This window comes from Homalodisca vitripennis, chromosome 1, assembly GCF_021130785.1.
Source record: "Homalodisca vitripennis isolate AUS2020 chromosome 1, UT_GWSS_2.1, whole genome shotgun sequence".
Lineage (NCBI taxonomy): Eukaryota > Metazoa > Arthropoda > Insecta > Hemiptera > Cicadellidae > Homalodisca > Homalodisca vitripennis.
Genome location: NC_060207.1, coordinates 34,687,848 through 34,801,408, shown reverse-complemented (window position 1 = coordinate 34,801,408; position 113,561 = coordinate 34,687,848). Strand labels below are relative to the sequence as shown.

General features: G+C 33.8%; 1 protein-coding gene across 1 annotated transcript; it reads left to right on the top strand.

Annotated features, from left to right (window-relative positions):
* The first annotated feature begins 29,799 nt into the window (after positions 1–29,799).
* On the top strand, positions 29,800–112,414 carry LOC124357964 (dedicator of cytokinesis protein 3-like). Its single transcript, XM_046810174.1, is given in 27 exon segments — positions 29,800–29,938; positions 29,992–30,106; positions 51,888–52,014; positions 62,974–63,036; positions 63,038–63,075; positions 81,932–82,175; positions 82,283–82,481; positions 82,578–82,726; positions 83,537–83,641; positions 84,949–85,224; positions 85,598–85,757; positions 86,424–86,572; positions 88,463–88,548; positions 94,520–94,537; positions 98,906–99,068; positions 99,857–100,102; positions 102,683–102,877; positions 104,006–104,147; positions 105,093–105,268; positions 106,222–106,239; positions 106,241–106,438; positions 107,309–107,440; positions 107,528–107,664; positions 108,695–108,794; positions 109,476–109,555; positions 112,035–112,168; positions 112,314–112,414. Coding segments are annotated over 27 exon segments (3,675 nt in total). The 3' UTR covers positions 112,400–112,414.
* Positions 112,415–113,561: the final 1,147 nt, after the last annotated feature.

Sequence of the window (113,561 nt, the reverse complement as noted above, 5' to 3'; positions counted from 1 at the left end):
CCATTCACGGCACCTATTTTCCAAACTAGTAAAAATCTGTTTAACAAGAAATAAAATAAACAATTATTTTAATATATTTAAAGCAAAGCCAGTACAATAATTAGTACATATGACATACAAGATCATTACAAATGTATTATAAGTGAAGTACAATTATTTACAACCTACCATGATTGTAATAAGCATAAATAATTGTAGTGTAAATGACAAAACACTACATAAATATAACATTTATGTCATAATTTTATGAAAGTCAATCTACCACGTGTATACCACAAGGAAAAAATGTAGTCTAAAGCAAATAAAATTATAGAGCCCGTTTACAGCAATTAAATAATCGAAGCTCAGAGTGTGTTCAAAATAAAAACTAATTGTGTGGTTTACAGGTAAGTATGTTATCATACTGGTTTAGAGTTGTTTAAGTATTCCCAATTAACGTGGTTTATAGTTTGAAATGAATTGTTAATTAATGTTTACCTGCTGAATAACAATGTTTATGACTTATTATGTAGACTACCTATTATTTATTGTGGCGCGAATTGAAGTTGGAACTTCATACCTCAGGTTCACAAAATTCTAGTTCTAGTAAAAAAAAAAAATAACTAGTTAATACTATAGCAAATTCCAATTTATGTTAAACGAGTCACAAGCACTATCTCAATTTTGTATGTTATAAACATCATTTAATGAAAATGCACAAAATTAGCTGTGGTATTTTGTAGTACAATATTAATTTTGTGAAACTTATGTAAAAAACGGAATATTGTAGAATTTATCAGAACAGGGTGTGTTTACAAAGGAAAAGCGTATACTTGTTTCATGTAATTAAAACACAAACAGCTGCTATAATGTTTGTTTTGTAATAGAAATTTAAATTTTTAATTTAACTATGGTGAACTTGTGAATCCCTATGTTCAAGTAAAGTGTTAAGTATAAATGAACAATCATTTGTGAAATATACAAAATAATATTGTTTTACTAAAGAAATTTGGTTTTTGAAATAAAATTAGGAATTAAATAATTATTCGAAGCTATTTGAGTTCTGGTTGTTGAGTTTCATAAGATTCCGGTACCACATTGGTGAGAGTTTATAATCGGTCATAAAGGTTTAGAACTACCCAGATGACACTGATACCATGTCAACCTACACTAGGGGTTAATGTGGTTTTCGAGGATCGCAGGCAGTTTTCTTCACTGCCAACCAAGAGTCTGGAACAGGGGAAAGAATGAAGGCACCAAAATAAATCTAATTTGACAACTCGCTCTTCATAACTTAAATAGAACTGTGCGATCGAGAGAGTGAGCGGGTGAGCGAGTGAGAAGTGACGGCGGCAACGGTGGGTCTGGATTGTTGGGCTATCGATTCCAATTCCCTCTGCGCATCAAGATCTGCCAACCCGGGGGATCGATACGCGGCTTGTCGACCAATCGGATCGCAGTAATTCAAAAAGCAGTGATGCCTTAACCAATAGGTATGAGGCACCGCGTAAAGAGAGCGGAGAGGGCGGAGCGTATCTGGCGGCCGCGAGTCAAGAAAACATCGCCTAAAACAGTTGAACTAAGATGGCGAAACTGTCACAATATGGTGGCGCTCCGCTCGCCCCGCTGCTGCGCTCCTAGCCGACCGGACGCGAACAACAAATACAAATACAAGTTCCTGATTTATGAGTGTATCTCTGCTCGTTTATTAGCTGGAGATGACGTTCCCCGTACCGCAGTTTCCAGCCTCGTGTCTATGCCCTTTACTACATCTTCTCTTTCCTTATTGGTGCTGTTTATTGTTCGTTTATTGCCAATCGTTAGATGAAAGATCCGATGGACGATTTATAATAATAATGATTGGAAAATTACTCTTTAGTTAACTTCTCAAACGTCTTGATATTTAATTTTTTATTTATTTTACAATTTTTATGTTATTTTGTGCTTGAAAATTTATATAATATGCGGAAAAAACTGCAAATAAATTCTAACTAAACCAAAGAAATGTTGCAATATTTTTAAATCGATTTCTTGTGTGATGTTGACCTACGAAATAGCAAATTGTCTGTCAATAACAATATACAAAGAAAAATATCATGAAATATCCACTTCACTTTTACCCTAGCTTTAGTGGGCAAATCTTTAATTTTCGTTTTAAATCGTTGTTATTCATAAATTAGTAAGAATGCTAGAACATATAAACAATATAAGATAGTGTTTTCTTCAAATAAGAGTTAAAGCTTTGAACAACTTGTGTTAGTACACAAATGTTTTACATACATGGTTGTCCTGCAACAGACACCATATTCTAGGTAGCTATAAAAATATAAATGAGGAAAAAAAGAAAAGGGAAAGGTGTTAGTTTTTAATTCAGTTTTCCTATTTAGTTACCATAATAAAGTAAAAAATAAAAGAGCAGCCAAAACACGAAAATTACAGAACAAAGATAAATAAAATACGAGATTACCCTTTACTAAAGATTAAGATTCGCATCAATAGTTTACTTAATAAACTCTGGAAGGGTAGGCTACAGAAATTCTGTTTGCTTTGATTAAATGGCTAAACGACTAGTTTGTTAAAGTACTTCGATGCACTTAGTTTGTAGCTTCTCAGTTTATTTAATTCAGATGAAGAAGTTCGGACATCCATCACAGAATAATAAAAATCACGCACGGAAGTCGAGTTTTGAAGTCGTTGTTGCGAGTGAAACCCAAGTCTGTGTCAGAGATAGATGCAAAGCAAAATATAAGACTGTTGTGGAGTAGCCTATGTTAAGAGCAGAACAAGTTACTTAAAGTGTATGCTCATAGCATTATGGGAGACTTCTTATTTCAAAGATAAGATTAATATGCATCGAAGCTTTTTCGTTTTTCTATATTTTCATTAATTATCCAGAAAAATCTCAAACTCTTTTGTATTTTGTAGTTTTAATATTCAAGTAGCATAAACTTAACAAGAAAAACTAAACAGAGTGGATAGACTATTAATCATATCTTTACATTTGGACATACTCCATAATTCTACGAGCGAAAATTAAGGTGTAAAAGTGTTTGAAGTTCAACTTTGTTCAATGTTGAAAACTCAGGGTCGTTTCAGCTACAGCCAGCTCATAAGATAACACTGGTGGACTTAACGACGCCCACCACCTCACAGACTGACCTATCGGAGTACATGATAGGGCGAAGGAGTCTACGTCTCGAGAAGTCTACAAAATTTACCTCTATGCTTAATAATCATTATATATTTAGTACTTAGGCCAGTGGCCTGATTAACATTTTTGTTCAATTGCTAGACAGTAGTTAAGTAATAAATGGCTGTACATGAACTTTTTGGCAAAACAGAAATGTTGTTTTAAATATATAATTAATAAACGTAGGCCTAGTAGTATACAGGATTTATTAAATTTTGTCAACATACAACCATGAAAGTAAAATCAATCCGGATTTGCTTCTTCTGAAATAATGCTTTAAATGTAACATATGTATATGTCTAAAAATAACGGAAAGTTATTGGCTGAGCTTTAGCGAAAACAATCACTCTTGGGGTTGGAAAATCTCTTTTCTGTCTGCCTATCCGCACGATATCTCGAAAACGAACTGAACTATAAAACTTCAAATTTTGAAAAATAATAGGTATGGTGGAAAGTTAATGTTAAAAGTGACAAGACTTGTTTTCAGCGCACTCTTGCGTTGTAGTAGTACCTTCCCTACCTTAACGGAATGTTTTTATTTAAATCCTGTTATAAAACCTAACTCAATGAACAAAAATATAAATGTGACAAGATATATTGAGCAATACAGTATTTAATCTGTAAACTTCCGATCTTGGATGACATTTTTTTCGCCATAGATGAGAATGAGTTGTATGATGCTGCATGTCCAATCATGGAATTTGGCTTAGCGTCATTAAAGCCTACCATTTAGTACTATCTGAGAATTAAATGAGCTAGAGTTTTGAAATTTTACATGCAGCCTCAGCGAAGCATGTAGGCCTGTGGTAACGCTACATGTGGTGTGTCGTACTCCTACCTACCAATTATTTCTCCAAATTCACAATGATATCGTACAAAAGACTAATATACATGAAAATTGTAACAGTTGGGTAAACACTTTTCACTTACGGTTGTTGAAAAAGTAGTCGTTCTGACTGATCAGCAATAATTGTCCTTCTTTTACAAGATGGGAATGTAAAGTATTTGCTTATTTGCATCACAAATAACTTCAGTAATTGCTAAAAGACTCCTTTTAAAAAGGAATAGATGAACTTTTAGACGAAATTTATAGAAAAAATTGTATTCTCTGATTTATGTTATTGGCTATGCAAAGCCTCTGAAATCCCGTAAACTGTACTCAGGAAGACATTAACTGAGAAACTGTTACAATCTCTGGAAACTGTTACAATCTCTGGAAACTGTTACAATCTCTGGAAACTGTTACAATCTCTGGAAACTGTTACAATCTCTGGAAACTGTTACAATCTCTGGAAACTGTTACAATCTCTGGAAACTGTTACAATCTCTGGAAACTGTTACAATCTCTGGAAACTGTTACAATCTCTGGAAACTGTTACAATCTCTGGAAACTGTTACAATCTCTGGAAACTGTTACAATCTCTGGAAACTGTTACAATCTCTGGAAACTGTTACAAACACTATATAAAGTTTTGAATATGCGGATTTCATAGAACGGGTTTCCTCTTCAGAGCTCTGAAGCAATTGTTGACCTTTAAAACGTTCTAGAGCAATTTCCGAGATTTCAGGCACCGCTTATACAAATAACTCACTGCTTTTCATAAACATTGCTCTAATAAGTGATGTCTAATAAACTTATGTGTTCTGCTTTACCTCCAGGTCCTAAGAAGTTACTTCATGCGATGCTTATACCAATAGCGTTACTGGTCTGACATTGAACGATTAGAAAATGCGTTAGGAGATGGAAATATTTTTCCAATGACCATAATTCACTTCAGGTCAGCCTGTTCGAAATGAACTGACAATTTCCCTCAGACATATTGGTGGGGGGGGATGTCTGCGGGTAGACCTATTAGCTAATCTCATGAACTTTCTTTTCCAAAAATAAATTTGATTTTTAGAACAAATCTTTATTTTCGAATTTGAATAAAACACCTAATAATATGTTAAATGCTAATTAACAACAAGAAATTCAAGGTTCGGCTTATTGCGCTTGCTTATTTTAGCACCACCTTAATTTCGTATATTTATCCAAAACGCTTTAACTTAATTACATTCATATATTTGCCATTAAACCATTACAACCTGGAATTACTTGGTTAATATTTGTTTTAATAAAATAAATTTAGTTCTAAAATGAAAATTGGTCAATACACATAAAAACAAAACTAGGAAAAAATAACAATAATTGTAAGCCTGAGCAACTATCTGATAACCTCGAATGCACGACAAATTCACCTTTATGCGTCAAAACAAGTGTTATAATAATTACAAATGTACAAATTAAAAAAAAATGGTAAACCTATCGCAATTTCTCATTTTACTTCTTTACGCACATTTTTTACTGTTTAGTGATCAAATATAACTTATAATATAAAGAAGCTGGTTAACGATTAGTTAACGAAGTTAGTTACCAAATTAAACAAGTAAAACTGCTAACATCTTATTACTAATATTATTGTTCAATAATTAGTTTCGTTAATTTGTAGTTGATTAAATTTATCATTCACAATATCCAAATGTGTTGTGCCAGTTTTTTACTTTGTCCGCAACCCATGATCAATGAACTATTGAACTATTTCATCTCGTTCATGCTACAATGGTTACAAAGATAAGGCAATTAATTTATAAAACGTCCAAAAAAACACCAGTTAGGCCTACAGATAGATTCGATTATATTCAACACTTCGTTCATTAAAACCAAGATGAAGTAGGTCACTTGTTTTACTGGTTTTGATCTTTTTAAATATCAAATATATAAAAATATCCTCATTAAATTACGGACATGTTATGACCTACCAAATTCAATTCTAATATTAAAACAAAATGCTTAATCTGAAATTTGGTATTGCATTGAATAAATAATGTTTTATAAGTTATGAGTAAACATCAAAGAGAACTAAGAACATTGCTAATTACTTATGGATGTAATACAAATTAATTGTTTCAAAGAAAAAAGGCACAGTGTATCATAAAATAAGTAATATAGGATTCACTCTCGTACTATTTTATTAATTATATTATAATGTTATTAGGTAATACTATATGAAGGAAACAGGATTTTCCGGGCATTTTCCATTGTTTAGTGATTCAAACATACAGTAACAGAACGTTTCGAGATCTGCGATCTGATCTCATCCTCAGGTGAATAACTAACCTAACCTATAATTACAATCAAATTAAATTAAACAAATCATACTAGAGAGTTGTGACACACATAAGTCAGGAACACAACAGCCACGTTGTGTGTCTACTCCATGCACACTAACTCTAAAACATGTTCTCAATAAATCTAAACACTAACTATTAAAACTACAGAATAAAGGTCACGATAGGTCCTCACTCACCAGCTAACTAATTAGAACTGAGTATATGATTAGAAGAAAAACAGTAAGACTTTGTGTTTGCCTTCATACAGTGGAATTTTAATTCGTAGTGTTGTAGTAGCTATTTATATCCCTACACAGCTTTACACTTACAAAATATAGCAATATTTTGAATACTAAACCATTTATTTAAGACAACATTTTACGTAATGTTCTGAAGAGTTGCGTGTACACGAAATTCACTGCTTTATTTCAATTAAGAAAGTAAAACTCAAATTGACTTGTTCACAGTTCAGACACGTTATAAATAGTGGTGGAAGGGATTTAGCTGACCTTGTCAATACTAATACAATTCATATCATAATTACTGTACTTTATAACCACAGTCTGGTCGTGAAATAGCAAATCATAAACAGGTAAATGTAATAAATATGTGAAACACCGTTATAATTTCAAAGATTTCATTGATTATACTACAATGCGTGCAATATACTTGTCAGAAGTGAAAGGAATATTATACTTATTGTTTTATATAATCGTTATTTATTACAATATTTTGACTGTGAACATTTATAAATCATTATATTGCCCAGTTAGGTGCAATATCATTATACACGATAGTAGTCTCCACACCAAGTGCTGTAAATTTCAAATCTATAACTCAATACATTCCGGAGATGTCCCGAGGATAGATAAACATACAGTAAATTATGCGAACAGAGGTTGACAATTGGGCAACATAGAACTTATTCTTGTAGAAATTAAGTTTCATGCAAAATGTAAAGTCAGTAGACCATTTCGTTTCTGGGATTTCTTGCGGACAGACAAAGATTCGATTTTTCAAGTCTTTCGAGTAATAAGCTTCCCTAAAGCTCACCCAATTAGTACTTTAAAAGTTATAAATATATGCATATTATGTGTGTTAGAGCATCACAGAGTTTGTACATTACCATTGACACTGAAATATGTAATGTGGTGAAGCCTAAAATGTCAAATAAATATATGAATGTATGCACTAGTTATTTTATTCAGATTATTAAGTCCTAAGGTTTCTTGAACAATGTGACAATAGTATGGGTTATTTAAGAAAAACAATTTTAAATTTATATTTTTAAATGCATACAACAATAAATTCGAATGTAGGTTCGTGTTCTTCTTGATGATACCGTTTGGAAGTGATATTTGGAATATTTTTACGTCATTGATCAGAATGGATTACACCATGATTGCTTTGACACATAAACGAAAATTCATAAAAGATGACCAATAGCTTTAGACGTTTTTATAACGCCTAAAATACTTTAGACCGCACTAAACCTTCATCGTTCTAAACGAAAACCGAGAGAGTTGTTTATTTGTTTATACCCATATTTGTTTACAACATGGCTAGTTCCTAATACGAGCAGTCACTTGAATATCGTTCGTAATTGATTGGAGGATTGAGAGAGAGAGAGAATAAAATAACTAATATTCTGTCAATGTATGTGTTTTTATTGATAACAAAACAGAACACTATTGTAACAAAGAAAATACATATCACGTGACAACTACAACAGAAACTAAATATGCTGTTAATGGTTTTATAGCATACTACCTGTTCATTACCCATAGTTTCTGTAGCCTACTTAAAACACTTACGATGTAATATGATGGTCCTCTATTATACTTTTCAAATAAGTGTAAATAGTGATGCGATCAGGCTCATATTATTTCAGTGTTCATGGTTAGACGATCAGGGGTTGAGGACTTGCGCATATGGCAGCATTTCTTGTTCAAATGAGTTAATATCACATTCATAGTGTTGAGTTTGCATTGTTGTCACGATGCAGAAAATCTACATACATACTATCACTGAGAGAAGTCTACTACGGTAAGAAAACATTTACTCCCGGTGTAAGGGGGGAAATCCTTAAGAAGTTTATGGAATATTTCAGTAAAAATGTATGACAGGTTTTGATTTGTACGAGAAGTCTTGGTCAGGACTGTGATCTTGAAAAGAATGGCTCATTGAATCATGTTGGTGTAAAATCGCCACATCAAGATTTCAAGGAAATCGACCAGTCTTGAGTATATCTAGATGTTCTTGCACATAAACATTCACAGTTTCCTTATTGAGGTGGGTCATATAACAGTGCTTTAATAGTATTTGAAAAAAAAACTTGAAATTATGTATATACAATTCATTAGATGTTTTTACTTCGTCGCTGGCTCAGTCTGGAATAAGTTTTATCCGTTATCAGTATTTGTTATCTACATTAAACTACTATTCAAGCGCTTATATTATAAAATGTAAACGATCTCTTTGATGTACTTCAGCTGAAACACCAACAATTGTCAACAGCTGTTTGGTTTTAAACATATAAGCCTATCATTAATATTGTAGTTACATTAATTAAACATATTATGGTTGTCATGTCATAAAAAAGTTTACACAAAACAGTTCATTATGTTTAACTGGATATTTCAATTAGTATTCCCCAACTTTAGAGACCAAGATAGGATTTTTCGCTATTTATAGACCAGTGGGGCGTAGCCCGTAGAGGTTTTCGACATAAGTCTTGGGAATATTAGGGACTCGAAGAATGTCCTTATAAAATTTCAGCACAATCTGTTGAATAATTTACGAGTAACAAAACGAACACACTACGGAATTTTCACATTTTATAATATTATTATCAGTTACCACGGCAACGCAAGCAATTTCATACACGTGTAGTGTATGAGCACTGATTTGAGTGAATTATATTTCCGATGCCATGTTGAGTTTGCCTTGTTGCCACGCTCCAGAAAACTGTAAAAAATGTGTATGTTTATGGTAATTATAATGTGTAAAAGCAAATAAACAAACAAAAGGACTTTCTCACTTATAATATTATTAGTAATATGATTATGATTTTAAGAGTATTACTGTTATTATTTTTTTTTTTTTTTGTAATTCTTGTGAACAAGATTTATTTTTTACTTTTTGAAATAAAACCAACGATGCCTTGAAATATAATACAATTACATTATTCATTGTTATATATTCCAAACAAACATTAATATAATTAAATCCATCCATTAGAATATGTTTAAGTTTAGTCCCAGTATAAAATTATACAGCAGTGTTTTTACAAAATAAATTGTTGTATAATACGATTTAGGCCTACTTTACGTGTAACACACAAACGTTTGTATACAAACGTATGTATATTTTCGTGTTTTGAAGATTTCACCAATATTACTGAGCACTGAAATGAAAAAAAAGTCTTCATTAAAGAGACGGATTTAGGGCTATCAGCCCTCTCTACCACTTAACCTTATATCATATACTGTACTTTTACGAAAGTTACAATTATTTAACCGGTAGGTAAAATTATTAACCGTCATGTTTACTCAACTTTTGGTACATCTATACTGAAGAATCAGTATATCTTATTAGAGACAGGCAGGCCTTAAAATCGTATCGTTTGTTTATCCGTCTTATTGTCTGTCAGTCTTTTCCCTTCGTTGAGATTTGGTACATAGTTTTCTTTTGGTCCAAGGAAGATCTGCATCGATATGGGATCAAAATTAAAGATGAAAACATAATTTTTACATTTTTAGTTAGTACAGTCGACTCTCGATAACTCGAATTTCAAGGGAACGGCTGTTTTCTTCGAGTTACGTATAGTTCGACTTAAGAATAGTTCGAGTTATAAAGGTAATATTTCACTAAATTCGACTTACAGAGGTAATTCGACTTACAGAGGTAAAAAAAAATAAAATTCGCGTTATAGAGGTACAAATAAACTATGTTTTTTATTCCCTACATCCTTTACAAAACTAATGTATGTACTGTAACTACATACAGCATTTGTAGGCTACTTACTCTCACACTGCAATGTATGTCTACAATTCATACGTACATACAATATAAAATTTCGAGTTGTAGAGGTAATGTATTTAAAGACTTCGACTTATCTACTGAACTTCGAGTTATAGAGGTAATTTTTCTATCACTTCGAGTTATTGATGTAAAATTCGGGTGCAAAATTAATTCGAGTTACGCATGGTTTTTTTTCGAATTAGGCAGGTTTTCTCAAGGGAACGGAAAAAAATTCGAGTTATCAAAAAATTCTACTTATTGAGGTTCGATTTATCGAGAGTCGACTGTATAACGATGAGTGCCTATGACGGAAATGAAAATATTACAGGGTAAACAAATTTGTAAACAAAAATTAGTACCTACATACATTTTAACATGTGATATAGATATAGCACTTTTGATGAACTTTGTTAGTTTATTTTACTAGTTACTCTACTCATGTTTTAATTAAATAAAACTTAAAACGCGTATAAAGGTATATTTCAAGAATTAATTGTAAACTGACAAATTAATTAATGTTTTTAACTCATAAACAACTTACAAAAGTTAGAATTTACAAGTTGAACGTTGCATTCTTTTTCATTGTATTTATTTATGTTTTGAATTTAACAAATTTACTCAATCTTTTCCAAGACTAACATATATCATCTAACAACCACATCAGTCTGTACTAGTCTTGTTCAATACAATTCTATTTCAATAAGTTTGGTTAATCCATACAATTCTGAAACTATGCATTAAAACTATCCAATGATATTAAAAAAACAAACATACATTAAAAATACTTTTTGTACAGAGACCGATGCGGAAACCACGTGATTTTTTTAATTATCGCGCGGAATGGAGATGCAACGCAAAATTTATAATTTAGGGGGAAAGATGTCGCAAATCTTACCATGGAAAAAGTTTAATTGTCGTATACTTTCTTTAAATATTCGATTTTTCGATAAAACAAACTAAAAACGAGATATATAAAAAAAATGTTTAGGCACTTTAATCTCCACTTTAGTTAATAATATCCTACATACACAAAAGTCAGGAGTTATCTCAACTTTTTCACTGTGATACAAGCTGATACTAAATTATTATAATGTATAATAAATATAAGGATACTTATAAAGAAATATGAAATCATGTTCCTTAAAACTTTGACTTCTACTATGAATTATTCGACTTTCTTATCAAAATATTGATCTACTATACAGATTTATTTAAAACAGGAACATATAAATAGTAGCTAGCGTCTTTTTTTATACGACACAAGTTGTTTTGTATAAATTTTGGAATGGATGAGTTTAACGGATAATAGGATTTCGAACATTGTCCATTGTAACATCTTACAATACTAAAACGCTATGTTCAACAAATTGGAACGTATCTTCTTCATTATTTATTTCATTTTTAATTGTTTTAACGCTGTCTCAGGGTTCTTCCGCCTTATGAAAAGGATAGACCCGAAATGTATTATTCTTTGTTTTGTAACATATGGCGATGGCAAAAGTCTGTTATCCTTTATATGATTACATTTACACCCTTTTATAAAAATGAAATTGAGTCAGCCTTAAGCCATGAGGATATAATTATTTTTTTAAATAAAAATCATGCCATTCCCTCTAATTCTCTTTCATGTACAGTACATACAGGACTGTAAAAAGTTAATCCCCTTGTCTTTTAACGTTTTTATTTGGTACCGACTATAAAATACCCATAAATATTTATTAAAATGCCAGAAACTACCCATGGCGCTACCAAAAACGTTTTGTCTGTTATTTTCGTCAATGTTTTAGCTATGAAGAGGTTATATAACATGGGAACCACAATGTGCCAAGTTTCATAGCGATGCATACGATATACAGCATCATTACGATAGCGCGAGCCAAACCATTATGGTTATGTAGAAATCAAACCATTTCAAATTTTGTCCTACCGGTTATTTTGGATAGTCAGAGTATCAGGCTTCAGGAGAACATTATACCCGAATACAAGCAGAGGGGGTTTACACTAATAAAAGAAAATTTTAGCTTCTAAGGGCTTATAATAATAATGTATTGTATTTCACTGATTATATACAGGAGGCGAAATGCTCACTGACTGCAGATCCTTATTCTTTGAACATAGGCCTAACCATAATCTTATTCCTTCATCTCTATTTTTTTTTTTATTTCCCATTAATTTTAAAATAGGAATAGTTACCTTTAACTAGAAAATGTCAATCATTCCACTGGAACACTGAGTGGTGTATGTTGTGGCTCGCCTTCCAACAGATAAACTAAAAGTAAGACTGCTCACGAACTCTTAACTCCATGAGAGGACCGGTCCACGAAGGTGCCCTCACGATAGATTACGTTGTGGCCATGAATCCGTCTAAAACAGACCCCAAACTTTAAGCCAAGATTTTAAATAATACTAAATAAAAGAAACACTGTTTGGCCAGAAGAGTTAGTCCGCGCACGTATTAACCATCGCAACTACTAATTCATATAAATGGTAAGAAAAATTAACTTTATTATAATATTTTAATTCAGATACTAAATTTACAATTTTCGGCTTAGTGAATAATACGCAAAATTAATTACTTGCAGAGAGAGATTGCGATATATGGACTCGTGACTTACATAGGATCAATTTTCAGTCTATCGTATTAACCTCACTTTTACCGGAAGTAAGTGTTAACTCAGCTACATCAGATGATATATATTTTCACTAAAACGAACATTTTTGTAACATACAGTAAATATAATCTCAGTTGGGCTTTCCTACAGGGTTTAGTTCAAGTTAATATAACGTGGGGTTCCTACCATCGGATTTAATATTTATAAATAAGCAGGACATCTAAAAATATTTTTACATTACAATTAGGCACGTTACGAAACAATTATGAAAATATTCACAATATAAATTTTTATTTTTTTGTTAATTATTTGTTACATAGCATTTCCTAAAGCGTTTTGTTTCCAATATAGTACGAAGAACTCAATACATACATATGTAGTACAACGACGATCAGTTCGTGTTCTGCACCATAAGAATTATGTTTAATGTCAAACACTATATTGTCTTTATGTTTGTGTCGCAGTATGGAAGATGGGTGTTTCACTTTAAAGATATGATTATTCGCAGTCAAACACTATCTAGTTCTTTTAATAACTTAATTTATAATGAGGTTTTCCGAATAAAAATCCGAAATGCTATTGAATGCTTATTAAATATCTAAATTAAGATTTCTTCCATTATTCTACAACCAAAATAAGGGGCTAGTAGTGTGTGAAGTTTAACATACTTACGGAGTAAGTAAAATACAATAGTCTGCCCTTAGGTCAGTGTAGGACAGGCGCAAGTATCTTGTCAGTTGTCTTCAGAAGAAGGAAGGGTTGTTCTTGAGGACTCCATGAGGTGATTACGCAACCGCTTATGCTCGAGTCAATAGTATTGAATGATAAATAAATAAAAAGGAAAACTGTAATAGTAATGGCACAGTCGCAAGTATCTTGTCAGTTGTCTTCAGAAGAAGGAAGGGTTGTTCTTGAGGACTCCATGAGGTGATTACGCAACCGCTTATGCTCGAGGCAATAGTATTGAATGATAAATTAATAAAAAGGAAAACTGTAATAGTAAAGGCACAGTCGCAAGTATCTTGTCAGTTGCCTTCAGAAGAAGGAAGGGATGTTCTTGAGGACTCCATGAGGTGATTACGCAACCGCTTATGCTCGAGTCAATAGTATTGAATGATAAATAAAAAGGAAAACTGTAATAGTAATGGCACAGTCGCAAGTATCTTGTCAGTTGCCTTCAGAAGAAGGAAGGGATGTTCTTGAGGACTCCATGAGGTGATTACGCAACCGCTTATGCTCGAGTCAATAGTATTGAATGATAAATAAAAAGGAAAACTGTAATAGTAATGGCACAGTCGCAAGTATCTTGTCAGTTGCCTTCAGAAGAAGGAAGGGATGTTCTTGAGGACTCCATGAGGTGATTACGCAACCGCTTATGCTCGAGTCAATAGTATTGAATGATAAATAAAAAGGAAAACTGTAATAGTAATGGCACAGTCGCAAGTATCTTGTCAGTTGCCTTCAGAAGAAGGAAGGGATGTTCTTGAGGACTCCATGAGGTGATTACGCAACCGCTTATGCTCGAGGCAATAGTATTGAATGATAAATAAATAAAAAGGAAAACTGTAATAGTAATGGCACAGTCGCAAGTATCTTGTCAGTTGCCTTCAGAAGAAGGAAGGGATGTTCTTGAGGACTCCATGAGGTGATTACGCAACCGCTTATGCTCGAGGCAATAGTATTGAATGATAAATAAATAAAAAGGAAAACTGTAATAGTAATGGCACAGTCGCAAGTATCTTGTCAGTTGCCTTCAGAAGAAGGAAGGGTTGTTCTTGAGGACTCCATGAGGTGATTACGCAACCGCTTATGCTCGAGGCAATAGTATTGAATGATAAATAAATAAAAAGGAAAACTGTAATAGTAATGGCACAGTCGCAAGTATCTTGTCAGTTGCCTTCAGAAGAAGGAAGGGTTGTTCTTGAGGACTCCATGAGGTGATTACGCAACCGCTTATGCTCGAGGCAATAGTATTGAATGATAAATAAATAAAAAGGAAAACTGTAATAGTAATGGCGCAGGCGCAAGGCGGTCACACTCACACAAGACCGGTAGCGTTATGTGCCATTGTCTCTGCTCTCTTATCAGCAGTCACGCCTAATCACTCCACTGATAACATCGGCCGCCCGTAACTAGTTTCTCCACCTATTTGTGAACGCTGCCTCTTCATATGGGAGATCGATAAATGATTGAGCTTCTAGAGAAGCTCCTCATACGTTAATAAATGGAAAAGTGTTGTATTTTTCTAGACAATTGTATTTAAAGATTTTTAAAATTTCTATACACGAAAGAAAAAATAAAAATGAATGAGGTAAAAAGTTAAAAGGGTTTCGAAATTTCAGAAAGATACAATTAATTTTAGAACCTTTTTATTTAAAAAACGTTAATAAATGGAAAAGTGTTGTATTCTTCTAGACAATTGTATTTAAAGATTTTTAACATTTCTATACACGAAAGACAAAATAAAAATGCATGAGGTAAAAAGTTAAAAGGGTTTCGAAATTTCAGAAAGATGCAATTAATTTTAGAACCTTTTTATTTAAATAAAATCAATACTGTACGTTACATTTTGTTGTCTGTAATGTCAAGTACCCAAAAACAATTTTCAACTTCTAATCATTTCACTGGTTTCCTTTCGTTCAATAATTATGGCAAATGACTCATTTAAAGGTTTTGCATGTACTCATCCAAACGATTTCCAGATTATCTGATAAAGTGTAAATTTTATTCATATTTGAAAAAATAAAAAAACAACAAATATATTTTATATCGAATGTTTAATGAAACTATCCACACACACACACACACACACACACACACACACACACACACACACACACACACACACACACACACACACACACACACACACACACACACACACACACACACACACACACACACACACACACACACACACACACACACACACACACACACACACACACACACACACACACACACACACACACACACACACACACACACACACACACACACACACACACACACACACACACACACACACACACACACACACACACACACACACACACACACACACACACACACACACACACACACACACACACACACACACACACACTCACACACACACACACACACACACACACACACACACACACACACACACACACACACACACACACACACACACACACACACACACACACACACACACACACACACACACACACACACACACACACACACACACACACACACACACACACACACACACACACACACACACACACACACACACACACACACACACACACACACACACACACACACACACACACACACACACACACACACACACACACACACACACACACACACACACACACACACACACACACACACACACACACACACACACACACACACACACACACACACACACACACACACACACACACACACACACACACACACACACACACACACACACACACACACACACACACACACACACACACACACACACACACACACACACACACACACACACACACACACACACACACACACACACACACACACACACACACACACACACACACACACACACACACACACACACACACACACACACACACACACACACACACACACACACACACACACACACACACACACACACACACACACACACACACACACACACACACACACACACACACACACACACACACACACACACACACACACACACACACACACACACACACACACACACACACACACACACACACACACAACACACACACACACACACACACACACACACACACACACACACACACACACACACACACACACACACACACACACACACACACACACACACACACACACACACACACACACACACACACACACACACACACACACACACACACACACACACACACACACACACACACACCACACACACACACACACACACACACACACACACACACACACACACACACACACACACACACACACACACACACACACACACACACACACACACACACACACACACACACACACACACACACACACACACACACACACACACACACACACACACACACACACACACACACACACACACACACACACACACACACACACACACACACACACACACACACACACACACACACACACACACACACACACACACACACACACACACACACACACACACACACACACACACACACACACACACACACACAATTCCCTCATTACTTTTATATAACCCTCTTCTCTGGTGCTTGGTTACAAGAATGTCACGAATTACTACTTTAAAACGTTTATAATTCCTCGCGGGATAATCGAATTTGTTTCTATCTTCACATCTTTAGGAAAGTTATTATGGCTGTTATTTTGAAATTAAATACTACCAAGTAAATCAGGTTGTGTATTCTTAATAAATATACATTTATTTCCCACAAGCCAATAAAACCGTTACTCTTTCACTCATATACGATAGAATTTAACATTTAGTAATACACATAGGTTCTTTTATAATAATTACACAGTTTTGTATTAGTGACAGATTTAAAAAGTTTTACTTTAAAAGAGCCGTACGAATTCTTATGCTTTGGGACAGTTAGTTACACAACTGATAGAAGCGCATTGTAGTTGAGAATGTGTTGAAATCGTGTAGAGCAACTACTACTGTACAACGCCGCTAGGTAGTGAGGGAACCAGACAATGGCGAGCAGTCATTAGTAAGGCTTTGTCTCGCCTAGCTGGGTCAGCAGGTCGTGAGCATCCTCAGCCAGAGTGTCCTCAGACCTCAGCAGCGCGTGGACTATCAGCGCCGTACATCAGCAGCTGACCCTGCTGGACACTTTGCTCGCCCCGTCAATAACCATCACGTATTTTACTCCAACATTGAAAATCTCAGAAATACAATAAAATCTGCTACACTTTCATGTTTATTTAATAGTTGTGAACTGTGAAATGTGTAGTTTAATTTACATCCACTTTGAGCACTAAGATTGCAGAGAAAATAACTAATAAATGTTTACTTATTAGGGTAAATATCAATTGTATTGTAACATAAAGCCAATAATGTCAAATAGAGTAACTAAATAACCTGTTTCGTTATATTTTGAATACATATATATATATATATATATATATATGTATATATATATATATATATATATATGTATATGTATATATATATATATATATATACATATATACACATCTTCACATCTTCACATCTACACGTCAACCATATATATATATATATATATATATATATATATATATATATATATATATATATGTATATCATATGTATGTATGTATATGTATGTACATATGTATATGTATGTATATATGTATATAGGTATATATATATATATATACATATATATATATATATATATATATATATATATATATATATACCTATATATATTATATTTGCCTACAGACATTTAAAAATGTTGGATTACAAACAGTGACTTCGTAAAAGTTCATCATTTCTTAAGGTTTAATTTGTATTTTGAGTTACCATATAATATAAACTTTTGGTTCAATTTGAATTGTACTTTACGATTTTGGTATTCAAAAATATTTTTGTTAATAGGAGTTATAAAAGTATAAGAAAAAGTTATATCGTGTTGCAACAGTTGTTTTAGAATTTAATTTTGGTTTACTATTATGTTTGGGGAATGTGTTAAAATAAGAAATAAATGGTTTACATAAAATTCCCGGTCCTGTTTTGTACGCAATAAATATTTCTAAACGAAATAACGCTTAACGTAATACATAATTTATCACCGGATTTAAATTTTAAAACTACTATAACTGTTCATCTAAATTATATTAAACGTATAGACTATATTATTGTTGCCGATCTTACGGTCACCTAATAGAAAATTTTTCTTGTACAAATTGAACGGTAATTTATACATAGTCTGGGTCAGTCTGGGATAGATATTTCTATATGTCTGTTTTGACATTCAACGTAATTGTTTGTTTATTTTGCCTCTCACAATTCAATTTTATTAAACACCCGTAAAAAACTATAACGATTATGAAAACTAGAAATTTGAAAAGTTATACGATTATATAGCATTCAATTGAATTGAATTTATTTATTGCGCAATAAAATTAAACACTTTTCTGTGCGGTCTTAAAAAATGTTTAATAAATATAATACAATATTTTAACAAGTCTTTTGTTTTTAATTATATACCTAAAAGCAATTAAAGTTAATAAATAACATATTACAATACAAATACAATAATAATATATTAAAAATGTGGCAATAATTAATCAACATTTTCATAGAGAGGCATCACTCCACGCCTCTTGAAGAGAATAAAAAGTCCTCTCCACCAAATGAGTTTTTAATTAGGTCCTGAATAGTTTGATATTTTGAATTATTTCCAAAATATTAAACAGTTTGGGTCCGTTAGAAAAAATGTCCAGTCTAAACCATTTAATGGATAAGTTGTGTCTATGTATGTTGTCATAATAGTGATTTAAATTATAGAACATATGTTGATTCTTTAGGACGAAGATTATAGTGTGATAGACCAGAAAAATGAATATTGTAAGGATGCTACTTGACTGAAAGAGCTCCCTTCGACTATTCCTCCACCAGCGTCTCGAACAATCCTCAAGGTTCTCTTCTGCAAAATGAAAATCCTTTGAAAAAAGGCATCACAACAGAACCCCCGAAAGACAATGCCATAGCTCAGTCTGGATTAGATTAGACAATAGTAACCCAAGGCGTAGCTTCCATTCAGGCGAATTGAGAAATACACCTTAAACCAAGGACACCTGATTTTTTTTTCTTAACAAGCATGCCGATGTGGTTAGAAAATCTGACATCAAAATGAAGTTAGATACCAAGAAATCCTGTAGTTGATGAATTATTAACAATTACGTCATTCATAAAAAAGGAAAGGGCAAATTCTTGAATTGTGTGACGCTTGAAAGTGAAACTCAATAATGCCTAAATAATGTGTGTCTTGGAAATGTTCAAGAAAATTTTATTTACAGAAAACCAACTACACAAGTCTTCAGATAGTGAGCGAAATGATTGCACGAACTCTTCCAAATCATTGTGACGAACACAGGTTTCGTGAGTAAAAAGGTTGGTATTTGATTTCCAGGTTAAACTAAAGAAAATATCTGGCACCCCCAGAACGAAGCCAAAGGCCTCTAATCGTCCGATGATTGTCTTTTTCAGCGTAATAATTGCCAGTCTGGCACATCCAATAAAGATTTTGAAAGTTGGGTCCAAATCGGTAAGCCAAGAAAATCGCATGTGCTGAAGGCGTTTGTCTATTTTTATAAAACCAAGAGCATGCTAGTGTTGAGGAAATCTTGAATCACAATAATAAAACAATAAATTATTAGTACATTTCCTACTCATTAAAGTATAAATTACTATGTGTTGAAAAAGATCAGGTAACTTTTAAAATTCGCATTCACTAAAAACCATTTATAAAGGTCTCTTCTTAACTATACTAAACATACAAACAAAACTCTTATTAGCCGTTTATTTGTTGTTATCCTCAGTTATTAATAATTTAATTTAAATTAGTGTATATTTAAACATTTATGACTGAGCATTGTTACCTCCGTGATTAAACGTTTGTATTGTACTTTATTACTTATGTAGTACATACATAACCGATAGGAATCTGTGTGGGGGAGTCCTAAAATTGCCTGAGACCAAAATATATATATATATATATATATATATATATATATATATATATATATATCGAAATCTGTATGATGATTTGTGAATGCACGTCGAAAAAAGTCAAAACCGTTGAGTGCTAAAATCGTTCGCGGCGGAAGCAGTAAGCATTGACACAGCCAATACTAATGTGTGTAGATTATACTGTAAGAGTAGTGGTCGCCATACGTATAAAGACTGATCGACAGAACAGAGATGACGACTCCCGCCTGATTGGTGGACAGGAGTGGAAGGTAATGCCCTAATATAGAGATAGACAAGAGGCCGAGTACAGTAAAGCTATCGTATAATGCGGCAGTCCGGGCACCTGGACGTGGATGTGTCAACCGCTAGTGGTTGTTTTATCGCCGGCCCGAATCTTGTTGAATGCAGCTCAAGCTTGTTTCCCGAGCTTAGCCCTAAGCCCCTCCCCTCACAACCCATCAGTCACAGCTGCTATGTACTGTCCACAGGCGCCCGGTCCCTGTCCCGGTCCAGTCCGTCAGTCCGCGTCCATTCCCACGTATCTGCGACGAGACAAGTTTTTTTTCTTCGTGGAAGCCATCGGGAAATAATCAGCTGTTGTTCCTGTAGATTGCTCGCTGATTAGGTGCTCTATGGGGACTTTAGTGACTTTTAAGCTTTTTTATTTTATCGGTATTGTGTTATATACCATAATTTATATATTATTGTAATATATATATAATTTTTTTAAATATAATATAAAATAAAAAATAAAACAATATGTTTATTATGATATTATTCTACCTTAAAAGCTATTATAAAAATAAATAATAAAAAAAAACCAAATAAAACAAGTTTGTAAAAAGAATGAAGTAATCACCTGTTCAACAATCATCAGGAGAATATTTTATATAACTCAGTGTAACTTGTTCACAAAACCTACCTCATTCTTATATTCATTTTTATTTACCCATGCCATTTAAATATTGATTTAAGTTATTGATCAACCACAGTTAAAGCGTTTTATTTAGTGTTTCAAATGTCCATTACAAACTTTTACTAGCAATATTATTTTTTTAATATATTTATAGGCTTTGTTTATTTAATGTATTATTCTATTTTACATATATTTTCTTAAAAAGTGTATAAAATTATTTCACTGCCAGCTTATAATTATGTTAATTATGTTTTATATTATAAATGTTATATTTTACCGAATATTTATTGGTTTTTTTATTTTTATATTCTTAAAAAATAATTCTCCTCTAGTCTGATTTCTAAAGAACTTGTTTGGATGAGATTCTGTTCTCGAAAAGAGTTAAGAGTTCTGAACCACGAAAACTTGTTTCCAAAGTAACCTAAGAATAGCGCTTAGCGGGAGAGATAAGGAATAAGCGCGATTTCTTATTTAGTTTTTTGATTAAGTGCTATAATAACTACCTTGGCAAGTATTATTTGCCCACATTAAGCGGCGCGAACCCCTCCGTTATTGGCTTATCTGGAATTGCATCTCGCCGCGCTTCCCGGCAAAGAAAGGTAAAAAGGGTTAATATTCGCGCGTAAAGGTTATAACACTTGCTCGCCCATAAAGACAGAGAACAAAGTTTAAAAATGTATTAAAAACTCAGAAGTAGATGTGTCCCCGGAGTGTTATAATCTAGGATATCATCCCTCTTATCTGAGCGCGCCACAAAATGTTATAAAACTGCTACCCCCCTCTCGCCCTCCCCATCCCCCCACAGAGATAAGCCGCCCCTCCAAGTTCCGAACCCATAACCACATCGTTCTCTTCCAACTCGCAAAGAATTGTATAATTTATGCTTCACTTGATAAGCCTCACGTTATTTCATTTAATTCGCTTTTTTATTATCTCGTTTGGATGTACCTTTCCTTTACAAAATAAACTGCCCTTTACCCTTGTTACTCTTCTTTATGTTTTCGCACTTTTAATTTCTATTTTATGACGGCTTTACGGCCTTAGATACACTTTTTGTCTTTTAGTGTAATTTCCCTCCAGATAAACGACTGTCTCAACCAGTGAATTTCCAGAGTTATAATTTTGTTTTGTAATTTCCTATTTTAGTTTAAGTATTTTTATTTAAGAAGGAATAATAATTTACGAGCACAAAAATATTTCCATGGATAAACCAGAATTGTTATTATTAACCAACATGCCAACGTCTGTGACATTACTTGACCCTATCTAGGTGTTCCTCACAGGCTCATGAGGCTTTGGCTTTGTAAGGCTTAAACAGTCTATGAGAAGATATTGCATTCAATGCTAAAATCTTTAATTACTTGAAACGTTTTGGTTGCTTGATACCTAATGGCGTACGAAAGAAACAGTGATTATTAAACATATTGCATAAAGATTATTCAATATGTTATATGGTAAGAGGTCAAGTGGAAGAGACGACTTCGTCGTCTCTATAAGTAAAGAGATTTTTCATATCATATTGAGTAAACTCTGACAATTATACATTTTTTTAATTAATTCATAAAATTGTGGTCATTATTGTAAGACTGCAAAGTATTCAGCTCTAAACCAAATATTCCATATGGTACCGCTATCTACGCGTCACAGAACAGATCTAGCCTTGCCGAACAATATTTTTGGCACACAATCCCTATATGCATGCTAAGTCTATTTTATTTCAAGTAAAAGTTTATGTTCAGCGTGAGTATTAACAATTATATAGTAATACAGGGTGAGGCAGAAAGAATGAACGGTTTTCAAAAAAAGCAATATGTCGTTACCTGTGCATGAAAAAAAACATTTATTTACAGAATAATATTCACATGATCTTACCATTTTAGAAAATTAATATTTGAAAACAACATCTGACAGGTGACGGCCGTTTTCAGCGATGCACTTTACAAGCCGCTCTCGGAAGTTGGCTTCTACTCTTTCTAACATTGCCCTGCCAATTTGTTCGACTTCCACACGAATTGCTTCCTTTAGTTCTTGAAGTGTACGTGGTTTATGCTGGTAAACACGTGACTTGAGGAAACCCCACAAGAAGTAGTCGCACATGGACAGGTCTGGGGAACGAGGAGGCCAATCAATGTTACCAAATCGAGAAATGATGCGACCACGAAAAACAGCCCGAATTGCTTCCATTGAATTTCTTGCTGTGTGAGCTGTCGCCCCCGTCCTGCTGAAACCATACTTGCTGGATAGGAATAAGTTTTCTTCTTAGTTCAAGTAGGAAGAATTTAGTGAACATCTGTCTATAGCGTTCCGAGGTTTACAGTTACAGTGGTCCCGTTGTCGTCTTCAAAAAAGTATGGACCAATAACAACTGTACTGCTCACAGCACACCAAACTGTCACCTTGGGACTGTGTAATGTTCTCTCATGCATTACTTTTGGATTTTCATCTGACCAATAACGACAGTTCTGCTGATTAACGGTACCATTCAAATGAAAATGTGCTTCATCTGTCGTAAACAAAATGATGTTTTCATTTTGGTCAAGTATGGCCTTCATTTCTCGAGCAAAATTTAGCCGCTTTACATAATCACCAGGATCCAATTGTTGAACCATGGCAATTTTGTAGGGATGAAATCCTAGATCGTTATGTAAAATACGCCTTACTGACCGATTACTGATGTTCAGTTCAGAAGAATGTCTCCTAGCAGATCGACCAGGACTACGGAGTATGGCTTGCCGAACTCTTTCCACATTTTATGGAGTGCGTACAGTGCGATGATACCCTGGCGGTCGTTTATTCATTACTGTTCCTACTGAACGAAATGATTGAACCCAACGTAAAATGGTGTTACGAGTAGGTACACTGTTATTTCTCGCAAGATTGAAATGACGACGAAACTCGCGCTGAACTGCAAAAATACTCTCATTATTACGAACAAAACTGTTGTAAGTAAACACACGGTGTTGCACACTCCACGACTCCATGATGACGACTAAACAATAACTAGACAAAATGGTATGTTCTACCGAACACATGGCCCACTTCAGTCGCCCCACTCCCACTACCCAGATCAGAATACTATCTGTTCTAAAAACATCCATCCTTTCTGCCTCACCCTGTATATAATATAATTATAAACGGATTGCAAATTATTGTAATTTATGAATGATTTATATATTTTCTAAATCAAATCTTTTATTGCTCGTAACAATTGCACATTGTATGGCAAACGTCATAATTTATTCGAAAATCTTGAACATTTATTCCACATTTCCACCACTTACAACATTGTTCATATATTCAAGTCTCATTCATCCTTCGCCAATTTCAAACCCACTTTCAGCACTGGAGCAGTCAACTAATTGGGCGTATGGGCATTTTTATAGAATTGGGCAATCTATTGATGAAACGAACACCTGCCTGTGAAGGCAAGTGCTCATAAACCACAGTTCTGTGTGTTTCAGTACGGTAGTTATCTCTACCTCAATACCTCAAGTCTCATACCCTTGTATGTCACGGTCCCTGTTTAGGGCACATTTAGACATTCAGAAAAAAGTTGTTTCTCTAACTATAGACAAATTTTTGAATGCTGTCCTTGTACGACTCTCTGACTTCAACTTTGTAATAACGTGAATCGCTTTTTTGCAATTTGAACACCATCAGGAAATGATTGCTTGCACAAGCTCCCACACAACACCTCTTCATAGAAAAGGTGGGGGTAAATTAGTCCATAATGTGACGTAATCAGTACCTGACTAGGGCAGTATCGATTAAAGGACCTCAACACATATATTCCTAAGGGCAGTTTGGTGCACATATTGTCAATATAATTATTCCATGTCAACCCATTATCTAGGAGTATTCCAAGAAATTTTGAGGAGTAGGCTTCCTCCAATATAGAATCTGCTGACACGACAGCTGACCCACATTGGGAGGCCACTGGGTGCAGTGCGAAATTCAACACGTTGGATTTCGAAGAGTTTGTTTGAATGTTGAAGCTGTTGAAGTATTGAACAAAATTGTTGAGATCGACAAAGGTTTGTTGCTACATTAGTTCATAATATATGGTTCATAAACTGAAATGTATAGGCTTAATAAGAATTGTAAAACTTCAAAAGACGATTATTTCATTGAGTTGGTACGAAATCAAGAAGGCTTTCTATTGGCTATAACCAGCCTGACAACAATATGGAACGTAATTGTATTATACTTATCAACACAATAAGTATTTTAATGTTATGCATAACTTGTCTTATTGTTTATAGTTATCAGAATACAACATACACTATTAATCTAAATTGAGTATATTGGCCTACTAATGATTGGTTTGGATTTAGAACAATCCCACTCCAAACAATTACAGTTTTGTCACCGATAATTCAATTCGGTTTCTAACAGTTATCTCCATTATGACAGTCGGTTTGCATCGCGTTTATGAATAAACGGTACGTACTGTGGTCGCATTATGCCCCGTAAAAACCGCTTTTGTCAGTTACACCCGTGACGGACTGCAGAGGGAGATAGGTAGGGCAGTCAATTATACGTAATATTGCAGATGGAGTGTTGTGATTGGAGCATTGTGCCGTTTGTCAGGCTGGACAACAAACTGAGGGACAACAATCAGCTGTCTGAGCCGCGCGATCACCCATGGCCGGTTTCAATTGGCTACGATAATCAGCTGTTTCACATCTGTTAATGTAAGCCTAATTACCATAGTTGGCAATACTGCTGCTGACGTACGGCCGCTCTTATCGTAATGCTAAATGTTGCACTCGAATATCCCATCTGAACAGGAAAACTGCACTTGAATCTCGTATCTGCAACAATGTTGTTAAGCGCTTTTAGCAAGTTCTCGAAGTGCACCAATCAGCTGATATAAGTTGATCAATGGATTGAGAATACCTGTCTGAGTAACACGTGTTTTTGTAATCAGCTGTTTGAAATTAGACAACGATAATCTGATAAGGTACACTTTGGTACTTTGGAAACCAGTAGGTCGAATCCTTATAGTCGGATGAATTTCAAATCCAAAAAGGGCGAATCTAGATTGTAAGAGCTTTCGCTTTATCAAGTATGTATATCTAGTATGTATAAAATAATAGTTTTAAATACTTAAAATTACCGAACAATCTTCAAGAAATTAGTTAAATAATGAAGAATATAGACTGCGTATTAAAACATACACTGCATTATGTAGTAGAACTAAGATAGTTATCGATTTGATGCGTAATTCGGACTCTTAAAGGCTGCAAAATAATCGGCCAGTGTAACGATGATTTTATAAAGAGAAGTCGATTATATTATAAGAAAATTTTCGCAGTAGATTCAAGTCAGTAATCGAAATAGTGGTTTCTGATATAGAAGTACTGGATGGTTTTGGGGACCTGTATGCTGTCACAGAATCACCGATCAGAGTTTTAAAAAAGGAATCGATTTCAGAATTTTAAAATCACTGACAATATTACCAAAAGGAAAGTTTTTTAATAACTTATAAAAACTTTATCCCAAGAGGAAACCCCTAGTTTTCCTCTAAAACAGTAAACTATGTCGTGTTTAAGTAAACGCAAATTTTACAGGTAAGCCATTTAATATCACCATGTTGCATTACGTTTAAAAATAAATCATGAGCTCACAAAAGAACACTCAAAAGAGCTTGGAAAATGACAATCAACGAAATTAAAAATACAAACATATAACGAGTATGTCGTCCACTCGAATTGGTATCTGAAAAGTTGTGGCTGAAGAAGTGCAGTAAACTCTACAGGGTGCAGAAAACTCTGTCCTACAGATTGGCTGAAGTATGATGAATAACTAATTATATTAGCCATTGATATTCTTATTTGTACAATGAACAGATTATTAATTACAAAAAAGCATATAGCTGAAGAAGAATAACACCAACTTATGAATTTTTTTGTCAATATCACGTAAATCACAATCTATACAAAACCAATTATTGATATATGTAATATGTAGATAACAAAATCAAATTTCCACATAACAGACACACGTGGATGTCTGAAGTGATCGAGGAACTCTTATTTCTGGTACTTTTCTTCAAAGTCCGAACCTACATTTGACTCCGGTTTTAAAAAGTTGATACCCAAGTAATAAACAAACTACTGACCAATTTCAATTGTCCCAGGTTTTTACAAAATTAATGTAAATTGATAAATTCTCCTATCTAGGAAACACATATCCAGCCCAGTAACCACTTTGTAGAACAATTCAATTTTAGTCCTATACAGGGTGTTTCAGATATACCTACATATATTAAACAATAATAAGAAATTCGTTACCTTTCGAATATGAGGTACCTTAACAGTAACTTCAATAAATAAAGATGAATAAAGAACAACATCGTTGTGTGCAACAAACAGTGGGTGAAAGATCGATTGCGGCCAGCCTGTTGCATTGCTGGTGAATAATAATAGTTCCAAATGAAGGAAATTAATTCAATCTTGATAGAGAAACCATATTTATAGGCTCTATCTGACACAATTCAGCAATACAGTAGAACCTCGGTTAACCGAGCCTCGCTTAACCGAGACTCCGGGTTAACCGAGGCCGTCCTCGGACGTTTTTTTTTATTTAAAAAGCAAAAGAAACACGCACAAACTACGTACAGTAATGAGCGTTTGGGTGCTCCTTTTATCGCAATACGCACGCTAGCCTGCAATGCGTTAAAACTACTGTACAGTAAATTGTTTGGCAACTGTTGTGTTTCCTCGGCCAAATATTTGCGTAGCTTAGCGCTTATCTTTGCCGAATGCATACGGCACTGTCACCCGACACCGCTCGCCAGAGCAGCTGCAGGTGTTGTAACCCGACACCGCTCGCCGCCGGACCAATGCGAACTGTTTCAATGGCCGAGACGCGACTGAGCCACTCGCTCTCCCACCACCACCCCGATTCGACTCCGTAGCTTATTGCGCATCTAGTGGGCTGTCCTGGTGTACAGCTTCAGCTCGGATGTGTTCGTGCATCATCGGTCTGCCCGAAGACGCCATTTCGTCTCAGTGGCAGTCCTTTGTTTACTTTTACAAGTCAAGTGTCTATCACTGTTTTTTTATTGTGTTGTTTAAGTGCAGTTACAGTAGGTGTAAATGAGTGCTAAACGCAAACGTGTCGTTGTGTCCTTAGAGACTAAACTAAAATGCGATTCGTCGTCTGGACAATGGTGAGTCAATAAGAACAGTCGCTAAAGACTTGGGTGTTGGTGAGGTTACCGTCGGAGATTGGGAGGAGGAAGAGGGCTGAGTTAGAAAAATGGGGGTGCTCAGAGCTTAAATTCCAATTGCAATTCAGAGAGAAAAACGTTTAAAAAGTGTGAGTATGAAAAAACTTCCGAGGCTTTATTCTTATGGTTTTCGGAAATGAGAGCAAGGGGAAGTCCAATAAGTGGGGCCTATTTTGCAGGCAAAAGCGCTAGATTTCCATAAATCTTTTGGCGATGGCGATGAACCTTTTACCGCTAGTTCCGGGTGGTTAATGCGATGGAAGAACCGTTATGGAGTGCGGCAACTTAATATATCTGGGGAAAAACTTTCAGGTAATGAAACTGATGTGACAGTTTTTTGAAGAAAAAATAAGAAAATTGATTTTGAGTGAGGGTCTTACATCCGATCAAATATTCAACTGTGATGAGACAGGCCTTAACTTCAGAATGTTGCCCTCAAAAACTTTAGCCAGTCAGCAGGAAACATCAGCTCCTGGGTATAAGAAATCTAAAGATCGAGTTACAGTTTTAGGATGTGCCAATGCTGCAGGAAGTTTGAAACTCAAACCAGTTGTAATAGGCAAGTATAAAAAGCCACGTGCTTTTAAAAATACTAATGTGGACACATTTCCCAGCACATACACAAACCAGAAAAAACGCATGGATGGACTCGCGGGATTTTCAAACAATGGTTTTTTGAGGAATTCGTTCCAGTCGTTGAAGCTTTCTTGGAGAACAAAAAAACTCCCTCGCAAGGCCCCTTCTTATTCTTGACAACGCTTCGTCCCATCCAGATGCTGATGAGCTAGTCAGCGATGGCATTAGAGCCTTATTTTTGCCTCCAAACGTTACTGCCCTCATCCAGCCTCTAGACCAGGAGTTCTAGAAACTTTTAAGCGAAACTACAAAAAGAGGCTGCTTAGAAATCTACTGGAGAAGCTAGAGGACGGGCTGGGTGTCACTGATGCTCTCAAGTTAATCACAATGAAAGATGTTGTCTACTGGGTGTCAGAAGCTTGGGATAACGTTAGGGAGGACACTATAAGAAGGTCATGGCGCAAACTTTTCGGAATTGAAAAGGCAAGCCGCCAAGAGACAGCTGCTCCTGAAAACCAGCCCAAGAGCATGTCCTCCTGAAAATGAAGAGCTTGTGAAATCTTTGTAACCACCTTCCAGTGGCTGAGCCCATCAGTGCAGAGGACATCAGTGAATGGATCAATGGAGATGAGGATCAGGCCCTAACTGATGACGTGATTATCCAGATGCTCAACCAACCAGAAGATGATGACAAGTAAGTTTTTGATTTTTTATTTATGCAAAATTTTAACATAAAAACATAATCCAACATCAATTTTTTAACACAACTACAGTATATTTGTTACACTTTAGTTAAATGTTGCCCATTCATCAATCCAAAACTAATTTCATACCAATTCCAACTGCTGCCTTTTGATTGCGTTACGGTTACGTAAAACAAAAGTTTTTTTTACAGCGATGAACCTGATGGGGGCGACTGAGAAAATATCACATACAGAAGGTCTAAGAACGATCGAGGGAGCACTGGCATACATTGAACAACAAGAAACCGCAACAACAAACGATTTAGTTTGGCTGCGACGCTGGCGCAACAGGGCGGCTAGCCTAAGATCCTCTAATCTAAGTCAAAAAACAATAACTGATTTCTTTGGGAAAAAAGATTAGCTTACTTTGTTTATTTTTGTACAATGTACAGTAAATTTAATTTTCATTTCTTTGATTTAATTTTGTAAAACAGGAATACTGTACTGTAACTAAACTTCTGTACATTGTGTAGCCTATATCATACGTATTCAGTTGTGCAATAAATTGAGTGTTATATTAAAACAGTGTTTAGTATTGTGAGTGTTACCGTTTCCTCTCACGTTTTATTGCGTACTAATAACATTTCTTGTACTAATAAACTAAACAACAGTTCAGTTAATAACTTTTGTTCATGTTTTAGTATATCTTGAGCTATTTTTAGCCCCGGTAACGATTTTTTAGGTTACGTTCCGTGTTATCCGAGGTTCGCCGTATCCGAGGTACCCTCGGTCCCAATTACCTCGGTTTAACCGAGGTTCTACTGTAATTCTTTGGCGCGTATCTAGAGCGGTGGTCGGTGAGTTATGCTGGTTTAAATACGTTTTAACCTGATTGTTATTAGCATAATTATGACGTATGGCGGTGGATATTCGCGCATGGAGATGATATGCGCGTGCACAGTGTCACGGGATCATGTAGACATTGGGATTTATATGCTCCTGATATGCCACATTGCGATATCATTGTTAGATTGTGCAATTTTCCACAGTTCGGCGATTGGTAGTATATAAAGTTGAAAGGAAAGTTATAAATTAAACTAATGTCAAATGAAAATTTGTGTGGAACGCGTATATGATTTACTATTGATATATAGACACTGCATGGATGAATTAATGTGGATCCCTTCAAATATATGGGAGTTCATACGACTGTGTTGATTTTTTGACATTCTAACTCAGTTGATGTTTTAAGAATATTTGAGTTACATTTCATTAAGTTTATACATTTTCAGAAAGCATGCCAAAAGGCCTAATAATGAAACTTATAACATTTTTTTAATAATGTTTAACTCAACAAATTTTTCAGGAATAATTAAACTAGTTGACTGACCGTTAGCGAAATTTATACGCAATGTATTGGAAAAGATTTAATCTCTTTATGTCTGTGCGATATCTAAAAAACGAAGAGACCCGAAGACTTGAAATTCTCCATGAAATTGTTTCGTCCTGCAAGGAAGTTTGATGGTGCAATTTACTCAATGACAACATTATGACATTGGGCTGAGCTATAGCAAATAATTTACAAAGGTCTTATGAGTAACCGTGATAATAAACAAACTTGTAAAAGTACTGAAATCAATAATATGACATTTTGACAAGTGACATAGCACATTTTAGCCTAAGTATCAAAATGCATGAGCTATAAACTCGAAATTTTCCATGCACACTCAGCGAAGCCTGTTACGTAGCACGCGAGGTGGTGTAAATGAGAACACTATTTATGTATAATATAATCAAAGGCTTCTTTGGGGCTATAGTGAGACGAGGTCGCTTTCCTCTATGAGTCATTCCTCCTGAACATCAAATAAAACTCTGCATCGGATCATCCAGATCCTTTTTGTTATCAATGTTCACGCCTCTAACACACAAAACGTTTGTACTAACAGGCAAGTATATAATGGGTCCACGTTTGCAGCATCTCTACATCTCTTTGACAACCTGGCAAGCAGAAATTTCAACTTTGCCACTACAACCCGGGAATGCTTCAGGTAGTTCCTCCTGGTTATCATTGTCCATGTTCCTACCGCAATATCTTATAAAATACAAGTTATTTCATAGAGGTTTTTTAAGTTTTTCTTATGAACCTGCATCATTTGATTCTTCTCCAGTTAAAAAGGACGATGATGTGGTGTCACATCCACTCTCCCATTCATTTGAAAACAGTTAGTTTTTGTTCAGGTTAATGGTATAGGAAAAAATTAAAAATTTAATATCCTGTATTTTTATCTTTTTGATTCTCTAATTGTTAATGCAGTTTCCATATTCATGGCATCAGAAAATTATGTTGGCTTCTTTATCACAATTCCTGTAGGTTTTACTTAAAGTATCTGCATTGGAATTATAATTGCCTTGTTAGTGTTAATGGTAGAAATGTTTCTAGTGGAAGTGCAAAATTTGTTGAAGTGAAAAATCAGAATTTGAAGAAGAGTGCGGCTAAGAGCAGCTATATTATTTGACAGCTGTAGTGCTCTGGTAAATTTGTTGATAAGATTTTACCAAACACTATTACAGCATTGAACCTAAAATGGCTCAGAGCATTATTCACGTATTAAGTACATACCGTTTGAAGTTGGCATCTAGTGTCTTGCTCCATTCGCTGTGTTGCAACTCATACAAAACTTCTATGACAATGTTAATTTTACTATGCCAGCGTCTACGAATATCTACATAAGAAGGAATGCTGAAAACAATGTTGGACAATTAGCCTTTGCGCATGCCTTCTTCTGTGATTCGACACATCTTGGGAAGGGTGTTAGGTCGTATATCAATAAGTCTCTGAGGTTAAGATATAATTGCTCGTTGAGAAAACTTGTTGCAAGAGAATCATAAGGTTGAGAAACAATCATGTTATTGTTTTGACTTTTATGTTTTTGACGAAATATTTGTAATACAACTATGATGTGCCAGTTCAAATTAAAGCCCTTGAAATGTGCTCTTTTGTCGTTGACTTCACACAGATGTGAATATATTTTGCGCTAAATAAACACATCTGCAAGTGTAGAGGTTTATCTTATGCCTCAACCTTGAGTCAGTCCATTATAATTCATGGCTCGCATAAGCATGTGTTCCAAGTTAATGTTAGACCAGATGCCTGACATATAAAGGCAACCATATACAGTAATACGGGTGTTCACTTTGGGCATAATTCAAATATATGCTACACGGAGGTATGACACTATTTAAATATTGGGTCAAGAAGGATACTTCACTCCCACATTTAATAATAATTTTCATCAGGGTATGCATGTACAAATATTGAAACCAGAGGGCATCAATCGATGTTCTCTTCTCTAATTTTCTCTGAACTTCTGGGAATTTAATATTTACAGCATGGAAAGATTCAGTGATAGTTTGCTGAGAAGCATTGATAACTGATCCAGGGTAGACGTTTTTCAATACTTGAGGTTTACAAGAGGCATAAAATCCTCTCCTTTAATCTAGTTGACTTTCTGTTAACTGTTTTACCCACAATCTTACACTTTATTCGCGTATACAACACCGTCCAGACACTGCACCATACTCACGCTGAATGATACAAAAACAATAAACAATTGTATAATTACCAAAAACTGTTATAATACAACTACTAAGAATGACAAAAACTGTACCTTCGCATAATTAACCCTGAACCGTTACAAAAAGTTAAGGCGTGTACATAACAATTCTCAGTTTTTGCAGGTCTCTGCCATTTATCCTGGATAAGGATATCTATATACTTCCCTAACTGTCCTGTTAAAAGTATATGAATAGTAGCGGGAGAAACTTCTTAAAGTTCTTCCTTGGTAAAATTCGTAACAACCAAACACATTCTTATTGAAATATAGAATAATAGTCACAAGACAATATACTACATGGTTTTTTGTAATTGTGACAATTTAAAACTTTTATTTTATTTTTTTTATGTCTATTGGTTTTGTTTCATAAAATGGATTTTTAACCAATGTAAAGTGTAGAAAATTCTATGTTCTTACACTTTATAAATGGAAATTTAATGTGTAAAAAGTGAGTATTGTCTACATAAACTATTTTACTACTATAGCTAAAAACAGAAAATGGTTAATTATTTTTGTTCTTTCCCTAAACTTTCAATAGGTTATTTCAGGTCTAAAATTGTACATTACTCAGACCACCGACAAACAGTATCCCAACATATCATTAACGTAAGATTACCGACGCCTCGACTAACCTTCCACATACCTATCAGATCCTACCGATAATGGTTTCTTTAAAAAAAAACCACATTTATTTAGGAAAAGAACACAATATTTTATAAACAAAAAATGTATTACTAAATGTGTTTGCTGAACGAAAATCTGGAGAACAGTTAGACCAATGTGGCTACTTCTTATATTTAATATTCGTTGGACCCTGGAGAAGGTTTTGACAAAGATAAAAAGTGAAAAATATTTCTGAAATATTTTAGAATCTGGAAGAAATAATGACATTTGCGAAACACAAGCCAGGTTTAACTGACAGTAAACAGCTGAAACTTTAACTGGAGTTCTTCAAAGAGGCATAAACATTTGTTGACATTTAAATTTTAGAAAATATTAGAAATACAGTCCTTGATCGATAGTGCTAAACAAATCGCAAAGACGATGTTACAATCTACTTTCACAAATAACAATTTTAAACAATTAATGCGTTGGACATACTATTGAAACGCTGTTATAAACTCTACTTAACAGAACAAAGTATGAATGTTTGCACATAAGATACTACAACTTGTTTGCATTCATTGACATTGTGAGTGCCTTAACAAAAACATGCGATGGACACAAAGATGCTGTAAAGAGACATTCAGTCAAAGAAAACAGATCGATAAACAATAAGAGTTCTATCACGGTAAAAGCGTGTCATAAAGGGTATCTTTAAAATATAAAATGAGGTTAGATTCAAGAAATTTCCACTCTTCCCTTTATATCGGAAGCAGAACCAAAGCAACGACAATAGATGCTTTTTGACCGTAGAGGTATTTTTAAGCTTACGTATGTATATATTTTCTTAATCGAGCAGACAATTTCAAAATCTAAAATTATAGCATCAGAAATATAGTAGAACAAAAGGATGCTTTTTAATGCAGGTTAGATTCCAAGAGCTACATACGTATTTGTTTTCTAGGTAGAGTAATCAACGTCAACCTAACTATGGAACCGTAAATAAATTGACCAGAAGTGAATTTAAACGGCAGAATAAACACATTGTTAACCGCAGTAAGTTTCCACGCGAGTACGAACACTTTCTTTATTGTCATAAACAGGAAAACTCAACTGTGTCACGTGACGTATTATTATACCGGAAGTAGATTATAAGAGGCGTCAGTAGCACCTTTTGACCGAAGAAGGTCTTGATATTCAACACAGTTATACATCTTCTTCATCAGAACAATGAGTAAAACTCATTTTATGGCTCTCGAAATATCTTAAAACGCAATTAAATTAAAAGCGCCAAAAGTAGAGGCTTCTGGATCGAAGTTGGTTTATTTTTAATATTATGTTTTCTTTATCGGCAATTATGCAAACTTGAGAGTTGACGATTTTTGGCCAGACTAGGTTTGTAAGACCTTTATATGTATACAGGGTGTAACTGAAATACACCGACAAACTTTCAGGAGGTTGTTTCCTGAGGTCAAAACGAACCAAAAAGTTCCTATAAATGTATGTCCTAAACTGCATCGTTTTCCGTCTGTCCGTCTGTTTGTGTTTATTACATTAAATTTTTTTTTCTAAACAACCATTTAAAGGTACAAAGTTAAACTTTTCAACATATGCTAATATCTAGTAAAAGATTGTCAATTAAAAAAAAAATTGAAAAATGTTTACTCAACAAAATTCAAAATGGCGGCTAGTTAAAATCTTTGATGGTGAATTTCTCAAAAAACTACTTCCTGTATAAAAAATTTACTAGAATATAAAAAAATATAAACTTAATTTATAAAACGAACGGTACCTCATTTTTTGAAATCGCTCAAGAAATAAAAAATTTATGGCATTTTTCTTAACCTAGTAAACATATCACATTTACAAGTTTTTTTTCTTGTTTCAAAAGTTAAATGTAAGTATTTAGGCAGTATAAAAATAAAACGATATTTTGGGTTAAAAAAACTTTAAACATGATAATTAGTATTAAATTTTAAAAACTACATTGTAACAAGCAATCTACATGACTCAACTTTCATGGTTTTAAACAGCTGAATATGTTTTTCATGTTGAGACACAGCTGATTAGAACAACAATGAATTCAGATAAGTAAGTCATTTCCTTGTTTATTTTTGACAAGATATGATCTGTTACTTTCACTTGTAGAAACATTATTAGTCGATAGTGCTCTTATTCTATTGAAGATGGCAGGTTACCCATTTAGCCATCAAGCTGACATGATATTTATGTATGGAAAAGCTAACGGTAATAGTCGCCTAGCATCCCGCCTGTATTACGAATCATTTCCAAATCGACCAACAACCTACTCATTCAACATTTGCTACTGGCTTTGTTTTCAACCGACTTCATGAGACTGGCACTTTGTTACCTTCTACTGCAGACCGAGGTGTACAGAGGACAAGCGTAGAACTCCTGATTTTGGAAGAAAACATCTTACAAGCGAGTAGAGGAAGATCCAGGCGTAAGTACTAGGCAGTTAGGAGCAATACTGGGGGGTGGGGGGGGGGGGGGGTGGGGGGGGGGGGGGGTGGGGGGGGGGGGGGGTGGGGGGGGGGGGGGGTGGGGGGGGGGGGGGGTGGGGGGGGGGGGAAGACCACTGTATTCAAATTTATAACGTTGAATATTGATATTTAAATTTAATTTGAACTTTTAAATCTTGGCATGTGATTAAGGGTGTGTAGGTCACTTGAAGAAATCTTATAAAAAACAATGAAATACTAAATGTGCTACTAAGCGCTAATCTCAAGAACAGCTGAAAAAATTTGGCTAAACATTGTTGTAATATATTCGTTGAAGTCAGGAGAAGGTTTTGATGAAATAATAGGAAAATTTAACAATCTGGGAAGTTGTTTATACTACTTACGACACCTAATCACAAGTTAACTGACTAAACAGCTGTTGAGACTTTCAGCTGAATTTACACAAAAAGACAGAAACATTGATTTACATTTAAATTTTATCCAAAACTAGCTGACCCGGCGAACTTTGTCCCGCCTTAAAGGCAATATCACATAATCACATTTTTTACTTTTTAAATTAGGATAATTTTAAATAAAAAAATATAATTATTCAATGATTCTTTATTTTCCATTTATTGTAGCACCTTGTGATAAACTACATTATTTGTTTTTTTATTAGGCGCGAAAACAAATAACGCGGATGGTCTTCCGACCCGTGGACATGCCACATTTAATTGGCCATGGGAAAAACATGGATGTTTGAGATTAAGACCACAAACTTTCAACGATTGGCCTTGTGACTTATTTACAGTCATGACGGATCGGAAATTGAAACCGTTTAAACTCAAATGGCATGTCGGGTGGGATCATCGGGATCCTCGGAATGAGAATTTCCTCACCTTTGAGTATTGTGGTGTAAATCAAATTGTTCATCAATTTACTTACCACCAAACTTGTTCCGTTGCACAGTTTTGGTTGGTATAAGTTTCGAAGCATGATTACTACAGAACCAATATTTAGTTGTAAATTGTGCCAGGTACATCCAAGGAGTTTAAACATTCAATTGAATAGTTGGTGGCATCATCTTCATTTGTTACACAGTCAACAGATTTGAAAGAATGCAGTGTACCAATGATCTCATTCTGAATTATGTAGTTTAAGTCATCTACATCTTTATTCTTAGCTGCCTAAATTGCTCGCTCACTCAACCATTCATTATTTTTGAGGTTAGTAATGATGTTTGGGAGTACTTTGTTGATGAGTTCGTCTTTCGATGAGACAAAGTTACAGATATTCCGAGGAAATGAAATCAATCCGCTCGATTCGTCGACAGGTACTCGACCATTACCGATAGTCAACAATTACTCAGAGAAATCTTCAGCAGATGTATCGTTCAGCAATGCAACTCTCATGTTTGTTGTGAGCTGAAGTTTCCTAACATAGCGCCATAGATTCGATGATTTGAGGCAAGCGTTTATTTTGTCGGCAGCAGTCGATCTGGGAATTACTGGCAATGTTTGGCGGAAATCGCCAGACAGTAAAATAGTTGCGCCTCCAAAACATTTTGAGTCATTACGTAGATCTTGCAATGTTAGGTCAACTGCTTCCAATGCACGTTTATGCGCTATTGTGCATTCGTCCCAGATGATGATCTTCGATTCTGATAAAACTTTCGCCATAGCGGAGCGCTTTGTAATGTTCCACGTTGGTTCTTCAATATATTGAAGATTTAACGGCAATGTTAATGCAGAATGTGCCGTACGACATCCTTCTAGCAATGTGGCTGCTATTCCAGAAGAAGCAACTGAAACTGCAATGTTGGATCTTGCATGAACAGTGGCTAAAACTACTGACATGAGGAATGTCTTACCAGTTCCACCATGTAAATATAAACCACCGTTTCCATCATCAATTGCCTTCATTAATGTATCATAAACTTCCTTTTGTTGGGGGTTCATCAGGGGCACATTTGTTTGAACTAATAAATCTAATTCCTGGTGATCATATTGACGTTCCCATTCCAATTCTCGATTAAATGCGTCATTCATTTTACGATTTGGCGCTGGCATTCCTAACCTGACTAATAAACTACCACACATGAGATAACTCATGTCTTCGATCAAGAGCAAGGACCGATTATGTATCTCCTCATTCATTTCAAGATCGTAATTTATTGAACTGACACGAATTTGATATAAAATATTTTCTGCCATATTATCCTTGTATTTGTGCCACAGGTTAGATGGGTTCGATGGAAAGCATGTCGAAATGATGATAGCAAATAATGTACGTATCTGACTTGGAGATGCAGAGATAACTGCTTTGAATTGTAAAAAATTAAAATTTGATTTGTATTATCTGGATAGTAAAGTCTATGCTTAACAGTGATTGCAGAAACAGTTGAAACAAAATTTGCTGTTTCTCTTAAGCTTACTCTATGCTTTAAAACTATAAATGTAAAGAAATTTAAAATGGTAATTAAATGATATAAACATATATTTCTTTTGTTGCATTATATATGTTTACAAAGAACAGCTGATTCAATTTGAACAGGCCCTTTCACTTAATAACTATATTTCTTTTCTCGCATTATATATGTTTACAAAGAACAGCTGATTAAATTTTAAAAGGCTCTTTCACTTCATAACATATGTTTGCTGCAATGCATTTCTTACGGGTATTTCTGAACTTTTAGAGACCAGTGGGGCGGAATCCTGAATCGGGAACGGGATAAAAAGTATCCTATGTTCTTCTCCCAGTTCTTAACTACCTCCCTACCAATTTTCAGCCAAATCGGTTCAGCCGTTCTTGACTTATAAATAGTGTAACTAACACGACTTTCTTTTATATATATAGATACTAATTAATACAATGCTTGATCAGTAGTGTAATGCAGATTGCAAAGAAAAAGTTACTATCTAACTTTTGCTTTAAATTGCAACAGAGACGAATGAACCAGCTAATGCATTTTAAATACTTTTTAATAGTTGTTCTAAAACCCACCTTAATGAACAAAGATGTAAGGTTTTGCAATTAGGTACTCGAAACTGGTTAGCTCCCAAGGACATGCATTATGTAGGGCATTTTCAATGTAGCTTAAGAAAGAAGAAAGGTATGGCATACTCTTCTTCTTATACCCGAAACAGAACATAAGTGACGGAAGTATATGATTTTTAACCGAAGTACTCTCGTACATATTTTCTTGATCAGGGCAAAAATTAAAAATCATTAATTAATAGTGCCACAGAAACTTAGACTGAAGATAGGTGCTTTTTAATGAGTTGGATTCTAAACTAACCCCAACGTGTGTTTTTAATTTCTTGGTTAGTGCAAAAAACGTAAACTCAACTGTGGGAAGCGTAACTAAAACGGCCTGACTGACACTTCTTGAAAGCAGAAACTTTTCTGTCCGATTGGAAGTTATATATTTTCTTCTCCACGCATATGAAAGAAAACTATGACTATGACACTTGAAATATCTTAGCAATATATTTTGAGTATATGAAAAAGGCCCCCCCCCGATAATAGACGCTTTTTTATCGAAGTTGTTTTTGGTTGGTTTATATTTTCTTGTTCGGAGCATAAGGCAAGCTAACTATGAACGGGAAATATCTTAGAAAGAAAAGTGAACTGATAGAGACGGACATTTTGAAACTTTTATTTACGAAAATGAGGTTTTCGAAACTTATATGTATATCGATATAACTAAACTGTAAATAAAACCAGTCACAACGTCATTTTAACTTTTGAATCCCTCAACCATTAAAAAGAATATATAAATAATAATAATATGTAACTGATATAGTCTACTTTCTGTTTTTGTAAAATACTATAGAGCGCCATCATATTTAATCATAAGTCCTTTCACTAAGGAGGCTAGGCCCTTCAATTTGGAGAATTGCGTGTGTAAACCGCGGGTAACTGCTTGTTTTATAAATAAAAACGAATCGCAAAATGTGTTGCTACGGCGCTAATCAGGAAAACGACTGGGCCAATTTGGCTATGTCTTTTTGTGAAATATTCGTTGAAATCCAATGAAGGTTACTGAATAAAAGAAATATTAGAAAAGTTTACCTGGAGTTTTTTTCAATGGTTGAAAAACATTATCATGGTTTATAATCCAAATTTAACTGACACTAAACAACTGTTTGACCATCTTTCCATTTTAAGTTGCAAAGTGTGTTCAAGACAGAATAGACTGAAACAATCTGTTTAAAAATTAAAATTTCATAAAATAATTAATTGCACAGTGATCCAGTTAATGTAATAAATAAATGAAAGACACTCTTAAATTTAACTTTTACTTCAGAGTGGGACCAGTGATGAAATTTAAATCATCTATATACATTGTAAATACAACTTTAAACAACTATATATAAAACCAACTTTAATTACCAAAGCTATATAAAATGATTTTTAAACATACGGTTTTTCAAAAAATAGGGGGCTTCTTTAATCATTGTGATATGACATTTTAACAATAGATTAAGGGGGGGGGAAAAAAACATATAGAATTGAATTTCTAACATGCCTCATCATCAATTTTTTCCATAGATTGAGAGTACGATAAAAATAAGATTTTACACACACAAAACGTAATAAACGATGGTTTTGGGAAAGTTGCTAATGTAAAACTTTATAAGACTCATTAACCGGGAGTAGATAGGAAGTAGGTAAGGTTCTCTCCTACGCTCGTAATAGGTCTTAAGCAGTCCTTACGCATTTTATTATATAACTTCTTGATCGGGACAACAAGGTAAACTCAAAACTTATGGGACTAGAATAAACACCTTCGATCTAAAGTAGAAAAAACAGAGAAAGGTCACTTTTTCGACCGAAGTAGATTTTCCGAGAACTTTATAGACAGTCACGAAATTTTTGATCGGGACAACAAGGTAAAGTCAATAAAACTATGGGAGTAGCCCACCACTTAGATCAAAAGTAGAAAGAGCGAGGAAGTCACTTTTCGAACCGAAGTAATGTCCGAAACTATAACTAAGAATTTTGATGCGGACAACAGTAACTCAAAACTATGGGAACTACACCACCTTAGGATCAAAAGTTAAAAAAGAGCAGGAAGGAGTCACTTTTCGACCGAAGTAGATTTCCGAGAACTATAGATGTACGCATTTTTTTGATCCGGGGCAATAAGGTAAACTCTACTGTGGCACTGGTGATAGATTTCATAACGCCGGAAGTAGATAAATTTTAACTGAATTAGGTTAGTAGGTTTCTTCAGTACCATAGGTAAACAGTAAGTACATATTTATCTTCGTCGGGGGGACATCAAGGCAAACTATAAATACTGTGGGTGCACCAGAAAATATCTCAGACCGGAGAGTACATAGGAAAGGATTGGGAGTTGAACCGTAAACTCTTTGAAGTAATAGTCGGAAACTATATCGTAGTTTTTAGTCCGATATATCTATATCGGTCTTTTTAGTTCGACTCCAATGTTATTTTAGTATTTTTGATCAGAGGCAACAAGGCAAGGGCTTATCTGTGGCGTTGAAAATATAAATTCGAAAACAGAATATCTTTCCTACCGCGTGCAAAAACCATGATATAAAACTCAGATTAAACTTAACTATGAGTATGCAAATTATATATACGTGATGGTATGTGTTTACAAGTTTGAAAATTTCATAAGACTCCATCATATTACGTCATATAATGCTTTTAATAAGTATTACAAGGACATTGATTTTTAAAATTGCGTGTGAAAGCCGCGGGTAACAACTAGTCCAATGATTAATTTTTTGGGTGGCATTAATTATTGAGTGGTTGTTTTGGTACTATAGCCATATTTATGAAATGTTCCTGAATGACCGTCACCTTAAACAATCATTATTACTGTAATGCTGCACAAAATGTATTACTGTCATTTCCTACTTTGTCAAAGGGTTGGGTTTGGTTAAACTGACTCCCTGTACCACTTGAGGTCCGTTCTCAGCATTCCACGCGAAGGGGTCCGCGGGACCGGGTGGGGAAGCGGGCACGCTTATCTCGCTACATATCGAGCATTACCCGCTTAATTGAAGCACATGTCGCCGGTGCGACATCTAAACGGCACAATAGAGGTCGGATGGTACGAGGATCAGCCGGTTTAAAACATAAAAACATCGGGACGAGCATTTCACAAGAGAGCAGGAGAGGGTCTGCGCGCTCAAAACGTGAATTGGAAGAAATGTGCTGAATCAGAAAACAAACACTAGCGAGAAGATGGAAGGGTAGCAGGGTGGAAGGGTTTGAAGTGATGTTATCAGCGGTACAGCTGTAGGATGGCGCTTTGTGCTCTTATCACATGGACATCCTCAATAACATCCTCCATCTGGCCGCTCGGCCAGTGTTCCCTACACAGGGCTTGGTTTGTCATCCGTTTATCGATTATCGCGAGCACATTCTATAAAGAACAACTGAGAGAAAAAAAATTTTGAAAGGAATTAAAGTTTGTTTTTGTAATTACTTATAATAAACACGGGTTTTAAATAATCATGCATGCAAATATAATATATTTGCGCCATAATGCTTGTACATTGATCTGTAATTCTTGGAAGGCGAAATTACATTTATGATGGAAGAAGTTTTCATTTTAAATTTGCTCTTTCTGGACAAATGAACCAAAGGGGAAAATTGTTTTAATATCCGATATTTTGTTACTTGTTTATATTGGTGATAAATAATAAAAACATCTGATGTTCTTGGAAACTTTGTCTTCAATAAATCGTCCTCACAATCAATTGAGAAATTAAATAATTTGTAATATAAATAATCAATATTTTAATATTAGAAGTCGAATATATTTTGACAATCAGGTTTAGGTTGATACACTCAAAAAATTTCTTAATGTGTTACTGAGAAAAACATATGATTTTAAAATTTTATCTTACAAATTGTATACCTATACTCAATGGTAACTATTAAAATTAAATCTTAAACTCCAAATTACATTTGGAATCAATTTAAATTGATTTTATAACTCTAACACCATTGGTTTATTGTACACCGTGTGTTTAATTTAGAACGGAGACAAAGCATTGAATAATATAAAAAACATAGTTAAATTGACATGAAAGCTAAACAATTTTTAATGACGAACTTTGGGTGTCTTAATAATTCAAATTTTGAGTAGTTAGTTATAGACCTTTTTAACAAAATAGAATTAAAAAAAATTTTAACGTTTTTGTTATATAAAGTTCTTAACCTTTTCATAGGGGAAATAATCGGACAATGGAATAACATCAAAAGAATTTGTATGAGTGACACAACAAAGGGAACCAAAGTGCGAGGACAGGAACAATGTCAATTTGTTCTTTTTGGGCCTAAAATTACTGTGATTTTTTACGAAACGAGAAAGAAATGAGAAAGATTACATAATTCCTTGAGTTTAACTATTGAGATTTTGTTTTTTTATGAGGTTTGAGATGTTGCTTAACTCAAAGACATTAATATATTAACGTGTGGTATCCATTATGTTTAAGGCTCTAATCCACTGAAAAAAATAAATTTATGTCGTGAAGGTTTTTAATATTTTAAATTTGTACATTCGAGGAAATCTAATTGTTAAATGATTGTTTTTGTTTCTGCTTTATTCAACTTTTAAGCGATATTTTCACTATTTCCAATCATATTGTTATAGTAAATAATTTCAGTACTTGTATAATTTTATATGTAGGTTGATCAGTTTGGTTATGCCTTGTATATGTATAATTTTTTCTGATGTTTCAAGTGTGGGGATACATTATATTATGGGTATTAAATATTTTTTATTAAGTTAATTTATAGTATTTTATACTGTTTTAAATAATATATGTCTTTAACATGAATCTTGTTGTTGTGGAGATGTGAGTTTGTATTTAATAGAATTTTGTGAAAATGTTCTATGGTAAAGCTAATATATATTTAACCGCATACGCTCCGCGAACTCGTGTTTGAAGGAAGATGTTTAATTTTTTATAAATGATTTACATTACAAATTATGCATGTGAAATTTGTATACACATTCTTAATATAATCGCGATTTTAATATTATATATATAAACTATTCATGTTTTATATATATATTATATATTATATATTTATTTTACTGGACGTAGTGTAAAAATCATAAACGATAAACATGTGTACGATTTTAATTTCATGAATTAAGGCCTAGTCCCTTTCATTGAGAGATATTTTTCTGTTTGACAAATGCAATAAAAATTTGGAACTTCCACTGCTATACTGATATAATCCCTCTTTTCAACACTGAGTTTACCCTACAGAAGCAAATGGAATAATATCACTATGTCATGTGTGTTTAGATTACAGTTTGTAAAAAATTGTCGCTTTTTCATAATCTTATGATCGTTATATTTGTCTGTCACTACACAGTATTAATTGATTGTCTTGCTTTTAGGTTAGTTACCAATAAACTCGTCATGAAAGCTTTTAAAATGAATTTTGATCAATAGTAAACGGATAAAATCTAATATAAAACCTATAATGCAATAGGCTATGTCCAATATAAAACCGAAGAACTAGAGGACATATTGACCAAGACAGCGTACCAATGTGGGGAGATTCCATTGCTACCTAATGTTGGAATGTTGGGACACATGTGAGTTTTAAGCCACATATTACTAGGGCCATTAGGTAACGCATTTTCCATTTACAATATAAATGTTGCTTTTAATAGACAGTATTGAAATATTGTTTCAAGTCTAAATAAATATGTCACACGTTTTAATTATTTGATTTTTTAACTCTGAAAGGGGAAAACTTCTCACCTACAGAAAACTTGTTTTAAAACACAAAATTAGATAAAAATACTTGTTGTAATGTTTTGGAATAAAAAACTATGATACTTCAAATATTAACATATCGATAGAGTCTCAAGCCATCCACACCCTCAAAGTCATATGGCACGCCTCTCACACAGTACATCGCTACCTACCCCACTCACGCCTCAGAGATACAGACCCCACCCCCAATAGATTAGTGTGTGTGTCGTCCAATTAGTAGGATTAATTAGAGATATGGATATCTGTGATGTTATAAGGGGCAAATAGATTATTACCTATGAAGTATTAAAGCAAAGCTTGATTAACAAAATGGTTTTTTTTAAAACACTATTGAAGCTAACAAGATATATCATTGTTATTAAGAATTTCCAATATTACAGTGTTATAAAAAGTATTTACAGATTCCCGCATGTAAACAAAAATTCCCAGAGGATCACCATTTAAATTTAATAAATTATGAGAATGGGGGAACATCAAAGAATGTAGATTATCGAGGCAATGTCCACTTGGAATTATTCCCAATTGAAGCCAGTTACACAGACCGGTGGGTAGGAGATGGAGATGTGTTATCAGCAATGTCGCTATCAGCACAGGAACGGTGGATGGTAGCAGCGGTTGGTGGGGGTGAAGGGGGAATAACCGTCGGCATGCAGGGCCCTGACAAGACCAATTAGAGGACTGAAGGGATGACAGCGCGTATTGAGGGTTGATCAAAGGTGTGTCACCAACATGTGACCTGTCTGTCTGTCTGTGTGTGTCACACTATCTGATACATCTTCGTCGAGCCTGGGTTCAAGTGGGGGACGTATCGGAAAAACAGTTCTGAGACCTCAAAGTGCATGATTTAGTTGTTAGATTAAATTTAGGTATGGTTCACTTATCGAGAGATGTTCTGTGTCATACAATTCATTGTGAGAAACTGGATTGTATATTAGGTTTCTGCCTTTATTGGCGAACATATTGTTAGTTTTCTTGTGAGGAACATTCATATTTTCGATGTTTGAATATTCATTTATTCGTATTTCATGAACTAAAACACTACTAATTTTAAAAATAAAATTATTTTGTATAACTTTTTAGGTACTTCTTGAAACGGTGAAATAATAATTTATATATTAAAGAACAACGTATATTGGGGGGGGTGGGGGGGGGGGGGGGTGGGGGGGGGGGGGGGTGGGGGGGGGGGGGGGTGGGGGGGGGGGGGGGTGGGGGGGGGGGGGGGTGGGGGGGGGGATTCAAGTAATTTAATATTTAGAATTTTGAATTTTAGGGCAGTAATCAAGATTGACTGATAATGGCTACTGGTAAATACTATAGATTAAACTATTATATTCAAAAATTGAACTCGATTATGGCCTGAGTTTTTTAGCAAATTCTTATATATCACTGGGGTGGGAAAGGGGCACGGGAAAATTTCAGTTTTTACCGTCCTGTCCACGACGATATCTCGAAAAGAAACGACCAATAGAGATGAAAATTTGCATGTAGCTCCATTTATATGATTAGCAACACTGGAGTTCGATGGTTATGTGCATGTGGACTCCCATAGGATGTGGCTAAACCGGTTTAGGCGAATATTTTTACATTGCTCTCATTGGGTGCGAGAAACTTACTTAGAGTAAGCTATCAGATTACATTTGTAAAACCAAACTGAATCTAGTCATTTAACACATTCAACATTGAGGACTTATTTTATTCATAGAGTAAAACAGAACAAATGTGAAAAGCCAATGTGTAATCTGTGTAAAAAGGTTTATGGAATTCAGTGATTAACTGTTGTTTGATGCCGGTTCATGTATAGCGCCACTCCCCTAACTCACCAGGAAACGTTCTAGGTATTTATAACCCTCCTTAGAAACCTAATTTGAATAAAGAAAATTGAAAATTGAAAAGGGTATACTTTTAAAGTCTGAAAGATAAAAGCTTTATGGTATAAAAGCATATCTCAAATGTATACCTAGTACATACATAAAGATTCGTGATTGACCCACTATTCCTGTAACATGTTTGCAACATTGTATAATAAAGTGATTTTGAATTGAACTGAAAATATATTTTTTCATCCAAAAACTCACCTAAGGCCATGGCTACGCGCGACAGGTAATGTGGCGTACTCTTACCTTGTTACTCTTAGTATGTAAAGGCAGGGCGGAAGAGTTTCAGGCAACACATTCTATTATATGAGGATGAACAGCAGATTGTTCTGCCAAGTAATTTTAAGATCGTGAATTTTTCTTATTTTCGGGATTATATGTTTTATTGAACCATAAAAATTGCATGTTTACTCCATAGTGCCATTTTGCATTCTTTCTGTAGATTATACACACGTTTAGGTTGTGTATTTCCAATAGTCTTATTTGCTGTTTGACTTTTTGATATAGGCTACTCACACCAGAGGTTGTAAAGTAGCGAATACTATATATCTCATATTCTTAACGCTATAAGATCATTATGTATACTACATAGATTGATTAATATAATCCCATAATCACAAAATAAGTTTATAAAAGGATAAGTCGGTTTACAAAGTGACATTTTTTTGAATTTTTATGTTTTGGCAAAACTAGGAAACATTTGTTATTTCTCCCCAAACCCTACCAAACTTATATTAGTGCTTCTATAAATAGTTTCTTTTTAAGAGAGTAAATATGTACAAGATTATTGTAATATATTGTATCCAAATTTAATCTTTAATATTTATGGATGATAATAGTATATGCATAATCTATCTTTGTATGCTATTTTCTCTAATTACTTGTATACATATATTGTCATTTGCATCTTAAACGCGTCCCAAAACAAGAGTACATTTTAACGTCCGAGTACGTCACCTCATAACTAGATAAAAAATATTTCACTTTATGTTATTGTTATATTTTAGATTTGTATTTGAACTTGTTTTGTGGAAATGTCGTTTGGGATTCACCACTGAGAAGGCAGGTATCGGTAAGGGGCTCACGGTTTGCACGTGTAGTCTTAAGCGTATTCTTAGAAACGGTTGTCGAGTTGTTATCCGAAATATAATAAAAGTTGATAAAGAATTCTTGCCATCAGTTATTAAGTATTGATTGTTAAGTTATCCACCAACAGAACACTTTATTTATCAGCCTCCCAGGTCCAATTGTGATAAGTATTTGGCCTGTGAGCGAGCGGCTCTCCTTTTTGTATGTGAGTTTCCTCGGCATTAACACGGCTTCTCTCTATTATATACCACATCGAACAAAACAGAATAATAGGCCACTTATATTTTGCTATTTTAATCTATTTTACAGAACAATTTAGTATTTCTCCCAACTTTTTTTAGGTTTTCCTAGGGTTTACACGCACTTGTGATTAGGTTATCATAAGACACCCACATACCTACTAACCTTACATTTATCGTCATATTTAACTTTACCGTTACATTCTTGAAATATTTCCGACCTCGTCTGTGGAGAGAGATCTACATATCAACCGATGTTTAATAAAACCGAAAACTGAAAATGGCTCTACACCGAGGCGCGCATATATATTCACGTATGTACAAATTGTATTATCGTTTTTGTCGTCTGTTGAACACTATTTTCGCTTATTCCATACAAATATTCTACAAATATAAAATAGAAATTGAAATTCCATCCACACAATTTCTTTAATCGGTATCATATTATACTTTTTCTCCTTAATTTTCTACTTAATTTTAATTTTAGCTTTATCCTTATTTAGACTGTCCTCACTTATTTCATATTATAAAAAATTTTCCTATTAAATGAACAACTTACAATTTTGTGTGCTCAGCTTTGCTACGTTGTGGGAATGACCTAGCTACAATAAAACGTACCCTCTTTTACCGTTCGCTGCGTAAGAAATTTTAAAATAATTTTCTGGGTCAGAAAAAAAAGATACCAATACTTTAATAGGCAAAACGGCGGCATTCGCATAAATTTTAAATACTGAAGTTTGTCGGAAAACACGTAAGTCCCTTTGGTAAAAATTTCCGGAAGTGGAGAGAGGATGAGCATTTGGGAGAGAAAAGTAATATCGTACACGGAGATAAGCGCTCTCCAGCAGTAAAAACATGACATTTAAAAATGTCTCCGTATAAATTTTGAAATAAACTGTAATCTTATTAATTTTATCACAAGCCGAAGTTTAAGGAGTGTAAATTTACTTATTGCGAGGGTTGTAGAAAACGGGGTGGAATCTGCGGGCCGATAAGGTCGTGATTAATGCGCAACGCTTAGCCGCCCGCGCCCGGGGTGCGCGGGCGCCGTGGCCCCTCTGATGTTCAACAATTACCTAGACTAAAAGGCCCGTATGCTTCTGCCTGCTCCTCATTCCACTTCACTGTGTTAGCGGTTTTTTAATAGCCTCACCCACATTCACTGACTACTTGTTAATAAACACTACAGAGATATGCACGAAATATATCATAGATATGGGTTGTTTCTTATTATAAACACATCTTCATATTTAATAAACGATTTCATTATTTATATGGATATCACCTTTCCATAACATAATATGGAATTCTGGATCATACTTTTTTATTCAGGAAGGACCACTAGTGTTAAGAACTAAAGACCGGGAATAGACAGTCCTTATTGTTATTACAACTGTGTTGTGTGTGTATAGATCTATACCTCGCCCAGATTAAATTATGTATTAAATACTTACTATAGTTATTTCATTAAGGCCCAAAAAAAAAAAATTTTTTTTATTTTGTCAATCTATTTCTTCAAATAATATTTCTAATTCTATCGTAATATTGAATGTCTATTTTCACCAAAAAGGGTACTTTTTTTTGTTATTACTTTTTTCCCCCAATTAAAAATCTTTCCACTGAGTTAATAAAAAATCAAAGGAGCCTATTTTTTTACCTTAATTTCTTGAATAACAATTTATTACTATGTTCCTCCATGTGATTTTAAAAATTCTATATTACTATAGTATCTTATCACTTATTTGTTCTTCCACGCGATTTTTATTTTCATTCTTATAGGTTTATTAAGTGCATCTACTCCTTTTTCGACCTTAAATGATTTCCATAAAAATTGTCAAACAGTCACAGTTGCTTCATAAACGGTTATTATAAGATTGGCGATAAAACTGTAGAATGGAACTTCACGTTGGGTATCACAATGCTGTCAAATTCTATCAGAACTGGACTGGAAACTGTTCACTCCTGCACTAGCGGGATCTAGACAATAATATGGTGAAGCTTGTATCTATATTTGAACAGGGGTAGATTCCCAGTGTGACTATCTCCGTCCCCGATATCTAGGTTCCCACCCTACATAACATTCCTGCTTCCAAGTGGTGTTGGGCTCGGTTATTATTTATAAATCAGTGGCGTTCAATAGAATTAACTTGGTATAGCAGTTTTTTAGTATATAAAGTGCAACTTCATAGTTAGCAATGTAGCTGACAGTTTGAATTAGAATTAAAATTGCAAAAATAAAAAAATTAAAAAACCCCCCCCCCCCCCCCCCTTTAAGTTCCCCTTAAAAATATTCCTAATTCATTTAGAACTCATAAATTGATGAAAATTTACAAAATGAATATAAATAATTATTCATATTGACATCAAACATATTTCCTACTTTAATGCCATTAAAATATCAAATTGTAAATAGTAAAATTTTTAAGGGAATAACTGGTCGTGTTGAATTCCAAGAAGTTTTCTCGACTAGCAATCTCTCAATGATAAGAGAAAAAAATATATAATGATACTTTTCACTGTTATAGCGCTTAATTCACCGTTAATTATAATAACAGGAACAATAACATTATATATATATATATTATATATATATATAGTTTATATTTATAAATTTGTATAAGTGGCAATAGCCTAATTTAATTTCAATAAACATTGAAATCAACAAAAAGTACTTTCCCTCCGCCGGGACTGCTCGAAAACCTCCGGATCTCTCACTTGCCGGGTGAATGTGCTAACCATTACAGCACAGAGCCACTTACTTTTTTACGATATTCAATTATTCTGTATTTGGGCTGTTTTGTATGATATATATAATATATATATATATATATTATATTATATTTTATTTTTATTTATTTATTTTATATTTAAAGTACCACATTTTATTATAAAATAATAATAGGCAGATTTAACCTTGTACAAAATATATATATATATATATATATAGTATATATATATATATATATAAATATCATATATAGTTATAATATAGTGTGGTTGTAAGTTCGTGAAATCATAGAAATTTCACCACAATGTCATGTTCACTGTGGTGAAAGGACACCCTATTTATATTCAGTATTCACGTGACTATAAAGATTGTATCGGTACAAATATTGTGTCTTACAAAGGGAGAAGGGCCAGCGACAAGCAAGAAACGAGAGGAGGAGAGCAGTCGACGCCCGACAATGGAGTGACGGCGGACAGGAGACATGCGTCAGCATATTGTGCGGGGTTCCGGCTCGGACCCAGCGGCAGGTAACGGCGCAATAATGGATGTTCAATATCCTCGTATGATTTGAATACGACCGAGGGAGAGATAGCGAGTAGTCAAGGCTCGGATCAGGAGAGGGGGGTAGGGGATTAATAGATGTGGCGTTTTCAAATTCAGCCAGATAAAACGTTCTCTGGGGGATGAGAAAAATGAAACGAGGCGCAAGGGAGGAGAGCGAGAGGGTAGAATCGTCTCCATAGCAACGGATAGAAGAAGAAGAATGCGATTGGTTCAGAGAAAAAAAAAAATATGAATAAAAGCGTGGAGTGGGGTAGTTTGGCGCTAGAATCTCTTCCCGCGTTTTTCTCCGGTGCAGATTTTTCCCTTCCCCGGAACGACAGTGTTATGCCGGCTGGCCATAGATCAAAAGTTTTTAGTCTAATTTATTGCTCAGAGTTCGGGACCTTGCGGGAAATTCACGATGTATTTTTTCAGCCCTCTGAAAAAACAAACCCTTACACGGGGACGTGATTTCATGTCGGAATATAAGAATGACTTTTGTGCGGTAGGCTTGCGCCCACCCTCCTGTATTCCTGACTGGATAAGCTAGATTTATATTTCCGACCCTCTGTAAAAAAGCTCGCCGAGTACAACTCTCGCCTAACGTTGTATTCTTTTTTATTGTAAATATTTTTATCATTAAACGGTGCCCGGTTAAAGAATAGGCCCGTTTTGTTTGCTCTGAGCGGGACGAAAATACCTACAATGGGGTCGGGCCGTATATCTGTAGCGCGCGGAATTAGTTTTTGTGTCCGGCGTGTTCCGCCGATAAGGGAGAGGTCTTCGGTTATCAGCGACACGGCCTGGGATAAAGTGCAGCTGCCCGCCTGTCGGTTACCTGTGCTGGGCTGTCAATGGTTTCGACATGTATCCCGCCTTATCACGCGGATTACACGCTGTAGTATAATACCCCTGCCACTGCGGCTGTGGTGAGCGGCACATCAACGTTTAAACTTCATTGAAAAACCGTACTGAACTTACAGATCTATTCTTACCACCATTCTGATAGTGTCATTTGTAAAACAATAAATAAAAAATATTGGTTAATCCTTGATAATCGCTCGTAAATAGTTCATGAAAATAGTAACATTAGTTTTGTTACTAGTTAATTTAGGTTATCCCCTTTGAAGGTTTGAATAGTAATTTTATTCTCTCTGGAAGTTTGTATGGCGGAGTTTCCCTTTAAATTAAAATTTGACCTTATTTTCAAAACAGCTGCTGTGAGTCGTTTTCATAAAAAGAACAAAACATTTCTCTTTGGTGTTCCTTATCTGACAATCAAAAAGTTCTCTAAGCTAGAAATCACTTGGGGGGGTGGGGGGGGGGGGGGGTGGGGGGGGGGGGGGGTGGGGGGGGGGGGGGGTGGGGGGGGGGGGGGGTGGGGGGGGGGGGGGGTGGGGGGGGGGGAGCATTAACGTTGCAATTTTTGTTTATAAAGAAGTTTGCACAGTAATAATATACACTGATAAATGACTGATTACTCATTGCTTTTCATCTACTATTTTGAGGTAACACCACAAACCTATCGAGTCCTGATGGCTGACAAATGTTATAAAACAAGTTTTATGTAGATTACACATCTATGAAAAAAATTATAAAATTGCACGGAACAATGTGAAATTTGTCTACAAAGTTTTTCTTAATGATTTCATTTTCTTATTCTTTTTCTTCTTAAACATTTACATATTCCTCGCCACCAAACTTAAACTTTAACGAAGGGGAAAAAGGAAATACTTAGGACAGGACGGTGAATTATAAAATGCAAATTAATTAATGCTGAAAGGTTATTAATGACGTTGCTACTCGTATGGAAAAGTCTACCGCCACAGAAATAAGAAGATAAATCCGATATCTATATTTAAGAATTATTACAAATCTAGTATTTAAGAAAACCTAAATGTTTTACGACTTGTAGGTAGATTTAATAAGAATTTGTTTGAGCACACCTACATATTTTTTAATGTAATTATTTTGCCATTTATTGTTTCATTGTTTTACAGAAACTGTTCATTTTTTAAAGCACAATTAACAACTTTTTCAAAACGATTTATGTATAACAGCACAGCCTCCAACATCATTGTTTTCAAAAGTTGCCCCTTTTTAAAAAATTGTCTTAACCATCCACCCAAAAACAATAAAATGGAAATGGGGCCCGTTGGAAAATAAGATATGATTTGGATTTTGCGTACAAAGCTATTGCATTGCTGCCATTCTATTTCCACAATAAGAGGTACGAAAATTTCCCAAAACGTTACCCACAAAAATAGATTCCCAAATTATTGCTAGCTAACTGCATTCAATGTGGCTTGAGGTGAACGCCAGAACGTATAATACGCTAGCCGAGCAGTAATCCAACAGGAAGAATGTTCTTATTTGTGGACCCTTTGTAATGTCTAAAGGGCAAAGATTCTATGTTGACACTGAACGATTAATTCGTACACGCAACCAAAGTAGTTTTGTATCACAAACAACTCCTTGAAATTGATGTCCCTGAGTTTAATAAAAAACACTATAGTTATCACTTTGGAACAGTTTGGGAGTTTATTATTTATCAATAATGTAGAAAGAGATGTGTAAACTAAAAATTGTAATACTAGTTATATTGCAAAAACTAATCTTTACATAACTCATAAGCGAAGTTTAAACAATGTACTTTGGGCATAAAGCACTGAACCAAACAGTTTATTGGCTACAACCCAGGCCTTAGCGATGATATGGTCCCCTTCTATAATACTTTTATCTTTCAGCAAAAAGTTAAAGCCAATCTCATCCTAACATGTTTTAAATCATGAACAACTTTTGAGGGATCTAAATGTTAAAATTTTGTTTCCAAAATTATTATCGTGGAAGTTTTTTTAACCCTAATATTTTACTGTTTCCGCTTAACGCCCCTTCGCTATTTTGCGATAGAAAAGTAACATAATTTTCTGTAACTTTTATCTTGAGATATTAACGACTTAAAACGGAGTGCGGATTGTTTCGGACATGAATAAAATGGGCATTAGTTCTATTAAGTCTTAATAGAACAATGCCCAACTTACCTTATTAGTTAGAACTTAGAACTTATGAGTTTTTTAAGTTAGTTTGCTATTAAGCCTTCTTTCTCTACAACTAAATCTCAAAATCATTAAGCTTTGTGTTCGATATGTCGTAACTGATTGGATTAATAATAAAAAATTAATACCAATCATCGATACAACAGATAATGAATCCTTAAAAAGTAAAAATTTATGGTTGCCTGTAAAGTCGGTTTTACGGGCGAAGATGTTACGTGACAAAACGTCTTTTTTTCTCCGGTAGAATATTTATTGATATGAATATTATTAAATTGCACAATAGTGAACAAGTGCGCGAGTGAATGAAAATAAGAATTGCACAAATTTTTAATAACTATAGAAATTATATTTTGTTATTTACTAAAACATTGTACATAATTTGAAATTAATTAAAATTATGTTATTGCTAAATGGTAAAGTTGAATAAAACATCTTACTAAAATTAGGAATTTGAAATTCTTGCTAAACATAGTTTAAATTCTAACTCCGCGCGTGGTGATTGGGTCGTTATTAGTTCGTTTGTTTTTGGGTCGCACTGTTATGACGAGGTTAAAGGTTATAAATTTGTTATTTTAAATGTTTGACTAGCAATACGGGCGCTGTTTCTTCTCAATCGACTGAATTACGATTGATTGCAGAGTGATTTAAACTAATAATTTACTTAAACACTATCAACATTTGTCAATAGTTATGACATATACCTATAAACTCAGTTTTCACTCAACTTTTGTGTCAATCTAACAATATGAATCAATCAATCATAGTTTACGGTAATGAAATATTCAGTGTACAATTATTTACCTTTATTGTTGTAGTTTGTTGTAGAATGACGAATCTAAGCACTCCAACATTTTATCACGAATAAACATAGTTATCTGCTTTTATCCCGTGCGCCGACCCACAGTTTATCTGCTTTCTCCCTGCGGATCCCGTACGGCGGACTCAGCTGGACGGGCATCAGTAACGTTACCGGGCGTTACACTTTTTCATGAGTGACTCCAAACCGCAACCTAATTTAAGACGTTGTTCACGTCAAAAACATTCGAAGTGATATATAGAAGAATCTGACTAGGTTTTTACGGATATTTGGCCATTAGTTACATATTTTTAAAAATCGACTACTTTAAGAATGAAGAAAATAATAATAAAGTTTATTGGTAAAAAAAACACTATACCTGATTTACAATCTAAATGACAGTGTATTGAGGTTTTTTGTTCATAACCTACATTAAAATTAACTGCATCTAAATTTCATAAACCTTATTATGTTTTAGTGATAAGGCAACTAATTACCTTACGGATTGCTAAACATTGCATAACGATCACAATCTGGGATGTTGAATTCCTTATGACTTTGGGAAACACTATCACGACTACGGGATATTGATAGATATTTAGCATGACTTTCCTGTAACTGTATGCTCCACAAATATGCTTCCAAATATTTGTATTTTTCAATAGTATATCACCTTATTATGTTGAAATTGTACGTGGTTTTTCTGAATGGAAATGTCATCAAAATTGGATAAAGTTAGGTGTGTGAAATGTTTGGTGAACTCTTTCACTTGATTCTAACATTTTAGGATTTTATTTTTAGTACATTTTCTATCATTTATAAATAGAAATATCGAATGTAGCATCTGATCCAACTTCTTTAGAATCGGTTACTGCTGAAGTCTTTATAAAGATCTTAAAAATGAGACATATCCCATAACGCTATGATCAAGGATAAGGCGTAGAAGTGTGTAACTTTTAATATTGCTGTCATGGATGTTTTATAACCTGCAGGCATCGACTACAGTTCATTAATTAAGACGTTTTTGCTCTCGCTGCACATCGTAACTCAATGAAAAAATCACACGGATAGGGTTACGGCCTTGTTTGATAAGGAATGTTTGTCGATACAGTTTTATAATTGTTAAAAAACATATACGGGAAAACAATAATAACAGAATAAAAAATCATGGGAAGAACACAGGACCTACAAAACTGATTTTAGTTCACCAAATGGGAATAGGGAACAAATTACTTGACCATGGACAATTTCCGCAGCTCCAATGCATATCTTGTTCTACCTAATGATTCATAGAACTTCTGGCTACGGTACTGCCAAATAGTTGGATCTAAGTGCAACAATTAGTGATGAAAGGCAGAGATTAAAAATATTAAATTTAACTGCAAGGAATAGTGGCACTGCATTGCAACTTTTAATATGTAAAAATGTGTCATTCTGATTATCGGCACATAGTAAAGATTACGATTATATTATACAGCCGAACATTGACCATGACCAAACCGACCAACTCTTCTATCAAGGCAATTGTGTTTTATACTGTGTAAAACTGATTGATAACTAGAATGATGATTGGATAACATAAATGTTTCTTACTTGAATCTGTTTTTCAAGTGCGTGTCTAAGATTATAAATCCACCACTCCGCCCGATTTTTACACACTTGTGAAAACCTTTATAGATGTTAAAACAGTTTTTGTGAGATGGATTGTTTCCTGAGTTGGCCAACTATGAGTTTCTCGAAAGTTTCAAATAGTCCCCCCCCAAACTCCCCAATCCGGGAATAGCAATTAAATGTTTCGCACATTGAGTGAGCCCCAGGGGTGGAGCGCGCAAACCAACAGCTAGGGTTGATTAAACCAGCAAGGGGTGGCTCTCCCCCCTCCCCCCACCAAGCCCACCCTGGTCCTCCACTGAGCAAGCGAAAGAAATACTTTTAAATTTAGTCCCGAGTATAGTTGAATAAGAGAAATCCGTTCTTTCGGTTGGAATCGAGCATTCAGCAATGCTATAGCACGCCTAAATAACTTCCTCCTCTTCTCTCCCCCGCCTCACTTCGACTCGTATGTTTACGATTGAAGTACGCGATTTCATGAAAATATATCAGGATCTAAATAAGACAAATTAATTGGTAATAATTATTGAATCGTATCGAAGGAAATGCTTATCAATATGCCGTACATTTCAAGTCTTAGATTAGTGCTATATAATTAAAAGAGAAAAATTCCAGATGAAGTTGTAATGTTTTAGAAGGTGAAGCTTGATGAGGTTAACAGATAATTTCAAAGGAAGTATGGGAGGCTTTTCTTAAACTCACCTCACATGCAGGAATGAAAAATGTTGAAGTGCACTCATTGACCCACAAGAAATCGACAATCTACCATTGATGTTATAAGCCACTAATGTGTATATATATGGTATCTAAAAAACTGGGCTCAAAAGCGGAGGAGACTATATACAAAATGGAAAGTAAATTTTCACCCCTGGACACAACTCTTCTGATTTGTAGACTGCTTCCTGATCTGAGACAATACTGTGTTACCAAGTAAACTTAGTACAACAGATGTCAACTGTAATCTTCCAACGTTTGTAAACTGGAGAAAATTCCTGACTTCTGTAAGGGATAGTTGTAAAGAAATTATTGTAATTAGAAGCATTCAAATTCCTGTACTGAATTAAATTACGAATATCGTAATCAAAGATTGTTTTCAAACTCATCTAGATACATACTGAAGTCCGAATATACAGAGGTGAATGGCTAAAGTCTGAATATGGAATAATATAATAGGCTATATATCTATATATATATATATATATAAAATAACGTCCCACAAATTAATACCACATAACGTAATGAAACCAACCTTGTGGCGACTATTAATTTTTGCCATAACTAAACTGAAAACTTTGGATGTAGACAGTACTTCACTTGTTTTGACTACGATGTGGGGAGAGCTACATATGAAATGATTTGCAATATTTCAAATATAAAGGGCCCTGGAAATTGTGTTATATTTTAATTTATGTCCCTTCGTTAGAAAAATAGAACATTGTAATCGCTACTTCAACAAAGGAAGAATTTTGTGACATGGAGCGTTTATTAGCCTTAAATTTTTTAAATTGGATGATACTATGTGCGGAATTAATTATTTTCTTATAGGACAATAAATGTACTATAAACCGTACAGTTTTCCTCTGTTTATATGCCTTTTTTGCAAAGCAGGGATAGTGGAAGTTGAGCTCATATACATAATAGATTATTAACAGTATCACAAAAACCAATTACAAGCTTTGAGCTAGTAGGTCCGGACTAAATCATCCTTTTGAAATCGAGTTGCACATTGTATTCTACAAATGAAGACTTTTAAAATGAGGATTAATTTTATGTAGGATTACATTTGAAAATTTAAAGACTTCCTGCATAGACTGTACTCCCTTTGTGGTAAAAACAAATGAAATACATAAAAATGTTCGATACGATGCAAATACATTGCTGCAAAGTTTAATTATAATTGTGCCAACTACCAAATCTTGCCTAAATGTTTTTAGTCTACTTAAGTTTGTCATTTGTTACTTTTCTCCAAGACTGCTAAACCTGAACAGTGTATTAAAGCTCTATTAGTCGCCAAGCCTGGTGGGAGGGAGCGAATAAAATAGCGATTCTCACAGTGGACAATAGTTGTGCCATTGTGATATGAATGTGTGGCGGTGTAAATGTAGCAAGTGTGACACTGCGTAATGATGTAGAGTCAGGGGTGTAGAGCGGGGGTGAGCGGGGGTGAGGGGTCGAAGGCAGGAGGAGGGCAGTCGACTGAAAGCGATATCCTGGGAATTAACTGGCCGAGGGTTGACTCTTTGAATGCCCGTCGCTGTAAAACAATGTGGACACGGCGGCGGGGCACATATGCTGAGCTGCTCTCGCTATTGCGGTCACATACAAATCACACCCCTAGCTATCCGGTTACAGCTCTCCTCGCTTCGGCGTCCGCCAGCTCGCGTTGTCTAGTCATTTGTAGCAAGGGTGTGATTGAGACATTATTGTGGATCAGGTCGTAAATCGAAAATTTGATCGTGATAAATTGTCTTGCTTCATCGTTTTGCCTTTTGCCCCAAAAACCATTCCATACCGAAGAACTGTACTTCTGTTTTCACGATTATTGCATCTTGTTTGTATTATAATAGGCTACATTTACTGTAACAATATTACTCTTTATTACTCGACTGGTCTTCTTAAAATTGGGCTTTTGTATGTCTGTCTGTCCTTCCGTGCGATAACTGTTGAAAGGGCCCTGAAACGACCGAGAAACTTGGTACATCGGTCCTCTTGGTCGTCTATTGATTATGGGGTCAACAGCTCAAAATTAAAGGAAACAAATTAATTACAACTTTTTACGCTTGTCTAATGATGGCAACTCGAAAATTACGAAGTAAACCAATTTGCAAACAAACTGAGTAAAATTAAATGACATATTGTCATATTAGGATGAATTTGTTCGCTGGTTTCATTGGTCCAAATATCGTTTCGATCTGTGGGGTTCTTCCGTTTTGTTAGGTTATTAAACAGACTTCATGGAGTTTCGTAGTCTTAAAGAATACATTATAACAAAACACAAATTGTATTTATTTTTAATTAAGAAATTCTATCTACATATTATATTTTTGTCACACTCTAGTGTTTACGCACTATAGTTGAGAGAAAGAGCATATATTGATGACTGATCATCAGAATTGCAACGTTGCCAACCAAGTTGCTAAGCAAAACTACTCGTTTTGTTTATTCTGTTTTATTTATAACTATCCGTCTTTATTAACTTAACTTTATTATTCTGAATTATTCTAAAGGCTTTTACTATTCAAAGACATGCAGCAGCGGTGCTTGTCTAATGTCATATACTTACAGACTTTACTAAAATATTGTAGTGTAGCTAGTTTGTTTACCCAATACAGCAGCATAAACTGGGATGTTCGTTTTGCACCGTTTTGCTTACTGTAAAACCACTAAGGATGAATTTAAAAACTGGAGTAAAAGTTATTTCTCAATAGGATAGGAGCAGATCAGATGCCATAGAAAAGATAAACTCCTGGACAAAATTAACGCAGGACAAAATAATTTTCTTTTATTACTTATAAAAATACCTTATTTGTCTCATATTGTTACTCAGGATTCTTAGCTTGATAAAGGAGATATTGTGGCCAGTTGTTATCCTTATCTAATGTAATTATCTTATCTTAATGATTACAGAATTCCAATAGTGTGTTATGTGGACATGTACAACCTTGCTCTTTTCCATAATGTGACTCACTGAAAATGTTTATCAGGGTAATGACATTTCTCCTCTCAGTCTGCGCCTGAGTTTACTTTGTGGTGGAAGTGCAACAGCAGTATGCCTCGATTCTTGACACCGAGAGAAGCGGCTAGAATAAGGTTTTTTGTACAGCAGGGGCGTTCGTATAGAGAAGTTGCTGCTTTGTTTGGCATACACAACACAACTGTTATGAGAGTGGTTCAGCGGTTTCAAGAAACCAGGAGCGACAATAGGAGGCGAGGCCAGGGCCGTCCTCGGGCTACAAGCGAAGCTGACGACCGTTTTGTAAGGCTAAACGCATTTAAGAAATCGTACTTCAACAAGTACAGAGCTGCAAGCAATGTTAAGAAACAACTCAAAATGTCCAAGTTATAAGTAGAACTATACGCCGACGTCTCCATGAAGGCACATTGAGCAGCAGAAGACCTGCCAGAGGCCCACTTCTCACCAGAAGGCATCGAGTAATGAGATTACGGTTTGCTCAAAAATCATGTCAATTGGACTGTGGAGGATTGGAAGGCAGTCCTCTTCACTGATGAAACAAGAGTCAGTCTGAGGTCTCCGGATGGACGAGAGCGTGTATGGAGAAGGCGTAGAGAACGTTTCGCTCAGGCCTGTTTCTCACCTCAGGTACCTTTTGGGGGTGGTTCTGTTATGTTTTGGGGAGGAATTAATTATGAGGCGTGTACAGAGTTAGTAACAATATCTAGACCAGCTCTAAATGCTCCTAGGTATGTAGAGACTATACTACAAGAACATGTTGTACCTTTTGCACCTTTCGTTGGCCCTCAGTTTGTGCTGAATGCACGATAACGCCAGACCACACAGTGCCGCAGCAGTGACAGACTACTTAAGAGAGGTTGGTATCACTACCCTGGAGTGGCCACCAAGAATCCCTGATTTAAACCCAATAGAGCACTTTAAAAAAAACGAACACGTGCTAGAAATCCACCTCCAGCAAACCTTGCAGAGCTGGAAACGTGCTGTAAAAGAGGAGTGGCAGGGGAAAGCTATTGAAGATATCCAGCACCTCAGTGAAGGTATGCCTAGGACGCTCCTGGCAGTGATTCAAGCAAGAGGGGGTAATACCCGTTTACTAAATAAGGGGAAATTAACTAAAGTGGAATAATTATAATTTGTGTTAAATTACGTAAGTAGTTAAATGGATAAATTAATTCATATTAAATTATAATTTTTTATTCATTAAATCTTGACATAACTAAACATACACAGATTTTATTGAGTTTTCCTTGTCTTTTTCTCTTAAATATATTTTTTACAGCATGGTTAGAGAGAGATTTATTAATAACTTAGAAAATGAATTTAATAAGTGCTGCGATAATTTTGTCCAGGAGTGTATCTTGGCCACTTGTAAGATTTGTTTTCTGTTCAAGTTTGGAAAATCCGACATATACCGAGTAAATCTCACGTGAAGTGAAATGTTCTTAAAGATAACTTGGCCACTTGTAGCATCGTTTTCCTGTTCAAGTTTTAGAGGTTCCTACATACATCGAGTAAATCTCACGTGAAATTTAAAATCGGAAGTGTTAGGTGGGGGGGGGGGGGTGGGGGGGGGGGGGGGTGGGGGGGGGGGGGGGTGGGGGGGGGGGGGGGTGGGGGGGGGGGGGGGTGGGGGGGGGGGGGGGTGGGGGGTCAGATAAAAAACTATCTAATTTTAACAATATGAAGTTCACATTATTATCATAATACATAATTATCATATTAATAGTAAATTATTATATTATTATTGTTAATATAAAATGTAATGTGATTGTAATGGAATATACAGGTGAGTATCCTCAGTCTCCTGGACGACCCCAAGTTCGAGCATTTCAAACCTGTAATGGATGCTTTACATTGAGGGACATTTTGCTGCTGCTTTAGTGTACAAGTGAGTGGTAACAATGCTTTGTCAATAATAATTGTAAAACAAAAATATTTATTTGTTTTAAAAGTTTGTTATTGATGATTTGAAAGGACACAAGAAATTATGGACATTTGCCATTTTAGGTGTTACAACAACAGAAACACGTTTTGGAAATGGGTATCTGCTCTCTTTTTTTGGTGTAAAATCTTAAAATATAAAATTAAGCATGCAAAAAGGTTAACAACTAAATCACATGGTAATAGACATACTAAGTCAAAGTTACAACATACTTGTTCATCAAATAAAAATTATTTACTGCCAGCAGTGTTAAGTCTTTAGGCTGTGAGTGATAATTATGTTGCTATTTTTCTATTTCTATATAAATATTGTTAAACGTGACTTCCATATATTAATACTGTAGTGTGTGAGTAGATATGAATATGCCGGTTCTAGACCACTTTTGGGACACACAGAAAATCAAGGGAAAATACTGTTTAAAAAGGACAATAAACGAATCTGTAAAAATCAAAAACAGTAAGGGGTTCCTAGACCACTTTTGGGACACACAGAAAATCAAGGGAAAAATACTGTTTAAAGGACAATAAACGAATCTGTAAAAATCAAACAGTAAGGGGTTCCTAGACCACTTTTGGGACAGACAGAAAATCAATGTAAAATACTGTCCATTGAACCATAAACAAATCTAATAAAATCTAACAGGAAAGCACGAATGTTAAATAATAACCGAATCTTTAGCTGTTTTACTGTTCAAATGTTTGCTTTCTACATTTATAAGCTGTTTTTAATGAAAAAATCAAAAAAATCTTAATAAAAAATCTTTACTCTACAAAGTTAATTGTAACACAGTCTTTATCTTTAATAGTCTTCTTTCCAGTAACAATCAAGTGTAATTTTTCATTTTTGTTTAATTCTTTAATCTTTTTCTCATCCAAAACAGTCAAAAATCTGTTCGGCAAGTGTACTTTACAATCTTCCAACTCGGCAATTATTGTAAACCCCGAATTTATCTTTCATTTTCCTCCAAATTCAAGATTCTATATCTCTTTTTTTCTTCCAATTCCACTAATTTCTTATATTCTTTGAATCTTAGTTCACCAACCTTATTCAACTCTTGTAACAGCGCTGCCATTTATTATAGAAAAATCTTTTAACTAAATTTAGTTAAAAGATTTTTTCTATAACAAAATAGAACAATCTGAAAACATTTGACCAGAAATTGTGCTGATTTGTGTCAAAAATCACTACTTCTCAAAATTTAATTTTACAAATTTTTGCTCTTTAAAATAGAACAATCTGAAAAACATTTGACCAGAAATTGTGCTGATTTGTGTCAAGTTGTCACAAAAATCAGCACTTCTCAAAATTTTAGTTTACAAATTTTTGCTCTTTTAAATATGGAGCGGAAAAAGATAGAGTGCCCATACTGCAAAAAAGGACATTTTTGAACATCACTATACTCGTCATTACAATTCGAAAAAATCATTTGAAGAACAAAGAAATTTATAATAAAGAATTGAATTATTTAAGACAATGGGCTAAGGAGAATCAGATCGATGGTCACGAGAAGATGTACAATATAGAAAAATTGCGTGAATTAAAGAAAAACTTTAAGGAAGATAAAAAAGATCTCAATCTATTTAATGATGAAAAAATTCAATCAATCGCTGAAAAATTGTCCTTAGAAAACAAACGATAAAACTAAGTCTGAAATGATCGAAGAAATTGACAAAACTCTTAACGAAAAACCTAAAAATATCATTGATGTAGAAGTTTTATCCTCAATACACGGTCTTTTCAAGCAATACATTTTAACGAATTTAAACGATAAGTTCATGTCAATTTACAAATATCTATCAATTATGAGGCCAGAGATTCATTAAAAGTTTAATCGAAAAATTTCAAGAAACCGGTTTAAAAATTATGAAGGGCTATCTCTCTTTAGAATGCGAATACGAACGAACTTTAGTGAATGGTGAACCGCAAACATGTCTAATGTATTTTACTATCAAAGCAGACGAAATCTTTGACGTAAACGACTTTATTACTAAGCAATTTAATAAATTAACACATCGAGAACAAACGAATAATCCAAATAAAGGTTCCGGATGGACATTTAAAAGTTGTAAACAACTAGTTTTGAGCCTTAATAAACATGAATTTATGAACGCAGGATCATATATCGATTTACCAAAGGAAATCAAAGATAAAAAAGCTTGTGTAAATATCAAAAATAAAGATGATTATTGCTTTATTTACTCTATCCGATGCGCTATTGAAAAACCCGAGACTCATGTTGACAGAGCAAAACAATACGAAAAATTCGTGAACGATGAGATATTTTCTGGATTCGACTATCCTATGTCTTTAAAAGATATACAATTATTTGAAAAACGAAGCAGCAAAGCAAAGTACAAGTATCCGAAAATGTCTGTAAATGTCTATACTTTTGATGAAAAACTACACATAGTACCGTTGCAAATTTCAGAAGTTTATGACGCCAAGTTAGAAGTTGATTTATTGTATGTTAAACAAGATGATAAATCCCATTATGTTTTGATAACAGATTTAAGTAGATTAGCGAGTTCACAGACATCAAAAAATGCTCACAAGACGTTCTTGTGTCGAAGATGTTTAAGCCATTTCTACAAATTATAGTGCTTTATCAGATCATTTAGAAATTTGTAAGCAACATGAAGTTTGCAAGCCAATTATGCCGTTTCCGGGTCAAACAACTAAATTTACCAATTACCAAAAGAAATTTAGCCATCCGTACGTTATTTATATGGATTTTGAAAGCATATTAGAGAAGATTCCCACATGCAAAAACAATCCGCAAAAATCGACTACAACCAAGATTCAGAAGCATATTCCTTATGGTTTTACTCTATATTTAGTGTCTAATGTGACCAATTCGTATGTACAAGCCGATATGTTATCGAGCAAAAAATGAAGAAGAGTTGCCGAACGTTCCTACAAAATTGTTTGAAGAGCTCAATAAATTATCGAAGTACATAGCTAAAAAATATAATTCAAAGAACATGAAGCCCATGAAATTGACTGACGAAGAAGAAATTTCGTATCAAAATTCAAATCTTTGCCACATTTGTGAAGAAATATCGTATCAAGACACTGAAAAAAAACTTTAGGGTTTATTACCAGATAATTGGAGTTTCTGCTTATGATGCATTCAAAAAATGCAGAGATCACTGTCATTTGACTGGAAAATTTCGAGGTGCAGCTCATAGAATTTGTAATCTGAATTTGAAATTTTCCTCAGAATATTCCCGTTTTCTGTCACAATATGTCTAATTACGATACGCATTTGTACATAAAAGAATTGGCAAAACAATACGGTAATGTTGATTTGATTGCAAACACCGATGAAAAATATATAAATTATTCTGTAAAATTCTGGATATGGCTATGAATTCGAAGGTGATAAGCCAAGAAAATTCATCAAGTTTTCGTTTGTAGACACGTTCAGATTCATGGCCTCGTCTATAGAAAAGTTAGCTAAAGAATCTAAAGAGAGAAGACTTCAAACATACAAATTCATTTTATACAAGATGGACTGAATGAGATAATAGAAAGACAGCCAAATGACGACGACGAGATTTTTAAAATTCTATCTGGAAAAGGGAATATTTCCCTATGAATTTATCGACAGTATTGAAAAACTTGATTACACAGAAGAATTGAGAATTCAAGATTTCTATTCACTTTTGACAGATGAGAGCATATCTGAGAAAGATTTTCAACACTACTTAAATGTTTGGAACAAATTAAAAGAGAAAAATCTAGGAAATTACTCTGATCTCTATAACATTCAAGATGTTCTATTGCTCGCTGATATCTTTGAAAATTTTAGGAATATTTGTTTGAATTGCTATAAACTCGATCCGGCACACTATCTAACAGCTCCCAGTCTCGCATGGGATGCTATGTTAAAATTAACGAAGATAGAATTACAATTAATTAACGATTATAACATGTATTTAATGATTGAAAAAGGTATTCGCGGAGGCATTTCTCAATGTATTAAACGATATGTTAAAGCAAATAACAAATATTTGAAAGATTTCGATAAGACAAAAACCAGAAAGCTATCTGTTGTACGTCGATGCAAACAACCTTTATGGGTATGGACTTATGCAAAATTTACCATATAACGAAATCAAGTGGATGGATCCTAAAACGTATACAACAGCAGAATGGAAAGAAACAATTTTGGAACTCACTGGCGACGAAGATTATGGATATATTTTAGAAGTTGATCTTGAATATCCAACAAATTTGCATGAACATCACAAGGATTTACCTCTTGCTCCAGAACATTTTAAAAACAAACTTTGCACAACTCTACTGGATAAAACTGAATACGTTGTTCATTCGAGAAATTTGAAGTTCTATTTGGAACAAGGTATGATTTTGAAACATGTGAATAGAGTTATTGCATTCGATCAGAAGCCTTTTATGAAAGAATACATTGATTTTAACACAAACATGAGAACCAAAGCTACAAGCGACTTTGAAAAGGACTTTTATAAGCTGATGAACAACTCAGTTTTTGGAAAATCTATGGAAAATGTGAGAAACAGATGTGATATTAAGCTTGGAAATGAAGAATTTTCAATGAAACAAGCTAAGAAAACAAATTTCAAATGCTTTAACATCTTTGACGACAACTGTATAGCGAGTCACATGTACAAACAAAAGGTTAAATTTAACAAAACCGATTTACATAGGATTTTCAGTTCTCGACCTCTCAAAATTGCTAATGTACGAGTTTTATTACAACAAATTAAAGAAGTTTGATCCAGATTTGAATCTGTGTTACATGGATACAGACAGTTATTTTCTAGAATTGAAACGAGATCCTTTTAAAATTATTAAAGAAAATATAGATGACTTTGATACAAGTGATTATCCAAAAGATCATGAATGTTTCACTACTAAAAATAAGAAGGTAATAGGGAAAATTCAAAGATGAGTTAAATAGCGAAGTTTTAGAAGAATTTTGTGGTTTAAGGTCTAAGATGTACTCGTACAAATATCTAGATAAAAACCCAGTTAGGTGTAAAGGAATTAAGAGAAGCGTTGTAAATAAAACAATAAATATCGAAAACTTGAAGAGATGTTTGTTCGAAGATAAAGAAGAATTTAGGGAGATGACAGTCATTAAAAGTTATAAACATGAGTTGTACACTGTTACCATAAACAAGCTGGCACTGAACGCTAAAGATGATAAGAGAATTGTCCTAGAAAAATAAGATCGATACAGTACCGTATGGCTATAAAAATGAAGCAAAATCTGATATATTAGACGAATTAAATAAACTTGGAAACTTTGATATGTAAATGGAAGATGATTTAATTCACTGTCACAAGTGTAAAAAGAAAACGAAAAATATAGATTCAAAAATCGTTCAAACTCAAAATGGATTGTATAGAATCGCTGCAAAATGTTCAAAATGTAAGACAAACAAGAGTAAGTTTATAAAGAATCCAAATCCAAAACCTGTTAAGCAAGAATTGAAGACTAAAGATGAGATAGAGATTGAAGCTCGAGAAATTCATGCACCAGTACGAAAAAAGTTTAAAAAGAGAAAAATTATAACTTTAGGAATTGACGATTTATGGGCAGCAGATTTAGTTATAATGTCTAACTATTCGGATCAAAATGATGGATTCAAGTATATGTTAAATGTTATTGATACTTTCTCAAAATATGCTTGGTCAAGAGCTATCAAAAGAAAAAACGGTAAAGATGTTTCAAAAGCCTTCGAAGATATAGTAAAAGACGCGATAAAGATCAATCACAAACCGCCAAATCTACTTCATACAGATAAGGGTTTAGAGTTTAAAAATAAAGAATTTAACGAAGTTTTGAGGAAATACAACATTAAGATTTATCATACTGAAAACGAAGAGAAATCAAGTATTGTAGAGAGATATAACAGAACTCAAAATGAGAGAATGAAAGTAATTTTTTGAGATTAATAAAAACTTTAAATGGATCGATATTCTTCAAAAAATCGTAAACAATTATAACGATACAGTTCACAGCACAATCAAAATGAAACCGAAAGACGTAGATAAAGATGCAGAAAAAGAGTTATTAGAGTCGGTTTTTAAGTATGTTCCACCAGAAATTCACACGAAAACTAAATTTAAAGTCAATGATCATGTAAGAATTGTTAGTAAAAAACAAACATTTTCGAACAAATATAAGAACAATTGGTCAAGAGAAATCTTTGTGATTTATCAAATTAATAACACAGATCCTGTAACTTATAGTATAAAAGATTTAAATAATGAAGAAATAACTGGAAAGTTTTATGAATATGAATTGAGAAAGTCAAAGATTTTTTCTATATAAATGGAGGCCCAAAAGAAATGTTCAATGTGCAAAGAATTAAAAGGTTTTGAAGAATTTTATAAAGATAAGAGTAGAAAAGATGGAATTATTTATAATTGTAAAGATTGTTATAGGAAGTATCATAAAGAGCTGTATGATAAAATAGAAAAATTAACTTTGGAAGAGAAAGAATGTCTTAAATGTAAAGAAACTAAAAAAATTTCAGAGTTTAATAGTGATCACTATAGTAGAGATAAGAAAGACTCATATTGTAAAGATTGTGTAAAGAAGAATCACCATAGATTATATTATGAAGATACTCAATGTGAATGTGGAAGAACTATAAAATGGTTAAATAATTATCAAAAACATTTACAAACAAAATATCATAATTCAAGAGTTTAACATTTTCATCGTGTAATAATTTTTTCTATATAAATGGAGTCTCAAAAGAAATGTACAAAGTGTCAAGAAGAGAATAGAAAAGACTGTTATTGTAAGGAATTATACGTTAAAATGAACAAATTAACTTTAGAAGAGAAAAAGTGTTACTTTTGTAAAGAAATTAAAAATATTTCTGAATTTAATAACTGGCAGTATAGTAAAGATAGAAAAGATGCTTTTTGCAAAGATTGTGCTAAAAAAATTTTCAGCGAAAGTTATAAAAACGGAATGCCTTGTGAATATGAAAAAAGAATTCTACAATGGTTACCTAGTTATGCTAAACATTTACAAACAAAAATATAATAAATCGAGAGTTTTTAGTAAAATTTAGAAACATTTTCATCGTGTAATTTAGATATTCTATAAATCAGTCGAGATTCTGCCATATTTGTAGTAAAATGATTTCCGTTGTATAAAATATTCAAAGATTCTTTCATTTGGTTGTAGAGATTTATACTATTTGGATCTCCATGTCTTAATAAAATTTCCATTTCTGGGTAATCAATTTCAAGTTCTTTCAATCTTTTCGGTATTTCTCTCTTTTGAGCTCTGATAACGTAATAAGGCCATTCCCACATGTGATTCTTCTTAATTAACACAAAAACATGGTGTTTTTTCTTATCAAAATTTTTACATATCATATCTCTCTTCATTAATTCCATTCGCAATTCTTGATTCTCTATTTTCAATGATTTCATTTCATCTTTAATTTGTAACTGTTTTATTTTCATCTTTTAACTGCTTATTTTCGTTTTTGAGTTTGTACTCACCATATTTTTCTAATGGAAGGTAATACTTCTTTCGTAACCCAATTTTTAAACAATTTCGCTTCTGGTTTATGCGATCTCAAAATTAAAGAATAAAGTCCAGATTCATTAACGAAAACAGTGTTATTTTGGAAGTTTGAAGGTAAGCTATTTATAGCCCCCCTTATATTTAGATTAAAATAGAAGTTTTTATCATCTTCGTCAACGTTTATTCTGATCGTTTGCATAGTATTTTCATATTCTAGAATTTTTGCTACGTCTTTAGCCTTAAACCAGATCACATTGTTTTCGTCAACAATCGTAAAGATATGTTTGTTATTGAATTTTAGTTGATTATTGAGTAGGTCTACAACTGACTCCATTTAGATAGAAAAGAAATTTAACTAGTAATTTTTATTTTGAGAATAAAGGCCTGGTTCATTGATGAAAATAGTGTCTGGATGTAATTTTTGTAAGAGTCGCGATTCGATACCCTTGTCAGAATCTATGTTTTCAAAGCTTTTTTGTATTTTTCTTTAACATTGTCTTTATTCGTATTTTTTGTGAATATTTGTGAGGTGGCCCTCGAGGGCTACCTTATCTTTTAGATAAAAGTATTGGTATTTATCATCATTATCAACTCGTTTTGAAAGTTTGAAGGTAAGAACGATTCGTTCCCCCCTTGATTCATCATTCTTTCGACAATCTTAAATATATTGTTGTTTTACTCTCATTATTTAATAAATTTCCCTCAGAGTCTTGTATAGTTAGAACGATTTTTTGAATTCTTTTAATATTTTTTCTAATTGGAATATAATCGATTTCATTCGGTTTTTCACTGATTTTCGATCCATAAGCAACATTTGGGAAAAAAGTGTACAAAATTTCAGATTCTTTGTGTAAATGTTCGGTATGATTTTCAAAACTAGGTTCAACGAGATTGCAGTGCACTTCAATTACATCAAACGGTCTAAATTTTGGCGTTTTATTTCCTAAATATACCTGATTTGGCTCAATAGTTTCTTGAACAAACCCTAATAAATCTACAATAATTGCTGAAAACATTATTCTTACTGGTGATTTTATTTGAATTTTATTATAAAGATAATTTTTTTGCATTTCAAACTTGTTTTCGTCAAAGATTAAAGATTTATCTGATTGTTTGAATGTTTTCAGATAATTTTTAAGGGAATTTTTTATTTGATCGAAAGTATAATATCCTTTGTTTAAACCATAATATTTTGTTACGTTCTTCTCACTAAATCCTATACAATAAGGAGAACTTTCACTAATATTTATTACAAAATTGTCAGAATAAAAACCGCTTAAACCGATAAAATAATTTGATTCTTCCTCTAAATGAATAGGATGTTCCAAGTTTAAAAACTAATTTAGAGCTTTCTGAAGTCAACTTGAACAGCTTCATTTTCGCAAGCGTTGCTTCAAGATGAAAATCTTCTATTTAAATGGAGAAATTTTTAAAGCAAAAAGATCAGATAAAACTTCAAACGTTTGAAGAAAATAAGAAAGATCAACCAATCAGATTGTTAATTGTTGGTTCAAGTGGATGTGGAAAAAACAACTTTATTATTGAATTTTATCTACAATAGGTTGATTCCTTATTCCAATTTGTATGTTTTTAGTAAATCTTTAGAACAGGACGCCTATAAAAAATTACAAGAAAGATTTGAAAACATTGAGAAGAACTTAAGTAAGAAAATATCACATTTTTATAATGCTTCTGAGGACATAGTTCCGTTAAGCGAATGTAAACCCAATTCGTTAATCGTTTTTGATGATTGTATTTTGGAAAATCAGGACGTTATTAAAGAATATTTCGTAATGTCTCGTCACAAAAACATATCTTGTATCTATCTTTCCCAATGCTTTTCAAAGGTTGATAAACAAGTTATTAGAAATAATTTGAATATGTTGTGTGTTTTTAAGCAAGACGATCACTATTCGAGAAAGATTTACAACAATTATGTGGGATCTGATATGAGTTTTAACCACTTTAATGAATTGTGTGATAAAATTTGGAAAGAAGACTATGGATTTTTAACTATTAATCTAACTTTGAAGCCTAAAAATGGTAAATATTTGAATAAATTTTCCAATATAAACGTGTGATAATCTAGTTGTTTTCATGTTTTTACGTTCACGTTCCACGTTCACGTTCCACGTTCACGTTCATGTTTTCACGTTCATGTTTCACGTTCACGTTTTACGTTCCACGTTTCGTGTTCTCGTTTCGTGTTCACGTTTCCACGTTCCACGTTCACGTTTTACGTTCCGTGTTCTCGTTTCGTGTTCACGTTTCCACGTTCCACGTTCACGTTTTACGTTCCGTGTTCACGTTTCGTGTTCTCGTTTTCACGTTTCGTGTTTCACGTTTCCACGTTTCCACGTTCACGTTTTACGTTCCGTGTTCACGTTTTACGTTCCACGTTTCGTGTTCTCGTTTCGTGTTCACGTTTCCACGTTCCACGTTTACGTTTCAAAATTTTCCTAAATAAATGGCGAACGTAACTTCAGAAGAAGCAAAAAAACTTGATCAAATAGAAAAGAAATTAATCAAAGAATTTAAAGAACAGATTCGAATTGATGAAAAAGAACAAGAATTTATTCAAAAAATTAATCAACTTGTAACATCTGCAATAAAAAATGTTGAGGGCAAAATTGAAAATGTTTTTAAGCGATAATCAAAATTTGATGAATTTGGTTCCAGTTGTACGACAATTTGCTGATATTTCGATACCAGAATCTGAGTTTGAATTGCCAAAATTACCATCTTCAACACCATTTAGACCTCGAATCATTGAAGACTCTACCATAGTTGAACCAATAAGTCCTGGAACAACGGATATAATAATTGGTGAAATTGGTAAAAAATTTCTTCCTAGAGCAAAGGATGATAAATTTGGTTTGTATTGGGACAGAAAAAAGAAAAGTTTTATGATTGGAAATTTGCCCGTGAATTTTGAGCATAATGATATCATTATTAATGAAAAAACATATGAAGGAACTCAAGGTTTATGGAGATTATTAACAGGCACTGATGTTCCAAAAGACGGTTTATATTCTGAAGAAGACTTGAAAAAGTATACTGAAATTTTATGGAAATCTGATTCAATTTACAAAAATAATGATCCATCAACTAAGAAACCAAAGTCAAGTAAAGGTAAAAAATATCTCAATTTGATTAAACCAATTTGGGAAAAACGAATCGAAGGATCAGGTGTGAGAAAATACAGTGATAATAAGATTGAGTACAGATATATCGATGATTTGACAAAACTCGATGGAATTATTAATTATATTTATGCTCAAGAAAAGGCTGGAAACAAACAATTTTTTGAACGAAAAGAAAGCGATTAAAGATTTTATTTCGAACAAAACTTGATGAAATGATTGAAAAACCTGATGGAATTAAATATTTAAAACGAGTTTTGCCGGCAATAAGTTCATCTATGATTGAGGGTAGTGGACTTTTGAATGATTTTATCAACAATTTACCTTTTGAATTACACGTACCAACTTATCAGTATCTGGGGCCTGGCACAAAACTCGAAAAAAGACTAAAAAAGAGGAGATCCTGGTATAAATAAATTAGATCAAGCTGCTATGGAACACGATATTTTTTATGCAAAACATAGAGACACAAATTCCAGACATATAGCAGATAAAGTTTTGCAAGATAAAGCAATGGATAGATTTTTATCAAAAGATGCTAGTTTAGGTGAAAGATTTGTTGCGCTTCCAACAGCTGGAGCAATGTTTTTGAAGAGAAAACTAGGAATGGGAATCGAAGAGAACTTGAAATTTTAACTATATAAATGGAGGTGAATGTAAATTTCAGCAAAAATCAGAAAGAAAAAATAAAATCCGCTTTTAAGAAGAAAATACCCGTTAGTATTCAATTTAAAATAGATCAACTAAAAAATGGCGAAGATAAGATATTTTTAACAAATAGACAATACAATAAACTCGAAAAACATAAGAAAAACAATAAAGGAACCAGAATAGAATTTTCTTATAATCAGTTGAAAGAACTCAAAAATGGTGGACTTTTGAAAGATTTATTAGATTTTGGAGAAAATATTCCAGTTGTTAAAAATGTTGTTCCTTATGTTCGTAAAGCTGCTCCAATTGTTAAAAAGGATGTGATTCCTATTGTTCGAAACATTTTTAAAATTGGTTAGATAAAGAGTTGGAAGATGTTACAGGATCTGGATTAGATGAAAAAACTTTGAATTACGTGAAATCAAACATTGAAAAAAAAATTTAAACCTTTAACATTCGGGGAATTGGAAGAAATCTGCAAAAATATTAAACATTTTAGAGGAATCTTCATGAGAGATACATTACCTGAAAAAGTTAAGAAATTTGAATGTGGAATTGTGAATTTAGACTCGATTATGGGAAGTGGAACACATTGGATTTGTTATTATAAAAATGATAAGAATGCATATTATTTTGATTCGTATGGAAGAATTGAGGACAAACCACCGAGAGAATTGATCCAATATTTAAAAAAATCAAACGTTTATTATAACGATTCTCAAATTCAAGACTACAAAGATCCCCCAATTTGTGGTCATTTATGTGTTTTTGTGTTGAATGAACTGAGTAATGGTAAAGATTTTTAAAGAAGTTGTTAACAAATTATTGCTTAATAAATATGGATTCACAAAATATTTTTGACGTATTTGGAACACAAATTATTCAAAATGTAGATAATAGTTTGAATTTTGATAGTTTGAGAAATGAGTTTGATAACAAGTTAGAAAATTTATTACAAAACCTTCCAGATTCAGATATGTTTGCTGTCGAGATTGAAGATTTTAAAGCAGAATATGATAACAAACTTGTTCAAATGAAGTTGCTGATAAAATAAAAACATTGGAAAAAAGAAGTTGATGATGGTGTAAAAAAATTATTTACCAATTTAATGTCTCATATCGAAAAAGCTGATGAAATTACTGAAGCGATCAAAGTTGAAAAGAATTATGTTAGTTTGGCTAATAAGAAAAGAATTGTCGGTGTTCAACCTGGTATTGACAAACATGATGTTGTTGTTAAAGAACAAATTTTAAAACCTCTAAAATTATCAGAAAACATCGATATTGTTGATTTACATGATCCGAATGTTAAAAATGCCTTAGATTTTAAAGGAAAAAGAATTAGCAGTGTTAGTAAAGGAATTAATCCATTTGATGTTGTTGTAATGATTCAATTAGAAGATCATATTAAAATGTTTAATGAACTAAACAAAAATTACGAGAATCATAAACAGCATGTTAAAGATTTTACAACAGAAGTCTATGACAAGTTAGAAGCCAGAAATAGAAGATCAGTAGACGATGTTGGTGAATTACTTGATAAAGTAAATAAACTAGAAGAAAACTTTAATACATATAAAAATAGTGTTAATGTATTAGTTGGTGAAGTAATTAACAAAATTCTGGAAGATTTTGATACACATTTCAATGAGAAAATAAACTTTTTTGAAGATTTTGGTACACGTTTAAATGAGCAAATAACACATAATAATGAATTACTTAAAAGTATAGATGATCGATACTCTTTATATCTCGATAAAGTAAATAAACTAGAAGAAAACTTTAATAAATTTAAAGAAGATGTTAATAAAACTTTTGAAAATATTGATAACAGATTTAATGGATTAGGTGGTTACGATGACTAATTTTCCTTATATAAATGGCGCTCATATATTGTGTGAGATGTAAAGAAAAAACTGCAACAAACGATATAAAATACTATGCAAACATTAACGGAGTTAAAAGAATTTCGGGAAAATGTGCTGAATGTAACTCAAAAAAGAGTCAATTTATAAAAACTTGATTTTGAAATTTTTTCCTAATAAATAGAGATGGCGGGACATTACAGTGCTTTCGATCTTTTTATCATGCAACACGAAAGAGATTTGAAAAAAGAACATTGGGATGACATTTCTCAAAAATATGAATTATCCGAAGATATGATGAGATTATACGTAAACAAATTGAATTGGTATAACATTGCTAAATATCAAACTTTATCATCAGAGTTCATTCAAGAAAATATACATTATCAATTAAAAGATCATATGTCTGTTCTTTGTCTCTATCAACACTTGAGTATAAAGTTTTTGGATGAAAATAAAGATACAGTTGATTGGAACAATATTATAGATAGCGGTTACTATCCTGTGCAAATTTTATTGAAATATGTGACCGAGATCGCAAAATTTAAGGAAGAGAATCCTGAATATGACGAAGTAGATCATTAAAAATGACTCTAATCTTTTTAATTATTTTACTAAAATTTATATCTTTTCTTATAAAAACGTACATTAGATCGATGAAAAAATGATACATGATGTTTAAAATTTCTAAATTTTTCTCTTATTAAATGGCGGACTACAGAAAATATGCTAGTGATATTGAAAGGGCGGAGTTTAAAAATTTCTATCCAATTAGTAAACAACATTTGAATGAACCGAATAAAAGAACTGAGTTTAATATTGATTTTGGAGATAACTTTTGCTCGTCTAACTTCCAGTTTTATATTTCTGGAACTTTAACAAAACAAGATGGTCAAGCATATCTTGGAACTGATAATGTTAGATTAATCGATAATTTTATACCGTTTTTATTTTCTAAGATTGAAGTAAGAAAACACAATAAATTGATAGAAGAAGTCGAAAACTGTGGCCAATTAAGCACAATTAAAGGAACTATTTCGTATTCAAAAAGTGATGTTATTTCTCAAACTTCTAATGGCTTTGAATCAGATTTTAAATTTGGTGTTTTTGAAGCAGCTGGAAATTTATCTCATTTTGGATTAGGATTTTTTGAAAATGTTACTATTCCGATCTATAAAGGAGGATTTTATCTAAGTTTTATAAGAGCAGAAGACGATGATGTGATTCTGAAGACTGCAACTGGAAATGTTATGCCTGTTGATGGAAAAATAACAATTACAGATTTTTTTATTAGAGTTCCAATGATTGATTATAAAAACCACGAGTAAAATTAGGTTGATTGATGAAATTACAAAAAGTCAAAACATTATGTTTAATTTTCTAGATTGGCAATGTATTGAACAAAAAGGTATTTCCGGAACAACTTATTCGTTCGATATTACAAATATTTATAGAAATATCTTCAATCCCAAGTTCGTTATCATAGGTTTTCAAACAGATAGACAGAATAATCAAGAAAAAAATCCTTCAAAGTTTGATAGTTTGGATGTAAAAAATATCAGAGTAAAATTGAACGGTTCTTATTATCCAGATGAATTACAAAATTTAAACATTTCAGGAGGTCTTTTCAGAATCATGTATCAGATGTATCAAGATTTTAAGAAAGTTTACTGTAATAATAAGGAAATGTATTACAATCCTAAAGAATTTTTAGCGAATAGACCTATTTATGTCATTGATACAACAAAGAGTATGACAAATATTTCTGGTTCAAAGAACGATATAATTATCAATATGGATTTTCAAAAAGCTGTTACAAACGCGATTTGTTATGTTGTTGTTGTCTCTGAGAAATTTTTTAGCCTATGATGTGATTAAGAACGATATTAGAGAAATTCAGTAAAAATCACGTTATTTTCACTATTATTCATCGGATAATTTTAAAACTTTACAGAATTGTTAAAGACATTGATATAAGTATTCATTTTTAATTTCAAAAGAATATCTTAAAAAATGGGGATGATATTAACAAAAAACTATTCCAAGGTCATCTTAAGGGTTGGACCGGAAGTTATGATTTTAAAAAATACTTTAATATTTACTGATCCTATATACCAAATTTCAGCAAAAAAGCTCCAATAGTTCTCGAGATATAAGAGTTTTAAGATAAGGGATGATTGGGGTAGTTTTTGAAAATTTTGTTATTTTCATGAAATTTTAAGTTGAACTCGCTTGTTTTTGAAGTTTCAGATTTTTCTGATAATTTTTTTTATTTTTTTATGAATATTAAGAAATAGGGGATGATTTCACCCTTATGGATAAGTTAAGTCGAAAGAGTTAAGTATTTACTATATGTGTACCAAATTTCATTAAAATCGGTTGAGTGGTTTTTGAAATATAAAATTATTAATAAATTTGTAAACTAGCACTCCTAATTGAACAACTTTATATAGCAGAGATATAGCTTATAACTTTCGAGACTCTCCGTAGCTCAGTTGGTAAGACGCTTGCCTTCAAAGCCTGAGGTTCTGGGTTCAAATCCCAGAGCTTCAGGCGCGCTTTTTATTGAGGAAGACATGGTTGTCGTTCAGTGGTTGGGGACAAGTCTTTACACGAGTGGCCATAGTGTAATGACTATAGAACAAGCCGAGTAATGACAACTGTGGTTGGCGCGCCATTTGCTTCCTCACCTTTCCACTTCATTCCTTAATTCCTTCTCTTCCTTAATTCGTTCATTACATTCATCATTCACATCATTCATTAATACAACATTACACTTACAAAACACCCGACACAAATTCCCTAATTGTATCTCTCCATCAACTTCTACACAGTAGTTACCAAAGAAAAATGAGACTTGGGAACAAAAAAATTCCAGAGTCTAAGACCCGAATTACAGCTCCTAGCCATTAACTTGGTTGGACAGTAGCAGTGCAGGGCCAAGTCTCTAAACAATAGACACCGTAGAAGTTGAATGTGATGTGATTCCCCATAGCGCAAACACGCACACTAACAACACTACACCAAAGACACAATCATTCATTTTTGTCTTTTACAATAATTGATGATGTTCATATTATTCTCTTTCATTCCTTCTAATATTTCAAAAATATACTCTTTCGCCACTGAAAAATCCCGATTTCTCCCGTAATAATCTTTATAATCGTACACATAATATCCTAAATAGTTGTACAATAGAATGAAATTATTTCTATTTATCTCTGTTGTAGAAATGTAAACACAAACATTTGCGCTGAAAAATTTATATCTCGGCAGACTTAGTTCCATAATCTCCATTTATAAAAAAATCTTTTTGTTTAAATGGAAGAGTATAATGCCAACTGTTACAAGTGTTATAATAGAGGAGAAATTATTGATAAAAAATATTTAGTTTGTAGAGATTGTAATTTAATTTTGTACGAAAGACCTAAACCTAAGAAATTACGAAATAAACTAACACATTTGAATAATCTGCTTATAAAATTGCAATATGGAGACAAGAAGCAAACAAAAATTTGTTACAGAATTTAGAAAACAGAATAAAAATTTTTACTTATCTCTTGGAACCATTGACAAAATTATTTTCCTTTTCAAAGAATACATTAGGTTTGTTGGTTTAAATACACACGTTTATTATGAAAAGATATTACCTGTATTTTTTCATTATCTGGATGTTGAATTTGTTTATGATTTTGAACCAGAAATCCTCGATGATTTTATAGTACATTTGGAGAAATTAAACGAAGAACCTCTTGAAAAGAATGCGGTTTTACTCACATTCTCCCCGACTTCTCGAGTGATTGTTAGCAAATTTCATTTTTTCCGTCTTTAAATTTTTTCTATTTAAATGGAGTTCTTGAAAGAGTTAAATGATATTGGAGAATGTAAGTTTAAAGAATATAAGAAATTAGTGGAATTGGAAGAAAAAAAGAGATATAGAATCTTGAATTTGGAGAAAATGAAAGATAAATTCGGGTTTACAATAATTGCCGAGTTGGAAGATTGTAAAGTACACTTGCCGAACAGATTTTTGACTGTTTTGGATGAGAAAAAGATTAAAGAATTAAAACAAAAATGAAAAATTACACTTGATTGTTACTGGAAAGAAGACTATTAAAGATAAAGACTGTGTTACAATTAACTTTGTAGAGTAAAGATTTTTTATTAAGATTTTTTGATTTTTTCATTAAAACAGCTTATAAATGTAGAAGCAAACATTGAACAGTAAAACAGCTAAAGATTCGGTTATTTAACATTCGTGCTTTTCCTGTTAGATTTTATTAGATTTGTTTATGGTTCAATGGACAGTATTTTACATTGATTTTCTGTCTGTCCCAAAAGTGGTCTAGGAACCCCTTACTGTTTGATTTTACAGATTCGTTTATTGTCCTTTAAACAGTATTTTCCCTTGATTTTCTGTGTGTCCAAAAGTGGTCTAGGAACCCCTTACTGTTTGATTTTACAGATTCGTTTATTGTCCTTTAAACAGTATTTTCCCTTGATTTTCTGTGTGTCCCAAAAGTGGTCTAGAACCGGCATATTCATATCTACTTGTGTGTATATATATATAAAAACTGTAGTATTTTATCACAACTATTTTAACCCGTTGCAGTCAGTAGGCCACTGTGTAGTCCATGTACTGATTTCTTCCTCATTTGAGGTGAAATTACAGGTAGTTATCCTCTCAGCTCGATGGCCCATAGCTAGTGGGCCAGCTGGGTTCTGTGTTTCCACTTAGTGATTGCTTAACAACCATGTTTGATCTTAAACTCTTTAAATAACTCAGATTTAAAAGCAATTCTCAAACATTTACAAAGTTTACTAGCGTTACACTTAAAACTTTTATTGATAGATTATTAATTATTTTCTCATAAACGTACAAAGTAATATGTAACTTAAGTTATAGTTTTATCTAATTAAAAAGTATTTTATTTATAAAACACAAATACAATGAGCCTCAAGTAGTTCTCTATAATCAACAAAACATTAATGTCTATCCATATTTTGATGTTTGGCTCCCCCAAATTTCTATAATTTAAATAAATTGATAGGTTACAATGTAATAGCTAGAGTGGCATCGACACTCAGGTAAAGAACAACTCTAAATGATGTGTTTATTATAGTATGTGGTGCAAATAGAGAAATATTAATTTAGTTCTTTATTTGCCTGAGAGACTGCAGCACTTTCCAGCCATAATTGGATAAGGATTAAATGTTATGGTTGCTCAATATAGTGGGTTACATGTAATGGTCTAACAACAGAAATCAAATGACCACCCATAGTGGCTCTACGAGCTGACAGGACAATTGCATACAATAAGTTTGAATCTGAGTGCAAAGGGTTAATCTTTCTCACAAATATTTATCCATTGTTACAGATAATAATAGTTACTTGTTTTTAATTTTTTCAATAGCTGTCTTTTTATCAAGTTTTTATAGTTATTATTTCATTCATAGTTCCCAATATTTTATTCATATTATAATGTTTTTATTTATAATGCAGAACCATTAAAGACTCTTTTACAGCAACTTTAATGTTAAGATGATGTGATAGAAGCTAATTATTATTGAGAAATTATAACAAAACTTCAATGATCTCATTAGAGGGCTGCTGACCAGCGTGAAGCACTGTGCCACATGGGTTAGTGCCACTCATGACCAAGAGGCCATCAAGAAGTGTTTCCGCTCACTGGAATATATGTTCAAATTCATTATCGAGTCACGGTTCCTGTTCGCACGAGCCACTGGCAATCAGTACGAGGACAGCTTCAAGCGCGACTTGCTCAGTGTGTTGACAGCTCTCAACAGCATGTTGGTCCGCACCTATGATGTCATCATGGAGACTCAGGTATTATAGATCACTCTAATTGTAAAACTGTGAGTTAGTTGAACTGAATAGAGCAATTGTAATAGTGGCAAATTAAATTTCGTTAATCTCTGTGGTTAACGTTGCAGATTGCGCTTCTGCACAGTATTTCGGCTGTGTATGACCAGCTGACTCGTGTGCTACCCCTAGTTGAGGTGGCCAAACTGGCATCAGATATGTTGGATAGTCTGCCCAGCCGAGCTTCCGACTTACCCTCACAGCTGACTCAGGCTAAACTGGTGGCCATACGGAACATGGTCGCCAGTAAACTATTCAAATACGATGATGGTAAGTCATTGAATTAACATTCCTTATATTTTCATGTGCGATTGAATGAAAACGTTCATGTTCATGAAATACTGAGACTTTGTAAAATAATTCAAGAGTCACGGTATCTGCTGCTGAAGACATGCTGCAAGCACCTGAGGATGCATCTGGCTCACAGGGATGAACTACGGCTGTGCTCCGAGATCCTGACTGAGATCCTCTCCTACATTTACCAGCAGCAGAGGCTTGAGCAGGTCAACGGCAAGGTAAGTAGCTCTTTATCATATTCCAACTTCATCAATAATACTGTGACTTTAACTGTCTATAAAGCCTTGATTGAGATAAAGTGTCAAGATTTGTGAAGAGTATTATCACAATATACTGCAGGCACTTTCAATGAATGTAAATGCTACCAAACAATGAAGCATGGTTATAATGTGGAGTTATTAAAGGAATCAGTTTGAGAGCAAACCATAAAATATCTTTATAGATACACATTTTTGGTGTTTTATACACTGGCTGCAAGTTCAGAACCATTGTTATTGCTTGCTTGTTAGGTTACTCCTCTTCTAATTCAGTCAAAGGCAGATTTTCATTGTTGTGCAGCTTGAAGATTTGCCCATTTTTTGTTTTAAACAAGAGACACAGTTAGAGTTTTACCAACAATTGTATATTCTGTGAAAGCAATATTGGTACTTTTCAGATTAAAAGTGTAAAAACAAATGTTGATGAGAAATATGTTGTTAAAGTGGGATGTTGTATATGCCATTTTTGTCCATGTTCTGGAAGGCATAATTGGTACTGTGACAATTGTGACAAAGTCATAAAATCTGTAACTTCTTAGTTAAATTCTTGCTGTAGAAAACAATTCAATTCAATTGCAGTATAGTATGTATATGCAAAAAATTGTCTTAACTGTAAGATTATTACATTGAATTTTGATTTGTAACAACTTGTATCTAATTCACCTTCACTAGAGAAATTTTATACATAGTATTATTTTGTAAGCACTGTAATCTATGTGTATTTTTCAATCTTACCTCTGTTTTCCTGTAATAAATGAGATTGTATATCAGGTCAACAACAGCCTACACTTGGACCTGGAGATTTTATGTCGAGACACTCTGGACATGTTGATACAGACTGTACTTATCATCATAGATCGCTCCCCTCCAGTCCTTGTAAGTACTTTTATCATATTCAGATTTTTGTGTTAATATTAGTTTATCATGGTTACTACTGTTGCACAATATAGATTATTTTCCATGTACATTGAATAATTTTTTGACTATTTAATAAAAGTGAAGAGCTATATTATGCTTGGATGACCAATAAATAGTGTTCATTAAGTTTAAATTAATTTAAAACAAATTACGAAAGCTAATGTGGACAGGTATGGGAGGTGTATATGAGAGAAAAAGGCTGAATATGGCATTCATCATTCAATAGGGTTGGTGATGCCATTCATGGAAGTTGTCTTCACCTGTCACACGCACAGCATGGTACAGCTGAGTTGTCTCAACCTCCTAACACAGTTGATACACTGTCTATATACACATTTACAGATGAAATCATAGAGAGTATAAATACAGCTCATATTAAGAGTTAGTAGCATCAGATGGGATTTATAACTAGTTATACGGGAAAACCACATATGTTCCGGGTTGCAAATGACGAACTCCAAAAATCTAAACTGGGTGTAGGGGAAACTAGTCCTTACCTTGTGTGAGAGTTACATTACGGAATGCCTTAAAAGATAAGTACAAATAAAAGGTCTAAGAAAAGTGCCAGGCAAAAAACAAACAATGAGATAAAGGGCTACCACACATGGATCCACATTTTGGAATGAAGGCGAGGGTGAAGCATGAGGGATGCCACCGATCAGGTACTGTCATGTTATAACAGTACAGTCTAGAGGGATATTTTAAATTGCCTCGGTCGATGGGGAGCAATCACCCCTCTATGTCATGTGTTCTGTATTTTCATCTATAAAAATGTATTTTACATTTCTCTGTTCTTAATATATTTGTAATTTTGTATGTAATCTTGATTTTTCCTAAAATATTATACTGTAGTAAACTCTCGTTTGAGGCCAAAAGTAACTCTTTTACTTTTACAGTTTATTTTACATTTCTTTTGTGAATATTTCAAAAGCAAAATTAAATAGATCACTGTATCTAAACGTCTTGTATTCTTAAAAACTTTACTTTTCATCTAAGTATTCATTTAAGTAGTATTTCTTATGAAGCTTTGAAAATATTATTGCATTCTGCCTAAAATCTGCCTGCCACCAAGCAGTTTTTAACACTGCCATCTGGAGGGTTAAGCATTTAATGTTCTATGACTAACATTGTGGACATGTTAATATTTGTTCTGCAATTTATGCCCTGGGATACAGCAAAACACCATGAGAAGAACAGATAGTTGTGGCAAGCTTTGTGGAAAGCAATGTTTGGTATATAAATGTTCAACTTTTGATATATTGTAGGGTGGACTGGTGGCCTGTCTCATAGGCCTGCTGCAGCTACTGGATGAATTCCACTACAAGAAACTGTGGGAAGAGCTGCGTGAGAGGAAACCACTGAAGGACTTCCTGCTGCGGGCGTTCCTTGTTCTGCGGATGTTGGTGCGACAGGATGTGTTCCCACCAGACTGGATGGTCATGAAGATGGCAGCCAACCACGTGATACTGGGCGCTCTCCGAGAGTTAGCTCAGCCGTTGATACTACGCTTCCTGGACACTAGGTGTCACTTTGACAATCAGGTCTCTGCCTAATACAGATCTTTATTTAGTTACCAGACTGTATAAGACATTACACTTTTTTCACAAGAATTGTGTGGTTTAGGTAACAGAAAACCAGTTATCAAGTGACATGTGGTGCAATGACCACATGTCAGTATTATATTTCAAAGAAGTAATAAACTTCTTCCCTGGCTGAGAAGTTGAATATTTAATTTACATTAATGTTTAAACCCCCTTAATTTGCATATTCATTACATTTACAGTCCTTCCTTGCACTTGCACTTGTAGTCAATGTTGCTTCACTTGTAGTGTTTAATATGAATAATTGTTCAACCAGGTCAAATCTAAAGGCTCTATGTATAGGATTTATATTTTTTATTCTATTATGTTACAGGTTTGGACAGAGTATTTTAATTTAGCTGTAGCATTCCTAACCCAGCCGTCATTGCAATTAGAAAAATTTAGTGAAGTTAAGCGAGGCAAAATTGTCTCAAAATATGGAGACATGAGGGAGAAGATGGGGTTCCAAATACTCTCAGTCTGGTCTAAATTGGGTAAGTAAACCGTTCTTATTAATTACATGTTTTTTGTACCATTTTTTACATTCAACTATTACTAATAAATAACTTATTATTGAACTTATTGTAAATAAATAAATAATTTATTATTAATAACACTAAACTTTCATTAGAGATTCCTATTTGTGTATTGAAACAAGGGAATAGAACCATAACGTATTGACGTTTTACTCTGTACTCTGAGAAAACTGAGTATCAGGTATACTCAAAATTACTTTAGATCAAATGTTTAGGTATGTTTTACCAGAACCTGTTCTGTAGTTCAGTTCAAGGATTTGCATTAAAGTTAGAAATATTAAATGATAAAGCATTCTTTTTTAAATGAATAGAATAACAATGATACACTTTTTAATGATTTCTCTAGTCAAGTATGTACTTGTTAATATTGTACTTAGCTGTGGCATGCGTGTACATTTTTGTTAAAAAATTCCTTTAAGTAACTTTTTTGATTGTTAACTATAGTTTACATAAGATTTTGTGTAAGATAAAAAATAAATCTTAAGATTCTAGTCTATAAGTTAAAAGATCACTTGAAATATTATTACCTGTAAGATAATATTTTTTAATATTTGTAAAAACATTTTTGAATTATTGACTTTGGTGGTGGTTTTTATACTCAAATAAATATTTTTATGTTTATAGGTGAACATAAAATAAACTTCATCCCTTCAATGGTAGGACCATTTCTCGAAGTGACATTAGTACCTGAACCGGAATTGAGGAAAGCGACTCTTCATATTTTCTTTGATATGATGGACTGTGAACAGAGAGTTCATGGAAACTTTAAGCAGGTAATGTCAATGAGGGAAATTCAACATTTCCCAAAAGTTTTTTTTCCTAAAAGGGGTTTCAGGAAAGTAATCCCCATTTTTAAATTTAGCATGTGAATTAGAATGATTATTGCATTGAATGATATACTCAGTATGTCATTACGTCTTGAACTGTGTTGTGGGGAAATTGCTGCTTGTAGTTTGTGTATGATACCAGAACATTGAATACTACAATATAAAATTCCACTAAAAGTGAAGTCCGTAAAGTTATGAGGTTTTTACTTGCAACAATTCTAAAAGCTCTGCACATTTATTGGAGAATTTTTTGCAGTATATGATCTATTTTATGATAATTTATTTAGTGTCAGTGATGTCATTAGTTTTATAGTGGATGGAAAAATATACATGATGATATGAAATGGGCACCTGTATGTGGTGAACAATTAATAAAGAAGGTCGACAAAAAAGTTAATGGAAATGAGCGTCTACAGTAAATGAACTTTCAGAAAATGTTTCACAAATTTATAAAATTAAGCTCCAAAAGTATTGTGTTCTTTCAATGCCAAATATTGTTATTGAGACCTCAAATCCAATTGAATAAGAAGGTTGAATAAAGAGCAGGAACAGTAAAATCTTTAACTGTGATGAAAGTGGACATGTGGGTTGGAGAAGGAAACTTCCTCAAAGTCTGTGTGAGTGTGGCATGAACAGTCAACTCCAGCTGATGATGTTGTAATTTACCATTGGTTAATTATGGGAAATATTTTAGAACTTTTTTTGAGGTGTCATAGTCATGTTTATCCTGTCAATAGAGCAATCAATTGAAACCATTTCACCAAACAAATAGAATAAAGCCTGTTGTCAGTAAGATAATGTAAGTGTATGATGGTAAATGTTCACTACTTCAGAGATGTGAAATATTTTTTTCAATTTTGTAATAAATATGTTGACATTTAGTAAAGATGGTTGCAATACATAAATATTAAATATTTGTATTTCTTTCATTGTTTTATAGCCTAAAAGAGGTAACTTTCTTATTTTTAACAGCTTTTTTACAGATCAGCTTATTTATAAAAAAAATCTTAAAATGTTATATTGTAAGTATATGCAAAAATTGGGTAGTTTAATTAATTAATCAAAATAAAATTTTCTGAGCACAATTATTCTGTTACTTCCTTAAAAGACTTTGTTTTATTTTGTATATTGTAAAACTCTGTACTGGATGCAAGCAATTTTCAAATTTGTGTTATATGAAGACTACTGAAAAAGTAGTCTTCATCATTTCTGTTTTGGAAGAGATGCTACAGAGGAAGTTTTACATTTTTTCTTATGACCACTGTAAACAGTATATGTTCCAGTGTCAACAAAAAGTTGTAAAGTTTCTAATTTGTGTAAAATAGTTCCCAAATTAAACATTACAATCAGAATTACTTGAAAGTTTTGAAATCATTCTTTGTTAGTAAAAATATATGCATGCATTGTGAACTTTTGCTATTTTCCACGGATTATGAACAGATGTATTTGTATATAATGATACATAAATAATAACCCACCACTTTCTAAATATAAAAGAAAATTAATTATTTTCTTGAGAGCCCTATCAATTGGGGTCATTCGTCTCAGTAAATAAAAAAATGGATTTTTTTCACTGTAGTAGTGCATTGCAGGTCCAGTCTTACAATATTGTAACTTTAGTCCTGATTGTTCAATGTTTGTGCATATAGTCCTCTCACTTGAGTATTGAGTATATACTTTGTGTTGTGTACATGTGAGCAAATGTTTGTATACTAGTTTGTGTAAAATTTGTGGCTAGACCATAAATCCTAATTTTTTAAATTTAAACTAAGTTGAAATAACACTTATTATAAATAATTACTTGAAAATTAATTGTGAACTTTTTTCATTTTTTAGGTGGAGTCTGAGCTTATAGATAAATTAGATATCTTGATCAGTGATAATAAAGGTGATGATGAATACAGACAGTTATTCAATACCATGTAAGTACATTTAGAGCTTATAAGTTATAAATAAATTAGTTGAAATAAATTTAAACTTTTTGTTTATCTTTAAGTGGTTAAAGATGGTAGCCAAAAACATAATTGGGTTTTTTTGTTTGCGAAGTGTAACATATTACTTTTATTTAAACAAACAGCTTTTTATGAGTAAATAAACAGGTTTCTAACAAAAACAGAACAAAATTCAAGCTTTCTAAATTTTACTCTATGGTTTAATACTTTAACCCTATATATCGTTAGTTTGTCTTTAGGCTAAAAATACCAACTAACGATTTATCAGTAGTTTGGTTTTATGGGTATAAGAAATTAATAATAACTTTGATTCAACCAAATTTTGACTCCACATCTATTGATAGTTTCTACATTCACAATCGTCTTTGAATTTAGTAAAATTTTAATCCACGGAGGAGTGGGAAATGATAAAATGCGCAGTTGGTAGCGCTAGCTCTCAGCCGCGATCGCCAGCGCCAGCTGACTGACGCGGCCTGCCGAGTTTGTTTACGTTTTGTTCATTGTGTTTAGACGATTATCATGCTTCAAAATGACTAAAAGACAAGATGAAGAGATCCAGAACTGCCTGTGTCAAATGTAATAAAGGCTTACATGGAGTGTGCCTCACCAAACATGTTTGTTAGACTTGTCAGCAGTTCTGTAACATTTCTTCTGTGTGCAAAATTTTATTTTTTTTTAGTTTTTTAGTATGAGTAAGTTTTAGAATAGTTCTCATGAACTTTCAAACTTAATAAGATCATGAAATAACTGAGTTAGAGACAAAATATTGTTTCATTACTGCTTAATTGGCCTGTTCTCTGTTGTTAAGTTATCTTTTTCTACTTCTATCTATTTTCTAATTTTTACCATTATTATTATTTTTCCTCGTATCTCAGCCATTTATTGAAGAAAAGTATTGAAATAAGTTGCAATCTCCTAAGCAATAACTTGTAAATACATGTATCTATATGTGTGTGGACTGTTCTATTTTTTTTAGATTACACAAAATTCATGTAAACCAAAAAAAAAAAAAAATTTTTTTCAAAAAACTTTATTTACAAGTGTTAACAAACCTTTTTTTGATTTGCACAAAAAAAAACCTATTTACTTATTGTTAGTCACTTCATGCAGAAAAAATTGTTGAAAAAATTATTGAAATATCTCCACTACTTTAGAATATACAATTTTTTCCCCAAACTCTTACACTTTTTAAAAATACAAGGCGGTCTTTTAGGCATAGAAAATATGAAAACGCGTGGTCCTAAAACGGTTAAGAATGACGATACCCAAGATATGATGCAATGAATCCAGGCAATGCAATACATTCAATTAGCTCTGAAGAATTATTGAGAAATGTGGATACCATCCAGAATTTTAAAAGACCTTTTATTTGATATGTAATTTATTGTATAATGCTTTGAAGAATTTTTAGTTTTAAGCTTTTTCATATTCTTCAAGTTTGATCTTTTTTAATTTAGAAATGCAATAAAAAGTGCCCCTGTAAATAATTGTAAATAGATATTTAAATTGATGTATCATAACTCACATTTACATTAGAAAATTCCTCAAAAAGCACACCTACCCCTCAAAATTGTCCATTTTTGAGCATTTTAGAAAGACGAATTTCATTGGTTTATGTGAGGCCAAATTAGGCCATATTAAGGGAAATGAGAAAGAAAATGTTTTTAAATTAGTGTGACAGCTATACATACCTCACAGGTGGTCTGCTTTAAGCTACGTTTTCCTAGCTCCGCGACTGGGCTTTTTGCGCTGCGTGCTCCGTAACTGACGAAACCACCGGTTCTCTGTAAACCAATGGAGGTGTCTTCCTAGCTACGCGTTGCGTGCTTAAGCCTTAACCGCACTGCGTGGTCTTTGCTGCGCGACTGGGAGCACTGCCTCGAGAGCAGTCAATCACGCACCGCGCAGCAGGGCTGACGACTGTGTGTATATTATTATTATTATTATTATTATATACACTTTCATGTTAACTTGAACAAATTTAGATGAATCAAATTAATACTTATAGTGAACAGATCAGATAATGTACAAGTTCTACTGATGGTAATACAAATCTTTAAATTTGGCGTTTTTAAACCTGAGGTAGTGAACATTAAAATAAATAAACTCTCTTCCCCTTAATTACTAAGCTACAAAGTTTGCTCACATTACAAAGTTTTTTTTCTGATACAGAGCTTTTATTTTATTTGAGTAGTAAGCTCCATTAAAGTAATCAGTAAAACTGCTTCTTACTTTAAACCCGTCTGCTTTAGCATAGTCTCCGACATAAGCCAAAGGGATCATGTTTTGTGTAGGAAGTTCGTGCTGCGGATGAGTCACTAGTCCTTTGGGGTTGCGTGCAATAAAGTCATCCCTGATCCAGTTATGAAGACAGCAACTTACGAATATGACTAAGTCGACTGTTTCTGGTTTCAAGTTTATTGGTGTGAAAAAATTCTGAAAATGTGACACAAAATACCAAATGCATTTTCAGTTACTCTTCTAGCACGACAAGTGGCGTAGTTAAAGTGTCGTTTATGAACATCTGCGATTGCTTGTTTGTGCGTGTAGGGTTTCATGACATCATTATACAGTTTATTGCTTCATCTCCTACTGCAAACAAATGGTAGCTTAATTTCAGAAGAAGGTAGGTTTTCAGGAGGTGGGAAAATAGTTCCTTCTTGGTCAATTTCCCCATTTTAGACTTTTTTAAGATTCCAGCATTTCCTTCTTTGCCGTATGCTCCGACATTGATCAGTACAAATTTGCAGTTTGGGTCAGCCATAGCAAACAATACAATGGAGAAAAAGTTCTTAAAATTGTGAAAAAGGTATCCTGAATGAGCTGGTGCAACTGTCCTCATGTGTTTTCCGTCTATTGCAGATATACAATTTGGGAAATCTCAGTTGACCCAGAATTCTTCGGCTTTCTGTTTCCAATCAATATCCGATGGTGGTGGCAAATGCACATGTTCTATTTTGTCCTTGACAACTGTTAAAACGTCTGGGACAAAATTTGATATTGTAGACGCAGAAATTCTGTATTGGAAAGCCAATTATCGGTATAATTCTCCCGTAGTCAGAAACCTGAAAAAATAAAATTGTATAAAATGTTACAAAAGAGTAACAGCAATGTCGACATTCTCGTCCATTTCCAAGAAGAGCAATAACTTTGCAAAAACATTCCTTTCCGGTCCATATCAATGAAAAACTGTACATTTCTTCAAAAGATGAAACTAGACGAGGAGAGAGTTTAAGTCGCACGCGTTACGCTGCGTAAAATAACAAATCCTAGGAAAACACATTTGCGCTGCACAGTATTTAAGTGCGCTTCAACTAAACACGCTGCGCACTTGGCCTTAATTACGTAGCATGGAGCAAGCCCAGTCGTGGAGCTAGGAAAACGTAGCTTTATCCTGTGTAATTTACTCACAGAAATATGTCAAACTTAATAGTTCAGGGATTATCACAATGTTGATAATTAAAAAAAAATCATTTCTAAAGAAGAGGATGTGCTAATTGCTAAAGAATTGTTTTGTTGCAACAATAACATTTTATGACAGGAAAAAATTGTTAAATCTAGTTTCAGAATATGTAGTGATCTATATGTTTTGTAAATAAAATAATTGTATGGTCCAAAACTGCAAATAGTACACACGGACAGTAGATTCTGTTACCATAGATGTGACTTTCTTTTCATTGATTCATGGTTACATGATAATCAATTGCAAAAAACATGACAGCACAGAATCAGTAATTACCTGTGAATCCATTTTCATATGAATTGACTTGATTGTGTTTACATGTGTACTCTAATAAATTTCCAACTGGAAATCATCACATCAACTGAAAATAGAGTGATGCCACTACAGAAATGGTAAAGTCACCTGATTGTCAGGTCATGGCCACTAGTAGAGTAAAACCTCAACCATTTGGTTATGCATATATTTGTTGATTAATAATAGAACCTTCTTTAATAAAGATTAGATCTCGAAAGTTCTAAGTTTAACACAGTAATAAACCAGTTGATTGATAATTAGTTTATTATTATCTACAAAATTAGTATATTAAATGGAGATTTTACTGTGAAGACAGTTGTAAAATCGTTATTGCTCCATATCTTATAGATTTTGTTTTAGAAAGTTTCAACCAAAGTCTTACATGTTTGCCCAATTGAATTGCTGCTACCGGTCATGAATAGGCCTCAGTAAATACTCCCTCAATAGGTTAAACGTTAAACGAATTGCATTAAATCAAAATAACCATGTGATATCTCCACGATAGACAAACAAATACGCCAAGAAATCCTATTTCTTAATACTCTAAAGTAGCAAACGTTTAGACAGGCCTTAGGAATCTAGGTGTCTTGGTTTTGTCTCATAATTTTCTTTCTGTCAGGTTTCACAAAATAGTAGTTCTGTTAAAAATTTTGATGTGTTCACGGTTGTAGTTGGGAATTTATCAGTTTTATATAATCAAGCCTTCATTCAACACTAGGTTTTCCCACTGAATATCGTTAACAGTCTCTCATTCTGCTGATTTGGATATGAGAGGAGGGACCATTTTGAAATTCTTCAGAGTTTTGAATAATATAATGACCTCAAGATAATTCTAAGTTATTCATAATTTAAAAATATAAGATATTAGGAAAGAAACTTTAAACCTCACTATATTATTGTCTGCTGTACTTTTCTGTGATACATAATGCGCAGAGTAAGTGCAAGTACACATTATACAGTAGAATATGCAAGGTACAAGTATAGGATAAAAAGTGTGACAATAAAATTGAATATGATCGATATATTTGAGTACTTAGAGTATCTAATTACAGTTAATTAAGGAAATTCTAAAAGGCAGTAAATATAGTACTGATGGTTAATAACAGTGTTATTGTTTACTGACTTATACTCTGCAGTATTGCAAGTAAATAATAAACTTATAACTGATGAATACTGACATTATTATTTATTATATATGACTTATCCATGTACTTGTGTTTGCAAGTGAACAGCCTAGAGACTGATGGATAGTGACAGTGTTATTGTATCCTGACTATACAGAACATTTAGTGTTGCAAGTGAACAGCCTAGAGACTGATAGAGACTGATGGATAGTGACAGTGTTATTGTATCCTGACTATACAGAACATTTAGTGTTGCAAGTGAACAGCCTAGAGACTGATGGATAGTGACAGTGTTATTGTATCCTGACTATACAGAACATTTAGTGTTGCAAGTGAACAGCCTAGAGACTGATGGATAGTGACAGTGTTATTGTATCCTGACTATACAGAACATTTAGTGTTGCAAGTGAACAGCCTAGAGACTGATGGATAGTGACAGTGTTATTGTATCCTGACTATACAGAACATTTAGTGTTGCAAGTGAACAGCCTAGAGACTGATGGATAGTGACAGTGTTATTGTATCCTGACTATACAGAACATTTAGTGTTGCAAGTGAACAGCCTAGAGACTGATGGATAGTGACAGTGTTATTGTATCCTGACTATACAGAACATTTAGTGTTGCAAGTGAACAGCCTAGAGACTGATGGATAGTGACAGTGTTATTGTATCCTGACTATACAGAACATTTAGTGTTGCAAGCAAACAAATTATAAGCTTTATTATGTAACAATTATTTGACTCACTTAGTGACTTTTAAAAATATTATTGTGTTCTTTCGTTTTCATATGATATTTTGTTTAATAATTTCAGTAGTTATTTTTAGTAGTTTTTTAACTACTAATATAAAATCTGTTTTAACACCTTTTCTATTTTCAGGATTAAATTTGTTTTATACACTTAGTTTCATTTAAAAGTGTAACATTATATTTTCACTGATATTTTATGATTTTTTTAACACATCTTTTATGTTTTAATATGTAATAAAAACCTTTACATAACATAAATTCTTACCTACTTAAATTAACAAAAATGTCATTTTCATGCACTCTGGTCCAGGGAACATCTAAGTTCTGTGTGAGTATAAGTCTGCCAATTTCATGTAGTATTTGAGTGTTAATGCACATGGTACACCAAAGTAAAGTATTAGTTATATTACATTTGCACATAATATTTACGTATGTTATTAATTTTGTACCGTTATTATTACATTGTAACCATGAACACTGTACAAAGTTTTGCACCCTGTTTTACTATTGTCCTTGTGTTTATCACATACATTGTTCCCTGACATATTAACTAGAAGCCTGTTACATTCATTGCGGCTCCAACTCTAGGATTAGCAGGAGTCTTAACTTTGATATCAACCCGTTACCAAACATGACTAAAATCTGTGTTAGTCATGTAAGTAAGTAAATGTTTCGCATCCTAAATCTACCCACTACATTAGGTCCACAATCTCGTGGGTTCTTCAAATATGAATATTATCATGTACCATGACATTCATCATTATAAGCAAACATTTTCAATCCTTATATGAATTCTTATGAAGAGTTTTGAGTTCACGTGAATGATATGATGGTTTTTGCAACTGGATTTCCTAACCTCTAAACTAATACTCAGAGTTCAGGGCAAGGTTGCTTCGGCAGTCTAGCGATTTGTGCATTCAGTTGAGCCCGAAACGGCTGCGTCAATTAACAAATCCTGCTGAATTAAATCTTGTTTTAAAAATTAATCATTTTAAATAGAGGTACATAAAATTACATTCCCAAGATAATGACTTTAAAACCTCTATAACATGAAAAATGCCTAATTTTTTGGACTCTGTAAAATGTAAAAGTTAAGATGGTAATTTAACCCTCCGGGTGATATGTGTTTTTACCCATGATGATGGGCATATTTTGATTACATGCGCACATGTTAACAAACCACTTTTTAAACATAAAAAATTGTATTATAGTACAATATATTGTGTTACATATAATTTTATTCTGTATATTTCGTGAAATAATAGTATAAGTGAACTTACCCTAATCTGTTGACCCATTTTACTCTTAAATGTTAAAATTTACTCTTGCAATAAAGATTTTTCAAAATTTTCACTGGTGCCTTATTATATAAATTACAATTAAAAAGGAGAAACAGCATTTTGTTTACTTTTTTAATGTAAATTTAGTAAAACTCAAATCATTAAAGTATTCTACATATACAATAATGAAACTATGTACACCAGTTTTGTTGAGTAATCTTTACTTGGAGTTACTGTTGGGCCTCATCCTCTTCCTCCCAGGCTTTAGCGGCATTCAATAGTGATCTAAGTATGGAAAACACTCCTTGTGAATATTACAATTACACTGAGGACGACAATATCTGCTTCTTTTGGAGGTTCTTGGACCACAACAGCACAAAGACGCAGTGGACGTCCCTCAAAATGAGCAATTTTGTGGCCTGTATCACTCCCTGATCCTGGCTGGATTCTTTAGGGAATATTGTCTTGACTGTTTACCAGATCCTGGACTATTTCTCCTAAAAAATCATACCTTGAAACTGGTCTATCAGTATTATGTGAATAAAGAACAAATGCATTGAAAAGAGCAATTTCAATGAAGTTCATGAAGAGTTTCTTCCAATATTTAGGAGTAGTTCTAGTATATGAATAATGATATATTGACTTGTCACTGACATCAATAGCTCCATAGATTTATTTTATTTATGAATTACTAAAGGCTTCATATGTCTCAATCCTTTTTTACTTGTGATCACCTAGTCTTCTGCATGGCAAGCCATTGTTAGCAACTGGCTTCAGAGATTTTTTTCTGCTTGTACTTGTTTTTTTTTTTCAGAAATTAATACTCTCTCTTTCACCAAGCTTTGCTGAGAGAATAGTTCTAGGTAAATCTTTGTAGTTTTTGTTAATTGTTCCTGTAACAAAAGTGTTTTGAAGACTCGACACTTCAACAAGTGGAATTTTGGTATACAAATTATCGAGGGAAATGTGATAGCCTTTATCTAATAATTCAGACTTTTCAAGAAGTTGAATCACATCCTTTTGGTTGAAAGGGTCACAATTATCTTCCAAATAATCCGATCCACTGTACAATTCAATATGATATATGTTATTTGAACTGCTATCACACAGTTCAAACTTAAATTCCATATGTGGAATGTCTTTTTGGAAAGATACTGAGTATACATGTATCTGTTCTTCATCCCAACAATAGAAATTGTCTATACTAAAGCTCTGATAGAAAACAAAAATACTTTTTTTATGTTTTCATTGAGGCTTTCCAATAAAAACCTTATTTTGACCCATGAATCGTAACCTGGCTGTCCTCTCCTTACGGGCTCTTGTGATTAGGTGAAGCATCGAATTAATTTGTTGAAATCTATTAAAACTCATTCTTTTTTAGAGAAAAGGTACATTTTTTCAAATCTCTTTTTTTTAATAGACCCATGTTTATTAGAATTATAAAGTATTTCCTTTGTTCATTCAGTGTAAGGTTAACCCATTTCTGTAGCCTAGATGCATGTCTCACCTCATTCAAAGTACTTTTATTCTGGATAGTCTCATTGGTATATTTGTTAGTTTCCGTGACACTAGTATTCAAAACTGCACTTGGGAAATAGTGAAACATATGATAATGGTTTTGAGTTCCTAGGAGGAAGTTTCGTTGTACCAGGATTTCTAACCCTGGACTCTGATTTAATATCAATGACATCTTCTGGTAGATAAGCTCTTAACCACAAGGAATGGAACATTCTTGAACAATAGGCCTATTTGGATTTGGCGTATCGTCTTTATCACTAAAGTACTGGTACCTACAGTATGATGAGGATTGTCCACTTCAAAAGATTCTAGGTCTTGAAAGTTTGGAATGCATTCCTCACCGCTCCCAGAAGAATAATCCTTTAATGATACATCCGAATCAAGTGCAGTCACATCAATACCACTAGTATCTTCTAAATCACTTATTTCATCATCTAAAATGCCTCTGATTTGATCTGAACCTAAATTGTTATCTATTGCAACTAAATGAAGCACTATTCAAAACAATAACATGGCAGACACCATTACTGTACGGGTGTTACAACAGCAGAAAACAAATGGTTGTAAAACATCGATATTTCAAGAACCAAAATGATCGATTAGATTCCATAGAAGTTACAAAATAAACTTGAGAATTTCGTGATTATGGCACTATATAAAACATTAGATTTTGACAAGAATTGTTGAAGGAATTAGTGTTGTGAAAAGCGCTTACATAATTGTCGCATTCAGAACAATATCACCCGATACTATTATCACCTCAAGGGTTAGTAACAATACAAAAAATAGTATCTTGCATCTTTTGTAAAAGTTTGGTTTTAGCCTGACCAAGTTTCTGAGTTATGAATGGTCAAAGTTGCAATTTGGTTTAAAAGTGCAAAAAACTAGTGGTATTTATTTTTTTCTTACTGATATAAAAAAATGGAAATTAGTATTTGTAAATAATTTGTTTTACATGTAAACACAGAAATAAACATGCTAAATTTTAATATAACGTCCATTATTGTAGCTCTACTGGTTAGTTGTGGTTAAAATTCAAACTGGGACATGTATATACTTTTTGATGAAAGAGTAGTATGATCAGATTACAAATTTACATTTATCACAAATTACAGTTTTGGCTGTAATAGCTGTCATTAACAATTACTGTTTGATAAAAATGTCAGAAAACAATAAATTAAATACATAACAAGTGGTTTGTAGCAGCAATTGCTGATTTGCAAAATGTGTCATACAAATACTCTTATACGAGTCTTTATACTAAAATAACAATAAAATAAATAAACTATAATGAATGCAATGCTTACATCAGTTTGGTTCACACCAGCTGGTATATTTAAAACATCAATAAAACCACCGTAGTGATGCAAAGTGTATTTGAACATGTGACTAAAATTCAAACTGTTTATTCACCAATGCATTCCTTATGGATATTTCTTTAACTTTAGATGCCAGTGAAGCAAAGACCGTTATTTTTGTCATATCTGGTGTTTTCCCCACTATGCTTGGCACTCAAGTTTTAAAATGAATCTTGTAAAACTGCCTTATTTTCTTCACAGATTGAGAAATTTCTCAGGGACTGATTCGTTTACAGAATTAAATATATAGATTTATTTGGAGATAGTAGCAGTATGTGACAGAAAGCTTGAAATATTGTTTAAAACAATATAAATACGTTATATTATGGTGTGAAAACTCTATGGAGTCAGTACATGTAAACTCTTTGTAAAAACAGCTTTCTAACGTCTGATAGTAGATAGCCAACACTCCAGTCTAATGATGGTGATCAAGACTTTGACTTCTAATGGTAGGAGAGTTAAGTATTAATAATAGTAATGTCTAACAGTGTATTATCTGGTTCTCCTCAATGATAATTATCAATACGTATGTGTGTCCAGATTGCTCGAGAGGGTACAAAAGGAAGATCCAGCATGGAAAGAGAACGGCTCAGCATTCATCACATCGGTGACAAGATTACTGGAGCGTCTACTGGACTACAGGAGTGTCATACAGGGCGATGAAAACAGGGATAAGCGGATGTCCTGTACCGTCAATCTTCTGGTAAGTGTGGATCCAGGACGCAGAAGCAGAAGAGGGGGCCAACATGGCCATCTCCTGTTACAATATTTTAATTTGTTTTAAATTTAAACATTTTTGTTTGGTCCTGTCCTAAAATTAGTTAAGCTTCAACCAAACAAAGAATAGTTCTCCCTCCTTCAACTTAATGCATAAGCAGATGTCTATTACTGGCATTTTTGGTTTCCCATTTGCTAACTGAAAATGGCTTCAAGAATTTAAATGTATTAACAATGTTCCATTGTAGTATGAACCAGATGATTTTCATAAAGTAGTTATCTTTATTCACCTTTCTTATTGGTGTAAATTTATTAAGAACTTGAATTTTTCTGTGTGGAGTTTTTGACGGAGTTGAAGTCCTCTTTTATTTGTATAATACTTTAATCATAAAGCCTAAATTGACAGGGTATGGTACTTGAGTGTAATAGATGAAAAAAATTAGATTTCTTCATGTGGGTTCTAAATTTTCTAATATGTTGTATATTCTTAAGTTAAAGATTTCATCAGTAAATTCTTTTAATGAAAGCAACTTTTCTTTACAATAAATAATCATCATGATCAGCATCATGACATACTGTTGAATTACAGTTAGCTTAGGTATTTGTCAGCTTTATGTTTGACCTGAAGTCTGAAAATCGTTAGACCATAGCATGCAGTTTCAGACCAATATCAACATAACTTGAAAAATGTGTTTTGTAAAGGTTGGTTTGGACTACAATTTTCTCTAGGTCTTCTCCTTCTGAAGTTATGTGTAATGTTTGTTGCTGGTGTAGAACTTCTACAAGAACGAGATCAATCGCAAGGAAATGTACCTACGCTATGTGTACAAGCTGCATGCACTGCACGTACCAGCTGACAACTACGCAGAGGCAGGGTTTACACTCAAACTGTATGCGGACTCACTGCAATGGAGTGCACGGCCTGTGGTAGCAGACCCTCTGGCCCATCTTGACCAGCCCGAATGGCACCGCAAGGAACAGCTGTACCACCAGATATTGCAGTACTTCGACAAGGGCAAGGTATATATTATGTTAATTATTCTCTGATTTTAGTTTAATCATCATGTACATGTTCCTATATAATTTTACAACTTCCATATCCTTTCCATTCTCCTCAGATCCTAGTTCTAATTTACAAATGTAATCCACAGTATAAATATTGGTAGTATAACCACCATGTACGAGGTCCAATCAAAAAGTATCCTACCTTTTGGTGCAACGTAAAACTGAAGTTACCTGAAAAAAGCTGGCGTTAATTTTCTTCAAAATAAGCACCCTGAGAAGCAACACGATTCCAGCGACGTTTCCACTTCTGGAAGCAGTCTTGAAAATCACTTTTCGGCATCGCCATGAGATCAGCCGTCGTTTTTTTCATAATTGCTTCTCGACTTTCAAATCTGGTGCCTTTCAATGGTTTTTTGAGGTGGGGGAAGAGCCAAAAATCGCATGGAGCCATATCTGGAGAGTACGGAGGCTGAGGAACTTGCGGAGTGCCGTGTTTCGCCAAAAAAGTTTGAATGAGCTGGGAAGAATGAGCTGGCGCATTGTTGTGGTGTAGCCGCCAATTTTGAGACGCCCACAAGTCAGGTCTTTTGCGGCGAATCGCATCTCGGAGACGACGTTGGACACTTAAATAGTACTGTGCATTCACAGTTTGACCCTCAGGGGCATATTCATGGTGCACAACTCCACGGTGGTCGAAAAAAACAGTAAGCATCACTTTGACATTGCTTCGAACTTGCCTTGCTTTTTTTGGCCGAGGATCCTGGGGAGACTGCCATTGTGATGACTGAAATTTGGTCTCAGGGTCATATCCATAGACCCAACTTTCGTCTCCAGTTATTATCGATGTCAAAAAGTCCGCATCATCCTCACAACATTGCAGCATGTCCTCGGCAACATCCAATCGCCGTTGCTTCTGCTCGTCTGTCAGCAATTTTGGCACAAATTTTGCGGCTACCCGGCGCAATCCCAAGTCATCCATTAAAATTGCTTCAGCTGATCCGAAACTGACATCTAACTCAGTACTTACTTCCTCCACAGTCATTCGACGATTTTCACAGATCAAAACTTTTGCTTTCTCGATGATTTCCGGAGTTCGACTTGTTTTTGGTCGGCCCGAACGCGCGTCACTTTCTGCCGAAGTTCGACCACTTTTGAAACGGTTATACCACTCTTTAATCTGCGTAACACTCATTGCCTCATTTTCGAATGCTAGCTGAATTTTCCGAATGGTCTCACTTTGTTTTTCTCCGAGTTTCACGCAAAATTTAATGCAATAACGTTGTTCCACTTTTTCCGTCATCTTCACAGTTAGAGAAAACCGATACGCGCACTTGACTTATCAGTACATACTGACCCGTCTCCGGCGAACCAGTCGGGGGATCAAGATAAGACTTTGTACCTTTCCTTATCATAGTAGGAACTATTGTCGCAACAAATCTTATCTCATTATTGGCAGCAGAAGCCGCGATACACGACGAGGTCGGATACTTTTTGATTGGACCTCGTATAACTTATTAGTCACAATTGTATTATAGTGTCTGGGAGTACAATAACATAATAAAGAAGTTATATATAAACCTGTTCAATATAGCTTAACAATCCTTAACAAAAATATTTTCTATCTTTAACCAATTATTCTGGATTGTTATTTTTACAAGTTCCAGCAGTTTCCTGATCAAGTAAAGTTCATTGATTAGTTTTTTAATTAGTTATGTTTAAAATAAAATGTATGTTTTAGGCAAAGGTTCATCAACTTTATAACAAGAGAAGGGAAACGTAATTTAGAAATATAACTAGATTCAAACTATATATATATATTATAATAAAAATCTAGTTATGGATCTTTGAATTTGAAATCAGATTAGAGCATGCGAATTAACAAAATTAATAAGCATGCTAGTTAACAAAATTAATAACTCTCAACAGCTACAAAAATTACATTTTTAGATTACTTTATTTTGAAAATTTTACACCGCTAAGTTTTGGTTCAGTATAATTAGACGTGGTTGTGTTTGGGAAATTCAACAGGGAGACAAACCCGATATTATGATTTTCAGAAGAGAGATAATTAGCATAGTTATGGTTTGAGAACCGGTAAGGCACAGGAAATACTGAACAAATTTTTGACCAGTCACTCTCACTTCTTTCACTAATAAATTTACATATTACATATTTTTAAGTAATTCCAAAAACATTGAAATTTACATTCTTCCCAATTGATTTTGTCCTGGCAGTAAACATTGTCTAAAGCATTGATTGTGGATGAGGTCTTACGGTTCAGAATGAGATTAGGAGTGGCTGGTCTCACCCCATATAGAACCGCAGTAGAGGTGTTAAACAAAGTTGATGATACTTTGCTTCTTACATCAATAAATTAAAACATTTTCATATGATTGACATCATGAGTAAAGAAAACTGTGCAACCCCTATTACAGTATGTTGTACATGTATAATTATTGTAATTTTAGTCTATTTACAATATGTTTTAGTTTGATTTTCTACAGTATAAACATTAAATTATCTTAGTTAATACTAAATTGTGTTTTGGAGTACAGTAAGTAGTATTAATAATATGCAACTACCGTAATGTTACAGTGCTGGGAACAAGGCATCCCCTTGTGTAAGGAATTAGCCAATCTGTACGAGAGGAAGCTGTTTGACTACAATAAGCTGAGCCACATACTGCAGACTCAGGCCAAGTTCTGTGACAACATCCTGACGCTGCTCAGGCCTGAGCCTGAGTACTTCAGGGTGGGCTTCTACGGCCTCAGTTTTCCACTCTTTCTGAGGGTACGTTAGAACAACCCAACAGCTTCTTATTATTTTCTATGTTAATAAATTGTACTTTAAAAATGTCATGTAAAAATTGAAACAGATACACAATATGTTTCAATCCATTTGAATTGTATTTAGAGACACATGATTCCTTTGGTTACCATTTGTTTTATTATTTGACATATAATGCTACCTATACATTGTTTTAGACCTATTTAGCATAGTTTTGTAGATAAATACATTTTTAGAAAGTGAAATGTTTGTTGTCCTACCTGAAATGTTGTGAAATGTTGTTTGATAAATACCTGTCAGCCAAAAAAGCTCTTATCTCTTGTTGGTGTTTCGCTTACTATGGAGTTGTTTTTATAGCGAAGCTGTGTACATTGTTTACCTATTCTATTATTGTTGTTAATTTTAAGTTTAGGATTGACTTATGTTTTGTTTGAGTGGTTTACTCTACTGATTCTTGAGGAATGAATATGTCAGCAATTTACCACAAAATTAAGAAAAAGCCTTCATAGGAATTTGTGTTTCAAGAACTGCATAGTGTTGTTCAAAGTTTAAAAAATATCTGTTCCAAGAGTTTTGATATAAATGGTGATTTTTAATAAATAATCTAGAAGAAAAAATTTAGTATGTAATTTTGTTCATGTTTTTATCAAAACATTATTTATTTTTATTACTATTTAAAAGTATTATTATTTAACTTATTTTAAACTACGTTATTATTTTTTGTGACTGGTTTTGTTGTGAAAATGTTACAAAGCACTTTGTATATTATACAATTTAGCGATTGTAGACAACAGAAAACAACAAAGTTTATTTTCTTACTTCAGTTTAAGATTTACTGAGTTTGAAGAAAAACACTCTTTAAACTTTAAAACCAAAATACAACAAAAATAATACTTTTACTAAAAAATGCTAACAAAATTATTTAACATCAATCTCTTGTTAGTCATATAAGAAACAAAGAAAATCAGTCTTATAAAATAAGAAAATACTTGTTCAAAGCGCTATATATACAGTTTTACCTCCAAATTTAATTGACCTGACTTGCAGAACAGGACCCAAATAATTTAAGTGCAAAGGGAAATGTCGTAGTCCAAGATGCTATCTATTTAATATGATAATATTCTGTTTCAGAACAAAGTGTTTATCTACAGGGGCTTGGAGTATGAGAGGATAGAGGCTTTCACACAGAGACTACTGACTGAGTTCCCATCTGCACAGATAATGGCCAGGAATAGTCCTCCATCACACGCTGTGCTGCACTCTGACGTCCAGTGTATCCTTCCTCTACAGTCTTATAGGAGTGAAACGTTTCCAAGGGAATTAGTATATCATATATTTTAATTATAAACAACTAAAATGACAACAGTGCTGCAATTAATAGAGGCTTAAAGTGTGAAATGTCAGCATTGCTTAGTAAACCGGCACTAGTGGGGTTAACAATGAAAAAACAAAGTTCCACATAAACAAAAGACCAGGTAATAGTTCTCAAAATGCGAATGATGAGTTTCGCTCCATTTCACTTTTCACTCAGTGCAATGTATGAGATCTGACACCGTCCAGATTTGCACAAACTCAGCATTCACATTAAATAAACCCTTCCCACTGTTATGTTATCAGTTCTTATTGGCTGTCATAAAAAAGTTTGAACCTGGAAAAAACCTAAAAAAGTCATAAATTTGAATCAGTTAACATTATGGTTGTAAGCAATATTAATTATATGACACTAGCTGTTTCCCGCGGCTATGTACACTTTTTGTAAGCTCTACCCGTATATGTTTGTCTTGTTGGTAGTGTTTGTCTTGTTGCCACGATCAAGAAAATGTGTCAAAAGTGTATGTTTATAGCAATTGTACACGTACATGTACTTTATTATAAAGTGGTCTAACATTCAAGCTTTAAGATCAACCAAAAATGTATTTTAAAGACAAATATACATCATAACTTAGTAGCTTCAAGTAGTGTTTGTTTATTTAATATATGTAATTGTCTCGTAATTGCAGTTTATAATATGCAGGCGCTTTTAAAACTTTGATCTTTTGTAGCACCGTCTGTCGGCGAGTTACATCAATGGGCATAGCATATAAACCCTCTCTGTGAAAAAATACAAATACCTACAAATTTTCATAATAATAGGCCAAATAGTTTCTTAGTCTATAAAGGACAAACAAACATTCATCTCTCTCTCTCTAATTGTGTCAATCCTTAACTAAATTAATAGATATCCAAATCTGCAATGTAAAACCGCTTCCTGATAGTGGCCCCCCTCAGGATGAACCTCCCCTTGCTTCAGTGCCATTTAAAGTCGCCCGGTTTTACCAGGTGAACCAGGTGTCCCGGTTCCAGCTGGATCGTCCTGTGCACAAGCCACCGATTGACAAAGAGAACGAGTTTAAGGTCAGTCTATTGGATTCATTGTTTTGGATGTCTAAAAAATACATTCAACCTTTAGACATTGCTTGGACATAGTAGCATAGAAACACAAGGTTTTCTCTTTGCATGTGGTAATACCATGTATGATTTATTAGCTCCACAGTTTGTCAAAGCTTGGAGCTGAACATTTTTTTCATAATTTAGATATGAAAATTTATAGAAATTGTCTATAACCTTCCTCAAAAATTCAGTTTACTATTTTTGTTCTTATAGGTCTATAAAAATGAATAAATAATACATAATGTAAAGTTCTATGTTTATTCTTGTGACCTATATTTGTAATGAACACATTTGGATTATTTGATGGACATAGCTTGCTTCGAGGTAAGTGTCATTGATGGCACTTAATTATCCAAAAAGGAAGCAATACTATGCATTATGATTAGGGTGTGCCATACATAGTAGAACGCCTTGCTTGAACTTCCAAGAGTGCGACATCAGTCAGGAAAGAAGAGTTATCATTGTTTTAAAACATTGGCTCCAAGCTTAAATTACATTTCCTGGGAACTTAAAGGCTTTGTCTTGCAAATCCTGCAAGGTCAAGTTATAAATAATAATTTAACTATACATTTTATCTTATTGTTATTTTATTGTTATAACGAGTATGTCTTATAAAATTAAACTGAAGATCACTTGAAATAATAACATTACTTATTTATTTAATGATGTTTATATAAAATATATGAAATTCCTTATTTTTAAAGTATGGTCAGTTTACTAAATGAATTCATTACAAGTGGTGGACCTTTATAAGCTATATAAATTTTGGTTTGTCCATTGCCATCATCAATTCTTCGTCTTTAAGTAGCTAGATTCGGAAATCCTGAAACTGGAAGCAAAGCAATTAAAACCTATTGTACTTAATATACTTGATAGTGTACCATATTCATAAATGAAGAATACACTTATTTGTCCAGAGCTTGTGGCTGGAGAGAAACCTTGTTGGAGATTGGCAGTCCACTGCCAGGTATCCTGCGATGGTTTGAGGTAGTACACACGTCTGTGGAGGAAGTGCCACCTGTACAGTTTGCTTGTGAGACAGTGCACAACGCCAACAGTAAGCTTAACCAGCTGGTCGCAACATACATTGCAGATCCCAAGCGGAACGTCAACCCCCTCAGCATGAGGCTTCAGGTATTTAGAATCTTTATTATTTGACTTTTGTTTTAACCAAGTAGACTCACGTTTTGTAATGGATTTTTTTATTTCAGCCTCATTGACTCCAGGTTGCAATTTATTAAATGGATGGAAATAAAGTAAATTTTTAACTTTGTTATTAAGTTTTTGTTATCAATTTTGCCTCAAACGAAGATTAAAATTAGTGGCAATGAGTAGATCTAGGGATCCATTAAGATATAATGAGAGTTATTGAACAGGACGAATTATAGATGGATGGGCTGTTCTTTCCTTTAACCTCAAAATCAATAGTTGTTCTTGAACAAAAACGACTTATACACTGGAAGACAGGCAGATAAAGGGACTGTCCTTTGACCTCTTGATTAAAAAATCAGTAGGGTTTTTCTGTGTACCAAGTGGAACCTATGTACCAAGTTTCAAGACTCTGTTACTGTTACCTTTCTATCAAGAGTTATTTCAAAGGCGAGCAGATTGGTGGACAGACTACTCTGTGAACCTAAAATCAATAACGTTCTTCTTGTACCAAGAGGAATCTATATACCAAGTTCAAAGTCTCTGTTATCTTTCTATCAAGAGTTATTTCAAAGGCATGAAGACAGACGGACAGACTGCTCTTTGACCCCATAATCAATAACATTCTTTGTACCGAGAGGAATCTAAATACCAAGTTCCAAGTCTCTTTCTATCAAGAGTTATTGCAAAGACGGGCAGATGAAAATGTGATTTTAAGAAGGCCCTTTTGGATTCTAATGCTACAACATTTTCCAAGGTAGGTAGAATCTTAAATATGCTCTATTAAGTCTCTTTATGACAAAAAGGCTGAAAAGTTTTAGATTTTAATTTTATTAATGTACCGTTGTTTTACAGGGCATTATAGATGCCAACGTGATGGGTGGAATTGCCAAATACCAAGAGGCATTCTTCACTCCGGAGTTTATGAGGAGTTGTCCCAACTCTGCTAACCACGTTCAGAGACTGTACTCTCTCATTATGGAACAGGTCAGTAACATCTGTGTAACTGTGTTGTGGTGGTATCAGGTGTTCTGTATGTTCTGTGTTCTCTACGAGATCGGGTGCTGTTTTCAGGTTGATATTCTGACCAGTGGTTTGGTGGTCCATGGACAGTTGGCGCCACCAGAGGTGCAGCCACTTCATCGGCGACTCCAAGAACGGCTGGACCACCTCAAAGTTAGCATTAAAAGACCAATGGACAGCATTGTGAAGTGAGTTACATATGTTGTATTCTATTAAGTACAAATAGTCATATCAAGCTTGTTTGAAATGCTATATTGGGAGTAAGTTTAGTCCTTTTCAGTTTATGCTTCATCATAGGATGTAGTGCTTTAAACAGTATAATTAGTTTTTTCATGGTGGAATTTATATAATAAGAATATAAAAGCTTCCTCTGTAATTACAACTACCATTTTTCCAGAATCTTAATATAAATTTACATTGAATGTAGATCTTTTGTGATATTAAATTATAAGTTCAGTAAATAATATCTACTTAGTAAGAAAAAGAATAAAATTCAATAACAATTGGAATTAAATCTAATTGTTTTGGAAAATGTATGTAAGTAACTACAGTTTTCATACAAAAAAAATCACCCCTCCCTGATAGCATCTTAGAAGGTGCTCATTGTGTCCAAGTCACCATAATGTTGTCTTTGGATCTGGTTTATTCCGGAATCGGTAGCAGTATTGTGCCCTATTGTGTATTGCGAATTTCGTTGTTATGGATAAATTTGAAATGATGGTCTAAACACTATGTTGATTTAGTTAAGAACACAATGTAACAGATTCGATGTGTGAAAATCTCTTACCTCTTTCAATTTGTATTGCTTATTATCAAATACTTGGTGTTATTCATGTTTTTCGCTTTTAAAATTTACATCAAATTTGATTACAAGTTGCCATTAAGAGAAAACTTCACATTATAACGTAGACATTTTCCTTTTATTACCTATAACATATTCAATCAAAATTTCAGGACATTCTCAATACTAAGAAAATAATTAATAAGAGGACTTTATTTGAATGAAAGACACTTTTCTTATCCCCTTCAAATTCTATTAGCTTCTGATAGTTATGTATTTTTGGACACTTAGTAAATTAACAGTGGGGTGGAACCACAGGTGTGAACAGTGCTACCAAGCTCCTATGGTACCTCTTACAGAGAATATAAGAGTCATTATAGAGTTGTAGTGTTATAATTGGAGAAGGACTGTCACTAATACTGGCTTGTTTGCTACAGCACTCCACTCCCTCCAGTGCCATCTGCTGATCAGTACTGCAATACTGTGGGATACAGTCACTTTAGCGCCCAGGAGGATGACATTTACAGCAAGCCTTTGGTGAGTTTCCTGATCAAAAAAATATATGTACATACACAGGTCTGAGATATCTACTTCTGTCAAAAGACAACTAAGATGGGTTTTTTTAAAGTCTAAATGTATACTAAAAGTTAGATAATAAAATTGCCTTTTATATCTAATATTTAATATTTGCTAGACATTTACAGTTGAAAGTATATATTTACTAAAAATGAATTAAATTATCTGGATATTTTCTTACTCTGTGCTCAACAGTCGTTGGAGAAAATGTTGAAATAAAAAGTGTTGTTACCATCAAGCTTTCACACAAATAAATGTAAACAAATTGAAAATAGTGGTTAAATTGATTAAACATGGTTATGCTGTCACAAAACAATATTTACACAGAACAGTTTATTACATTTAACAGGCTCTTTCAGTTAATAGTTCCTAACTGTAGAGACCAAGACGGGATTTTTCACATCTTTAGAGATCAATACAGGATTTTTCGCTTCTTTAGAGACCAGGCGTATAGCCTGGAGAGATTTTTAAAATTTACACCAGGAACCTTGAGTGTCAATGTAAAAGTGCAGTTCATTTGGTTGAATAGTTTACACGTGAATGGAAAACAACCAATTAAGTCACTTTTGCATTTATAATATTATTAGGGTTTATCAATATACTGAACCTTTGCAATTTTGTTATTCTAACTGCATGTCTCAGGAACTGATGGCAGAGACCCTGGAAGGTAGAGACTCCCCGCCACCTGCCATCCCTCTCAGACCCCGTTCAGGTGGCGCCAGGTAGGTCCCTTTTGAAGTTTAGTAGAAATAATGTAATTAAGGTAGTTGCACAAAGAATTTTCAGATCGGTTACTCAATATAATATATCCATTGTATCTGTTTTAAGATGTCTTTTATGCAAGTGAACTCTTGCAGTTTGCTAATAAATAGTGTACTTGTTTTCAATAAATATTTGTACAATGTTAAACATTTCCCTTAGCACAGTTGGAAAGAAGTTAGTTTTCATGTGTGGTGATTATCTGCAATAATTAGTGTTGTGTAAAGTTTTTTATTAAGTGCATGTTTTTAGAGTTAGTGAAGTTGACAAACAACATGGTGGTTGTGATTCCTGACTTAGGCATACCACAACGCTTTGGTATGATTTGTTTATTGTAACCTAGTTTGTAATTATGTATTAGGTTAGTTAATTACCTGAAGAAGAGATCAGATTGCAGATCTCGAAACGTAGTATTACCGGTACTGATTTCTTGTTTCACTGAACAATGGCAAATGTCCGGAAAAATGTTATGATTGAATTACCAGTTAATTGTTATTACATGTCAGTATTCAATAAAAATTATAACTCAGCTTTGGTTTATTGACCTTAAACTAACATTGTACCACCAATTTCTACTTCAATGAAACCTTTGAAGAATCGTCAGTTTGTCGATCCATTGTATCTGTTTTAAGATGTCCTTTATGCAAGTGAACTCTTGCAGTTTGCTAATGAATAGTGTACTTGTTTTCAATAAATATTTGTACAATGTTAAACATTTCCCTTAGCACAGTTGGAAAGAAGTTAGTTTTCATGTGCAGTGGTTATCTGCAATAATATCAAATTGAAATTGAAAATGCATTAATAGTTCATTAGGTTGATTTGTATGAAGTTGTGGTGAGCCATTAATGGCGTGAATATTAGTGTATTATTATAAATAATTTTGAATTTTCACAATCTTAAAAAAATTGTCATTTAGTTAATTTTATAATAAACATTGTGGCAAAATAATTATTTTGTTTTCTACTATAGTTTTCCTTATACAGCAATTTACTTTTATCCAGAAAGTTATCCAGAAAGTAGATTATGTTTTGGTATAAACAAAAAACAAAGTACAAACAAATAATTATATTACATTTGAAATTGACATTAAAATACTATTTTTCAACATAGTCACCATACAAATTTAGGCACTTATCATAGTGGTGAACTATTTTTGAAATTCCAGCGTTAAAAAATTCAGTAGCCTGAGACTTCAACCAGGTCACACTCTTCCACAGTTGTACATTGCCATCAAAGTGCTGCGTCTTCATTGCTGGAAACAGTTGGTATTCGCTGGGTACAAGGTCTAGACTGTAAGGTGGATGTGGAAACACCTCCCACTTAAAAGCATCCAGGACTTCTCGAGTCCAAATTACCATGTGTGGTTGGGCGTGAAAGAAAGGTTTTCATACTTAACTTTCCTCTTTGCTTGTTCTGTATTGCTCTTTTTAACTTTTGCAAGGTTTAACAATACCTCACAGAATTTATGGTTGTGCCACATTCTAAAAAATCAATAAGAACTCCTTTCCTGTCACCACAAACAGATACCGTAACCATCCATTGTTGCATGTTTGTGCATGCATTCTCTTGGTATTTGGGGAGTGTGTGTGCCCCCACTCCATAGACTGTAATTTGGTTTCGCAGTTAATTTGTTTTACCCAAGTCACATCTCCTGTAATGATTTAATCTATCAGCGAGTCACCATCTTTTTCATAAGTGTCCAAAAAAATCAATGAAAACAGCCATACTCTAATTTTTATGGGTTTCTGGTCAGATTTTTGGTGCCCATCTTACTCAAAATTTATGGTAACCTAACTTCTTTGTAACAATTTCGTGTAACAAAGTCCTTGAAATTTTAGGATTTTTAAGTCAGATTTCTGTTATTGTTAATCGGCGGTCTTCTTTAATCTTCTTATTGACTTTAGAAACAATTTCATCGGTCACAATGCTTGACCGTCCACTTTGTTCATCATCATGTGTATTAGTTCGGCCATTTTGAAACCTAATGCACCTAATACTCGACCTTCAGTAATCACATTGTTCCCATAAACTTCACAGGGTTGGCAATAAATCTCAATTGGTTTATTGTGCTTAGACAACAAAAACTGTATTATCGACCACACTTCACAACTTGCTGGATTATCGAATGCATCACACTTTTTAAACTGCTATTGTAAAAGAACAAGTAGTGACAGTAACCTCTCACTAGCACGGCCGGATAGCCACTGATCAGAGAAATGCCCTGACGCGATAGTCCGCTCTTAGCGGCTATAGAGCAAAACGCAATCTCCTTTCTGGATAGCCCTTGTATACCTATAAATTCACTTATAAATTGCTGCCCGAAGATACTATGGCCACCCGTTTCTCCTTCTGTTATAAATTAATGGTGTATGACTCAATTAATATGTGCATTATAGAATATCTAAGTGACACAAAGTTTGTGGAATGTTTTGTGTCCCACAGTAATGGAGAAGTGAGCAGCAAGCGATCAGGGCTTGGACATCAGCGTTCCCTCAGTCGAGTACAGTCTCAGCGACTATCGGACGGAGGGGACAGTGGACAGATGGAGGAGGCTCCACCACTCCCTCCTCGCACAAGTATGTTCATTAGACTGTGTTTTCCATAAGTTAATAGTTTGCTCTTATTCCGTCCTCCTAAACTGTTTCCCAATCAAAACAATTTTTTCCTTAGCCATACATTGTGACAGTACTTATACAATATCATGTATTGTGTATTTTTTAGCTCCAGATAAAAGGAACAGTGGAGAGGTACCACCTGCTCCCCCGAAAAGACTGGCTTGTCGTAAGGTAAGTGTGGACCAGCATTAACTTGCACATAGTGTTTAGCTTATTTTTATAATAGATATTTTAGTATTTTGTTATCTTGTAGGAATATTACACATTTGGTCAAATTTGAAGTCAACTAAGCTTGAAGCATGGCTACATGGTTAAAGGAATGATTCTAATTCTTGATTGTAAAATCTATAGGCATTGTGGCATCACCATTTCTTAATTCTCTGTATTTTGTACTTGAATTTTGTTGTTCAAAAACAAACTAAGCATATTTTAATTTTTATAGAAAATATGTGTTGTTCTTGATTTCATTTTAACTATATAAAGTTAAAAATACAACTTAAAAGTCATGGGGGGGGGGGGGTGGGGGGGGGGGGGGGTGGGGGGGGGGGGGGGTGGGGGGGGGGGGGGGTGGGGGGGGGGGGGGGTGGGGGGGGGGGGGGGTGGGGGAGAACAGGATGTTTTAGAAATCCAATATCAACAGTTTATCATATGGAGAACTAATAATAGAATAAAATATGATGTAATTAACAATAAACAAGAAGAACTTGAAGTACTTCATAATGTTACAGAAAAGTAATTGGTTTGAAAGGTTACATAATTCATCAGTTCAATTTAAAAGTATATCCTTTAAAAAGGTTACAAACAGTATTAGTTGGATTGTTACATGCACTTTCTAATAATTTAAACAAACATTATGATATAACCATCGATCCATCTCATAAATTACATGATGATGTTGGCAGAAATGTTTTTTAATGACGCACCTGTAGCTGGGGGTGTAAGAGTGGGGTGGACTATAGATCACAACACAACAAGGCACGACACAAGCTGGTGACACAAGATTATGTGTAAGACATGGCGTCTGGCGTGGAGTAAGTACCAGCGGCGAGTGGCTGATGGCAGTCGGCAGTGGTGACGGTGGTGGTGGTAGGGTCGGAGAGACCAGGTATGCTGGTTGGCCTTGAGCCGATACCGGGGATATTGGCTAGCCTGTAGCCTGTAGTCCTAGCCTGCCTGCATGAATCAGTCCCACCGACCGGCCGGCCAGGAGCCAAGACAAAGACCCTCTCCGGGTTATTGACTCGACTCGGTCGCTGCAGTGGTCCTAGTCGCCGCCACCGCCGCACGTTATCGTTCGTTATCACGGGTAGTCGCATCTTCTCGTCACCCAAGCGGCTCTATCCTAAGGTATCCC